The sequence below is a fragment of the Pocillopora damicornis genome, chromosome 1 (assembly GCF_964200805.1).
Source record: "Pocillopora damicornis chromosome 1, jaPocDami1.2, whole genome shotgun sequence".
Classification (NCBI taxonomy): Eukaryota; Metazoa; Cnidaria; class Anthozoa; order Scleractinia; family Pocilloporidae; genus Pocillopora; species Pocillopora damicornis.
The window spans coordinates 16,425,333-16,533,949 of record NC_142670.1 but is presented as its reverse complement, the minus strand read 5'-3'; the positions used below and the strand labels follow the sequence as shown (position 1 = coordinate 16,533,949).

At 37.5% G+C, this 108,617-nt stretch overlaps 1 protein-coding gene, 1 long non-coding RNA gene and 4 pseudogenes across 6 annotated transcripts; 2 read left to right on the top strand and 4 right to left on the bottom strand.

Moving 5' to 3' along the window:
- Positions 1-15,824: 15,824 nt before the first annotated feature.
- LOC149052352 (uncharacterized) lies at positions 15,825-18,989 on the bottom strand. Of its 4 annotated transcripts, XM_089195064.1 has the most exons (5): positions 18,662-18,989; positions 18,203-18,273; positions 17,589-17,692; positions 17,215-17,324; positions 15,825-16,674 (listed from the first exon to the last, which is right to left on the bottom strand). In XM_089195064.1, exons 3-5 carry the CDS (start codon positions 17,593-17,595, stop codon positions 16,309-16,311), a joined length of 483 nt encoding a protein of 160 aa, XP_089051190.1. In that variant the 5' UTR covers positions 17,596-17,692; positions 18,203-18,273; positions 18,662-18,989; the 3' UTR covers positions 15,825-16,308. The 4 variants fall into 4 exon arrangements, with proteins under 4 accessions (XP_089051190.1, XP_089051180.1, XP_089051198.1 ...); XM_089195054.1 differs by having other exon boundaries at positions 18,203-18,989; XM_089195072.1 differs by lacking the exon at positions 18,203-18,273.
- Positions 18,990-32,340: 13,351 nt separating this feature from the next.
- On the bottom strand, positions 32,341-37,133 carry LOC149052351 (uncharacterized; annotated as a pseudogene). The gene is made up of 4 exons (XR_016179311.1): positions 36,742-37,133; positions 35,302-36,371; positions 34,100-34,865; positions 32,341-33,571 (listed from the first exon to the last, which is right to left on the bottom strand). The product of XR_016179311.1 is annotated as an uncharacterized LOC149052351 (transcript).
- A 1,259-nt stretch (positions 37,134-38,392) lies between these two features.
- LOC149052350 (uncharacterized) lies at positions 38,393-43,131 on the top strand. Its single transcript, XR_016183294.1, has 4 exons — positions 38,393-38,862; positions 40,137-40,198; positions 41,143-41,234; positions 41,727-43,131. It is a non-coding gene; the product is annotated as an uncharacterized LOC149052350 (long non-coding RNA).
- A 22,319-nt stretch (positions 43,132-65,450) lies between these two features.
- On the bottom strand, positions 65,451-69,096 carry LOC149052349 (uncharacterized; annotated as a pseudogene).
- A 6,502-nt stretch (positions 69,097-75,598) lies between these two features.
- On the top strand, positions 75,599-77,721 carry LOC149052348 (uncharacterized; annotated as a pseudogene).
- A 17,426-nt stretch (positions 77,722-95,147) lies between these two features.
- Positions 95,148-102,342, bottom strand: LOC149052347 (uncharacterized; annotated as a pseudogene).
- Positions 102,343-108,617: the final 6,275 nt, after the last annotated feature.

Below are 108,617 nucleotides of genomic sequence, written 5' to 3'. Positions count from 1 at the left end.
AAGTCGTTTGAATCAAATCGCTTAAAAAAATAGCATACAATGAACGTGAAAGAAGCATCACACAAACTTCCTCTTTCTTCCGTTGTGAAAGATCCATGTCCGGATATAATGTAATACTAATCACCTTTATATTTTAGGCCCTTATATCAGAGTATGAGAAAAGAGATATACCATACAATTAAAAATATTTCAACTTATTTTTGATAGGCAGTTGAACAACAACCAGCTGAAGAATTTACCATCGGGAGTTTTCAGTAACAATATCAAGATGGAAAATTTGTAAGTTTGGAGTCTTTCTTAATATTGGTGTAAGGGGTACGCATGGAATCCAACCTGGAAAGTAGGCATTTTGATGAGTGGGTGCTGTCGCATCTTATGGGTTATATCCTAATAAAGCGGCATTAACACTTGGACTTACAAATGTCCTTTGAGACAAGCATTGGTTTCGGAAAATTCGTTCCGTGATCGATATCCACAAGGAAAAAGAAATTGTAAACAGGGGCTTGAGTAACAACTAGCTGAACGACTTGTCACGAGACATTTTCAGGAACAATACTCACCTGGCTTGGCTGTAGGCTAAGATGAATAGATTATGTTGTGTGCATTTCAATTTAAAAGGGCAGTGATATCCTAACAGGGGCTGACAATGATATGTCGATAATAAATATTAGTATTCGTCATTAGCCGTTTTGAAAACCAAGGGTATTTAACACAGTAGCAACTCTCACCTGGGGTGGCTGTAAGCTAAATTCGTTTCCTCATTCCATTGATTAATTAAAAGCTTCATAAATTCGCATTTCAAACTGCGCCTATTTAACACATATGTAGCAACATCTTAATTAGGACTTGGGTTACAACCAACGAAGAGACTGGCCACAGAAAGTTTGCAGGAGCAATAAACAACTTTGATTGTTAACTAAGACCCTTTTCCTTAATCTACTGGGTGGGTTAAGCAGGGTTAAGATAACCAGTGACTAGTTTGAAACTGATTTCAGATCTGAAAGCTTTAACAAAAGATTCAATCGACTTCTTTTTGTCAAGGTTGTGATGACTGGATGCTCTAAAAGCGATATAGAAAATTATCCTATAAAGGCTTTTGAATGAAGGAATAAAGAAACCCGGATTAAAATGTAACCATAGGTTAGCGCTAATAGGGCTTCAAACAACTGGGTCCTGATGAAAAAAAGGGTATCTTATCTGCATTATAACCCGTATAACACGTTCATGTTGAACATAGTTGGAAAAATTTCTTGGTGTGTAATTGAGTAAACAACCTGCTGCATAGCTTTCCGTTAGACATACTTTCGGCTCAGTGAAATGGAGGCCGGGGTGTAAAAAAGTAAGAGATTGTAAAATCTTAAGAATAGTCAATTTTATCCAGAGGATGGCGAATTTCTAAACACTTAAGTTGATGGATGTTGGTATTAACAGCACTATACGATTTCTGATTTATCGATGTATTCCCTTCAAATTGGTGTAAAAACAGGAATCTAACCTCTAGAAGGTTGCAGATGTCAAAGAAAAGCTATATGGCGATAAAGCAGGGCTTGCTCTAAAGTTTTGATTTCTATTTTTTTCCTTTTATAATCTTATAAGTATATTACATCCTATAACGATTTGTGTTGCTATTTAATCCGTAGGGGAATTTTAGTGTTCAGTTGTTTTCGATGATTCGAATAAAAAAGCTCTCAAAGTCATTTTGTTCTACAGTATAGCTCGTTTTCTTATGGCAGACTTAAAAAAAGCATCGCTTCATTGACGCTAACAGTCTGTTTGCAAGCATTTTATGTGTTTCCTGACCTTCCTTTATTTGTGTAACCTACTAAATACCGCCTTTAAATGATTTTTTGTTAGGCGGTTGGACAACAATCAGTTGAAGGGATTACCATCAGACATTTTTAGCAAAAACACCTTGTTATCGGACTTGTAAGTTTATACCCTTCTTTATTTATTTAAAAGACGCTTTAAATCCAAATCTACTGATCATAAAATAATTCCTTATCTCCAAATGACCGATATGTCCTCTTTCCTCTAATGCTGATGTACAGCACCCTTGTTCCTACCTCTCCCTATGTGCCACTCCTCGTATCATAAAATGTTAATTTTTTTTTAGTGTTCAGTTGTTTTTAATGCTTCGAATAAAAAACCCTCAAAGTCATTTTGTTCTACAGTATAGCTCGTTTTCTTATCGCAGAAATAAAAAAAGCATCGCTTCATTGACGCTAACAGTCTGTTTGCAAGCATTTTATGTGTTTCCTGACCTTCCTTAATTGGTGAAACCCACTAAATACCGCCTTTAAATGATTTTTTGTTAGGCGGTTGAACAACAATTAGTTGAAGGGATTACCATCAGACATTTTCAGCAAAAACATCTTGCTATCGTACTTGTAAGTTTATACTCTTCTTCATTTATTCAAAAGACGCTTTAAATCCAAATCTACTGAACAGACAAATAATGCTTCATCTCTAAATGACCGATATGTCCTCTTTCCTCTAATGCTGATGCACAGTACCCTTGGATCCACCTCTCCCTTGTTTTGACCTCTACTCTATGTGCTACTTCTCGTCTCCCTAAATAATAATTTTTCTTCATAAAATGACCAGCTCTAGAAATAAACCTCTTTAGCTGTGTGGTCACGTAGTTAGAAATGGGTAAACAAGGTTTGAAATGGGTGCTCAAGTATGTACTGCAGACGACATTTTATAAACGAAATTCTTTCTTCTCTCGCCGAAATTTCCATATTCACGGACAAATCAGCTCTCCATTCACCGCGATAATATACAAATGGGGGACTATTGAAGTGGAGTCTTTTGAAAACAATAATTTGGATAGATGAAACAAACTTACGAGCACACGATCTTGAAAGCTTACTTGAAAAAACATATGAAGCCGGTACAAAAGGGAGGCAAATATCTTACAAAAAGGAGGCTCAAGGATTTTGGGACTTAAGCTTAGAATGAATCCATATTCTTTTTAACCATATTCTTTTTAAACCATATTCTTTTTTCTTATCACAAACCATATTCTGTCCATAACTGTAAAGTTAGTTTTGTTTGACGTAAATATATTCGTGCACTTTTGTTACCCAATCGACAGCCGATCAAAGTTCTCAACCTACTGAATGAACGGAAGTTTGAAATTTCTCTAAAAATTCAACAAATTGAGACAGCCTACACAATCTAAACCATCATATGTCGACGAGGAACCGCAAAGTGATCCCAAAGTGATTTATAAATCTCATGTCTAGCGTTCGGTGATCTTTAACGCTGGTCTCAGAATACAGAGCCATGGACGTTGACACAAAATTGAGGTCGACTGCCGGTCACGGTTCCCAAATAACTACATGACTTGCAGTTGTAAATTTACCGAAAATTTAAGGAAACTGAGAAAGCCCATACATTCCGAACTATTATACGTTGATTAGAAGCTTCAGCGCTATCTCGAAGACATTTATAAATCTCATTTCTAGCGTTCGGTTTCTCTGACTCAGAATGCACGCACTAAGAAATTCAGTGATACTGCGCGGGATGTTTTGTATGCGTTTTAATCGCAAAAAAAGAAAAAAAAGAAAGAAAATAGAAGAAAAGGAATAAAAATTACATCGGTTGTGAATATATGGAAGTCATATATTTGAACCGCGGTTAAAGACGTGAATATGAAAGCGATCTTCGCAGTAATCAACACTACTTAAGTTCAGGGTTTATTTGGAACCAACACAGTGACCAGCTCCCACTTGGCTTGTTAGCTCAGCTGATAGAGCAATGCACCGCAAAGGTCATGGGTTCAAATTCCGTACTGGCCTTCTTTTCACTACTACTTAAGTAGTGTTTATTACTGCGAAGATCGCTTTCATATTCAAGAATCACATTGAAACAGATTCGTAGGGGTACCAATTGTTCTAGTTTAAGTCTTTCTTCTTTAGAAATTCTTCATAGCCTACAGCTATTCAGCAAAGTGGAGGTAACTAGCGGCACCCAGAAATTTGTTAGCAATCATAAAATAGAAATCCTGATAGTGATTTGTAATAGGAAACAATAAAATATTTTTCAAATTTGTTAGGGGTGGCAGGAATATTTAGTGGATGAGGAGTGTGTACGGCATTGAATCAAAGAAATTGTTTCTTTTTCGAGAGATTTTGAGGTTACAAATGTAAAGAATGTAAAGAAAGGTTTAGGTGGTAATATAAAATGGAATATGAAAGTAGCCGCATACAAAAACCTTTAACAAAAACTTTTCTCTGAACTCCGTTGTGAACGATTTTGCATTGGCGATTTTCCCCACGTGCCAAAAGATCGTGGTTTCCCAACTTTCAATGATTTGCGGAGCTAAAACATGTTCAATTTTTCCCTTAGTTTTAGCTTTGCCCTACCACCGAAACGTACTCGTAGTATATACGAAACCATTGAGATAATATAGCACAAAGAGATGATTTTAATGGCTATTACCCTGCAACGGCTAAAAGCGCAAATCTCGCGTGCGTTGCTCCAGGATAGCTAAGCATCGCTTTGCCGTCGTATATAAACCACTTTGGATGTTGAGAGAACGCGAAAAAAATTTATAAACAATAACGTGTAAGTGAAGAATTCTTCATGATAGTCTGTACGGAAAGCTTTTAAAGTTAGCAAGCATAGAAAGCAGCTTTAATTACTTGCGGAAGTGTTTTTATTTTGAAAAATAAACTCAGTTGTAGGATTTTAACTGGTGGAGTTTATTTTCATTGTGAGGATTTAACTTTTAATTATTTAATGACATTACTAGACCACATCACGTCTGAAAGCGAAGAAATCGAAAGACAACAACATCGGGCCGTGTTTCGTGTGTACTGATTCAAGCGTCGTCCAACCATTTTGTTTACTCGCGGTACACTATTTTCCTGTAACAAAATTTGCTGAAGTTGTCTCAGCTTGAATTAAAATTGCCATGGAGTCGTCGTTAAAATTTACAAAAGTGTTTGGAATGTCTAAACTTGGCAAAAACTATCAGGTGAAAGTTGAAATCGCGGATAGCAAACGGAATTGCCAAAAATCTTGAGTGCACATCTACTTTCGAAGGGTTTTTTTCATATATCAAGTAGATAAGATTCTTAGAAATATCTAAAGGAAAATGCATTTAGTTTTCCGGTGCAATTTTCTTGAGCAAGAACGTATAAAGTTTTTTACTTGAGCTTGGCGAGTGGCTTGGGAAGCTTTATTGGAGAGTTTCTGAAGGTCTTTCACTTTAAAATGCCTAAAACAGAGCAATCGGTGACATTGATATTGTTAGAAAAGTTAAATTTTTGTGGTTGTTTTTGGCGTTCAAAGTGTTCTCCTCGTTTCTTTTAAACCAAGAGCTTTTAGCAAATTAAACTTTAGGAATTCACCAGTAGTAGCACCATTTGACAGCAGGACAGGAAGATATTCCAGACTTATTTGATTTTACATGGAAATTACAGTAGATTTTTGATTAATCAGAGCGCGCGTTTTATCTAAGTTATGTTATAACATGGCGCATTGGGCACTCTGACACTGCTACCAATACTTTATTGGTGGAGGTGACAAAGGTGACAAAGTCAAGAAGACGCAAAAACTAAACTAAGCAAAACGACAATCACCAACAGAGACTAGTAGGTGATAACGTGTTCCAAATTAATAACAATTGTGTTCATTTAGTCTCTTCAACACCCGTCTTTAGGTTGACACGAAGCATCAAAAACCTGGGTTTAACTTGAAAGCTGCGGCAAAAAGTATCACGCCATTTCGAAATGAAATCAAAAAGCCAAACGTAACGTTCGGCATTCCTGTCTAATTCCTTGCTTTTAGTTTCTCTAATCAAATATCCACCCCGGGGGAATTATAAGATTAAAAAGTCTCGTTGTCATTGTGATATTGGCTTTCTAAGGGTCGTACTAATATATTACATTCGACAAACCTTGTTGCTTCATGCAATGCACGTATGTAGCGACGAACGAAATTATGAATTACGCCCGTACCGTCACACCGCCGATAAATTGTTGATAAGTCTGTATTTTAAAGCGTAGCGCTGGTGGGTATTATTGCTCGTTATTGTTCGCCGAGTAATCACTTTGTAAAATTATTCCGATTTCTTCGAGAAGTTGAAGCGCGAGATTTTTAAGGTGAACGCACGAGAAGATAATTTCGAGCGCTAAAGACCGTCTAAACCAAGGGGTCTGGAGGCAGAAAATGTTTGCATGAAAGGTCTCGAAAATGCAGTTTCCTGCGTTTTCTGCAGGAAAATCTAGGTTAATAAATACGAATGAAAATGCACTTGTTCGTGGTTTAGTTTCCCCACCTCTAGTGCTATCAGTAAGGCACAAGTTTACGGCTGGCTGCAGACAGTGTTACATACATTTGTAGACTGGTATCCTGCAGCTGTGTAATTATCTTATTTTTTAGCAAAAGACATTTGCAGAAACGAGTTATTTTATGGACTGAATTTTGATTGCCACATCGAAAAAACCGATCGGTTTTCAAGTGCAATTTAACGCGGAATTCCCCCGTCAGGTAATGAATTTTCCTTGAATCACAAAATTGAATGAAAATACGAAAAAACGAAAACAGTTATGATCTTGTTTGTTTTTATCCTGGGCGCGCGCGCGCCAGAAAGCCATTTCAAATTCAACTTTTCGAACTTTCATTGCGTCAGCGAATAGGAAGCATGGTCAGTCGTACACGTTTGAATCTTCGACGACTTTATTTTTCCCTGTCCTTGTTTTTACATTTATTTTCAAACTTTTTACATAACTTCACACTATATTAAGGATAATAGATGTATTTCACTGAGTTTACAAGCCGTTTATCTTTAAAATATTTTTTCAAATTTCCAAATTATTTGCTCGAGAAGGAAAACAATTTACACTTTTTACCTCTTTGGTGGCAAAACTGAAAGAAATAAAGTGTCCAAGCCAAAGCACTGAAAGTTTAAAATCGCGATGAAAGGTATTTATTTCTTCTTCTGTATATATGACAATCGACCCTGGCCCGTTTTCAACTCGCAATTCCACGCTAAATACTTCGCTTCGTTGACCAATCAGAATGCGATATTTTATTCAATTATGCGATTCTGAGACTGATCAATGGAGCTTTTAAAGTCATTTAAGCCGAATCGCTTTGTGCGCTGAAGAATTTTGCCTGCTACACTTCGCGAGACACTTACAAATTTGTACACAGTTTATGTCACTTCATTCATGACCAATAGTGTAACCAAATTCGATAGGTATCCGATTTGATGATAACGAATGCTGTTTTATCAGCCTGAGAATAAACCTACATTTTCTCGCTCATGAAAGTATCTTTAACGTATCGGTGGAAGTTAAATAGGAACTGGTCTTAAAACTGGATGATAAACGGTTATAAACAAAATACGAGTGTGTTTTTTACCTCAGTGGCACAGTTCGAAGAGGCCGCCTCTGCGCATGTTCAAAAATTAAATTTCCCTTATGGAAACTCAGATTGTGCCGAGTGTCAAACAGTCACAACTCCAGAAAATTTTCCCTACTCTTTCCTGCCAACGTCTCTCTATTCCAGACATTCTCTATTATAAGTTCAATTTTTTCCCCTTTCAAACTTCTTTTGATATCTTGTATATTTTATGCCCTTATATCAGAGCATGCTAAAAGAAGTAACAAGTTTCTTTCTAGCCTCTTATTCTCTGAACTTTGTTGTCGTATACCATGCAATTGAAAATATACTGACTTATTTTTGATCGGTGGTTGAACAACAACCAGCTGAGGAATTTACCATCAGGCATTTTCAGCAACAATACCCAGCTGATGTGGCTGTAAGTTTGGAGTGTTTCTCAATATTGGTGTAAGAGGAACGCATGGAATCCAACCTTCAAAGCAGGCATTTGAATGCGTGGGTGATATCGCATATTCAATATACGAAAAAAACGTTACAAAGAACTTTTTTTAGTATGGATCATATCTTAATAAAGCTGCATTAACACCTGGACTAGAAAAATGTTCTTGGAAACGTCTATTGCTTTAGGAAAATTCGTACGCTAAATAGATTATCAAAGAAAAATTTGTAAGGAAATTTAGTGAAGGAATCATTGTAGTAGTGAACGTTCACCTTCGATTCCCCCCTCATTCTTAACCAGTCTAGTTATCAAGTTAGGAATATTCTATGCAGTCCAGTGTTCAGATATGTGTTTTCCTCTGATCTCCTTTACACAAAGGGAAGAAGAAAAAGAACAAAAAACAAGAACAAAAAGCAATCAGCCTTGTGACTCCTGTAGCCTAGTCAAAAAGTGAGAGCCAATTTTAAATGCGCGCGTCAAAACACTCGAAGTGCAACAACTGAAAATGAGAATTTAAAAATATGTTACGCATTCTTAATTTCTCTTTAAGAGTCTATGAAAAAATATTGCGGTATACCCTAAATTTACAAATGTTAATCTGAAAAAATGATTGAGAGGCCAGGAGGGAGTACTAATCCAATTGACCAGTTCTTTCTAAATCCAGACCCAACATTCGAGCGTCTCTGAATCAATTCCAAACCTTTTGGGGGAAAATATTTTAAAATTTGTGAGGGGTGGCAGGAATATTCAGTGAATGAGAGGAGTGTAAAACATTGGACTAAAGAAATTGTTTCTTTTTTTAACTTATTTTGTTTACTCGTGCTACACTCTTTTCCTTTCACAAAAAGTTGTGTCAGCTTGTATTAAAATGGCCGTGGAGTTGTCGTTCAAATTTACAAAAGTGTTTAGAAAACTTAAACTTGGCAAAATTATCAAGTGAAAGTTTAAATCGCGGACAGCAAAAAGAATTGCCACAGATCTTGCATTCGAAAGGTTTTTTTTTTTAAACTCATCGTGAAGATTCTCAGAAATGTCTAAAGGAAAATGCATTTAGTTTGTCGGTACAATTTTCTTGAGGCAAGAACATACCAAGTTTTTCCTTTCTTGGCGGGTAGTTTGGACAGCTCTAGTCGAGAATGTCTAAAGGTCTTTGACTCTAAAATAGCTAAAAGCGGAGCAATCTTGTAGTAAAACTGAATTTAAAATTAAGTGCTTCCGAATTATAAATCTCATGTCTAGCGCTCGGTCATGTTTAACGCAGGTCTCAGTCATCTGCGGTCTAAATAAAAAAACGAAGCTGTTACACACATGAACTTGGAACTTTTTTGTTCTGTACAAGAGCCTTAGTTGCTGATTTTAGCAAATCTCCAAAGTAATAAACGACATAAGGAAAAAAAAGCTACGATTTTCCCATCGATTTTTCGCTTAAATGCATCTCTATAAATGTGAAATTTTCCATTCCTACGAAAAATCTCGAAAGTTTCTGTAAATTTTACAGAATGTGTTTAAAGTGCTTAAACTTGCCAAAAACTATCAAGTGAAGGTTGAAATCGCGGACAGCAAACGGAATTGCCATAAATTTTGAGTAACGAAGGTAACAAACGTCACAAAGACGCGAAAACTAAATGTAAAAGCATCTAAAACCCGGGTTTAACTTGCAAGCTGCGGCAAAACGTATTTTGCCGTTGAGAAATCAAATACGAAAGCCAAACGTAACGTTCGGTACTCCTGTCTCATTCCCTGCTTTTAGTTTATCTAATTAAATATCCACCGCGGGAAAACTATGATATTTAAAAGTCTCGTTGTCAGTGCTTTCTATGGGTCGTACTAATACATTACATCCGACAAACCTTGTGGCCTCCTGCAATGCACTTAAGAAGCAACAAACGAAATTACGAATTACGCCGGTGCCGTTACACCGCTGATGAATTGTTGATAAGTTTGTATTTTTAAGCGTAGTGCTGGTGGGTATTATTGCACGTTATTGTTCGCCTAGTTGTCACATTGTAAAATTATTCCGATTTCTTCGAGAAGTTGAATCGTGAGATTTTTAAGGTGAACCCACGAGAAGACAATTTCGAGCGCTGAAGACGATCTAAACTAAGGGGTCTGAGGGCAGAAAATGTTTACATCTTGGGTGTCGGAAGTGCCATTTCCTGCGTTTTTTTGTAGGAAAATTTAGGTAAATAAATACGAAGGAAAATGCACTTGCTCCGCGATTCGTGCGATATCGGTTTTCAAGCGTAATTTAACGCGGAATTCCCTCGAAAGGTAATGAATGAAAATAAGAAAAAAAGAAAACAGTTATAATCTTGTTTGTTTTTATCCTGGGCGCGTGCCCCAGAAAGCCATTTAAAAGTCAACTATTCGAACTGTCATTGCGTTAGCGAATAGGAAGCATGGTCAGTCATACACGGTTGAATCTTCGACGACTTTATTTGTACCTTGTGCTTGTTTTTACATTTGTTTTCAACCTTTTAAAGAAGCTTCATACTATATCAAGGATAATAGATGTATTTCACTGAGTTTACAAGCCGTCTATCTTAATCATCTTTGATTTTCCAAATCATTTGCTCGAGAAGGAAAATAATTTACACGTTTTACCTTTTTGGTGGCAAAACTGAAAGAAATGAGGCTCAAGTAAAAGCACTGAAAGTTTAACATCGCGTTGAAAGATAGTTATTTTTTCTTCCGTATATATGACTATCGACCTTGGCACTTCCTCTGTTGTCGCTTCTTTGTCTTGTTTGGTTGAACTTTTTTCTTGCCATTTTCTGGGCTGTTTTCACAGGATTTTCTCGCTTTTATGCCTCTCCAAGAATTTGTAGTTCATTTCGAAACAGGAAAGAACCTATGGCTCACTTTCAAAACGCTTTTTTTGGTTTTTGGCTCTTCGATAGGTGACAATGGTTTTGACAATACTTTTAAAACTTTGCTAACAGATGCTAACAAACTATTTCTCCAAGCAAAAGGACACTAATCCGGATGTTAAAGTTTGCGAAACAAAACGTTGCGGAACATGCTCCTGTTTAAAACAGGGTAAAGAACTCACCTTCTCCGCCACGAATGAAACTTTCGAGCGTCTCCGAATCATCTTACCTCGAGCTTAATGGACTAACAAAATACTTCTGGTAAACACCTCAATGTAGGGCGAGCTCCTGCGGAATTGTAAAGTTTTTATACAGATATCCGGGTCCCTACAACCGTAATTCAATTTAACCGCTACTGGTTATATTTCTAATAAAGTGGATGTAGGCGTGATACGGGCAACATAAAACCTGGGAAAAAACCTCATTTCTCCAAAACTGATATTCTATACTGGAATATATTTAAAACAGATCACAAAACTTAATTGCAGTCATACTCGATAAGGTGCATTTAAACTAACGGCACCCAGAAATTTGTTGGCGATCATGAAATAAAAATCCTGATAATGATTTGTGATAGGGAACAAAACCAGGTAATGGGACAGGGCTTTTCTCCCTGCTGATATCCATTATTTTCGAGCGATTAAATTAGGGTTGTTGCCATTATGTCCTTTTTCCAAGCCTTTTGGCCATGTTCCCGTTAAACGTCGACTCCCGTGCGACATTTTCGTGTCAAAAAAAGCTTTATACTTCAACTGAGGTTTGTCTACATTTGCCTTCAATGATTGCGGAGCCACTGGAACTTGTTTTCCCCTTGGTTTTAACCTTACCCGACTACCGAAACGTACTCGTAGTATATACAAAATCAGTGACATAAGACAGCACAAAGAGATGACTTTAACTAGTATTACCCTGCAACGATTACAAGCGCAAATCTCACGTCTCTCTTTGCTCCGGGAGGCGAAAAGCTAAACAATAAACCATACCTTTTTATCGATTTACCGTCGTATACAAACCACTTGGGATGTTTAGAGAACACGAAAAAAAGTTTGTAAACGACGACTTTCTACTGAATAATACTTCAATTTGGAAGGAGAAAAAAAAATCATGAAAATCCACCTCTGTGCACGTTCAAAGACTTAAGTTTCTCGTATGGAAACCTAGACAAGGCAGCGCGTCAAACAGTCATAACACAGGGAATTTTCCTCATACTACCCTGCCAAGATCTGTCTATTCCAGACATTCTATATCATTAGTTCAGTGTTTTTTACTTTGGAACTTCTTTTAGTATCTTTACCTACCCTACCCCCACCACACAACAAATCAATATCGCTTGGCTTATGATGTGGTCTACACTACATGTCAGTTTGTAGTCTAAAACCTTATGTATTACAACAATGGGTGATGAGAGGAGAGGGAGGGAGAAGAGAGGAATTTTAAAGTGTTCAGTTGTTTTCAATGCCTCCAAAAAAAAAAAGAAATCCTCAATATCGTTTTGTTCCACGAAATAGCTCGTTATCTTGCCGAACACTTGAAAATGGAAATTTTAACAAATTGCTTGGTTCACGGAAACCGTTCGCGAGATCGATTAGAAAAATTTCAAAAATTCCAAAAAATACGAAAAATGTCTAAGCTAATTCAAACGCGTTCTCCCTTTATTTCATATTGTAAGGAAGAACCCGCTCAAGACACTCAAACATCATGTTGTTTCCCATGACGACATTGAAATCCTTTCTGCTGAAAATAATAGATTGACGAATGGCCAAGTCATCTATGGATGTCTTCAAGACAACTACGCATGATGACTAAATAATGGAGTTGACAGATTTACCTGAAAATATAAATACGTTGCAGTATCGGCAACCTGGGTTCTTATCAAAAACATTTCTAGCCACTTAAAGATGTTGATGGTAATGATAATACGTTTATATCAGCAATACGGCTAAACACTTGTTACACGTACTAACTTTCGTCATTCATTGACAGAGACTTGGGCAACAACCAATTGGAGAATTTGCCAAAAGACATGTTTATGAACAATACCAATCTAAGAGTGCTGTAAGTGAAAAGTGAAGACTATTCTTTCTAATTTTAATCATGCAGGCCATGTAAAGAGACGATGAGGAGAAATTACGGGGATAATTGTAACAGTTACAACATTGCAATGATGAGACATATTCACAAAAGTCACAAAGTGTATCATTGTTTTAAAAAATATCAATAGCTAAGGCCAGGCTTGTTAGTCATCAATCAGACAAACTTTATGATCTATCCACCCAGTTCATTAGTTCTCAGCCTAACTTGCCTTTTTCGAGCATTAGGGTGGAAGGAAGGGGCGGGGAGGAAGGTCGGGTAGCCATTGGATCGAGGGTAATAAGTCTTCCATGCCAGGAGAAGGAAGTTCGTACACTCGCGCTTCATTCCAAATCTTGGATAAGTTCGTTACGGAAAATAAACGAGGGAAATGAATTGGAAATAATTTTTCTGTGTTTACATTCTTTAACAACTGATACAAACCCTCAAATGCGTCAAAGGTTTGCCTCGTGTTAAGATAAGAATATATTAACACATAAAAAGCTCTTTACTTTTTAAATATAGACTGATTGACGGAATCCGCGTAATTTGGTCCGAATGTTGCTAGAACAATGAAGCATTAAAAAAAGATATTAGCGCTTTTTTTTTCTTTTTCGCCGCAAATAATTTTTTTTTTTTGGTGCTTCAGCTTGGCAGCTCAATTTAAAGAAAATGAATTAGAATATGGGAAAATGCTGACACACTTCGGCGTTTGATTCTTTGTGATTTAAGTAATGACGATTTTTTATATTTTTAATGACCTCGGTATTTAGCGCTCAGTATTAAGTATTTCAGTAACTTATAAGTTATTATAAACGTAATACTTAGATGCAAGACCACGTAAGCACCAGCTCTAACAAATATCGTGTTGATATAAAGTAGAAGTGGGTATAAAAACAAGAGTTACAAAGATTTTGTCGTTTGAGACTTAGTCGAAAGACATTGAATTTGGAGAAAATTAGTTTGATGATATCACAAGATACTACTCAGTTATTAGGTCAGCTGACATGTCTAGAGAAAAATAATAATAAATATATATCCGAGAAAAATATTAATAAATAACGAACCAAGGCTTTGTTGCAAAGTAGATTGTTAATGAAAAATTGTCACAAGATTAAATGAGGTCCTTCGCGTGCGGATAATATAAATCCCGGTTACTTAGACAAGAGAAAAAGAAATAGAAATCTCTTCTCTCTTGTTGTTAATTCAAGACCTTTAAAGGGAGCACGGCCGAAAGAGTCGGGGGTAAAGTGGGGCGGGAGCCCAATAACTATTTATGACAGAATGAAAAAATTATACAAACACGAAGCAACAGGATAAATCACGGAAATCAATAACGCTTCAATTATACTATGACAAACTATGTGCGAGATTGCTATAATCAGCAAATATGGCTTTTGCACGGCACAAAGCATTCATCAGTCTATAAGTTGATTGCTTATCATCATCATTGCTCATTTTAGGGGATTTTGAAGTCACACGCTGCGTGTCGGTTGACATTTGTTTCAAGTTCCAGCGTGCTACAACTTCGGCTTCTACAGACGAGAAAGTCTGCACTCTCGCTTGAGAGCAAATATCAATAGCTCTATTAAACTAAGAACTATGCTGCTATCTCGAAAATAAAATTAAAACAGTGTTGTCGTTGTCACTTACCGTCATTGAACATTTCCATGCAGAACTCCGCAAAACTAACATCTGTTGCGTGACCCGAAGGCTTTACTTAGGAATTATTCAAGCGCGTTGTTCCTGCTGTCTGCTAGATAACAATTTTATAATAATCTGCAGATCTCTATGATTTATTTGCTTCCTTCGATCGTAAAGTATCTACATTTTTTTTAAGCATTCTATTACTACATGTAAATCTACATCTCTCTCGATCGAGTGTTGCCGGAGTTTAATTGCATGACTTGTAAAATTTATTGAGAATGAGCCAGTAGAAATTGCGAATTTCTCGGGCGGAATTGCTTTTGATTTCTCAGTTGATGTTGTCGCAAACATAGTTTTTTGGAGTCACGAAACAAAAAAACTTATCGGACTTAGTTTCATGTTCTAATGGAAATAAATGGCAAATAAAAACACATTCTCTTGAGAAATAAAGTCATAAATAGCAGGGGTTCTTTCAAGAAACAGATAGTGATAGAAAAGGTAATTTAGTTCTGGTCAATATTGACTTTTTATAACCTACTTCCAATCTGAGGGAACGCACTGAGGGAATTAAAATAACATACATATGTGATAATGCAAAAAAAAGAGAATAAAAATAAAACTAAAGAGAAAGGAGAAAACATAGGAACCTGTGTTGCACACTGGACGAAAAAATGGATTTACGTTGGTAGCAAATCTATAGCAAAACTGAAGTAAATACCACATTTGTACATATTTGCCTCAGTTTGCCAAAGAACAAAGATCGATTTTACACCACATTTGTTACCCGTAGCAAAGATGGTAAATGCCACATTTGTCAAAGACTTCCACTCCTGCACTAAAGTATTGTGCAGCTATGAATTTTCGTTTCATTTGCCCATGGGGCAAATGTGGATGTAAATGTGTTTATTTGATGCCTGTTTACATACGAGGCAAATTTATGAGCAGATCTCTTTTTTTGCGCCACGTTTGCTTCCGATGTAAAAACATGCAAACTTATGCACATGGAGAAAAGATATATTTAGGTGTCCTTAAACATGGATTAATCCTGTCTTAAACTCAGGTTTAATAAGTTTAAGTTGATGTTTAAGTCACTTATACCTAGATTTAAGTTGGACTTAAACCTGGCTTATACTATCTTAAGGCTAAAACTTAATGCAGGTTTAAGTGCACATTAAATGTGTCCAAAACATTCCTGTATGTTTAAGTACTGTTTAATTGAAGTAAACAGAGCTCAAATATTTAATGTTGTCAAAGTACCATTTAATGCAAATTAATCTGCTCAAAATTTGTTGCTTATTTTAGTTTTGAATCAAATTTGTGAAATCAGTGAAATATTTTAGTTTTGAATCAAATTTGTGAAATCAGTGAAATATTATTGTTTTGTTGTTTCATTACTAAACTGCCACCCACCAGGTCACATATCACACTAAACAATATATGTTTCAAGTTTCTTTTATTTTAAATTCACTGGTACACATTCTTAAAGCTACTGCCTATTTGTAATTAACCCTTTAACTCCCAGGAGTGATTAACAAGTAACTTCTCTCTAAAATATCTTGAACTTATCCAGCAAAGAGATAATGAGAATTCTCAAACTTATCAGGTATAGGTCTTTGTCTTGATATCACACCAGATTCTCATAACTAAGTTACAGGGAAATATGTAGCAGCTAGAGAGGATAGTTACCAATCAGATCTTGGGAGTTAAAGGGTTAAAATGTCACACATACCTAGCTTATTTATGCTTGACAGGAACAAATTTTCCCCATCATAAGTCAATAAATTTAACAATACTTGGAAGAAACTATCCCTGTGATCTAGATGACAATAATTTGTTCTAACAAAACAATTACTTCAGTTTGCCATTAAATACATGATAAATAAATGAATAAAAAGTAAAAAAAAGTGTTAAGTATTTTTTCAATCACGACTCTTTGTTTATCTGCCTGACAGCCCAAAGTGGGCCAGCAGGTGCAGGCCTCTCCGACATGCCACCAACACTCCTTGGCTTAGCCATTGCCCTGGCATGGGGGGTCAAATTATTTTTGTAGGTTCTGTCTAGCCTGGCTTTTGCATTTGTCAAGCTTGTTCTTTCCCATGATAGCTTCTTGGTTACATATCTTGCCAGTTTCTTTTCTTTTTCACCAGTAATGAAATCTTCTTGCTCCTCATAATCTGATTCTTTGCTACTCATATAATCAATGTAAAGGATTTCACTATAATACTGTTTTTCTTTTGGTGTCATAGAAGCTTGTAGCATCTCATAGGATGACTGACGCCTTTCCAGTTTCTAATGGAACAAAAAGCAACAATTTAGTCATTATTTAGTTAATAACCAGACCAAATTATATCTATGAAACATATAATTTATTGTCAAATAGAAATACTTTTCTAACTCAAAATGATATCCCACAAAAGATATAAAATATGAAAATAACAATCAGCAATAAATAGAACTCCCAGAAAAAAATTCATGCTACAAAACAGTACTAAATTAAAGCAAACCCATGTTATTTGGTTAACTACCAGCAAGGTTGACTTTCCTAATTAATGTGTATTTGTACACCAGTTGTAAACATACCAGTCCTACTTACAGTGTATGACAAATTTGTGCATGGCATTGTTTCATTTTTTGTTGCTGTATATTATCCCACATTGTATTGTGGTACAATGCCATGCACAAATTTGCCACAGTATTAAACAACACTTGTTGTCAAACTGAATTGAAACGTTTGATTCAGAAGCCATGCTTCAGCCACACTATCTTGAAAATTTATTCTTGAATATAGGTTTAGCATGGCAAAAGCAAGACAACTTAGCTAGTCCTTACATTTAGCAAACGCCTGCTCCTTTTGCACTTTTCTTTATGCTCTTCATTTTTCCCTTTTCTTATCCTCTGCTCTCTTTCTTTAGTTGTTTTGAAGTACCGATAAAACTGAGCTGTTGAGTTAAAAACAATAATTATTATCGCTGCATGATATCCTAAAATTACAATACAATGACAAGTCTATGTGTATATGTAACATCAGCTTATGGTTATATATTAATTAAAAGAATTAATGATGGTAATATTGTGTTTTCCCTCTTAGTTTTTAAGTTTTCTGTCCAACATATTTCAGAAAATTTGTTTGATTTTGCACAAGGTAAATGTTTCTTGTTCTAACTTGCACACAACATTAAAACTTGATTCCTGTAATGTAATACCTTCCATTTGTAAGTCAGTCCATAGGCAGCTTTCTCCTCCATGCTCTTTTTTCAGTACTTCTTTCACTTTTGTAAAAATACTCTAGTTTCTCTCTGACTGTGGACTGTAATAAAAATGAGAATGTTATTTTTGTTTTAAACAATAGCCAGAGGCAGTTATAATAATATTATTATTATTATTCAGCCAAAAAAGGAAATAATAATTCAAGTAAAGCAGTTATACAAGAGGGACAATTTTCTAATCACTGCTGGTACAGTGCAGAAGCTACATGCTTTTTACACCTTCAAACTGACATTAGGATTTCTGGTTCCTGGAGGGAAAAGATTTCTCAAAACAAAAATTTGCATGTATTAATCTATCAGCAACATAATAGTTGAAATAACAGATTCTAAAAGTTTACCACCTCCTACTCCCAATTTGAATATTTTACACTGGCCCCAGACTCTAAACACTGGCCTCAAAACAGATAACTATCAGTCCCTTAGAAGAAGCTGGTCAGAGAGATATTTAGTTCTTGGTGGTAAAGTTTTAATTCTAATATCTTGCATGCCATCTCTCTTAGTGCCTTGCTATTTAAATACATCATCTTATGTATGGTAAAAAAATAACATACTCCTCATCAATGATGAAACCTTGTGACACTTTTTTTTCTACCATCTTTTTGTAGATGAACCGAAACCGTTTCTGGAAGATAATATGGAAGAACATCATATGTCAAAAGTCAATTCAAACCACAAACTTGTTTATTTCTTTAATCAGGGTCAGCAGGGTTTTTGGGTAAACAGTACACAGTGGAATTTTAAACTGGGTAAACAGTATTTTTGCTAAATGCTTGCAAAATAGGCACAAGAATTCAGCACAAGGATGTTCCAACTTTGTGATAAGCACTAGAACCAACATCTACACATATTGTGCTTTAAGTTAACACAGAACACGCGTGATGGCGGAATGGCGGTGTCTTTGAAGACACGTTTTATGCTTCTGATACACCGCAACTGAAACTCTCAAACACAACTTAACGGTACTAAAGTTGAAAAAATTTATATCCTTAAAGTAATTAAAGAATATTTACCCTTAAGTCATTTGGAATCACAACATTTGATTCTCTGCGAGAGCTTTTAGAACGTTTGTTGCCTTTCTTCTTTGCCTGCCCTTCCAGACTCGCAAGTTGGTTCTTCAGCTTTGCATTTTCTTGCCGAAGGACTGCATTCGTATCTTCTAGTTTCTTTTGCCCTTCGAGAATCGAATCAATCCTTCTACTCATTCTTTCCATAAGAACAAGCTGTCTCTCTTGAACTGGATCGTTTGCAGCCATCATCCTATCGAGGAAGAATCCAAACACGTGCCCGCAACGAAACGAAACTCGACCGAGTGAACGAACGACAGTGAAAGATCACATATCCCGCGATTATAGTTTTGGACATTTGATTGGCGTTCATACGGTATTTGTCATGCACATAAGGATCTCGGCCTCACTCTGGGGACGAGACATACCGCGTCCTCGATACAAACGCGCGCTTTTCAACGTTCAGTTAGAGATATCTGGTGACGTTTGCAGTTCAGAGCTGTTCACTTCATTCTCAGAAACCCCGGTTTCCTTATTCAGCAAAACCAATGCTTGGGAAGTTTTAATACCCTTTGTGTGTGGGACGCAAATAACTTTGAACCTAGAGCATCAAGCTACTTTTTGCCTGTTTATAGGATACACAGTCTTTTTGCTGGAGCTTATTTAACTCTTGACAATGTAAAACTCATGGCAGTTTGCCCTATTCCACGCCGTGCCATTATTTTACCAGCCAGTTATTAACATCAATCTACATTCACATGTCGTTGTTGTTTTTAATATATTTAACAATAAATATTATTCCCCTTAGTGGTGGTGGATATTTAATGAGCTGTGAAGTATATACCAAACCAGTGAGATAAAAGAATTATAAATTTATATCTCAGAACACTGCAAAAAAAAGTTTTTCACACTTCAGCTTAAGCTGGGAAGTGGATAGCACATGCATGTACTATCCTGAGTTTGAGTAGCCAATCAGAGCATGCAAAAAACACTGTCCACTGGTTTGGTATATACTAAAATTATATGGTTTTGAAGAAATGTACCTTATTTGCTCAGGTTAGTCAAATTCCCTGTGCAACCACCTTCCTTTAGTGAAACAGTTTCCAACACAAGAAATCAAGTCTCTTGTTCACAATCAACAAACACAGTTTCATTACCCAAAGAATTGAAAAAGCAATAAAATCAGTAGCGTGAAATATTGTGGCTTTACTAAATACATAATATTAATATTAATCTATGATTAATTCATTGAAGGTTGCTGGAGGCTGCTCTCGTATGGTTTCTGGTTCTGGTGAGAGATTATGTCAATAAAGTAGACTTGGTGTACACCAAAAGATTTGATGTGTTTTTAAGGTCCTTAAACACGGTATAAATATTATGATAAATTTAATGTTGTATTTAAGGCTCCTTTAACTAGACCTTAAATCTCCCCAATAGGTTTAACGTTAGATTTAAGGTGGTTTAAAGTAACCCTAAATCCTTCAAAGGATTTAAGTACGGTTAAAATGACTTAAAAATAGCTTAAATCTCAATGTCGATTTAATTTGCATTTAAGAATGCTTAAACCTCGCCTAAACAAAGGTACATTTTTAAGTCATGTTTAAGTTTAGTAAACATGGCTTAAATTTGTCTTTGGGTTTAATAGTTGTTTAATTTTACTTAAATGACACTAAAATTTGGCATTTTACCCAGTGTACCAGCAAGCTCACAAAACGCTGTAAATGTGCTCAAAAGCGTAATTTTGGAGTGTTTATTTGGATCAGCAAACATGATCAAACTCGTAGAATTGATGAGGTTTGCATAAGCAGGTAATTGCTGGCAAATTCTTGGTATTGAGCAAGTTTGCTCCGTATGGCAAATATGATCAAATTGTTAGTATTGAATAAGTTTGCTCAGATAATAAAATGTTGACAAAATCAAAAGTTTGACCCAGTTTGCTTGGTATGGTAAATGTGAGCAAACTCTTGACCAAAAAAGCATGGACCAACTTCGCTCTGTATAGCAAACATGATCAAATTCTCAGTACCGAATAAGTTTGCTGCTGAAACATCTAACTTTGCTTATAAGGGAGTGTCAACTTCAGCTTACTGGGGTTAACAGAATATTTAGAACCACTGTTATAAATAGTATAGATCTATATATTAGGTTTTAGAACTAACCAGTCAATTACTTTTTAAAAAGTTTATTTGTCTTTGTTCAATTGGACCACAAAAACATAACTTGACTTATAACTTCTGATATAAACAGCATTGATCTTTAAAGTAGGTTTGAGTACTGACATATAGCTACCAATAACGTTTTAAGATATTTTATTTATATCATTTTTCAATTTGGTAATAAAAACTGTCATACATAAATTTGACTGCTACACTGTTAAGCACATTAACAGTAGAGTATTGTTTGTTTGAAAATTCTTGGATGATTCACTTATGCATATATTAATTTTTTTCCAATATTTACTCCAAGCTGTATGTAAGAAAGCAAATTGAGTATTTATGCATGCTATCATACCACATTATTTTTATCATTTAAATTTTTAACTGTAACAATAACTATGATGGCATTCTCTGATATTTTCTAAATTACTTTCTACAAGTTCTAAAAAAATTGAAAAGCGGATAAAAATGTTTGAAAGCTACACTGAACAGTAACAAAAAAGAAACCAAATGAGCTTTATGAAAATTTCTGCCACACATTTAAAGCATAAGTGCCTAAACCTCAACTAAATATTTTACAAATGATATTCCTGAAAACCACAAGATGCTCCAGTATTTGCCTTGTTGTAAGGAAACCACCATTTAAGCAAAGAACACTCTAAAGTTTCTAAAACTTGTTTTGACACGCTTTTTTTTCACCTCAGTGATGGATTGTTGATTGCAATATTCATATCAATACTACATTCTAGATACATGTCTAACATAAGAACAGTGAACAAATGGCCAAACTCAGTGAGTCAGTAGTTATTACTTGGGTATCCGGATATTGGTAATTGGATAAAACTTGGTTCACTCAGTTTTGATATTGCATTTACATTTACTTTTAGTAAATCTATAGTATAAATTGAGATTTTGGTGCTATCCTATAAAGCACAGATGAAGACACTTTGCAGTTACATCAGGACATGCATGATAAATATTTTGATCTTATATCACTTTCTTCAAGAAATTTCTTTCTCAGGTGATCCTGTTGAAACTGTATGCTTCTGAATCTGAATGGTGAAAATTTGTAAGGGTCATCAAATGGCACATCTTGTAACTCAGTGCATTCAAGTGACAGAAGTCTTTCTTCTACCCATTCTTTAATTATATACCAAGGTATTTGATTTGTAAAGTTATTTATTTAGTTTAATTGTATATGAGAGTTTCTTAGGAATTATTGTGACTTGATTTTTGAAGACATGATCTATATAAAACATGATTTATATTGTAGACAATTTGTTCAGCCCAATCAAAATAATTTGTAAGTTTTGTGTGATAACAGCTAAAATAATAATAATTTCCACATGCAATATATGTTTGCAGTGTTTATGAAGACAATAAAATGTTATATCTGTGGTAGGCAGAGGCCTGCCACTTTTGTTTGTTCTATTAGTTTTTTTTTAATAAGGAGTGGATTACATGAGCTGAGTTGACTGTTTTCTAAGATCACATTATATGGGCAGGCCAGCCTGAATCTTGTCATCAGCCTCTAAGTGGATGATTGACAGGCCTGTGGCCTGAATTGTTACTTCCCTCAGATTTCTAGCAAAGGTAAATAGATCAATCTCATTTACTTCCAATTTCATCTATATAAAATTTTATTCTGAATTCAGTCAAACCCAGTTAATCAGCCACCCTTAGGGAACTGGCAAATGGCCACTCAGTAGGGGTTTTATTTTTGTTTGTTTGACATCAGAGCAAATTTATAGCAAATGAACAGCTTTGCTCAATTGGCAAATTAGAGTGTATTAAGTGCAAAGGTACTTATTTCTATTGCAAGTAAATATGGTTGAAAAATGCTGCAAACAAACTGTTTTGCATAATGTTTACTTGTAATTGCATTAATAGTAAATATGTCACTTTTGCACCGGAGGCAAATGCTTGACAACTATGTGTTAAAGCTCCAGGTTTACCTTGGTAGCAAATGTAAGGTAAATGTTAAGCAAATATAGTATTTACATCACATTTGCAGGCAGTTTTGTCAGGTACAAATACTTGAGTTTACCTTCAGTTTACAGCTGGTGCAAATTCAGTTCAAATTTAGAGCCCCAAATTTGCACCACATTTGCACACCTTGACAAACACTAGTAAATCCATTTTTTCGTCCAGTGGCAGTGTGCAGCTATCTTTCGAGCCAGACCTACACACCTTGGCCGGACACCACGCAAAAAAACCCGAAAGAGTGCTGTATACCAACTAGCTCGCAGGTGCACGCAGGAAAGGCCAAGACAATCAGCGAAAATGATAACAAATTCAGACGATATTTGCAGTAAAAAACAGGCAAATAAGATAACAGAAAGATTAAGAACTTTCTAGAAGTGTTTTCTTGTAAAAAAAGAAAACAAAGAAACAATTTTTGCCACTTATGAAAGATCAAGCAGTCACGTTACAAATACTATTTCTGCGTGGAATTTTTTGATGGTGGAAAGTGGAAAAACATTTTCCAGTCTTATTTTCTAGAAACATGGCGCAGTTAATGAATTTTATGGGGCTACTGATATTTCCTTTCAAATGAGGGGGCCGATTTTCCCGTCATCCGCGGTCTAAAAAAACAAAGCTGTTACACACATGAACTTGGCCGTCAACAAGCACGCGACATGTGACTTTAAAGTATCCTCTCCTCTTACAGTTTCCTTATTGTGAACTGTGCAATAATGAAAATAAACAATCAAACTACAGACTAATGAATATTTTGTTCTGTACAAGAGCCCTAGTTGCTGATTTTAGCAAATCTCCAAAGTAATAAACGACAAAAGAAAAAAACGCTACGATTTTCCTATCGATTTTTCGCTTACATGTATCTCTATAAATGTGAAATTTTCCATTCTTACGAAAAATCTCGAAAGTTTTTCAAAATTTTAAGCTTTCTTTGATCAATCATCTTGTATGAAGAGCTAAATAATGTAGGTTCATTTGGTCAAGTGAACGGCTAGAGCCAGAATTGCGTGACAGGCTTAGTTGAGAGAAACTTGTCACAGTCGCAGATCTTAAAGGGCATCCAAGAGAAAAATTCGGTAGTTCCCAAATATTTTTTTGATGGTTTTCAGAGATAAGATGATGGATTATAAAGGGTAATTAAGATTAGTGTTACACCTTTCTGGCAAGGGGAGATATTTGACCTCAAAGTGGTCAAATATTTGGATGAATCGAAAAGTCTAAAAACGCAGTCGTTTATTTGCCACTGTTGATTGACAAGACGTCGACCAAATTGACTGATACTTGCGTCACACATTAACTAAGGGTGTAATAATATGCGATTCTCTCGCTTCATATATTCTATATCTCCCCGGAAAAAACCAAAACAGAAACCACTCTGTCTTTTTTAGTTTTGGGTTAGACCCTTTAAACTGGCAAAGTTTCATTGAAATTGGTGAGATGGCATGAAGCACGACTGCCCTGTGCTCTCGTAAACACAATCTTAAAAACAAAAATTATCATCCCAAAAAAAGTTTTTAAACTATCAAGGCGTCATGTTTTCCCTTAAGCTTGGAATCTCTTGCGACGTTTCGCGTCAAACAGCTTTTACTTTAACTCAACTTTATCTACATTCACGTTTGAATCTTGTACATTTCTAACATTCGATCTTGTCAATTTCTCATCGCGAAACCTGAAAATAAGGAAACAAAGTCTTTGGTTAAAATCAAAAGCAAATCCAGTACCGAAATGGCAGAAACATGTCTGAAAATATATAAAATTGTGCGTGACAAAGGGTCATGGTTTTCCTAACCTTCAATGATTTGCGAAGTTGGAACAAGTGTTTTTTTCTAGGTTTTCGCCATACCCTATTACCGGAACGTACTTGTAGTATGTACGAAAACAGTGAGATGATATAGCACAAAGAGTTAATTTTAACTCCTATTAGCCTGCAACTGTTACAAGTATAAATCTCACGTACGTTGCTCCGGGATAGCTAAGCAATGAAGCTTACTTTTTTATCGGTTTACCGTCGTGTATAACTACTCGCGATGTTGAGAGAACGCGAAACCTTTTTTAAACAATGACGTGCTTCCATGGAGTCGTCGTTAAATTGTTACAGAAAGTGTTTAGAGTGCTTGAACTTGCCAAAAACTATCAAGTGAAGGTTGAAATCGTGGACAGCAAATGGAATTGCCATAAATGTTGACCAACAAAGGTAACAAAAGTCATAAAGACGCGAAAACTAAATGTAAAAGTATCTAAAACCTGGGTTTAACTTGCAAACTGCGGCAAAACGTATTATGCCATTTAGAAATAAAATACGAAAGCCAAACTTAACGTTCGGTACTCCTGTCTTATTCCCTGGTTTTAGTTTACCTAATTAATTATCCATCGCGGGGGAATTATGATATTCAAAAACCTTGTTGTTATCGTGACAGTGGCTTTAATAGGGTCGTAATAATATATCACATCTGATAAACCTTATGACCTCAAGGAATGCGCGTATAGACCAAAGAACGAAATTACGAATTATGGCGGTACCGTGACACCGCCGATGAATTGTTAATACATTTGTATTTTTGAGCGCTGGTGGGTATAATTGTACGTTATTGTTCGCCTAGTTATTACGTCGTTAAATTATTCCAATTTCTTCGAGAAGTTGACATCTTCCGGGTGTAGCGTGAGATTTTTAAGGGGAACGTACGAGAAGGTAGAATCGAGCGGAGCAGACCGTTTAAAGGCAGTGGTCAGGGGGCATGGTCTTACAGAAAATGTTTAACTCTAGGTTCTCGGAGTGCCATTTCCTGCGCTTTTCGCAGGAAACTTTGGGTAAATAAATAGGAAGGGAAATGCACTTGTTGGTGGTTTAGTTTCCCCACCTCTAGTATTATCAGTAAGATACAAGTTTACGGCTGGCTGCGGAAAGTAGTACGTACATTTGTACACCGGTATCACGGGGTTATGTAATTCTATGACTTTCGCAAAAGGCATTTGCAGAATGAGGTCTTTCATGGACTGAGTTTTCATTGCCACAACGAAAAATAATGAGACTGGTAACTTCTGACGTTATTGTACCCAATCCACTTTGTGTGCTGAAGAATTTCGCCTGCTACAGCTCGCGAGACACTGACAAACGTGTGCTTGTTTTATGTCACCTCGTTCATGACCTATAGCGTAACCAAATGGGTATCCAACTTTATCTCTATTAATGCTGTTATATCAGCCTCAGAGTAAATTTAAGCTTTGTCGCTCATAAAAGTATCGTTAACCCCGCGATGGAAGTTAAATGGGTACTCGCCTTTAAACTGGATTATACGTAATTAAAAACAAAAAAACCAGTGTTTTGTAATTTCTGCTCCTGCTTCACGCCCTCAGATAGATGTCTGTCCCGCTCCCTGTTCCCCCGGGCTCCCTCCCCCTAGTCCTCCCTGTCCGCCTCCACTAAGACCAAAACTTAAGTAAAAATTGATAACCTGATAGATAAAGGTCTTAACTCAGTGGGCTTGTGGCACCTCAATTTCGAAGAGGCCACCTCTGCGCATGTTCAAAAACTAAGTTTCCCGTATGGAAACTCAGACATGGGGCACGTGTCAACCAGTCGTAATACAGAAAATTTTCCCTATACTTCTCTGCCAAAGTCTGTCTATTCCAGACATTCTGTATTCTTAGTTCAATATTTTCCCTTTTAAACTTCTTTTGGTATCTCTACCTACCCTACCCCCCACCCTAAAACAAATAAATATCGCCTGGCCTATGACGTGGTCTACAATACATGTCAGTTTGTGTCGTAAAGCCTTATGTATCATAATGCCTTATGTATCATAACAATTGGTGATTGGAGGAGAGGGAGGGAATAGAGAGGAATTTTGAAGTGTACAATTGTTTTCAATGCTTCGAATTAAAACCCTCAGAGTCATTTTGTTATATAGTATAGCATGTTTTCTTACCTCAGACTCTAATATGAAAAATTAAAAAGTAAGCATCACCATATTGACACTAAAAGTCTGTTTGTAGGCATTACTTGTGTTTCCTGACCTTCATTGATTGGTACAACGTACTAAACACCACCTTTAAATTATATTTTGTTAGGAAGTTCAACAACAACCAGATCAAGGAAGTACCATCAGACATTTTTAGGAAAAACACCCTGCTGGGGTACCTGTAAGTTTATACCCTGTTTATTTATGCAGAATAGGCATTAAATCCAAATCTACCGAACAGTTAAGTAATGTTTTATCCAAATGTCCTCTTCCCTCTAATTCTAATGCACTGTACACTTAGCCCCGCCTCTCCCTTGCTTTGACCTCTGCTGAACACTATGTGCCACTCTTCGTTTCCCTATAAAATGAGCAGTCCTAGCAATAAACCTGCTGTGTGGTCACGTAGTTTGAAATGAGTATAGAAGAATCCGAAATGGCTGCTTAAGTATGTGCCGGAGACAACATTTTATGGAAGAAACTCCTTCTCTTGCCGAAATTTTCATTTCTACGGATAAATCAGGACTCTAGAGATTACGCTTATATAAGAATCGGCGACGATTCAAGTCGGTCTCAGAGTTCAGAGCGATGGATGTTGACACTTAATTAGAAATTGCAAGAGGTTGACTGCTGGTCACGGCTCTCAAATAACTAAATGACCTGCAGTTGCAAATTTGCTTTGGTGTATACTAAAACAGTGAGATAATATAGCATTAAAATATTGCTGAGACTCATTTATTCCTACAACGATTGTAGAGCATTTAAGCGCAAATCCCACGCAAATGTCTTGGCGGTAAAAAGCTTCGGATAGTCGGAGTTTGAGTAGCTTATCACAGCGCCCCTTCAGCGTTTTCCACTGTGTCAGTAGATACCTTTCACAAATTCTGAAAACTATCTGAATTGTTGTCGTTTGAAAAGGTACGGTCGACATTTGAACGAGAAGGGCACTCTTAAACCTGCAGAGTGACCTTAATTTATTTATTTTTGAAACAATGCTTTACATGCATGAATGAGACTTAAGGCGGGGTTTTACCTAAAAAAATTAAATGTTTGCATCATTTGTAACAGCTATGGTTTTCATCAGAACCATAGCAGACTATACATCACTGGAAAGCTATTGGCCTGAAGATTATAAAATGTGTATTTGAATGCGTTATTTATTTTTGTAACCTGATGCCAAGCCCTTAAAATACTCTAAATTACAGTGGCCCTAAAAAATAATTGCACTGAAGAGACAATAGTAGGGCAAAGCGAAATACTCTGATTGACAATTTGTGTTTTCAACATTTCAGTTACAGTGTAATAAGAAGTTTTTTGCCTTGTTTCTTCTTTTTTAATGATTTACTTTGTTGCGTGGAGTGGCAGGAATATTTAACACTTGAAAAAGGTGTATTGAACCAGAAATAGTTTTGTTGAGATTTTCTGGTTACATAACCTTATATATATCTATATATGAAAAAAGTTGTTTAAAACAAATCGCGTAAATATAGCATACAATAAACATGAAAGAAGTATTATTTAATACAAAACTTTTTTTAATACTCCGTTGTGACAACTCCATGTACGAAAAATCTTGTAATAATAATAAGGTGTATATTTTAGGCCCTGATATCAGAACATGGGAAAAGAAGTAACAACTTTTCTTCGAGAGCTCTTATTCACTGAACTTTGCAAATGAAAATACATTAATTTATTTTTGATGGGCGGTTAACAACAACCAGTAGAAGAATTTTCCATCAGGCTTTTCCAGCAATAATACCCGACTGTACAGGCTGTAAGTTTGCAGTAAGTTCTCAATATTGGTGTAAGAGGAACGCATGTAGTCCAACCTTCAAATCAGACATTTGAATGCATGGGTGATATCGCACATTATCAGTTATATCTTGAAAAAGCTGCATTAAGTGCCGCTCTCACTAAGAGCGGTCCTCTCGACTTCCCTTTCAGTTGTTCTCCAATTCTCTTTTTTCGCGTCGCCACAAGCCAAAAATGATTTTTGGCCAGTACACCCGTGTGGACAGCGATCGAAAGTGTAAATTTCACAGATTTTGTCCAGCGCGCGGCGATTGCAATAACATAGCTCACAGAGAGAGATTCTGAGGTCATAAAAGTAAAGAAAGTTTTATGTACAGAAAAGTGTAAGATGTAATATAGAATAGAATATGAAAGTAGCCTCATACAAAAACTTTTAGCAAAAACTTTTTTCTGAATCCGTCGTGAACGACATTGCACTGGCGAGTTTCCCCAACAAAATAAAGTTGGTTACACAAGCCTTTCACGTGAAACGTGAAGAAAGGAAACAAATCCTCTTAATAAAATTCAATGCAAATCCAGGACCGAAAGGCACAAAATCTGTCTGAAAATAAGGAATTTATGGTCTTGAGCGCGACAAAAGACCGTGGTTTGCCCAACCTTCAATGATTTGCGAAGCTAGAACATGTTTAATCTTTCCTTTGGTTCTAGCCTTACCCCACTACCAAAACGCACTCGTGGTATATACGAAAAAAGTGAGATAATATAGCACAAAGAGATTATTATAACTCCTATTACCTTGCAACGATCACAAGCGAAAATCTCGCGTGCGTTAATCCAGGATAGCTAAGCATCGCTTTGCCTTCGTATGTAAACCACTTGGGATGTTGAGAGAACGCGAAAACAATCTGTAAACAGTGACATTCTACTGAAGAATACTTCATAATAGTCTGTGCATAAAGGATTTTGAAGAAATCAGTTTAAATGTCTTGTGGAGCTTTTTTATGATGAAAAATAAATTCAGATGTAGGATTTTAACCGGTGAAGTTTATTTTCATCGTTGGGACTTAACTTTTAATTCTTTAATAACGTTACTAGACCACACCAAGGCTGAAGTCGGAGAAATCGTAAGACAACAACATCGAGCCGTGTTTCGTTTGTACTGATTCAAACGTCGTCCAACTGTTTTGTTTACTCGCGGTACACTATTTTCCTTTAACAAAATTTGTTTAAGTTGTCTCAGCTTGGATTAACATTGCACGGAGTCGTCGTTTAAATTTACAAAAGTGTTTAGAATACTTAAACTTGGCAAAAATTGAAATCGCGGACCGCAAATGGAATTGCCGTAAATCTTGAGTACATATGTACATTCGAAGGGTTTTTTTTACTTGTCATTTAGATAAAACTAAAAAAACTGAAAAACTGAAAACTCAGTAAAACTGAATTTAAAACTTAAAAAAAAGATATCGTTAGAAAACTTCAATCTTTGTAGACATTTGGAAATTGCAAGAGTTTACTGCCGGTCACGGTTCCCAAATAATTAAATGACTTGCAGTCGAGACAACCCATACATTCCAAACTATGTTGATGAGGACCTTCTAAGCGATCTCGAAAAGATTTACAAATCTCATATCTAGCGTTCAGTTTACTTTGGCTCAGAATTATTTCACTCAGAAATTCCGTGATACCATGCGGGATGTTTTGCATGCGCTTTAATTCACAAAAGAAAAAAAAAAGGATAAGGAAAAGGAAGAACAATTACATCGTAAAAAATTGGTTGGTGTACCACTTGCTCGAGTTTAAATCTGTTCCTCTTTAAAAAATTCTTGATAGCTAACAACTATTCAGCGAAGTGGAAGTAGGTAGTGGTTGATATTTATCAAACCGCTGATGATATTTACCAATGATGCTGATGCGAGTTGTTGTTTTGGTGTATACTAACACAGTGAATTAAAAACTAACTATTTAAACTGAATTATTCCTGCAACGATTACAACGCTTTCGGGTGCAAGTCCCGCGCAAATCTCCCAGCGGTGAAAAACTGAGAATATTCGGAGTTTGACAAGCTAATCAGAGCGCCCCTTCAGCTTTCTCTACTGTGTCAGTATATACCTCTCATGAATTCTGAGAACTATCAGAATTCTTTTTTTTTTTTTTTTTTTTTTAATCTAAGGTCGATAGTGGAACGAGACCTTCAGAGTGAGCTAGCGTCATTCTGTGAAACAATAATATACCATGAGTGAATTAGACTTGAAATTGATACAAAATACTCTAAATTACAGTAGCTCTAAAAATAATTGGACAAAAGAAACCATAGTAGGCAAGAGGGAAATGTTCTCATCGACAATTCTTTTCCAAATTTCAGAGATGTTTTGCCTTCTTTCTTGTTTTCTTTTTTTAAAAGCGTTAACACTTGGATTAGGAAAAGTCACTTGGAAAATGCATCGTTTAAATTAATTTAAAATGGTTACACAAGAATTCGAAATGGAAAGAAAAGTAAACGCTATGATATAAAACAGAATATGAAAGTGACCTCAAACAAAAACTTTTTTAACAAAAACTTTCTCTAATCCCGTTGTGAACTAATTTACTTTGGTGTTTATTTCCACAAACTTAAGTTTATAACTTAAACAAGCCTAAACATGAAACTTGAAAAAAGGAAGCAAAACCCTTGGTTAAATTCCAAGGCAAATCCAGGACCGAAAAGGCACAAAACTTGTCTGATAATAAATAATATACAGTCTTGAGATTGGCAAAGTGTCGTGGTTTACCCAACCCTCAATGATTTGCGAAGCTGAAATACGTTTTTCCCCTTGCACTGCGCGAAATGAATAATTTCGTGGAATTTTTGGAGCCGTGATATTTCACGATACCCGACGAGTCGCAGATCGGAATGCGACGTGTCGGGAAACGTGGCGTGTCGGAGAGTGTCATGTTCCTGACACCCGTGACACGGCGTGTCATGACAAGTCATGCCCTGTGTACGTTAATCGCCAAAGAATATCAAGGGTCTGATACTTAACCGCACGGATATAGTTTGTCGTAGAATGAATATATTTTGTGTACCTTTGTCTTAGCACGTTACTTGGAAACCACAAACGCTTGTGCTCTTTTGTCCCTTCAGAGTTTTATAGTTAAAAAGGCGTGGAGTTCATTATCCTTCGGTAATTCGTGTCGTTAGTCGTGGGTCTCAAAGCCCTTTTTCATTCTCAAGTACCAAGGTTTTTTAAAAAGTTTACATTATGGAGATCATCAATTTACGCACATGCATCCTCACCTTCCTTTGCTTATCCTGGCTTATCGCGTTCGCGTGAATGTATTTTTTTCAGTGTGTTCTCGCACCTTTACCTATCGCTTAGGGCGGGGTACCTTTACGTGCCTATACTGTTGCGCGTTCGCATTCAGTGTTAAAACTAGACTTAAGTATAGCTTCTGTTTTTAAAACTACGGTAATTTCATGTAAAGGGAAACTTTGTGCCAGTCGATCCGATTTGATAATTCTAATCTTATTAGGTTTTTTTTCAGTCTTTCCATTTTTTAACGTTTTGAACATTAAAGTTGGAAATAATTTGCAACAGTTGCTTTGCTGATGGCAATCTTATCCTTCACGGCATATCAATGTCTGGGAACTTCTTTTGTAAAATGATTCGAGCATTATTGTATTTTCTTTAGCTCAACTAATAGGTAATGCCATGTATTGTTAGGAATACTTCGATAAATTTGTTGTTGTTGTTGTTATTGTAGCTGCATAAAATTGCAATTTGGCCAACAGTCAGCCACTGGATTGTAATACATGTAACATTTAAAAACTGATAAAAAATGAGATGAAACACTGACAGCAATATTTTGAGTTTCTCTTAAAGAACCGTACTAAAGGTTCAATATTTTATGGCGCAAAAATAAATAACTACAGCTATTTCATGAGAGGTCATACTATAACTTCTTAAACACTAACTGTTGTACAGGATCACGCGATACATTTGGTACCTATTGCTATATAAAATAACTACTTGTGCAAACCAATTTTGGCAATAGCATAATCAAATGAAATTAATTGCAAATTGATGGAATTGTGACAGTACATAAAAATCTAAATACAATATTGTTATTAATCTAACATGTCATATTATGTGATCACTGATTTATTTCAGTCTCTAACCAAAATAATTACTGTTGTCAACTAATTCAGCTTATCATGATCCAACTTAGGATGTTTCAGAATGTAAATATCTAGAAATGAAAATGTATCTTGAGACTCAGTTTTGGATTCAATCATGTGCAGATGTTCAATGAGAAAGTACCGACACCAAATGCACTTTCTGCAATCTGTTTTCCTTTCCATAAATTAAAGCTCCATAATGCTAGACTCTAGCTGAGTTTGGTAATGGTAAATACTTTCATGAACTTTTTCTTGCTGAGGGTGCAGAAGTGGAACTTGATATTTAACAGACACAGCTAGACTGGAATCTTCCCACTGGCACATAAAAGGCATGTTCTGGAATAACTGACTCGAAATGATTTGGCCAAATCTCTACAGGTTTTAAACACCTGTTACACTGAGGATGCCTAGCATACCATTCAACTAATGCTAGAAGGTGGGTGATCTTTTGAGATTTTCCATTCTCCATTTTGATGACCACATCATGTTGCAGAAAGTCCCTGATGAAAGCAGGTCTACTAGAGTCATCAAACCACTGTGTGATAACTGTTGAAGGCTGTTGGTTACAAGCTGAGTCTGCTGCACAACGGTATCCTTTGTATAAAAGGTGCTTGAACTTATCACAGAAGCTGGAAACATGGATGATTCTACCACCAGCATACATGGTCTTGTAAGTCTTCTGTAGTCTCCTCACATCATCACTTTCAATTGCATCACCTTTTGATTGGTGGTAGTGGTACTTGAGTCTCAGTTTTACTAAGGTTAACATTAACTGGACTGCCAGTTTCAGATTCAGCCATGTTGCAGAATTGCTGGACATGGACACTTGCTTCTAGTAAAGTTCCCTTTTGCTTGCCTTCACAATCCATAAGTTGCTGGAACTCTTCCATGCCTCCTGGAAATATAATTTGAACTCCTGGGGAGAATAAATTGAAAACCAGTTAACATATGGTTCATAATGTATTCTGATACATCTAGGCATTATGCAAAGGCTTACACAAAGCAACATGCCACAAACAAGGTATTAGACCTCTGGCAGGTGCAAGGTTAAAATTAAAGTCCAGCATAAAATTTTGATAATAATAAAAAATTATGTGATACTTTTGTGGACCTATTATTATTTGTTTTGAATTTGACAGTCAGTCGTTTGGTTGGTTGGTCATTCAGGTCAGGTCAAAAGCTAATGAGTTTTGCTACTACACTGTATAAATGCTTTGTTGCCACAGACCTAATGACCCGTCTGCTTTAAACTTTTATATTTACTTAACATGTATACATTTACATATATGTTTGAATAAGGAGATTTGAGTGTTCCCATAATTTTTTTTTATTTCAAAGAATATGGCATGATTGCATTCTATCAAAATGTCAAGAAAGGGAAGACCAGTTTGAAAGAATTAATTTTCATTTTTTGAAATTTATTAGAGAAGAGTTAAATACCTACCAATATTAACATTGTTTGTATGGTAATCTCCCATAATTCCATTGTATCTCTCAAATGAGAAGCACCAAAAAGAGAAAACAGGTCCATAATCAAGTATGCAATCCTTAAAATGGCCATGAAGATGCATGTTTGGTGTGCACTTCTTCCCGCAAAGGGCTTCTAAACATTACACAAAATTGCATCAGCTTGTGGTCAGCTTCTATACACTCCTCCTTGGTGATAACTTTTCTGCAAAGCAGTTGACAGGCATGTACAAATGCTGTCCACATTCCATAATGTCCACTGGGTATTACTCCCTTTAAAGCAAAAAAGGAGTAAATACATACCCTGTTCTTCCACTTGTCACCAGTGAATCCCTTAAATCCTTCAGAAATTTTGCTTTGGATGCACCCAATTTCAGATGGTGGCGTAACAAGATTGACATGTTTCTGTACTCTCTTCAAGTCAGATTCACTCAGAATTCCCATTTCAGTCCAAGTCTTAAGAACATGTTTGGCACTCCCAAGAGGCAAGTTATGCATGGGATCAATCAGTGCAAATCTTATAACATCATAGTATGGAAGCTGGAACAGGACAGAGTAATGTGCTCCACTTGAAGAGGCAAATTTCTGGGCATCACTTGGTGTTTTAGCTTGGCAAATTTTCTCTCCAGATGCTCGATGGTCTTCATTATATTGCTGTTCCCAGCTTTCTCTATCAAATCCTGAGAAATCAGGTTTATCACCAAATGATGCTCTTGGAAATTTTTTAAAGCATTTGCTGCATCCTGAAAATATAGTAAAACACCATATAAACAATGATGCCAGGGCAACAAGCATGCATTTACACACACAACAAATATATACCTGCCAACCTTTTTTGAGCCAAGGGTGCGAGATTTTTATCCTATAAGTGCCAGGATTTTTGATAGAGAACCTGATCATATCTGGAGATAATCCAAAGACTTCGAAAGCACACCCAAACAATTCCAAACTTCCTAACACATGAAAACACAACCTCGTCTCTAGCACTTCCCTTCTAAAAGTCAGAGGATGTATTAGCTCAAACTTTTCTGCTAGGTGATTGATGTCACGTCTTGATTCCCAAGACATGTGAGTTGGTAGATATACATACACAAATACAAAAAAAAAAATAAATAACCAAGGAGTTATTATTAAAATTGTATAAAACACTCTAGTTATAGTGCATCTTTGAGCACTCACCTTTCTTTGCAGTATGGCCAATAAAACCTCCACATTTCGAAGTTGCTGGTATATCACTTGACAAAGCTAAGATAGCAGCTCAGAACATCTCCCCAGTTCCAGAAATGTTTGTGTCTAAGATAACTCCATCCCACAAGTCAATAAGGTCATCTACTAATGGCTGCAGGAAGGAATTGATATAATGCTTAGGATCCTTTGGCCCAGGAATTATTCCAACAACAATAAGATTTTCAGGTTTGAAGCGTTCCTTTTTTGGAAGGTTCATTACAATCATGTAAATGACACAAATGGATTTTGAACCATGAAGAGTGGGCTGAAGCCAGTCAATGTTCAACACGAGAGCAAAGTTATTTGGTATAGCAAGAAAGGGCTCTCCATCCACATACTGAAACTCTTTCCAAACTCTTCCTTCAAAACAGTCTCCAAGAACATTGTCTGACAGCTAAGTGGAACAATTTCTCCACTTTTCACAGTTTTCCATGAAGTTTGGCTTGTTAATAAGGTCTTGTAATGAATCAGTAACCTTTTTAAAGCAGTAAACCTGCCTAGGATACAAGAATGTCTTTCCTGCTCTTGACCTCATAACTTTCATCAGAACGGAACCACATGGCCTCCTTTGGGCTTGGTGTGGGTGGCGTGGATAACTCACATGACTGCATTTTGCTGATACAACCTCACCATTTGGCCTTTGGCAAACACATTCATCAAAATTATAGAGAGTTTTACACTTAAGGCAAACTGCATTTTTAATAAAACTGTCCTTCTGAAGGCCAAGATTTTTTTGAATCATGTACAATGTTTCTGGGATGATCTTGGCAAAGTTAATAAGAACTTCTGCTTGCATCATCTTACCAATACCAGATAAGAACAGCTTGAAAAACTTTAAGAGTAGAACAATAGCTCTGTCTGCAACTTTGAACATTGCCTGCCACAGAAGTAAGAATAAAAGCAAAGCCCTCAGTTCTGTGCAATCACTTCCTGGTTCCTTCTGTTTACCACATTTTTTTTGCACTGTTTTCCATTTCATGAGAATACTCAAAGCTCTGCGTATTGTTCTCTACATCATCCTCCTGAAATGAAATAACAGTACATCAGAAACAATAGCAATAAATAGTACTCAAGGTTCAGTATACATGTACATCATTCTGCATGTATTTACATCACTTGTGAATAAAATGAATATCAAAATATTCCACTAAAAGAAATTTTACACATAAAAGCAGGGCAGCCTGAGGCAAGACGAGGCACTTGCCTCATCTAAATTTTTACCTAAGATAAAACAGTAAAACCTAGCTTAAGTTGGAAAAGTAATCCCCAGAAAACATTTTTCTATTGGTTTATGAGAGATTAAGCTACCTAAGAAGAGTGATTTAAGAGCAAAAGCCATTTTATGAGGGTTATTAGTTTGCTGTATGAACCAATAATATTCTATAAACTAACCAAGAGTTGCTGTTCTGATTGCATGGAGCTTTCATGTTTTTCCACAGAGGACTCCTCTGGTAACATTTCATCATCTACATCATTTTCACCACCACTAGAATCTCCTTCTGAAACTGCCTGTCTTCATCATCCCAACAAGGAAGAGCACCTTCATTTTCTGAATCAGAGTCCATGTCTAACTCAAGCTCCACATTTACACTAGAGAATCCACATGCAACATCACCATATAGTGTCTGATTCTCGTAGAAGGTACTTTAGCTCACTGTTTTCTTGCAGTGGTTAAAGTGGAACTTGTCACCAATTCTAGGAGTGACTAACAGCACAAGATGAATGTCAGATTGATCAGCATCAATGAGCTGACATACAGTGAGGCTCCTTTTACAGAGCAACATGCAACAGCATTGCTACAGGTGTATTTCCTGGGGTATAAAATAACAACCTTTACACACAAACGGATGTGTGTACCCAAGAGTCAAAAGTAAAACAAAAGCAAATAAAGAAAAATTATTATTATTAAAAAGGTCAATTTGCATCAAGCTGTTTACATATAACACTGTAAAGCAACAGACTGTGTTTTTCCTCATCTGAATGTCATTTTCCGCAGAGAACTGAAGTGCTGTACATTTAATTGATTGGTGGACCTTATGTTGATACATAGGAAAAAGTCAGAAAAATCCTGGCCCTGCCCCAACAAAGTTTTGAATGTAATTACATAAACACAACCCATAACAGACAGCCTGGACAGAGCTGTAATAGTACTGTGCATGTGGCATTGTCATTAGGGGCTGTAACCTGTAACCCGTAATACCTGTTAGAGCCACGCTTAATTGATATTACAGGTGATAGTTACTATTTAAAAAACTGTTGGTAATGCTTTCAGATGTTCCAGCAGAGATCTTTGACTCTTGTCTTTGCTGTAAAATTTTGGTTTGTGTTCAGGAGATATGTCTTTGCACTCTTACCAGTCGGTCTTTGGCGAAGGTTTAAAGCGCAAGTTCTACCTAGGTCTTAACTAGAGTAAAAAATGGCGCTGTTCATTTTTTTTTTCGAAAATTCCGCCATTTCACGTACGTGTTGCTATGGTTTAACGTTGTCGTCCCCAGTTTCCCCCACGCGCGAGTCTCTACCATGCGCAGGGGTTTTTCAGTTCAGTCCAGCCCGCGCAGAACAAGATTCTTCCTTCTCTCAAAACGGCTAAACTTTGATCCATCGCAAATAATCAAGAGTATTATATCTTGTGCGACCCGGGCTTAAAACACTATGAGGACTGAAGAAAACTTTTCAGGAATTTCAACTATCGTCGACCTAGGAGCAACTTCAGAATACCCCGCAACTTATTTACATGTCATTGAATAAGAATAGCGTCTATTGTGTTATGCCTCGATCTTCAAAGCCTCCCGACACATGTAAATGAGTCGCGGGGTATTCTGAAGTTTAGCCGCGCAAGTTTTCACAAAATTTCCTCCTCAATTGATCCGTACTTTCACCTATTATACTGCCTTGGTGAGGAACTCTGAGCAATCGATTAATCTGCCGAGTTAAGTGCCGACAGTCGTGCCGACAAAATGCGTGACATTCATTGAGAAAGCGCTTATTGGTTAGTCTTGCTCACGTGGTTGCTCTAGAAGCATATTATTGGCTTACGGGTCCCAAAATAGAAGGGAAAGAGAAGCGTCGCTCGACCAGTGACGCGTCACATAATCTTCGCTGGACGGGTTTAGTTTTGACATCGATGTGGCTGCAACTTTCTTCCAGAGTGGTAATACCAGTACCACTTTGAGTCGACGACCATTCGGCTCAAGCTCATCAACCGGCGCCCGATCAAGCGCAGTTCCATCCCATCCAGAGCCTTTACGAGAAGATTCTATAAGAAATCGGGAGAACCTGCTGGTCTCAAACCGAGAAATTCGACAGTTGTTCGACACAATCAAAGAACTGGGGGATATAGTAAAGCGGCAAAATACCAAACTAGACAGTTTGAGCGTGGAACTGGAAAACGCTTGTAAAGAAGTGGCTGAGGTGAAGACCGAACTACAGACTGTACGATACAAGCTCGATCGCCAACCTCAGTCGACCGAGAAGGAGAATATCCACCGTGGGCCTGTTCCAAAGCAACTAAAGGTTTGTGCAAATTTTTGTTCCAGCACTGTAGCAATAGGCGTTTCCTTTTAAGCTTCGGTTCTGGTATGGGAAGTATTTTAAGCTTGTGGGACAGTATTCCCTTCTTTGTGATGTTAATACCGCATGTCATATGGCTTGTTTGAAACTAAGCCGAGAATAATAAATACTAGTGGGGCGGCCTCAAAGATTGCTCCAGTGTTTGAAGTTTTGAGAATGTCAGACATCATTTGCCAATAGTGCCTGAAAATCAACTTCTGCAATTTAGTTTTAAAGCTACTGAAAAAGGTTACTCCACATAGTTCAGTATAGATTGTTTTTTTTCTGAAATAATTTACAAAAATTTCCTTAAGTTAAAGAAGATGTTATTGTTCATTGAGGTTAAATAGATAAATGAGCATTTAATCATTTTTCTCATGATTTAGAGTCAGGCTATCAAAAGTTTGATTGGGTGTTTCAACAGCTACACTGCTAGTCTTCTTCATCAGGTGATGAAGTCAAATGTTTATGTGTTGCTATATGTAGCACCTTGGTGTTTTATCATTGGTACATTTTGGCCCTCCATCATTGGGATATTTTGATCCTCATTATAATTCCAACCAGCAGATGTTGTTCTCCCGTAGGTCAGCTTTTTTACTGACTAGCTGTTATGCTTTTTGATTGTGGGCATCCATGCTTAAGGAATTTAAATTCTGCTCTCATTATTGATGAAGAAGCCATCCACACAAAACTTTACCCTAATAACATCAATAGAGAGAGTGGGATCAAAATTTCTGAAGTGTGGATGGCTACAGTTAAAAAGCATCACAGCCGGTCAGTAACAAAGCAGACCTATGAGGGAATAACATCTGCTAGTAGGAATAATGATGAGGATTGAAATTCACCAAGGACAGAGTACTACAACATACAAATGACAAACACCAAAGTACTACATATAGTGACATGTAAACATTCAAACTTGCTACCTGACAAAGACTAGCAATGTAGCAGTAGGAAACATTGCTGTCAAACTTTTGATAGCCTGACTCTATGTCATGAGACAAATGATTAAACATTTATTTCTTTATTTGTCCCTAAGTTGTTTGTTTTTGTAAATAAAACATCTTGTCTTCTGGCTAGAAATTTTAAACCACACAATTGTAAGCATAATTTGTTACCCATGATATTATTAGAATTTGAACTTAACTCCCTTATTTCACTTTTCACCTTTAATTCCACATACATTGTTCTTATAAGAAACATTAATGTTCTTATAATTAACTTTGTTTGAATTTAAGGGTGATGTGCACTTGTTGTACAACAAACAAGAAGTTGAACTTTAGTTTTGTGGAAGTGAAGGGTGAGTAAAAGATATCTACTCGGGATATTAAGAGTTCGTCTGTGGAATGTTTTGGAAATGCGCCTATCATCAGCCATCTCCTGGAGGGGGGAACCTTGGTTAAGGGAGGGGACTTTGCAAATGTTGGAGTCAAAGTGCTTAATTTCCCTTTCTAGGTGGGGACAAAGGACAACCAAAGTTAAGAGATTGTCCCTCTTAGAGGGGTGGCACATTTCAAAACAAGAAGCCACATTAAAATTTGCAGGACAAATTAAAGCTTTGCTTACTTGTGACTGAAAAGTAATACTTTCACAAGACAAAAAAAGATTTTCTACCATGCTTAATAGTCTGCCATTTTGATCCAAGCAAACCACAAGGAGATGGAGAAGCCTGTGTTCTTGTGTATTGTGGTCTTTTCTGTCATTTAAAACAACTTGAAGTGATTTGTTTCCGGCTCTCTGCAAAGTCCCCTGATTTTTTGCGATTGGCTGGCAAATGGGGAAGACAGGATTTTATTTGTCTGTGATTTTACCTAAAGCATTTTCCTACAAGCAAACTTTGTTGGCCATGTGAATATCTTATTTTAGTCAAGATGCTGAGCAATTGGCCTTGTTTACTTTTTACATCTTCACAGATCTTGAGCTCAGTCGGCAGAGTAACGGTAGATCTAATCCGGAGGTCGTGGGTTCGATTCCCACCGAGGTCAAAAGATTTTTTCTTTGCCTCGTGTGGTTCCCTGTTTCCCTTTATTAGGGCTAACGCCCAATGGGTTATTCATGGGTTTCAATAGCACTTTAATTTACACTTCAGAGTTAATTCTCTGTTTCACCATCTCAGTTCATAAACACACAAAAATTTTATCACCTTCCAAACAAGCTTGGTCACTAACTTAAACCTATATTTAATTTTGTTCATCTTTATGCACCTTTCTAACAAAGCATTACTACTATAACATTCCTTTGTAGCATTGATACTGCCCACAACAGTGCTGTTCGAGGATTTCTTTGTAAGGAACTGGAAAAGGAAGACAATGGCTATGAAAAGTCAACTATCAAGTGTAAGTGATGTGTTCATATGATTTTCTCTTTAAAGTACATACATAAATGTGCTACTAGAGTGTGCATGCAATTTACTTTTCTGGTCCAACAGAATGTGGTCACTTTGTAAGAAATTTTTTAAACTTTTGTTTAATTCATCTGAAAGTTTGTTGTCTAGAGTACCCTAAAACAGAGCTTTTCGAGGTGCGTAACCTGTCTTGTGCCTGCCTTTAGTAGAAGACCCCTATTGTTCCTGTTGAATGAAACTTAACTTCGAAGAGACACATTTGATGCATATCAAACAATTTAATAGGTTGAATTTGAAAATGACCTAACCTGATTTTCTCATCGAATGTTGATGTAAGGTTGCCATTTACTTGAGAGAACAAATGGATAAATTTGAGAAAAGTAGTTTTCAATGTTAGGACAAGATTCTCATCAAAGACTTTTTCATGAATTTGGGTAATAAATAAATAATAAGCAATTAGCCTAATACTATTTTTATGTACCAGGTGCTGTGTCAAGATATTATGAAACAAAAAGACAACAATACCTGGACAATCCACCTGACAGAAGAAATAAAGCAGAGAAGACTGCTCTGCAATAAATTGATGCAAATTTCATGAGTGGCAAGGAGAATGGTGAGGGCAGTCAAGAGGATGTGTGGGTTGTGAGGTCGCCACTGTGGCGTAGTCCACAGCTATCTCCTCTCTTAAAGAGACTTCAGGAGAAAATTGACAAACAGCCATCTTCCTCCTGAAGCTCACATCCACAAAATACAAGAGTAGAAGGAGAGCCATCCACACACAGTCTACCAACTTCCTCACCTGCATGGGCACTCCTTCCCGGTAATAGACAGAGCCCTGAGAGGTCTCCTTCTCAAAATAGGATTCCTCCCTCCCCACCGTCCCCACAACATTGCAGTGGTGATGAAAGCGATGGGGAACCCTTGCATATGTTGGACACCAGCCCTGTCAAAATCCGGAGGAGGCCAAACAGACGGCTACAGTCACTGTGGGACTAAATTAATGCCTAAGTGTTCTTTATTTACATAACTTGTATGTTTTGCCTTCTGTTTTTAATTCAGTTCATTTGACAGAATGGCAAGGTGGTTTATGGGTATTAGGGTGAATGGTTCCTTTTTAACCCTAACTCATGAAATGTTTTTTTTTTTTGCATATTGCATTATCTGGTTTCACAAATTGAAAAATTAACAAATGATGCCACTTTCTCTCTCTCTCTCATCTTGATTGGAACATAATCTGCCAGCTATTGCAAACAGTTCAAAAATCTGTGGGAAGAAACCTTAAATAACATAGAATTTTGTAGCGATCAACTCCATTTATTGTTGAAGTAATATTAGATGTACTGAAGACCTTTGTAAAGAATGCTACAGTTTTGGATATGCCACAGTTAATTTTATTGGAATGATTTCAAACAAGCTTCTTGAATTATTGTGCTCTTCAAACAACTTTTATGTTAAAGAATTGGCTTTAAAAAGGCACTTTCCAGCTCAGTCGATAACCAGGGCTCACTAAGTTGTTAACATGGTATGACTTGCTTAGAATTTATTGTTGTTTTTGATAAAATTTTATTACTCTCTAATATTAGAGTATAGACATTTCTTTTTTTTATTCTTGTCTTCATATCTGACTGATGAAAAAATGTCTTTTTATCATACTAAAATTATTGTCGTGGTGTAATGATTTATGTAAATATTGAAAATGTTGCTTTCATCCATGTCAAGCATTAAGCACTTTTAGCTTAGTATATTTAATTATTACACACAATCTAAATTTTTCCCCTTTTTGTGCATAATGTTAGACTTAGTTGTTAGTCATCACATGATGAAATAGATTCTGTAAATTGGCCATTTTGAGGATTATTTATTAGATATTAAAATAATTTATTGTTTTATGGCGTAAGGGTTCTGAGAAAAATACACTAGTAAGAGGGTGCAGAATTATCGGGAGAATTCGTTGCTTTTTCCAAGAACACCTGATAGTATGTAGTGTGGATCAGGAATGCCGAGTGAAATTTCTCGTACCGTGGAATATCAAAATCTAGAATACGAATCTATTCTTCAAGTATCGAGAAATTTCGGGTTCTTGAATATCAAGCCATTCTCATAGTAACGTGGAAAACCGGCTTCTAGAATACAGACCGATTCGTCTAGTACCGTGGAATTTCGGGTTCTTGAATACTACGCGATTCTCGTATTACCGTGGAAAATCGGGTTCTAGAGTACAGATCGATTCGTCTGGTACCGTAGAATTTCGGGACAAGAATACTTAGTGAAACTGTTCTCACGGTGGAAAAGACAACTTTTAGAAAGACACGAAAGAAAGACACAATTTGACTGACCGCGCGCTCGTATACGGTACGCCATTATTTGCGGCAAATCTGAAAGTATAAGGAAATTTCCAGGTCTCCACACGCCGCGTTTCAATGACGTATCCTGACATCGGATTTTCTATGCGACGGGTTAAGTCCGAATTGGAACGAATAAAGTTCCTGACACTCGGTGGACACATCGCATGTCTTGGAACACGGTACGTTCGGATATGTCCGTGTTCTCGAAGAATACGGGTCTGTATCGGGTGGTCTCAGCACCGCGATACGCCCTATCTCACACAGTGTTGGTATTAGCCATACCCAGCTACCGAAACGTACTCGTAGTATTTACGAAAAGCTAAACGTAACGATCGGTACTCCTGTCTAATTCCCTGCTTTTAGTTTATCTAATCGAATATCCATCGCGGGGAATTATGATTTTCACAAGTCTCGTTATCAATGGTCGCAATAATGTATCACATCACATCCGACAAACTCTGTAGCCTCATGCAATGCACGTATATGGCGACGAACGAAATTACGAATCTCGCCGCTACCGTCACACCGCCGATGAATTGTTAAACCGTTTGTATTTTTGAACGTTACGCTGGTGGTTATTATTGCACGTTATTGTTCGCCTAGTTATCACATTGTAAAAATATACCGATCGAGAAGTTGACATCCTCCAGGTGTAGCGTCAAACTTTTTTGTGAACGCAAGAGGAGATAATATTGAGCGGTGAAGGCCGTCCAAACTAAGAAATCTGGGTAATTTAGTGTTAACAACTGGGTTGAAAACGTAAATTAGCCACCGTAAAGGGTAAAAAAGCTGACGTTTCGAGCGTTAGCCCTGACGAAGGGCTAACGCTCGAAACGTCAGCTTTTTTACCCTTTACGGTGGCTAATTTACGTTTTCAACCCAGTTGTTAACACTAAATTACCTGCTATACTCTCCCACCGACGCAGCACCACAGTTTCTTTAGAAACTTACCCCTTTATAAGAAATCTGGGGGCATGCTCTTGCAGAACATTTTTAAATCTAGGGTTTCGGAAATGCCATTTCCTGCTTTTTTTTTTTTTTTTTTTTGCAATTTAGGCAAATAAATTAAAATGATTTTGTTGGTGTTTTAGTTTCCCCACCTCCAGTATTATCAGTAAATAAAGCACAATTTTACGGCTGGCTGCGAAAAATATTACATACATTTGTACACCGGTATCATGCAGCTATGTGGCACCGTTCGAAAAGGCCACTTCTGGGCATGTTTAAAAACTAACTTCCCATATGGAAACCCAGACTGGGCCGCAAACCAGTTTTAACACGAGAAAATTGTCCTTACTCTTCTCTACCAACATCTGTCTATTCCACACATTCTTAATTATTAGTTCATTATTTTTCCCTTTCATACTTCTTTTGGTATCTTAATTAACTACCCTACCCCCCTCGCTCATGAAAACAAATTAACGTCGCCTGACTCATGAAGTGATCTACACTTCATATCAGTTCGTATGGTAAAGCCTTGTGTATTATAACAATAGGTGATTGGAAGATACAGAGGGAGTAGAGAGCAATTTTTAAAGTGTTCAGTGGACTGTTTTCAATGCTTCGAATAGAAAACCCTCAAAGTCATTTTGTTCTACAATATAGCTCGTTTTCTTATTGCAACTACAAAGGAGGCATTGCTTTATTGACGCTTACAGTCTGTTTACAAGCATTTTCTGTGTTTCTTGACCTTCCTTAACTGGTATAACGTACTAAATGATGTGATTAAATGATTTTTTGTCAGGCGGTTGGACAACAATCAGTTGAAGGGATTACCATCAGACATTTTTAGCAAAAACACCTTGTTATGGCACTTGTAAGTTTATAATCTTCTTTATTTTTGCAAAAGACGCCTTAAATCCAAATCTACCGAACATACAATAATGCCTTATCTCCAAGTGACCTAGATGCCTTCTTTCCTCTAATGCTGATGCACAGTACCCTTGTTCCTACCTCCCCCTATGTGCCACTCCTCGTCTCCCGAAATGTTAATTTCTCTTTATAAAATGAGCAGCCCTAGTAATAGATCTTTTTAGCTGTGTGATCACGTAGTTTGCAGTAGGTAAAGAAGGATTCGAAATGGCTGCTCAAGTACCTACCGCAGACGACATTTTATGGACGAAATTCCTTCTCCTCTTGCCGAAATTATTATATTCACGAAGAAAATAACCACTCTAATGACTGCGGTAATATAGAAATGGGCGACAATTGACGTAAATCCTTTTTAATACAAAAGTTGAGATTGTTAAAAACAAACTTACGAGCATACGATCTTTAAAGTTTAAAAAAATACATGAGGCCGGCACAAAAGAGAGGCAAATATATTAAACAGAATCCAACCTTGAAAGTAGGCAGTTCAATGCGTGGGTGCTGTCGCATCTTATCCTTAGAAAGCGGCATTAACACTTGGACTTAGAAATGTCCTTTAAGACATGCATTGGTTTCGGAAAATTCGTTCCGTGATAGATTATCCACAAAGAAAAAAAAAGTAAACAAATTTGTTAAAAGAATCATTCGAGGATGGAATTTCCCCCGTAGACCCTTCCCTCTTTCTTAACTAGTCTGGTTATCAGGTTAAGAATATCCGTGCAATTCGGTGCTTAGGTCTGTGTTTCAGTTTTCTTCTGATTACTATCCTTTGAATTAAGGGATGAAAAAACAAAACAAAACTAGAAAAAAAAAAGAAATAGAAAAAAAGAAAAACAATCAGCCCAGTGACACCTGTTATTTGATTAAAACACGAGAGCCTAGTTTGAATGAGCAGTCAAAGCACTTGAACTGAGCGCAACAACTGAATGTGAGGTTTAGAAATGTGTCATGCACCTTTAAGTTATCTCCAGGCGTCTATGAATCAGTATTAGAGTATGCCATAAATTTACAAACTTGATTAATCCGAACAAATTGTTTGAGAGGCCAGGAGGGGGTACTAATCCCATCAACCAATCCCTCCTAAATCCAGATCCAATATTCGAGCGTCTCTGAATCATCTTACCTCAAGCTCAGTAGCAACAAAGTACCACTGGTAAAGACCTTAATCTATGGCTCACTGACTCCAACGAATTTGTAAAGTTTTTATAGAGATATCCGGGACTCTCTAACCGTAATTTAATTTAACTACTGCTGGCTATATTTCAAATAAAATGGAAACAAATGGCTTGGATAAAATCCAATGCAAATCCAGAACCGAAAGGCACAAAACCTGTCTGAAAGGAAAGAATACATAGTCGAGCGCGACAAAGGATCGTGGTTTGCCCAACTTTCAATGATTTGCGGAGCTAGAACATGTTTAATTTTTCCCTTGGTTTTAGCCTTACCCTACCATCGAAACGTACTGGAAGTATATTCGACTGACCAGTGAGATAATATAGCACAAAGAGATGATTTTAAGTGCCGCTCTCACTAAGAACGGTCCTCTCGACTTCCCGTTAGAAAAAAGTTTTCTTTTATTTTTTTCCCATGAAAAGGGTTTAGGACGCATGTTTCAAGAATACTCTAGTTGTTCTCCAATTCTCTCTTTTTGCGTCGCCACAAGTCAAAAATGATTTTTGACCAGACCACCCCTGTGAACGGCGATCGAAAGTGTAAAATGTCAAAGATTTTGTCCAGCGCGCAGCGACCACAACAATGTAGCTCTGGGAACTCTATCTTGCTACAAGTTACAAGATGTATTCATTTAGTTCACAGACAAAATATGGAAACTTCAGCTGAAATATTTTACATACCAGCGTGATCAGAGGAGACCCTTCTCTTCGACCTTAATTCGCATATTAAAAATTCACTACTTTGTACGAAAGAATTCTCAAAATACAGGCGTTAATCGGGCTTGAAAAACATATCAGTGCATTGTTTATACACCAATGAGGTCACGGATTGCCTTAAATCCGCGGGTAGATCTATAGCTTCCATCCACCAACTTCTTAAAAACAACGCAAATCCATGTGTTTGCTCAATTGCGCTCGTGTCAAAGATCATTTGTATGATTCTGAAAATTGACCAATATCTCCTTTTAACCGATCAAACTTCGTTCGTTTATCTTCTACATTGAAGATTTTAGGTTAATAGCAACTGAATGGAGAATAGATGCCGAGTTGTCCTAAAACGTTGCGGAAACGTGATCGGTCGTAACGCCTGCAAATTGGACACGAAAATAATTCTGATGCCTCTTTGAAAAGAAACAATAGCTTGAACAGTAGATATCGCAAGATCTTTGGCCATGTTACAAAAGAATACTTAATGCACTAGAAGTGCACACATCGAGTTCTGAATGCAACTGAATAGTCTGTTTAACAAATGCAGACGTACAGTAATTTTAATCTTTACCAAATTATGTCATCGCAAAAAAAGTTCTAGGACCTGAGAGCATCTGAGTGACGGACCGTTAGATTTTTGATTAAGGGTACGAGGGGGAGCTGGGGGGTTGGGTAACAAGCCCCAAAAAAATCGATCACAGCCTTAAAGGAAGAAAAAACATCGTACAATTAGCAAAAATCCCCTTCCTCCTCAAAAATCTAATGGTCTGTCCCTAAGGTACCTTTTACATTATTCCAAAATGAGTTTCGTTCTGGAAAGAAATGGATTTCATACCGCGTTTACATTCAAGACAATCTAGCCTGTTAAAAAAAATATTTGTGTCCTTTTCTGTCTTTTTCTATGCTTTTTCTATGTTGACAGAAATATCGGAAGTCAAGTATATTCGTTACACAAGGTCACACAACTCGGGTGATATTCACGGTGAAAACTCGCATATTTGAGCGGTCGGTACAGCGCCACCGTCACTCCGCCGATGAATTGTTAATACGTTTGTATTTTTAAGCGTAGCGCTGGTGGGTATTAGTGTAAATTTATTCCGATTTCTTCGAGAAGTTGACATCCTCCAGGTGTAGCGTGAGATTTTTAAGGTGAACGCACGAGAAGATAACACCGTCCAAAGTAATGAACCTAGGAGCATGCTCTTACAGAAGATTTTAAATCTAGCGTCTCAAAAGTGCCATTTCCTGCATTTTTCATTTCAACACTGAGTGATAAAGAAAACAATAGGTCGCTTAGGGCAAAGAGTCAACTTTCGGCGGATGGGATTGATAATTTTCTCTTCTAAATGCTGTTTCATGGCATCAACAAGCATAAAGAAGCTTCAAAGTGCCCAATTCAGGCGTCAACCATAAGTTGTATACGTAAATTTCATATACAGTGAAGTCCGCTCTTCGTGCAGTGAACCAAGATTAACCGGTCCGCTTCTAGCATGTCTAGAGAGACTGCGACTTAAATCTCCAGAAACCTTATTGGCATATACTACTGCGAGATGTGGCAGTGCATTGAAGTTCCCCTGCTCTGAACTCACTATAGCAAATAATCCCTGACAGCTGTTGCTTTACAAACTCACAAATTGTTCTAACTCGACATATATACAGTACTACAAGCTTCTGAACTTACGGTATTTTTCAGGAATGTTAAAACAGCTAAAACTGAGTAAATCGAATAGCGCGTTCAACCACTTTCTTTCTTTTTTTTCCTACGAAATTTACTATTCAAACCAAAGAGGAAGAATTGAACACTTGCTTTATGATAGAAATAATATTGATAATAATAAAAAAGACACAAAAATGAGAAAGCAAAGGAAGCCCAGGCATTGAAAAGTTTCTCTTAATCAGCCTCGTTTCCATGTTCTTGAGGGTCTCCAAATGGCCTTGAGCCATTTTTTTTTTACAAAAATAGATTTCAATCCGAAAATATCTCTTTCATGATTAAAACCCCTGACCAAGTTTATATGCAAAATTTGAGCCAAATCATTGAGCCCGTCTGTCCGCAGCTTTTCGATCTGGCTTCTTTTTTATAGACTATCGCTTTTGATAAGGCCCAACCAACACTTGAAAGAGGAAATTTTATGAAATCGCTCGGTTCAGGAAAAATCGTTCGCTACATACATCACAGGGAACTTGTGATTGAAATTTGCGAATTCAATTAAAAAAAGGGCAAAATTATGAAAATCGTCTAAGCTATTTCAAATGCTCTTTGCATAAAATATAATAATTGTTTGTGTTCTCCCCTTATTTTACAACGGTAAAGAAAAGCCCATTAAGAAACTCAAATATCATGTTGTTTCCCATGCCGACATTGGCCGAACGTTACTACAACAATAAAGGAAAAAAAAGGATTTTAGTCTTTTTTTTTTCCTTTTTGCCGCAAATATTCTATTAGCAGCCTCGGAACGGATCTGGTTTGTAAATTTTTCGATGTTTGAACTTGGCAGCTCAATTTAAAGAAAATTAAGAGCTAATGTCAACGTGCATCAGACAAACAGCGGCAAGTCACCCAAAATTTGCTTTCACTCCTACTTTCATGTTTGGTAGCCCAATATGTCCTAATGATTGTGGTGTAGTCTTTTTTTGTGAAAATATATTTTAGTTTTCGAGAAATAATTTTTTTAGTTTGACCGCTCAAATATGCAAATTTTTACCGTGACTATTACCTGAGTTGTGTGACCTCATGTAACGAATTTACTTGACCTTCAGTATTTCTGTCAACATAAACTTCTGTTTTATCAACTAAACTTAATTCCTTGTCATTACTGAAGCTGGCAAAGAAATATTTAGGCTTTGGCATCATCGGAGGATGATGTATTTATCGCTTGTTCTTCGAAACTCTCCATGTACAGGTTAGCAATAACAGCGGAAACTGGACTCCCCATGGTAGCGCCGTTTTTTGTTCGTAAATCGATCTGTTATACTGGAAGAAAAAGTGTGAAAAAATGCTTTTTAACCACATAATGCCAAAAAACTTGCTAGTATAATCGGGAAGGGCCTACCCTAAGGTACCTTTAAATAATTCCAAAATAAGTTTCGTTCCGAAGGAAATGAATTTCATACCGCGGTTACATTCAAGATAATTTAGCCTGTTAAAAACAAGTATTTATGTCCTTTTCTCTCTTTTTCTATGCTTCCCTCGCTCCAAGAGGATTCATACAGATAGGACTCTGGTATCATGTGACAACCAGGATGAACTCGTTCTTCACCAAAACTCATTCTGATATCATGTAAAAGGTCCCCTAAAAGATTTTATCCCCGGAGCATCACGCTTTGCTTTCCTGTCAGAATACTATAAATTTCAATAGCGTTGAAGCAACAACCCGCTTTTAACTGCTTCGCAGGCACTGAAACAACAATTAGTGACCTCAAAAAGCACATATTCTAATATTTTCTATGCAACATAAACAAAAATCTTTATACAGGGTAAATATTCATTTGTGTCGGTATCAATTATGCGTGACTAGCCTATGATATAAATGGGGAAGGGGAAAACACAACGCAAAATGAAGGCTCCTGGCAAACAGCAATACCCAGGCATATTATAATAATCGAAACAGCTAATAAAATCATAAATAAACAAAGTAAGAGTGTTATGTTAGATTTGTTTACAAGTTGTAGAGATTTATGCCATTAAACGGTGGCGATAGGTAAGCACACCATGTATATTTCATAGTCGCTAGCAAGTAAATTTTGCCGGACTTTGAGTTCGTGTCAAGATAGAACAGCACAAATACACAAGGAAATTTTTACAGTTACTTTATAACCATCCTTTTGTCTGTTGTAATCTGGAATCTCAGTAGATTCTGTTATATCGGTCATTTTTAAACTGTCTTTGTTTTGATGCTACTTTTCGACAAAGAAAAAGTATGTCGGACAAAAGTATTCACCAAAAACTAAATATTTCTTTGCCAGCTTCAGTAGTGACAGGGGGTTAAGGTTAGATGATAAAACAAAGGATTATGTCAACAGAAATACCGGAGGTCGAGCATATTTGTTACACGAGGTCACACAAATCGGGTAATATTCACGGTGAAAATTTGCATATTTCAGCGGTCGAACGAGGAAAGTCTTTTCTCGAAAACTAAAATATATTCCCAAAAAAGCTGCACCACAATTATTAGGACTTACTGGGCTACAAAATATTAAGGTAGGAGTGAAAACGAATTTTGGGTAACTTGCCAAAATGTCTCAAATTTGTTCCATGGATACTGACATCCCCTCTTAGTTGGATTGAAAGAAAATGCTGACACACTTGGGCGTTTTTGATTCTTTGTGATGACTTTTTGCAAATAAATTTTATCCGAGACCATGTTAAGTACTCAATTAAATGACGCTCATTTTATTCTACTTGCTTCCTTCGACTCACGAGAGGAAATAACAGTTTAATCGATTTATTGCTATGCAGCGTGTGGTTGTGTTTTTAAAAACGGCGTGCGCACATATCTTTTTTTTTTCTTGAAGGCACCCGCGAGTATATGTAAGAACAGTCTATTAGTTACAAGGGGTGCTATTTTCTGGAATACAATTACATTCAAACATTCGCATAGAGCAAAAATGAACGATGGACTAGAGATTTGAAACTGAGCAAGATTCATGAACTAAGAGACTTTCATTTCAAAGCGACATCCACCTGAACCTTTGATTTAAGTAATGACGATTTTATATATATCTAATGGCTACAGTATTAAAAATTCAGTATTCAGTATTTCAGTAACTTGTAAATTATTGCAAACCTAGTACTCAGATACAAGACCACATAAGCATCAGCTTAAAGTATTATCGTGCTGAAATAAAGTGGATGCATGTATATGAAAATTAATTAATTAATTTTGGCATTTGGGATTTACACGGAAGGCATTGAATTTGGGTTAAATTAGTTTGATAATATCACTAGATACTACTCAGTTATAAGGTCAGGTGACACGTTTAGACTATACCAGAGAAAAATATTTATGGATTATGAAACGAGGCTTTGTTGCAAAGACGACTGTTGATGATCAACTGTCGGAAGCTGAAACGAGCTCCTTCGCGTGCGGTTAATATAAAGCCCGGTTACTAAGACAAGGGAAAAAGAAATAGCAATTTTTTTCTCTCTTTCTTTCAAAGCATTTTCGTGGGAGCATGGGCTAAGGCACTGAGATAAATCAAGCTAATAAATAACTCTTAAATTATTAAGTGACAAATTATGAGGTTAAAAATTAATTAAGTCTTTCAATTCCTACAAGGAAAAAGGTATCTATGTTAAAAATGAAATTCTTATAAATTAAATAAACTAATTGGACACTCTAGCGAGTAGATCATGATTAAGAAATGTTACGTGAACCGGAAACAAAATGGTACCCACACCTTTCCCTGTTCGTTTGTTTTTGTTTGCTTGTTTGCACAGAGGGATACCAAAGGTTTTACTTGCTTTGGCTTTTTGTTTTGTTTTGTTTTGTTGTTGTTTTTTTTTGAGAAGAGAAGTAACAACTGTTTTTCGAGCACTCTTGTTCCTTGAACTTTGTTGTTTTATACCATGCAATTGAATATACAATAACTTAATTTGATAGGCAGTTGAACAACAACCAGCTGAGGAATTTACCATCAGGCATTTTCAGTAGTAATACCTCTCTAGAGTGGCCGCATGGCATTCGAAACATGCATTAGTTCAGGAAAATTTGTTCGCGAAATAGATTATCAAAGAAACATTTGTAAGGAAATTTGCCAACGGAATTATTCTGGGATAGAATTTCGCTCTTTGAACCTTTTCCTCTTCCTTAAATAGCCTCATTAACAAGTCAAGAATATTCTATGTGGTTCAGTACTCAGGTTTATGTTTCAATTTTTCTCTAAATATTCTCTTTTGGACGAAGAGATAAAAAATTAAAAAAAAAAAAAAAAAAGGAAAAATGTGACATCCCCATATACAGATTATTTTGTAATAATTGTGGGTTTATTTTAGGCCTTTCTATCAGAGCATGAGAACAGAAGTAATAACTTTTTTTAGGGCAGCACTCTTATTCTCTGAACGTTTTTGTTGTATACCATGTGATTAAAAATACATTCATTTATTTGTGATAGGCAGTTGAACGACAACAAGTTAAAGAATTTACCATCAAGCATTTTCAGTAACAATACCCGGCTGTACCGGCTGTAAGTTTGGAGTCTTTTCGAATATTGGTGTAAGAGCAACGCATGGAATCCGACCTTCAAAGCAGCCGTTTGAATGCGTGGGTGATATCGCATATTTGGTTTCTATCCTAATAAAGCTGCATTAACACATTTTCATTTGAAACAAGCATCAGTTTAGGAAAATTCGTGCGCTAAATAGATCGTTAAAGAAAAATTTGTAAGGAAATATTTTAGCGATCATTCCGTGTGGTGCAGTGGTAGCGCTTGCGCTCTCTAAATAGGCTTAGTGGTGTTCGATTCCCTCTCACAACGAGAACGCCACTTTTTTATCCTTTTTCTGAAGGAGTGAACAAAATAATTAAATAATTAAGTATATCTAATATACTTTTTTTTTATTAACTGACAGTCTATTTTCCAAACTTTATTCCTTTCACTGCCGTCACCTAACCTGTTTGTAAATGCATTATTTTGGTCAGATAAATGATTTTCTAGTCCGCGTTTTATGCCTTATTTACGCTCTCCATAATTAGTAAAGTTTATATGCTAAGATTAGTCGCATTTAGAATAACTTAGAACGCGGCTTTGTTGAACAATAGCTTTAATTAATAATTTTTTTGTGGGAAATGATGGACTAATTGTGCCATCTTTGTGTTTTCAAAACAAACTAGTTTTCTGAAGTCTGTGAATAAGAGTCTTCCTCTTTCCTCTACATTTCGTATTAATGCGAGCGGCCATCTGATTCCATTGCTCACTAAAACATGGCGAGTCAAACGTTCCAGTGAGAGTGTGAGACATCTTCAACTGTTGTGTCCGTGAGACGGTAGAGTAGCTAGTGATATTTTGAACGTTTTTTTGTCCTGACAGTTGCATACATGATATCAGTTGACGGCACGTCGTTGTTTCCAGATTTAACATTATTTTATTGCCAAAGTAAAACGGTGCATCGTCGGTTTTCATTTCCGCGGGTCGCTTTTCTGCGTAGACTTCGTAGACCTTTACTGGACATTTCTGGTCGTTCGGCACAGCAAACATTTTCGGTGCAATGGCTCTTACATTCCGTGGATGGTTTCCTGAACGAGTTTTGGTTTCTCTTTCATTGAATTCGAGGTACTCCTGCCATGTAGAAGTTTTGGCAAAGTTTTACGTCTCCCCTTGAACACATTTCCCTGTGCTCCTCGCAGCCTAGTAACCCAAAATGGATTGTATTGTTGAACCATACCGTGTTTAAAAGCGCTTCTACCGAGGAACTTCCCAAGAGATCTTTTTCAAACAGAACTTGAATATCTTCCTCACTTAAATTAAGCAGCAGAAGCATTAGGCTTGTTGCCTATGCCTTTCCGTTTTAGATTCCTTTGCTTTGACTGAAGCGCTTTCCGAGTTTGCTCGAACAGGACGTCTTTCATAAGACAAAGTCCATAGTTTATTTTTCTTCGAATGGCACTCAAAGCTAGCGAAGAATGCCTTAAGGAATTAGGTTCGTATTCTTAGTTGTCTTCTTTTTTGCGAACCGTTATAAGGAACTAAACTTGTTCAGCGCTTGAGGGGTCATTCGTTCATTTGCCTCCTCTTGCCTTTCAAAACAAGAAATTCATGGAACAGAGCAACATACTGTTTAGTCTTTTTCTTAGTGTTCTCATTTTCTGTCCGTCTATGAACTCTTCTACTGATAAATCTAGGCTCTGAAAACGGTTAGTCTGATTTGAAGCCATCTTTCTTAAAAAAACATGCGCCTAAGCTCTTAGAAATGTGCTGTTTGTCGGTCAAGAGGAGCGGCGAGCAGGCGACACGGTTTTTTTCATTAGTGAAAATAATGATAATCGTATGACCAATCAGCTGGCGTCTCTAGCGCGAAGAAACTATTTTTGTCTCGATGAATTTTGGCGCGTAAATCTCGGTATGTATATAATAATGAATAATACGCGGCTTCGCTCGGAAAGCTTCGGTTTGTGCCGGCTAACTAGCGGTTATTTATTTTAAAATTGCCGACTTGCATAGAGTGACAAACAGCGACCGAGTCGTTAGGGGGACATGGAGCCGATAATCTGTTGCTAAAGGATTGATAGGGCTTATTAACTGAGTGAAGCGATAAGGATTTATATTTCACGCGGTAAGGATTAACTTTTCAGTAATTCATGTGTTCAAACTGAGCTCCTCTGGACCTTGTGAAACACGTCGTGCTCACTGAATTCCTCGTGAAAATCCTGAGGGAAAGTGATTTGTCGTGAGTGTTTCCTTTTTTATTACAACTTTCGAATAGGACAGGAGATCTTCATTTCCGCTTATATTCTGTTGGTAACATACTTGACAAACACAAGCGACAAATTAAGCTGGGTGATAAAAGATAAGCTGACGTCTTAAGGAAACATAGGAACTTAGCGTGTTAAAAAAAAAAAAATAAATAAAAAAAATCTAGCGATTTATAGATTCAAAGCTCTACCGCGCTGGCCAGATATGAAAAATGACTACCAAGACGCTTTCCAGAATCAATTGTTTTCATATACATATCTGCACGATAGGCGTGTTATGCTACTGGCGCGCGAGCGTGTTATAACGTGCCGAGTGCGTGCGTTCCCCTGATTCCTTGAAATGCGTGGAGGGTCACAAATAATAATTCCGAGAATGATTTCTGATAGGAAACAAAACCAGGCATGGGGGAAAGAGGTTTTTTCACCGTGCTGATATCCATTATTTCGAGCGCTTAAATTAGGTTTGTTTCCATTGTGTCCTTTTTCCAAGCCTTTTGGGTGTAAAATATTTTTAAAGTCTCCGAGGGGTGGCTGGAATATTTAGGAAATGAGAAATGTGTACAACATTAAACCAGATAAATTGCTTTGTTTTTTAGAGAGAGGATTCTTGCGCTCATAAATGTAGAGAAAGTCTTATGAACAGAAAAGTGTAAGATATGTTGTAAAATGGAATATGAAAGTAGCCTCAAACAAAAATTTTGTAACAAAAACTTTCTCTGAATCTCGTTGTGAATGACTTTGCATCGGCTATTTTTTTTCAATAAATTTATCTTTGTTACCTGAACAAGCCACTTAAAACAAAAGCAAAAAAAGGAAAAAATGATAATAGTAAATGTAACATGCAGTCGAGTTATTAAGAAAAACAGAATCTACTGAGCTTCAAGCTTTTAAAAGACAAAAGGACGGTTATAAACTTACTGTAGTAGTTTATGACAGTAAACGGTGTGAAGTAGGCACACCAGGTGTATTTCATAGTCGCTAGCAAGTAAATTTTGCCGGACTTTGAGTTCGTCTCAAGATGGAACAACGCAAATACACGGGTAAATATTTACAGTAACTTTATAAATATCCCTTTGTCTTTTAAAAGCTAGAAGCTTAGTAGATTCTGTCATGTCGGTCATTGTTGAAACTGTCTTTGTTTTGATGCTACTTTTCGACATGGGAAAAGTATGTAGGACAAAAGTATTCACCAAAAATTAGATATTTCTTTGCCAGCTTCAGCAATGACAGAGGATTAAGCTTTGAGGATAAAACAAAGGACCATGTTGCCAGAAATACCGGAGGTCAAGTTAATTCATGACACGAGGTCACACAACTCGGGTAATATTCACGGTGAAAATTTGCATATTTGAGCGGTCGAACGAGAAAAGTCATTTCTCGAAAACTAAAATATATTTTCACAAAAAAACTTCACCAAAATTATCAGGACATATTGGGCTACAAAATATGAAAGTAGGAGTGAAAACGAATTTTGAGCTACTGACACCCTCTCTTAGTTGGATTGCTGGAAAATTCTGACACACTTCAGCGTTTGATTCTTTGTGATGACTTTTTGCAAATACATTTTATCAGAGGCCATGTTTAGTACTCAATTAAATGATGCTCATTTTATTGTACTTGCCTTCTTCGTCTCACGAGAGGAAAGGACAGTTGATAAACAACTGTCAGAAGCTGAAACAAGCTCCTCCGCTTGCGGATGATATAAAGCCCGGTTACTGAGCAAAGACAAAAGAAATAGCAATCTTTTCTTTCTTGCTGTGGATTCAAGGCATTTTGTAGGAGCATAGGCTTAAAGCAAAGAGATAAATCAAGCAAAAAAATGACGCTTAAACTATAAAGTGACACATTATGAGCGTAAAAATTATCTGAGTCTTTCCTTTCCTACAAGGAAAAAGGTATTCATGTTGAAAATAAAATACTTATTAATTAAATAAACTAATTTGACGCTCTCGTGAGTAGATCATAATTGGAAAATGTCACGTGAACCGGAAACAAATCGGTACCCACACCTTTCCCTTTTCGTTTGTTTTTGTTTGCTTGTTTGCACAGAGGAATGCCAAAGCTTTTACTTTCTTTGGTTTTTTTGTTTTGTTCGTCTTTTTCTTCGGAGAAGAGAGGTAACAACTTTTTTTCGAGTCCTCTCATTCTTTGAACTTTGTTATCGTATACCATACGATTGAAAATAGATTGACTTATTTTTGATAGGCTGTTGAACAACAACCAGCTGAAGAATTTACCATCAGGCATTTTCAGTAGCAATACCCATCTGGAGTGGCCGTATGGCTGCAGCCGTATTAACACTTGGACTATGAAATGTCCTTTGAAACATGCATTAGTTCAGGAAAATTTGTTCGCGAAATAGCTTATCTAAGATATATTTCTAGGGAAATTTGCTAACGGAATTATTCTGAGGTAGAATTTCGCCCTTTGAAACCTTTCCCTCTTCCTTAAATAGCCTCATTAACAAGTCAAGAATATTCTATGTGGTTCAGTATTTAGGTTGTGTTTCAATTTTCCTCTAAATATTCTTTTTTGGATGAAGGGATAAAAAATTTAAAAAGAAAAAAACGGGAAAATATGACAACCTCATATACAATTTTTTTTTTTTTTAAGAGGGTACGGTAACGAATCCTGCAATCTGATTGGTTCTTTACCCGGTCAGTATTTTCCTATCTCTGCCCACGGGCCACGGTAACGCTTTCGTGAAGTACATCCCAAATTTCGTTGCCAAGTTTTAATTTAAGTTCTACAACAAATATACACTCTCAGTGAGCTGGTGAGTCTTTCCAAGTCCGTTCAATTTGGACATTTGTACCGTAAATTGCACAAAGAAACTGAAGGACTTTTTTGAGAAAAGCCGCATTAAATCCCCTTGTGTCTTGTTGGAGTGTGGCATTCGAATTTAGTTTTTTTGAAGGAAAGACCAGATTTACACACGCCATTGCAGCAAACAAACGAGCAAACTCTCACAACTTCAAAATAAAAAATTTGAATTTACTCACAATTACTCTCCCCGCCGTTTACTTAATGAACAGAGGTAAATCTTCGTACACGAATGAATCGGGGATGAGAGTGAGTAATACTTTCCGTTAGATCATTGGCTGTTTTTGAAGAAAAAACAGTCCTTGCCAAACTATTTCCGTTGTTTTTCAAATGTTCTTACGCATTTTTTTGTTACGCGCTCTCCAATTGACAGGTGTCAGATTGTGACAGATACTTGTAAAAATGATGTTTCAAAGTTTGTTTGAGAGCCTTTTAAATCACCTTTATCGTGACAGAAATGAAAATGTTTCGCTGAGGCATCTCTCTTGAATTTGCATCACCTCTATTTTAACTACCATTTACTCGCTAAGATTAGCCACATTTAGAATAACTTAGAACGCGGCTTTGTTAAACAATATGAATGTTGTGCCGCGTAGCACTGGGAACACAAATGGTGAAACAGAGAATTAACTCTGAAGTGTAAATTAAAGTGCTATTTAAACCCATGAATAACCCACCGGGCGTTAGCCCTAATAAAGGGAAACAGGGAACCACACGAGGCAAAGAAAAAATCTTTTGACCTCGGTGGGAATCGAACCCACGACCTCCGGATTTGATCTACCGTTACTCTGCCGACTGAGCTACGAGGTCGCACAGAGAAAGTCGGGGACGATTTAGGATGGTGAATCGCGGCGAAGAGAAAGTAAGGGTACATATGAATGTTGTGCCGCGTAGCACTGGGAACACAAATGGTGAAACAGAGAATTAACTCTGAAGTGTAAATTAAAGTGCTATTTAAACCCATGAATAACCCACCGGGCGTTAGCCCTAATAAAGGGAAACAGGGATTCGATTCCCACCGAGGTCAAAAGATTTTTTCTTTGCCTCGTGTGGTTCCCTGTTTCCCTTTATTAGGGCTAACGCCCGGTGGGTTATTCATGGGTTTAAATAGCACTTTAATTTACACTTCAGAGTTAATTCTCTGTTTCACCATTTGTGTTCCCAGTGCTACGCGGCACAACATTCATATGTACCCTTACTTTCTCTTCGCCGCGATTCACCATCCTAAATCGTCCCCGACTTTCTCTGTGCGACCTCGTAGCTCAGTCGGCAGAGTAACGGTAGATCAAATCCGGAGGTCGTGGGTTCGATTCCCACCGAGGTCAAAAGATTTTTTCTTTGCCTCGTGTGGTTCCCTGTTTCCCTTTATTAGGGCTAACGCCCGGTGGGTTATTCATGGGTTTAAATAGCACTTTAATTTACACTTCAGAGTTAATTCTCTGTTTCACCATTTGTTAAACAATAGCTAACTCCGTTTAATTAACCGACCCATCATTTTTTTGCGGGAAATGATAGACTAATTATGCCATCTTTCTGTTTTCAAAACAAACTAGTTTTCTGAAGGTTGTGAATAAGAGTCCTCCTCTTTCCTCTAAATTTCGTATTAATGCGAGCGGCCATCTGATTCCATTGCTAGCTAAAAAATGGCGAGTCAAACGTTCCAGTGAGTGTGAGACATGTTCAACTGTTGTTTCTGTGAGACGGTAGAGTAGCTAGTGATACTTTGAACGTTTTTGTGTCCTGAAAGTTGCATAACATCAGTTGGCAGCACGTTGTTGTTTCCAGATTTTCCATTATTTACTGCCAAAGTAAACCGGTGCATCGTCGGTTTTCACTTCCGCGGGTCGCTTTCTACGTAGACTTTGTAGGCCTTTACTGGACATTTCTGGTTGTTCGGCGCAGCAAAAGTTTTCGGTGCAATGGCTCTTACATTCCGTGGATCGTTTCCTGAACGAGTTTTGGTTTCTCTTTCATTGAATTGGAGGTACTCCTGCCCTGTGGAAGTTTTGACAAAGTTTTACGTCTCACCTTGAACACATTTCTCTGTGCTTCTTACAGCCTAGTATAACAAAATGGATTATGTTGTTGAACCATACCGTGTTTAAAAGCGCTTTTACCGTGGAACTTCCAAAGAGATCTTTTTCAAACAGAACTTGAAGATCTTCCTCACAAAGCAGCAGAAGCTTTAGGCTTGTTGCCTATGCCTTTCCGTTTTAGATCCCTTTGCTTTGACTGAAGCGCTTTCGGAGTTTGCTCGAACTGGACGTCTTTCATAAGACAAAGTCCATAGTTCATTTTTCTTCGAATGGCGCTCAAAGCTAGCGAAGAATGCCCTTAAGAAATTAGGCCGGTATTCCTAGTTGTCTTCTTTTTTGCGAACCGTTATAAGGAACTCGCTGACAAACTTGTTCAGCGCTTGAGGAGTCATTAGTTCATTCGCCTCGTCCCGCCTTTCAAAACAAGAAATTCATGGAACACAGCAACATATCGTTTAGTCTTTTTCTTGGTGTTTTTATTTTCCTGTCCGTCTATGAACTCCTCTACTGATAAATTTAGGCTCTGAAAACGGTTAGTCTGATTAGAAGCCATCTTTCTTAAAAAAAAATGCGTCGTTGTCAGTGTGACAGTGGCTTTATAAGGGTCGTAGTAATATATATCACATCCGACAAACTCTGTGGCCACATGCAATGCACGTATGAAGCGATGAATGAAATTACGAATAACGTCGCCACCGTCACTCCGCCGATGAATTGTTCATACGTTTCTATTTTTGAGCGTGGCGCTGGTGGGTATTATTGTACGTTATTGTTCATCTAATTGTAAATTTATTCCAATTTCTTCGAGAAGTTGACATCCTCCAGGTGTAGCGTGAGATTTTTAAGGTGAACGCACGAGAAGATAACACCGAGCGCCGAAGGCCGTCCAAAGTAATGAATCTAGGAGCATGCTCTTACAGAAGATTTTAAATCTATAGCGTCTCGAAAGTGCCATTTCCTGCATTTTTCATTTGAGCTCTGAGTGACAAAGAAAACAATAGGTCGCTTAGGGCGAAGAGTCAACTTTCGGCGGATGGAATTGAGAATTTTCACTTCTAAATGCTGTTTTATGGCATCAACAAGCATATAGAAGCTTCAAAGTGCTCAATTCAGGCATCCACCATAAGTTGTATACGTAAATTTTATATATAGTTAAGTCCGCTCTTTTTGCAGTGTTGCTTGTAATTTTCAAAAATGATCCCGCTCTGTTAAAAAAAATTTAACCGAAATCACAATATATTTTCGAAATTACATACCCCTCTCTTTTATTTTAATTATTCTGAATAAAAATGTCATCGGGAACAAGTTGGAATTTTAAGCAGAGGCGAGATTGAAAGTTGCATGTTTACGGTCATGGCAGCAGAAGGAAATAGATGTTAAGCGAAAAAATAATTTTCAGGGTCAAAAACCATTGAAAAATAAAAAAAAATTACGTGATTTGTTCTTATAAATGATCGATCTAAATATGCGAAGCGAAAAAGTTCTTCAAACAAGAATTTTGTGAAAAAACGAGCCATTTATGATAGTTAATAAAAAAATAGGCCTTCCAGCGCAGAACGGATTTTCGCACGGGAAAAATTTAGTTTTCATTATTTCGGGAAATCAAGCTTGCTTCGTATTCTTTTAGACTAAAACCGATTCATGGGACTAATTTGAAAGAGGTCAATTGTTTTAAACCGAAATGCACCGGTCCGCTTCTAGAGAGACTGCGACTTAAAGCTCTAGAAACCATATTCTACTGAGAGTTGTGACAGCGCATTGAAGTTGCCCTGCCCTGAACTCACAGTGGCAAATAATCTCTGACAGCTGTTGTTTTAGAAACTGTCAAATTGTTCTAACTCGACATATGAACAGTACTACAAGCTTCTGAACTTACGGTATTTTTCAGGAATATTAAGACAACTAAAACTGAGTAAATTGAATAGCTATCGCTTTTAATAAGGCCGAACCAATACTTGACCAAGGATATTTTATCAAATCGCTCGGTTCAGGAAAAATTGTTCGCTACATACATCACAGGGAACTTCGGATTGAACTTTTCGAATTCAATCACAATAAGGGAAAAATCACGAAAATTGTCCAAGCTATTTCAAATGCTCTTTGCATAAACTAGTGTTTGTGTTTTCACCTTATTTTATGATGGTAAGGAAAAGCCCATTTAAGAAACTCGAATATCATGTTGTTTCGCATGCCGGCATTGAAATCTTTCCTGTGGAAAATAATAGATTGACGAATGTGTTACTTACGGATGGATGTCTTAAAAGACATTTGCGCCTGATAAGCGAAACTAAATAATGGAGTTGACAGATTTACCAGAAAATATAAATACGTTGCTGTACTATGAGCAACATGGGCTCTTACCAAAAACATTTCTTGTCACTTGAAGATATTGATGAAAATGATAATACGTTTATATCAGTAATGCACCTGAAGACTAACTATCGTCATTTGTTGACAGGCTCTTGGACAACAACCAGTTGGAGAATTTGCCAAAAGACATATTTATGAACAATATCCAATTAAGAGTGCTGTAAGTCAACAGTGAAGGCTATTCTTTCTAATTTTAATCATGCAGGCAATGTACAGGGACGATGAGCAGGGACAACGAAAGACTTACAGGGATAATTGTGACAGTTACAACATTGGAATGATGAGACATATTCACCAAAGTCACAAAGTGTATCATTGTTTTGTTTCAGTAGCTAAGGCTAGGCTTTTTAGTCATCAATCAGATAAAATTTATGATGTATCCACTCAGGCCATTAGTTCTAAGACTAATTAGCCTTCGAGCATTAGGGTGGAAGGAAGGGGCGGGGAGGAAGGTTGGGTAGCCACTGGAGGGTTACATCTTCCATGCTAGGAAAAGGGAGTTCGTCCGCTCGCGCTTGATTCTAAATCTCGGATAAGTTCGTTACAGAAAATAAACAAGTAACATGAATAGGCAATAATTTTTTTGGATACTTTCTAAAGCTATGTAAAGCCTTAATTGTGTCTAGCGTTTGCATAACCTTCTTGGATTCTCCCGGCTTCCCCTCGTGTTTAGATTAGAATATATAAACACAGAAAAAGCTCTCCGCCGTTCAAATATAGAATTGACGGAATCCACGAGATTTGGTCCGAACGTTGCTAGAACAATGAAAGAAAATAAAGCGATGTTGGCTTTTTTTTTCTTTTTCGCCGCAAATATTCTATCGACAGCCTAGGAACGCATCTGGTTTGCAAATGTTTCGGTGCTTAAACTCGGCAGCTCAATTTAAAGAAAATTAAGAGCTAATTTTCCTGTTTGGTAGCCCAATATGTCCTAATGATTGTGGTGTAGGTTTTTTTGTGGAAATATGTTTTAGTTTTCGAGAAATAATTTTTTTAGTTTGACCGCTCAAATACGCAGATTTTCACTATGAATATTACCCGAGTTGTGTGACCTCATGTAACGAATTTACTTGACCTTTGGTATTTCTGTCAACATAATCCTTTGCTTTATCATCTAAACTTAATCCTCTGTCATTACTGAAGCTCGCAAAGAATAAATTAGGTTTTGGTGAATATTTTTGTCCGACATACTTTTCCCATGTCGAAAAGTAGCATCAAAACAAAAACAGTTTTAACAATGACCGATATGACAGAATCTACTGAGTTTCCAGATTTAAAACACAAAAGCATGGTTATAAAGTTACTGTAAAAACTGAAGGAGTGAACAAAATCATTAAATATCTAATATACTTTTTTTTATTAACTGACAGTCTATTTACCAAACTTTATTACTTTTATTCCTATTTCTTTGACTGTGGTCACCTAACCTGTTTGTTAATGCATTATTCTGGGCAGATAGATGATTTTCTAGTCTGCGTTTTATGCCCTCTTTAGGCTCCCCATAATTAGTGAAGTTTATATGCTAAGATTAGCCGCATTTAAAATAACTTAGAAGGCAGTTTTGTTGAACAATGGCTAACTCTGTTCAATTAACTGACCCATAATTTTTTGTGTGAAATGATAGACTAGTTGTGCCATCTTTGTGTTTTCAAAACAAGTTTTCTCAAGTCTGTGAATAAGAGTCCTTCTCTTTCCTCTACATTTTGTATTAATGCGAGCGGCTATCTGATTCCATTGCTCACTAAAAAATGGCGAGTCAAACTTTCTTTGTAAAACGGGCACAAGAAAGCCTAATTTTCCGCTGTCCAACCGGTGGAAACCTTTAGTTCTCGACGTGTTGCACCTTATCATCTCGTAAGAATGAGTAATTGCATTTTGAAACTTGATAATGAACGAGTACGAAGCGTTTGCTTGTTCCTTTGCGCGTGTAAACATGTTGTAGTGTAAATGACCTTACTATGGAAACCAAAAGCAAGTGACTACACGCACAGGGTCCAGAGGAGTTTGAAAATTTAAGTTCGCTGTGTTTGTGAGCTAAAAAAGACTCGTTAGTACCTTCGACCATGTTAATTTTAATTATCCTCACGTTAAATTTGCGTTGCGCAAGGTATATACCGCAGTGCTAAAGACGAAGAGCTCGTAAGATGCCAAGATTAGCGTTCAATTGTAGGTTGTTTCACGGCTGGTGAGCGCGTACGATTTTTGTTCACAACCAGTCAATAAAATTCGCAAAAGTGAACCAACCGTGAAATAACTTATTTATCATATACGTTCCTGGATTTATAAGCGAACAGCACTCAAAGATAAACATATCTTTATTTTCTTTCAAAGGAAAACAACGCGCGGTCAAGCCCTCACAGTTCGAGAGTTGCACTGAAATGGCTTCCTTGTAAAATACTTTACATTTAAATTATCGAGCAAAAATGCCGTTTAAAGGCAGAGCTAGTAAGAATGAAATAAGAAATCCTGAAAATATGTCGAAAAACCCGAGACTTCATTTTTTGTTGCTTATGAGGACCCGCATGCTTGAATTGACAAACACCAGTAAGAATCCGAATCAAGAGGTTTGATTCTTTTGTAAGTTTTGCTAGGGTTTTCCTCTCACACTGAAAGTGTGGGCGATTGATTTAAAGTGTTTATTGCCACACCTATTTGTCCTCCGCTTAGAACAGCACCCGAAAAAAAGAGAAACGGGCTGCTGTGCTGCTTGTTTGCTTTACTGAGAAAAAAATGGACGAAATGTTGGATAAGTGAGTTCGTCAAACTCGTGCTTTCTTTTCTCCGGAATAGAAATGCCAGACTGGGGAGTTATTTCTCTCGAACTCATTCCAGTGAGAGTGTGACTCATATTCAACTGTTGTTTCTGTGAGACGGTAGAGTACCGAGTGATACTTTGATCGTTTTTGTGTCCTGACAGTTGCATAATAGCAGTTGGCAGTACGTCGTTGTTGCCAGATTTTACATTTAGTACTGTCAAAGTAAACGGTGCATCGTTGGTTTCCATTTCCGCGGGTCGCTTTTCTGCGTAGACTTTGTAGGCTTTTACTGGACATTTCGGGTTGTTCGGCACAGAAAACATTTTCGGTGCAATGGCTCTTACATTCCATAGATCGTTTCTTGAACGAGTTTTGGTTTGTCTTTCATTGAATTCGAGGTACTCCTGCCCAATGGAAGTTTTGAAAAAGTTTTACGTCTCCCCTTGAACACATTTGTCTATACTCCCTGCAGCCTAGTAACTTAAAATGGATTATGTTGTTGGGCCATACCGTGTTTAAAAGCGCTTCTGCAGTGTAACTTCCCAAGAGATCCTTTTTAAACAGAACTTGAATATCTTCCTCTCTTAAAGCAGCAGAAGCATTACACTTGTTGCCCATGCCTTTCCGTTTTAGATCCCTTTGCTTTGACTGAAGCGCTTTCTGAGTTTGCTCGAACTGGACGTTTTTCACAAGGCAAAGTCCATAGTATATTTTTCTTCGAATGGCGCTGAAAACTGGCGAAGAAAGTCCTCAAGGAATTAGGCTCGTATTCCTCGTTGTGTTCTTTTTTGCGAACCGTTATAAGGAACTCGCTGAGAAACTTGTTCAGCTTGATGAGTCATTCGTCCATTCGTCTCGTCTTGCCTTTCAAAACAAGAAATTCATGGAACAGAGCAACGTCGTGTTTTTTGTTTGGTTTTTTTTGGTGTTTTTCGTCATAAGGCAAAGTCCATAGTTGTTTTTTTCTTCAAATGGCGCTAAAAGCTTGCGAAAAATACCCTTAACGAATTAGGCTCGTATTCCTAGTTGTCTTCTTTTCTGCGAACCATTAGAAGGAACTAAACTTGTTCAGCGCTTGAGGGGTCATTCGTTCATTTGCCTCGTCTTGCCTTTCAAAACAAGAAATTCATGGAACAGAGTAACATATTGTTAAGTCTTTTTCTTAATGTTTTCATTTTCTGTCCGTCTATGAACTCCTCTACTGATAAATCTAGGCTCTGAAAACGGTTAATCTGATTTTAAGCCATCTTTCTTAAAAAAAAAAAAAATTGCGCCTAAGCTCTTAGAAATGTGCAATTTGTCGGTCAAGAGGAGCGGCGAGCAAGCGACACGGTTTTTTTCATTAGTGAAAATAATGATAATCGTATGACCAATCAGCTGGCGTCTCTAGCGCGAAGAAACTATTTTTGTCTGGATGAATTTTGGCGCGTAAATCTCGGTATGTATATAATAATGAATAATACGCGGCTTCGCTCGAAAAAGCTTCGTTTTGCGCCGGCTAACTAGCGGTTATTTATTTTAAAATTGCTGACTTGCATAGAGTGACAAACAGCACCGAGTCGTTAGGGGGACATGGAGCCGATAATCTGTTGCTAAAGGATTGATAGAGCTTATTAACTGCGTGAAGCGATAAGGATTTATATTTTACGCGGTAAGGATTAACTTTTAAAACAGTAATTCATGTGTTCAAACTGAGCTCCTCTGGACCTTTTGAAAAACGTCGTGCTCACTGAATTCCTCGTGAAAATCCTGAGGGAAAGTGATTTGTCGTGAGTGTTTCCTTTTTTAGTAGAACTTTCGAATAGGACAGGAGATCTTCATTTTCGCTTATATTCTGTTAGTAACATACTTAACAAACACAAGCGACAAATTAAGCTGGGTGATAAAAGATAAGCTGACGTCTTAAGGAAACAAAGGAACTTAGCGTGTTAAAAAAAAAAAAAAAATCTAGCAAGTTATAGATTCAAAGCTCTACCGCGCTGGCCAGATATGAAAAATGGCTACCAAGACGCTTTCCAGAATCAATTGTTTTTATGTGCATATCTGCACGATAAGCGTGTTATGCTACTGGCGCGCGAGCGTGTTATAACGTGCCGAGTTCGTGCGTTCCCCTGAATCCTTGGAATCCGTGGAGGGTCACAAATAATAATTCCGAGAATGATTTCTGATAGGAAACAAAACCAGGCACTGGGGAAAAAGGTTTTTCTCCGTGCTAATATCCATTATTTCGAGGGCTTAAATTAGGTTTGTTTCCATTGTGTCCTTTTTCCAAGCCTTTTGGGTGTACAATATTTTTAAAGTCTCTGAGGGGTGGCTGGAATATTTAGGAAATGAGAAATGTGTACAACATTAAACCAGATAAATTGCTTTGTTTTTTAGAGAGAGGATTCTTGCGTTCATAAATGTAAAGAAAGTTTCATGAACAGAAAAGTGTAAGATATAATGTAAAATGGAATATGAAAGTAGCCCCAAACAAAAATTTTGTAATAAAAACTTTCTCTGAATCTCGTTGTGAATGACTTTGCATCGGCGATTTTTTTTTCCATAAATTTAAGTTTATAACCTGAACAAGCCATTTAAAACAAAAGCAAAAAAAGGAAAAAATGATAATAGTAAATGTAACATGCAGTCGAGTTATTAAGAAAAACAGAATCTACTGAGCTTCAAGCTTTTGAAAGACAAAAGGATGGTTACAAAGTTACTGTAGTAGTTTATGATAGTAAACGATGGCAAGTAGGCACACCATGTGTATTTCATAGTCGCTAGCAAGTAAATTTTGCCGGACTTTGAGTTCGTCTCAAGATGGAACAACGCAAATACACAGGTAAATATTTACTGTAACTTTATAACTATCCCTTTGTCTTTTAAAAGCTAGAAGCTTAGTAGATTCTGTCGTGTCGGTCATTGTTAAAACTGTCTTTGTTTTGATGCTACTTTTCGACATGGGAAAAGTATGTCGGACAAAAGTATTCACCAAGAAATAGATATCTCTTTGCCAGCTTCAGCAATGACAGAGGATTAAGTTTGTGAGGATAAAACAAAGGATTATGTTGACAGAAATACCGGAGGTCAAGTTAATTCATGACACGAGGTCACACAACTCGGGTAATATTCACGGTGAAAATTTGCATATTTGGGCGGTCGAACGAGAAAAGTCATTTCTCGAAAACTAAAATATATTTTCACAAAAAAACTGCACCACAATTATCAGGACATATTGGGCTACAAAATATGAAAGTAGGAGTGAAAACGAATTTTGAGCTACTGACACCCTCTCTTAGTTGGATTGCTGGAAAATTCTGACACACTTCAGCGTTTGATTCTTTGTGATGACTTTTTGCAAATACATTTTATCAGAGGCCATGTTTAGTACTCAATTAAATGATGCTCATTTTATTGTACTTGCCTCCTTCGTCTCACGAGAGGAAATGACAGTTGATAAACAACTGTCAGAAGCTGGAACAAGCTCCTCCGCTTGCGGATGATATAAAGCCCGGTTACTGAGCAAAGACAAAAGAAATAACAATCTTTTATTTCTTGCTGTAGATTCAAGGCATTTTGTAGGAGCATAGGCTTAAAGCAAAGAGATAAATCAAGCAAAAAAATGACGCTTAAATTATAAAGTGACACATCATGAGCGTAAAAATTACTTGAGTCTTTCCTTTCCTACAAGGAAAAAAGGTATTCATGTTGAAAATAAAATACTCATAAATTAAATAAACTATTTGGACGCTTTCGTGAGTAGATCATAATTGGAAAATGTCACGTGAACCGGAAACAAATCGGTACCCACACCTTTCCCTTTTCGTTTGTTTTTGTTTGCTTGTTTGCACAGAGGAATGCCAAAGCTTTTACTTTCTTTGAGTTTTTTCGTTTTGTTTATCTTTTTTTTTCGGAGAAGAGAGGTAACAACTTTTTTTCGAGTCCTCTCATTCTTTGAACTTTGTTATCGTATATCATACGATTGAAAATAGATTGACTTATTTTTTATAGGCTGTTGAACAACAACCAGCTGAAGAATTTACCTTCAGGAATTTTCAGTAGCAATACCCATCTGGAATGGCCGTGTGGCTGCAGCCGTATTAACACTTGGACTATGAAATGTCCTTTGAAATATGCATTAGTTCAGGAAAATTTGTTCGTGAAATAGATTACCTGAGAAATATTTCTAGGGACATTTGCTAACGGAATTATTCTGAGGTAGAATTTCGCCCTTTGAAACCTTTCCCTCTTCCTTAAATAGCCTCATTAACAAGTCAAGAATATTCTATGTGGTTCAGTACTTAGGTCGTGTTTCAATTTTCCTCTAAATATTCTTTTTTGGATGAAGGGATAAAAAATTTAAAAAGAAAAAAACGGGAAAAATATGACAACCTCATATACAAATTATTTTTTTTTAAAGAGGGCACGGTAACGAATCCTGCAATCTGATTGGTTCTTTACCCGGTCAGTATTTTCCTATCTCTGCCCACAGGCCTCGGTAACGCTTTCGTGAAGTACATCCCAAATTTCGTTGCCATTTTTCATAAATATATCTCGTTTTTCCGGCTACGCGGTATTTTTAAGCAAACAAGTCGGTCACTACCTCAAGCCGATAAATAACTTATGAATCCTCTCTTTTCTCTCTATCAAATCACCTTGGTTGAGAGAAAAATATTGGTTTAGTGTCATTACTGAGTTGGTTGACAAGCGGCCTAAAAACCGTCCGCAGTTAATTTTAATCGTCCACAAAAAGTACCTAGAAAGTTAAAACGTGCGGTATTTCGTTACAGTTAAACGATGGAACTTTCATTCATTTAATACCTGAATTTTCTCAAGCAATTCGTTCGTAGTGAAAGAGCGAGCGAAGTTTTAATTTAAGTTCTACAACAAATATACACTCTCAGTGAGTCTTTCCAAGTCCGTTCAATTTGGACATTTGTACCGTAAATTGCACAAAGAAACTGAAGGACTTTTTGAGAAAAGGCCGCATTAAATCCCCTTGTGTCTTGTTGGAGTGTACCATTCGAATTTAGTTTTTTTGAAGGAAAGACCAGATTTACACACGCCATTGCAGCAAACAAACGAGCAAAGTCTCACAACTTCACAATAAACAATTTGAATTTACTCACAATTACGTTCCTCGCCGTTTACTTAATGAACAGAGGTAAATCTTCGTACACGAATGAATCGGGGATGAGAGAGAATAATACTTTCCGTTAGATCATTGGCTGTTTTTGAAGAAAACATTGTAGAGAAAGTACTTGCCAAACTATTTCCGTTGTTTTTCAAATGTTCTTACGCATTTTTTTGTTACGCGCTCTCCAATTGACAGGTGTCAGATTGTGACAGATAATTGTAAAAATAATGTTTCAAAGTTTGTTTGGAAGCCTTTTAAATCACCTTTATCGTGACAGAAATGAAAATGTTTCGCTGAGACATCTCTCTTGAATTTGCATCACCTCTATTTTAATTACCATTTACTCGCTAAGATTAGCCACATTTAGAATAACTTAGAACGCGGCTTTGTTAAACAATAGCTAACTCCGTTTAATTAACCGACCCATAATTTTTTTGTGGGAAAAGATAGACTAATCATGCCATCTTTCTGTTTTCAAAACAAACTAGTTTTCTGAAGGTTGTGAATAAGAGTCCTCCACTTTCCTCTAAATTTCGTATTAATGCGAGCGGCCATCTGATTCCATTGCTCGCTAAAAAATGGCGAGTCAAACGTTCCAGTGAGAGTGTGAGACATGTGCAACTGTTGTTTCTGTGAGACGGTAGAGTAGCTAGTGATACTTTGAACGTTTTTGTGTCCTGAAAGTTGCATAACATCAGTTGGCAGAACGTCGTTGTTTCCAGATTTTCCATTATTTACTGCCAAAGTAAAAACGGTGCATCGTCGGCTTTCATTCCGCGGGTCGCTTTTCTGCGTAGACTTTGTAGGCCTTTACTGGACATTCTGGTTGTTCGGCACAGCAAAAATTTTCAGTGAAATGGCTCTTACATTCCGTGGATGGTTTCCTGAACGAGTTTTGGTTTCTCTTTCATTGAATTGGAGGTACTCCTGCCCTGTGGAAGTTTTGACAAAGTTTTACGTCTCCCCTTGAACACATTTCTCTGTGCTCCTTGCAGCCTAGTAACCCGAAGTGGATCATGTTGTTGAAGCATACCGTGTTTAAAAGCGCTTCTGCCGAGTAACTTCCCAAGAGATCCTTTTCAAACAGAACTTGAACATCTTCCTCACTTAAAGCAGCGAAGCATTAGGCTTGTTGCCCATGCCTTTCCGTTTTAGATCCCTTTGCTTTGACTGAAGCGCAAAGACAAAGTCCATAGTTTATTTTTCTTCGAGTTAGGCTCGCATTCCTAGTTGTCTTCTTTTTTGCGAACCGTTATAAGGAACTCGCTGACAAACTTGTTCAGCGCTTGAGGAGTCATTAGTTCATTCGCCTCGTCCCGCCTTTCAAAACAAGAAATTCATGGAACACAGCAACATATCGTTTAGTCTTTTTCTTGGTGTTTTTATTTTCCTGTCCGTCTATGAACTCCTCTACTGATAAATTTAGGCTCTGAAAACGGTTAGTCTGATTAGAAGCCATCTTTCTTAAAAAAAAATGCGTCGTTGTCAGTGTGATAGTGGCTTTATAAGGGTCGTAGTAATATATATCACATCCGACAAACTCTGTGGCCACATGCAATGCACGTATGAAGCGATGAATGAAATTACGAATAACGTCGCCACCGTCACTCCGCCGATGAATTGTTCATACGTTTCTATTTTTGAGCGTGGCGCTGGTGGGTATTATTGTACGTTATTGTTCATCTAATTATAAATTTATTCCGATTTCTTCGAGAAGTTGACATCCTCCAGGTGTAGCGTGAGATTTTTAAGGTAAACGCATAAGAAGATAACACCGAGCGCCGAAGGCCGTCCAAAGTAATGAATCTAGGAGCATGCTCTTACAGATGATTTTAAATCGAAAGTGCCATTTCCTGCATTTTTTTATTTCAATACTGAGTGAGAAAGAAAACAATAGGTCACTTAGGGCGAAGAGTCAACTTTCGGCGGATGGGAATGATAACTTTCTCTTCTAAATGCTGATTTATGGCATCAACAAGCATAAAGAAGCTTCAAAGTGCTCAATTCAGGCGTCAACCATAAGTTGTATACGTAAATTTGATATATAGTTGAGTCCGCTCTTTGTGCAGTGTTGTTTGTAATTTTCGAAAATGAGCCCGCTCTGCTAAAAAAATCAAACCGAAATCACAATATATTTTTGAATTTACCTACTCCTCTCTCTTATTTTAGTTATTCTGAATAAAAATGTCTTCGGGAACAAGTTGGACTTTTAAGCAGAGGCTAGATTGAAAGTTGTATGTTTATGGTCATGGCAGCAGAGGGAAATAGGTGTCAAGCCAAAACATAATTTTTAGTGTCAAAAACCATTGAAAAATAAAAAAAATTACGTGATTTTTTTTTCTTATAAATGATCGATCTAAATATGCGAAGCGAAAAAGTTCTTCAAACAAGAATTTTGTGAAAAAACCATCCATTTATGGTGGTTACTGACTATCAAAAAATAGGCCTTTGAGCGTAGAACCGATTTTCGCACGGGAAAAACTTAGTTTTTATTATCCCGGGAAATCAAGATTGCTTCGTATACTTTTAGACTAAGACCGATTCATGGGAATAGTTTAAAAGAGATCAATTTTTTTGAACCGAAATGCACCGGTCCGCTTCTAGAGAGACTACGACTTAAATCTCCAGAAACCTTATCTGCATATTCCACTGGGAGATGTGGCAGTGCATTGAAGTTGCCCTGATCTGAACACTGTAGCAAATAATCTGTCACAGCTGTTGTTTTACAAACTAACAAATTGTTCTAACTCGACATCTGTACAGCACTACAAGCTTCTGAACTTAGGGTATTTTTCAGGAATATCAAAACACCTAAAACTGAGTAAATTGAATAGCGCGTTCAACCACTTTCTTTTTTTCTTTTGGTTTTTCCTACGAAATTTACTATTCGAACCAAAGAGGAAGAATTGTACACTTGTTTTATGATAGAAATAATAATGATAATAATAAAGAAGACACAAAAATGAGAAAGCAAAGGAAGCCCAGGCATTGAAAAGTTTCTCTTAACCAGCCTCGTTTCCATGTTCTTGAGGGTCTCCAAATGGCCTTGAGCCATAATTTTTTACAAAAATAGATTTCAATCCTAAAATATCTCTTTCATGATTAAAACCCCTAACCAAGTTTATATGCAAAATTTGAGCTAAATCAGTCGGCCCGTCTGTCCGCAGCTTTTCGATCTGGCTTCTTTTTTATAGACTATCGCTTCTGATAAGGCCGAACCAACCCTTGAAAGAGGAAATTTTATCAAATCGCTCGGTTCAGGAAAAATCGTTCGCTACATACATCTCTAAATTATGCAGTTTTCAGGCCGTCCTTGCATGAACTAAAATGCAACAGCAGGACTTCTCTAGCTATAAATATATACATGTGGCCTTCCATTACCAAGATATAATGATATTTTTTGTATCGTGTCCTTCCTGACGAAACCGCGGGTTAATTACCAGTGGACGTGTTCGCCATATTTAATTCATGCCAAACCCGGCCTTATGTAGTGTGGCAAAAATGCATGTGGTAGTTTCTCAAAATCTCCAGCAATACTATCACGAGGGCTTATAAGGTGGGTCTTCAAATTCATCATTTCATTTTTCTGGTATCTTCCGCTGTTTTGATGTACCAACCAACCAAACTTCGCTAAAATTGTAAATGGCGCCATATTGAAATGAACAAAATCAACATTGCAATGACACAAGCAAAGCATTGTTTGAGTCGCAGCCGCACTTAGCTTTTTATTTTTGCTTTGACATAAATAGTTCCTTACCTTAGAAATCTTTTATAGGCCCTTCTTATTCCGCTTGGAAGATATTTTCGAAATACTGTCCTTTGAAATTTGGTGTGAAGGTGGCCTACCGGCTAACTCATTGAAGCCACTGAGCCGGGATGAGTAAAATAAAGTTACTTGTTGTTGTCATTTTCTACAGCGCGTCACAACCCAGTTACGTTTAGTCTACTTTGATCTTAATTTTGGTTTTATTGACGTCGCACACAAAAAGGGTCCCGTACAAAACGGCAGGTAACGCTAGCGATTTGCCGGATTTGAATTTTTCACAGGTTCCTGTCACTCTGCGTGACATATGATAATCTGTCACGTAACGAGATCAACAAACAATTCATTCTGCCTCACATATAAGATCTAAACAAATATATTGCCATCATGAACGAGAACGATGCAACAAAGAAATAGACTTTACAAAATTTCACAAATATAAACCGTACAGTGAAAACCTTATGGAACGAAAATAACAATACAATTTTCCCACGGAAAACAAATGTGATGGGTTAACGAAAGTAAACAAAAAACAAAAGCGTAATAATCGTCGGTGAAGGGAATAAAGACAACGGTTGCTTTAACTCCAGCAGAAAAAGAATGTCTTAAACTTTACATGATATTGTAGGTGGCGTTTGTGGCGCAGAGGAAGCCACAAGCGTTTTTTACAATTTTCAGGTGCTGAGACAGAGATTGAACTTATCTTAGCAAGAAGCGGGATTTTCGCGAAGCCTGATACACGGAAGAGCTGCTCCTCTTCCAAACCAGGAGAAAAGGAGAATGAGAATTGAACCTGTAAGGTTAGAACATTTTGTTTCTTTCATAACGAGTCCACACGTTACTCAAGATGTTCCTTTCGGGGAAAAACTTCTAAAATTGTCGACTGGCGAGATCATAAAAACACCCAATGTTATCAGAACAATGATACCAGAGCGTATTGTCCAATAGTATTAACAATACTGCTGTGAAACCAACTTTGAGCCTATGAGTAAGAGAACTCTACAGAGAGTTTGGGCCGTGTGTTCTTCATCTGTTCGCAAGTCTCTGCAAGGACTTGATAACTTTTCAGCATCAGGAATGGAAGCAGTTGATACTATAGAAAAACTCGTAGACAAGCTTGTTGACTGTGGCAAGACTCAGCAATGAGCGAGGGAAATTAAGCAGCAACTTCGTTTTTCGAAGCAGTACCTAAAGGGCGACTACAAGGTGGGTGCATATTTTATAATTATGCGTTGCCTTTGCAAATGTAGTAAACTTCTTACTATGATTCACGGCTACCTCTTTCTTTCTCTCCAAGTCTTCTTTATGCTTAATTAACGAAACGACAGTTTACAATTCACTGTAATACGCTTACACACAAGTATACAACGCTGAGAATCGATTAAGTAATCTTTTTGAAATGTCGATCATATGCGCATGCAATGCTTTGTAAATATACATTGAATCACGCGCTTGTCATTTTACTTTTAATTTTAGGTACATGCAGTGGAGGCCACAAAGGTTCCCGATCATTGTCGAATTTACGCGCTAAGTGACCAGAGCAATGCTGAATTTCGAGGCTCCTGCGACCATCTCCACAATGAGTCATATGAGCAGTGTTATGAGTTACAGGAAGTATTGTGTACCATAGAAGACGAGTGTTCAAGTGCGCTCTCGTCAGCAGAAGATCAAGCTGACATGCAACTTACCATCAAACAGGCAAGGGATGATATCATTTGCTGGAAAGCCCATCAGCTACGTTCAGTCCACCAAGCTGAGGCGAAGCATTTAGTTTTAGCCAAACTCGACAGCCGATCGGTGTTGTTAGTCCAGGACTGGGCAATGAAATATATGCCCCGAAAATATTGAGAGGTGCAGTCAGATTGGTTTGCGAAGCGAGGATTGCCATGGCACATTAGTGTTGCCGTAAGACGGTCAGAGGGTTCTGAGCACTTTGAATCGCAGACACCTGTTCACGTATTTCAAAGCTGCGCCCAAGACAGTGTGACTGTGGCTTCGATTATGCTTGACTGCCTCACTACCCTGAAAAAGGAAATTCCAGAGCTGGAAATGGCTTATTACAAACAAGATAACGCTGGCTGTTATCACAGCGGAAATTCAATCATCTCAGTTAAGCTGGCCAGTGATGCCATCGGAGTGGCTTTTGTAAGAAACGACTTTTCGGACCCTCAAGGTGGAAAGGGGGTATGTGATCGCAGAACGGCAACAATCAAGGGAAGGTACGTTGGAAGGTACGTAAACGAAGGCAATGATGTCATCAACGCTCTACAGTTCAAAACAGCCATTGAATCTGGCCAAGAAACCACAGGAGAGAAAGCAAGTTATGTTGCTGCCAAACCGTCAAGCACCTTTAATATCAAATGGGATGGCATAAGCTTACTCAACAATTTTGAGTACGATGAAAGTGACACACGAGTGTGGAGAGCATTCAATGTAGGTTCCGGTAAAGTAGTGCCATGGGCCAAGTTCGAAGGAGTCATGAAGTAGCCCGAAAAATTGGAAATCCTAGACTCGCCATCGCAGAGTCAAGTGGCGCACCGACGTTTAAGATTGTGAGACACCGAAATATTAAGGAAAGCTCTGTCAAAGCAAATTTCTTAACTGAGAGCGAAAACCAAGATCGAAGCTGTATTGGGGAATATAAGCCAGATGACATGCTTTTCCCGTGTCCAGAAGAAGGATGTGTAAAAGCCTACAGTCGCTTTGCAAACCTCCAGACACACCTAGATACTGGAAAACACCAAATGATGCTCGAACAGGAAACTCTCTACGATAAAGCTAAAAGAGAATATTCTTCCAAGCTGATGGAGGGACGCAGTCGAATACCAAGCGTTCAAGTTGCTGCACAATCAAAGAGAGACGGCTTGCCGCCTCTTCCAATGGGTTGGGCCCTGAAGACAATTAAGAAAAAGGTGCGTTTTACAAGGAAACAGACCGAATTCTTAACTGACCAATTTCAAAAAGGGGAGTATAGTGGACGGAAAAGCGATCCACAGGAAGTTTGGAAAACCACGAGCCTAGCAAGAGACCAAGCGGGGGGACGTTGATTTCAACCTGATGAAGTCCTTACGTCGCAGCAGATTAGTGGCTTCTTCAGCCATCTTTCAGTAAAGAAGGGATTAGAAGTTACAGCCGCCGGTAACCGAGCAAAAGCTAGTGAAATCTCAGCAGTGGACATGGAGAGCGTCGACAAGGACAAAATTTCCGCCGAAGCTGAGAGCCATCTATCTGCAGTGTGTGCAAATGTGATGAGAGATGTGGTTATTCAACATCCGATTGTATCTTTCGATCTAAACATCTGTTAACTTGTAGAAAAACGTACACTCACAACTTTAAGAGTGGATAGGCTAAGAGACATGTGCATAGACCTTGGGCTGGATATTTCTGACATTTCACCTCAGAAGAGGAAAAAGCCATTCATCGCACGACTCACACAATTAGTCCAGGAGTGTACCTGCTCTTCCAAGTAACTGAGCACTGATTATAAATACGAATATGAATAACTGATCTGCTGATTATAAAAGCGGTGCGTGTATTATTTACATGGAGGCGTTGCGTGACAGCAGAGTCCTACATATCGGATTTTAGTCACTTGAGCTCACCATTGCTTGTGAAACCTCATCTTTGTGTTGGACGATTTTTAGTAAATTCGAAACTGGCGAGTGCAGAAGGCGCAGAAGGGATGCAAATGCTCGAATCCATGTTCACCGGATGAGAAGTAAACGGAAACTTATGGCTTTGTGCCAAATTTAACCTTTTGAGTGCAATTGAACTGTTTAACCTGTTGTGTGTAGAATTATGCAGAATTATGGCGTGATTCTCAAAGGGTAGCAAAAGTCGAAAATTGTTTCTCCTGTCTCCGTATATAAAAATCAAGTGTAGTTATAGACATTTTAATATGTTTCTAGTCATTTTAACGGCCAGGGAAGATATAACTGACCAAAGCAGTTATTTGTGTCCGACGCGTTTAATTTTGTTATTACGCATCTCATTATGGGGTCATGGTAATTTAACTGAAATTTGGCTGGTGGTCATCTTTTGATAGTCAAAGGTCCCAAAGAAATAAAACCCACATCGTAAAGAACTATCTTTCAAGGCTTCTTGGTAGTGTTATTGTAAACTTTGAGACACTACCACATGTATTTTTGCCAAGCTATTCTAGGCCACCTTTACTTTAATTTCGAAAGGCCGAAGATGTCGTCTCTTAATAGGGACGTAGCTCCTCCAAGAATAAGATTAGACAAAAACTATCACTTTTTCTCGGTAATACAAGTCCAACTCAATATTTCTATGACTAGAAAAGTCCTTCCGTTACATTTTTGTTAGCATGACAAGTGCCCGAAAAGTGCATAATTTCAGGATCGCGCTTGGTGAAATTTGAGCTATTTACCCCCGGAAATGTTAAAACAAATTATTCCCGTTAAAGTGCATATTTAAAAAATCTAACCCCATTTCCGTTTGTTTACTAGATAAGGCTACCCACAGGCAAAAAATGAACCAAATCGATTTTTGACCGTGTCCGCGACTTTTTCGATAATCTGTGATTTTTATTGACATTTATTCTTAAGAAACTCAAATATCATGGTGTTTCCCATGCCGACATTGGCCGAACGTTACTACAACAATGAAGGAAAAAAGAGGATTTTAGCCTTTTTTTTTCTTTTTGCCGCAAATATTCTATTAGCAGCCTCGGAACGGATCTGGTTTGTAAATTTCTTCGGTGCTTGAACTTGGAGCTCAATTTAAAGAAAATTAAGAGCTAATGTCAACGTGCATCAGACAAACAGCGGCAAGTCACCCAAAATTTGCTTTCACTCCTACTTTCATGTTTGGTAGCCCAATATGTCCTAATAATTGTTGTGTAGTTTTTTTTGTGAAAATATATTTTAGTTTTCGAGAAATGATTTTTTTAGGTTGACCGCTCAAATATGCAAATTTTTACCGTGACTATTACCCGAGTTGTGTGACCTCATGTAACGAATTTACTTGACCTTCAGTATTTCTGTCAACATAAACTTCTGTTTTATCAACTAAACTTAATTCCATGTCATTACTGAAGCTGGCAAAGAAATATTTAGGCTTTGGTGAATACTTTTGTCCGACATACTTTTCCTATGTTTAAAAGTAGCATCAAAACAAAGACAGTTTTAACAATAACCGATATGACACAATCTACTGAGCTTCCACATTTAAAAAGCAAAAGCATGGTTATAAAGTTACTGTAAAATATTCCTTGTGTATTTGGTTGTTCCATCTTGAGACCAACTCAAAGTCCAGCAAAATTTACTTGCTAGCGACTATGAACTATACATGGTGTTCATACATCTACTCCATCTCATTATATTAGTTGTATGACAAGTGTGACACATATATATAAATTCAAAGATGAAACAATCCCCGAAATATCAAAAGATGTTTTTTTTCCTATTTGCATGATATCTAGAAAAACCTTCCAGGAATTATTGCATTCAGAAAACTAAAATGTCCAGATCCATCTATGATTCCTTTGCCGGCGGAAGTCAAAGAATGTTTACAGAAGCTAATCTGATTGACAAGCTATATGCTGATTTAGCTAGTTTATCTGTTGTATAAGTGTCTCATCTTACATGATAATATAGAGATTTGCTGTTCATTTAAGTTGTTCGCTGGTGGAACTTGTGGGTTTAGTTATCGAGATGACCGAAGTTGCATATCCCTAGTCGTTCCCTTGTGTAGTTGTCAAAAAGACATTTCAAGTCACTTGCGGAGTTGCAAGTTTTCAATTATTTTGTCGGGTGCCGGCATCTTCGAGACGCCAAAAGATGTCGATGATTTTACAATTTGCCCCACTCAGATCAAATCTCGGTGTTGGGTGGAGTCGTGATTCCAATAGTAGAGGCAGAGTGTCTAAAGAAGAGTGCGGCCGTAATAAAGGTAGGGTTAAGTCGATTCCGAAAGCCGATAGGGGGATTGGCAAGCGTGTATCACAGATGGTACTCAAGCTGTCTGAAAAATTCATACAACCTGGCTCCGGTATGTAGGCTATACTTACCACCTTGTGCAAAATTACGCGTCCCGTCAGACTTATGTTTCGATCCGGAATTGGTCAATAGGCTACCAAATATCCAGACAGCGGCAGAGTTTTATATAGTAATGTCTGAGTACTTTGTTGGCTTCCCGTCGTCTAGCGGGACGGGTAATTATGCACACAGTGACTCTACTAATGCATTTGTGGGCTTAAGCCACTGGATCCTAACGGGGCAGAATAGTCTGGCAGCCTTGAATGCTACCACTACATCATAAAGATCGACATTAAACTTTCTCGGAAACCACTTAATTGCCGGCTCAACACAAGCCTTCGCACTCCGTTCGAGTGCTGTTACGTTCTGATCTGGGTCTTCCTCTGCATCTACAGTTGCAATTGCACGGACGTTAGGGAAACAAGGCGCTTGATAAAGTTGGGAAACGGCGCTTAGTTTCACTTAACAAGCAAAAGCAAAAGGACCATCACCCTCCAAAAAAATGCGTGGCTTTCACAAAATGTTCGCCAACATCAAAAGTAGCGGCAAACTCGAGCTTCAAGCTCAATAGTTGCTGAAAAGGTTGTGGTTATCCATCGTGGTGAATAACGATAGAAGCTAAGTTTTTGTCACGATGTAGTCACGTGTGGTGTAGATTGCGACGTTTCGACTCCATACTGCTAGTCTTCTTCAGGCGATGAGGTCGACTGGTCATGCGTGATCTTATAAAGCATGGTGCTCTGCTGTGATTAGTTGTTTTTCAACAGCTCTAATAAGTGCATTTCGATCCTTGCTGTTCACTCAGTGATTTGCTCCCCCGGCGGTCCGCTGCCGCACGGCTCTCCTGTTGCTGTGTTTTTTGATCGTGGGCATCCACGCTTCTGAAATTTCTATTCCACCATCCGTGTTGATGTTGTAAGGGTGAAGTCTTATATGAATTGCCTCTATGACCCTGTGGGTGTAGTAATAAGGGTCACGATCAATAAACTGTACTTCGTTCCAGAGTGGCTTGTGTCCGGTGTTGTGGGCATGCTCTGAAACGACGGAGGTCTCGGTACGGGCGAGTCGAATGTCTCTTGTTTCTGCAAGAAAGAAAAAGGATAACCATTAGAAACCAGAACAGATGACAGATGTTTTTTCTCCTCGAAGATGATGGAAGGCTTTTGTTACGAGACGTTTGGCGCGCTCGTAAAGGCACTTAACAATACCGGGCTTTACTGATTGAGGGTGGTGTTAATCATGCGCTAAGTATTGATCGGTGTGCATGGGCTTCCTGTATACACTGGTGGTGAGGCGGCCGTCAGGTTCTTTTAAGACTGCGGTGTCTAGGAAGGCGAGTTTGTTGTCTTTTTCTGTCTCCATGGTGAAGCGGATGGAAGGCTGCTGGCTGTTTAGATGCTGTAAGAAGTCATCTATGTCTGGTAGATGGTAAAGGTATTGTCCACCAGATCCTAGGCTCGTAGGATGATGTATTTATCGCTTGTTCTTCGAAACTTTCCATGTACAGGTTAGCAATAGCAGCGGAAACTGGACTCCCCATGGTAGCGCCGTTTTTTTGCTCGTAAATCGATCTGTTATACTGGAAGAAAAAGTGTGAAAAAGTGCTTTTTAACCACATAATGCCAAAAAAATTGCTAGTATAATCGGGAAGGGCCTACCCTAAGGTACCTTTTGCATAATTCCAAAATGAGTTTCGTTCCGGTAAGAAATGAATTTCATACCGCGGTTACATTCAAGATAATTTAGCCTGTTAAAAACAAATATTTATGTCCTTTTCTGTCTTTTTCTATGCTCCCCTCGCTCCAAGAAGATTCATACAGATATGACTCTGGTATCATGTGACTCTGGTATCATGTGACAACCGGGATGAACTCGTTCTTCAACAAAACTCATTCCGACATCATGTAAAAGGCCCCCTAAAAGATTTTATCCCCAGAGCATCACGATTTGCTTTCCTGTCAGTATACTATAAATTTCAACAGCGTTGAAGCAACAACCCGCTTTTAACTGCTTCGCAGGCACTGAAACTACAATTAGTAACCTCAAAAAGCACATATTCTAATATTTTCTATGCAACATAAGCAAAGATCTTTATACAGGGTAAATATTCATTTGTGTCGGTATCAATTATTGCGTGACTAGCCTATGATATAAATGGGGAAGGGGAAAACACAACGTAAAATGAAGGTCCCTGGCAAACAGCAATACCCAGGCATATTATAATAATCGAAACAGCTAATAAAATCATAAATAAACAAAGTAAGAGTGTTATGTTAGATTTGTTTACAAATTGTAGAGATTTATGCCAGTAAACGGTGGCGATAGGTAAGCACACCACGTATATTTCATAGTCGCTAGCAAGTAAATTTTGTCGGACAAAAGTATTCACCAAAAACTAAATCTTTCTTAGCCAGCTTCAGTAGTGACAAGGGGTTAAGTTTAGATGATAAAACAAAGGATTATGTCAACAGAAATACCGGAGGTCAAGCATATTCGTTACACGAGGTCACACAAATCGGGTAATATTCACGGTGAAAATTTGCATATTTCAGCGGTCGAACGAGGAAAGTCATTTCTCGAAAACTTAAATATATTTTCCCAAAAAAGCTGCGCCACAATTACTAGGACTTATTGGGCTACAAAATATTAAAGTAGGAGTGAAAACGAATTTTGGATGACTTGCCAAAATGTCTCAAATTTGTTCCATGGATACTGACATCCCCTCTTAGTTGGATTGAAGGAAAATACTGACACACTTCGGCGTTTTTGATTCTTTGTGATGACTTTTTGCAAATAAATTTTATCCGAGACCATGTTAAGTACTCAATTAAATGACGCTCATTTTATTGTACTTGCTTCCTTCGATTCACGAGAGGAAATAACAGTTTAATCGATTTATTGCTAAGCAGCGTGTGGTTGTGTTTTTAAAAACGGCGTGCGCACATATCTTTCTTTTTCTTGAAGGCACCCGCGAGTATATGTAAGAACAGTCTATTAGTTACAAGGGGTGCTATTTTCTGGAATACAATTACATTCAAACATCCGCATAGAGCAAAAATGAACGATGGACTAGAGATTTGAAACTGAGCAAGATTCATGAACTAAGAGACTTTCATTTCAAAGCGACATCCACCTGAACCTTTGATTTAAGTAATGACGATTTTATATATTTCTAATGGCTTCAGTATTAAACATTCAGTATTCAGTATTTCAGTAACTTGTAAATGATTGCAAACCTAGTACTCAGATACAAGACCACATAAGCATCAGCTTAAAGTATTATCGTGCTGAAATAAAGTGGATGCATGTATATGCAAATTAATTAACTAATTTTGGCATTTGGGATTTACACGGAAGGCATTGAATTTGGGGAAAATTAGTTTGATAATATCACTAGATACTACTCAGTTATAAGGTCAGGTGACACGTTTAGACTATACCCGAGAAAAATATTTATGGATTATGAAACGAGGCTTTGTTGCAAAGACGATTGTTGATGATCAACTGTCGGAAGCTGAAACGAGCTCCACCGTGTGCGGTTACTATAAAGCCCGGTTACTAAGACAAGGGAAAAAGAAATAGCAATATTTTCTCTCTTTCTTTCAAAGCATTTTCGTGGGAGCATGGGCTAAGAGCACTGAGATAAATCAAGCCAATAAAGAACTCTAAAATTATTAAGTGACAAGTTATGAGGTTAAAAATTAATTGAGTCTTTCAATTCCTACAAGGAAAAAGGTATCTATGTTAAAAATAAAATTCTTATAAATTAAATAAACTAATTGGACACTCTAGCGAGTAGATCATGATTGAGAAATGTTACGTGAACCGGAAACAAAATGGTACCCACACCTTTCCCTGTTCGTTTGTTTTTGTTTGCTTGTTTGCACGGAGGGATACCAAAGGTTTTACTTGCTTTGGCTTTTTGTTTTGTTTTGTCTTTTTTTTTTTTTTTTTTGAGAAGAGAAGTAACAACTTTTTCAGTTTTCGAGCACTCTTATTCCTTGAACTTTGTTGTCGTATACAATGCAATTGAAAATACATTAACTTATTTATGATAGGCTGTTGAACAACAACCAGCTGAGGAATTTACCATCAGGCATTTTCAATAGCAATACCCATCTAGAGTGGCCGCATGGCTGCAGCCGCATTAACACTTGGACTATGAAATGTCCTTTGAAACATGCATTAGTTCAGGAAAATTTGTTCGCGAAATAGACTATCAAAGAAACATTTGTAAGGAAATTTGTTAACGGAATTATTCTGGGGTAGAATTTCGCCCTTTTAACCTATCCCTCTTCCTTAAATAGCCTCATTAACAAGTCAAGAATATTCTATGTGGCTCAGTACTCAGGTCTGTGTCTCAATTTTCCTATAAATATTCTCTTTTGGACGAAGGGACAAAAAATTTAAAAAGAAAAAAGGAAAAGCAAAAATGTGACAACCCCATATACAAATTATTATGTAATAGTTGTGGGTATATTTTAGGCCTTTCTATCAGAGCATGAGAACAGAAATAATAACTTTTTTTAGGGCAGCATTCTTATTCTCTGAACTCTGTTGTTGTATACCATGCAATTTATTTTTGATAGGTATTTGAACAACAACGAGTTGAAGAATTTACCATCAAGCATTTTCAGTAACAATACCCAGCTGTGGATACTGTAAGTTTGGAATCTTTTTGAATATTTGTGTAAAAGCAACGCATGGAATCCGACCTGCAAAGCAGCCGTTTGAATGCGTGGGTGATATCGCATATTTGGGTTATATCCTAATAAAGCTGCATTAACACATTTTCATTTGAAACATCCATCGGTTTATGAAAATTGGTTTGCTAAATAGATCGTTAAAGAAAAATTTGTAAGGAAATCACTCCGTGTGGTGCAGTGGTAGCGCTTGCGCTCTCTAAATAGGCTTAGCGGGGTTCGATTCCCTCTTACAACGAGAACGCCACTTTTTTTCCTTTATCTGAAGGAGTGAACAAAACAATCAAATAACTAATATACTTTTTTGATTAACTGACAGTCTATTTACCAAACTTTATTCCTTTGACTGTCGTCACCTAACCTGTTTGTAAATGCATTATTTTGGGCTGATAAATGATTTTCTAGTCCGCGTTTTATGCCTTATTTACGCTCTCAAAAATTAGTAAAGTTGATATGCTAAGATTAGCCACATTTAGAATAACTTAGAACGCGGCTTTGTTGAACAATAGCTAACTCTATTTAATTAACAGACCCATATTTTTTTTGTGGGAAATGATAGACTAATCGTGCCATATTTGTGTTTTAAAAATAAACTAGTTTTCTGAAGTCTGTGTATAAGAGTCTTCCTCTTTCCCCTAAATTTCATATTGATGCAAGCGGCCATCTGATTCCATTGCTCACTAAAAAATGGCGAGTCAAACTTTCCAGTGAGAGTGTGAGACATGTTCAACTGTTGTTTCTGTGAGACGGTAGAGTAGCTAGTGATACTTTGAACGTTGTGTCCTGACAGTTGCATAATATCAATTGGCAGCACGTCGTTGTTTCCAGATTTTACATTATTTACTGCCAAAGTAAAACAGTGCATCCGGTCTTCGGATTTCATTTCCGCGGGTCGCTTTTCTGCGTAGACTTTGTAGGCCTTTACTGGACATTTCTGGTCGTTTGGCACAGCAAAAATTTTCGGTGCAATGGCTCTTACATTCCGTGGATCGTTTCTTGAACGAGGTTTGGTTTCTCTTTCAGTGAATTCGAGGTACTCCTGCCCTGTGGAAGTTTTGACAAAGTTTTAAGTCTCCCCCTGAACACGTTTCTCTGTGCCCCTTGCAGCCTAGTAACCCGAACTGGATTATGTTGTTGAGCCATACCGTGTTTAAAGGCGCTTCTGCCATGGAACTTCCCAAGAGATCCTTTCAAACAGAACTTGAACATCTTCCTCACTTAAAGCAACAGAAGCATTAGGCTTGTTGCCCATGCCTTTCCGTTTTAGATCCCTTTGCTTTGACTAAAGCGCTCTCCGAGTTTGCTCGAACTGGACGTCTTTCATAAAGCAAAGTCCATAGTTTATTTTTCTTCGAATGGCGCTCAAAGCTAGCGAAGAATGCCCTTAAGGAATTAGGCTCGTATTCCTAGTTCTCTTCTTTTTTGCGAACCGTTATAAGGATTTCGCTGAGAAACTTGTCTCGCCTTTCAAAACAAGAAATTCATGGAACAGAGCAACATATTGTTTAGTCTTTTTCTTGGTGTTTTCATTTTCCCGTCCGTCTATGAACTCCTATGCTGCTAAACGTAGGCTCTGAAAACGGTTAGTCTGATTTGAAGCCATCTTTCTTAAAAAATGCGTCGTTGTCAGCGTGAGAGTGGCTTTATAAGGGTCGTAGAAATATATATCACATCCAACAAGCTTTGTGGCCTCATGCAATGCATGTATATAGCGATGAATGAAATTACGGCGCCACCGTCACTCCGCCGATGAATTGTTAATACGTTTGTATTTTTAAGCGTAGCGCTGGTGGGTTTTATTGTAAATTTATTCCGATTTCTTCGAGAAGTTGACATCCTCCAGGTGTAGCGTGAGATTTTTAAGGTGAACGCACGAGAAGATAACACCGTCCAAAGTAATGAGTCTAGGAGCATGCTTTTACAGAAGATTTTAAATCTAGGGTCTCGAAAGTGCCATTTGCTGCACTTTTCATTTCAATACTGAGTGATAAAGAAAACAATAGGTCGCTCAGGGCGAAGAGTCAACTTTCGGCGGATGGGATTGAGAATTTTCTCTTCTGAATGCTGTTTCATGGCATCAACAAGCATAATGAAGCTTCAAAGTGCTCAGTTCAGGCCTCAACCATAAGTTGTATACGTAAATTTCATATACAGTTAAGTCTGCTCTTCGTGCAGCGTTGTTTGTAATATTCGAAAATGAGCCCGCTTTGCTAAAAAAATTAAACCAAAATCACAATATATTTTTGAATTTACTTACTCTTCTCTCTTATTTTAGTTATTCTGAATAAAAATGTCATCGGGAACAAGTTGGACTTTTAAGCAGAGGCGAGATTGAAAGTTGCATGTTTACGGTCATGGCAGCAGAGGGAAATAGGTGTTAAGCGAAAAAATAATATTCAGTGTCAAAAACCATTGAAAACTGAAAAATTACGTGACTTGTTCTTATAAATGATCGAGTACTACAAGCTTCTGAACTTACGGTATTTTTCAGGAATATTAAGACAACTAAAACTGAGTAAATTGAATAGCGCGTTCAATCACTTAATTTTTTTTCCTACGAAATTTGCCATTCGAACCAAAGAGGAAGAATTGTACACTTGTTTTATGATAGAAATAACAATGATAATAATAAAAAAGACACAAAAATGAGAAAGCAAAGGAAGCCCAGACATTGAAAAGTTTCTCTTAACCAGCCCCGTTTCCATGTTCTTGAGGGTCTCCAGATGGCCTTGAGCCGCAATTTTTTACATAAATAGATTTAAATCTTAAAATATCTCTTTCAGTTGCATAATAGCAGTTGGCGGTACGTTGTTGTTTCCAGATTTTACATTGAGTACTTTCAAAGTAAACGGTGCATCGTTGGTTTCCATTTCCGCGGGTCGCTTTTCTGCGCAGACTTTGTAGGCTTTTACTGGACATTTCAGGTTGTTCGGCACAGAAAACATTTTCGGTGCAATGGCTCTTACATTCCATGGATCGTTTCTTGAACGAGTTTTGGTTTGTCTTTCATTGAATTCGAGGTACTCCTGCCCTATGGAAGTTTTGAAAATGTCTTACGTCTCCCCTTGAACACATTTGTCTATGCTCCCTGCAGCCTAGTAACTTAAAATGGATTATGTTGTTGAGCCATACCGTGTTCAAAAGCGCTTCTGCCGTGGAACTTCCTAAGAGATCCTTTTCAAACAGAACTTGAATTTCTTCCTCACTTAAAGCAGCAGAAGCATTAGACTTGTTGCCCATACCTTTCCGTTTTAGATCCCTTTGCTTTGACTTAGAGTTTGCTCGAACTGGACGTTTTGCATAAGGCAAAGTCCATAATATATTTTTCTTCGAATGGCGCTGAAAACTGGCGAAGAAAGTCCTTAGGGAATTAGGCTCGTATTCCTCGTTGTGTTCTTTTTTGCGAACCGTTATAAGGAACTCGCTGAGAAACTTGTTCAGCTTAAGGAGTCATTCGTCCATTCGTCTCGTCTTGCCTTTCAAAACAAGAAATTCATGGAACAGAGCAACGTCGTGTTTTTTGTTTGGTTTTTTTTTGGTGTTTTCTTCATAAGGCAAAGTCCATAGTTTTTTTTTTCTTCAAATGGCGCTAAAAGCTAGCGAAAAATGCCCTATTAACTGCGTGAAGCGATAAAGATTTATATTTTACGCGGTAAGGATTAACTTTTAAAACAGTAATTCATGTGTTCAAACTGAGCTCCTCTGGACCTTGTGAAACACGTCGTGCTCACTGAATTCCTCGTGAAAATCCTGAGGGAAAGTGATTTGTCGTGAGTGTTTCCTTTTTTATTACAACTTTCGAATAGGACAAGAGATCTTCATTTTCGGTTATATTCTGTTAATAACATACTCGACAAACACAAGCGACAAATTAAGCTGGGTGATAAAAGATATAATTGTTTTTTTAGAGGGCACGGTAACGAATCTTGCAATCTGATTGGTTCTTTACCCGGTCAGTATTTTCCTATCTCTGCCCACGAGTCGCCGAGTACATCCCAACTTTCGTTGTCATTTTTCATAAATATACCTCGTTTTCCGGCTGGGCAGTATTTTTAAGCAAACACGTCGGTCACTACCTCAAGCCGATAAATAACTTATGAATCGTCTCTTTTCTCTCTATCAAATCACTTTGGTTGACAGAAAAATATTGGTTTCAGAATGAATTTGTATAAACAATAGTGTCATTACGTTGGTTGACAAGCGGCCTAAAAACCTTCTGCAATTAATTTTAATCGTTCACAAAAAGTACCCAGAAAGTTGGAACGTGAGGTGTTTGGTTACAATTAAACTGAACGATGGAACTTTCATTCATTCAATATCTGAATTTTCTCGAGCAATTTGTTCATAGTGAAAGAGCGAGCGAAGTTTTAATTTAAGTTCTACAACAAATATACGCTCCTGGTGAGTCTTTCCAATTCCGTTCAATTTGGACATTTGTACCTTAAATTGCACCACAGAAATTGAAGGAACTTTTTGAGAAAAAGCCGCATTACATTCCCTTGTGTCTCGTTGGAGTGTGCCGTTCGAATTTAGTTTTTGTGAAGGAAAGATCAGAGTTAAACACGCCATTACAGCAAACAAACGAGCAAACTCTCACAACTTCAAAATAAAAAGATTGAATTTACTCACAATTAATTTCCTCGCCGTTTACTTAATGAACAGAGGTAAATCTTCGTACATGAATGAATCGTCAATGAGAGTGAATAATACTTTCCGTTAAATCATTAACTGATTTTGAAGAAAACATTGTCGTGACATTCCTTGCCAAACTAGTTCTGTTGGTTTTCAAATGTTCCTTCGATTTTCTTTTTCTTGCGCGCTCTCTAATTGACAGGTGTCAGATTGTGACAGATACTTGTAAAAATAATGTTTCAAAGTTTGTTTGGAAGCCTTTTAAATCACCTTTATCGTTACGGAAATGAAAATGTTTCGCTGAGGCATCTCTCTTAAATTTGCATCACCTCTATTTTATCTACCATATACCCACTCAAAAATTGTTCAGTTTATGAAAGATCTTGCCGTATTTACGGCCATAAATCATTCGGGTTCTTTCGGAAAGAATTTCGTCAAGTTTAAAAACAATAAATATGTTATTTACCGGCTAAGGGTCGGTCCGTATGGTGAAAAACTGTGACCTCGATCTTGAAAATGCTGCCCGAGGCCTACGGCCTCGGGCAGTATTTTCAAGACCTCGGTCACAGTTTTTCACCATACGGACCTCCCAGCCGGCAATTAACATATATAGCTGACGTCTTAAGAAAACAAAGGAACTTAGCGTGTTAAAAAAAAAAAAAAAAATCTAGCGAGTTATAGATTCAAAGCTCTACCGCGCTGGCCAGATATGAAAAATGGCTACCAACACGCTTTCCAGAATCAATTGTTTTTATGTGCACATCTACACAGTAAGCGTGTTATGCTATTGGCGCGGGAGCGTGTTATAACGTGCCGTGTGCGTGCGTTCACCTTATTCCCTGAAATTGTAGAGGGTTACAAGTAATAATTCTGATAATGATTTTTGATAGGAAACAAAACCAGGCAATGGGGAAAAAGGTTTTCCTCTGGGCCGATATCCCTCATTTTCGAGCGCTTTAATTAGGTTTGTTTTCATTGTGTCCTTTTTCCAAGCCTCTTGGGTGTAAAATATTTTTAAAGTTTCTGAGGGGTGGCTGGAATATTTAGGAAATGAGAAATGTGTACAACATTAAACCACATAAATTGCTTTGTTTTTTAGAGAGAGGATTCTTGCGTTCATAAATGTAAAGAAAGTTTCATGAACAGAAAAGTGTAAGATATAATGTAAAATGGAATATGAAAGTAGCCCCAAACAAAAATTTTGTAACAAAAACTTTCTCTGAATCTCGTTGTGAATGACTTTGCATCGGCGATTTTTTTTTCAATAAATTTAAGTTTATTACCTGAACAAGCCATTTAAAACAAAAGCAAAAAAAGGAAAAAATAATAATAGTAAATGTAACATGCAGTCGAGTTATTAAGAAAAAACAGAATCTACTGAGCTTCAAGCTTTTAAAAGACAAAAGGATGGTTATAAAGTTACTGTAGTAGTTAATGACAGTAAACGGTGGCAAGAAGGCACACCATGTGTATTTCATAGTCGCTAGCAAGTAAATTTTGCCGGACTTTGAGTTCGTCTCAAGATGGAACAACGCAAATACACAGGTAAATATTTACAGTAACTTTATAACTATCCTTTTGTCTTTTAAAAGCTAGAAGCTTAGTAGATTCTGTCATGTCGGTCATTGTTAAAACTGTCTTTGTTTTGATGCTATTTTTCGACATGGGAAAAGTATGTCGGACAAAAGTATTCACCAAAAAATAGATATCTCTCTGCCAGCTTCAGCAATGACAGGGGATTAAGTTTTGAGGATAAAACAAAGGATTATGTTAACAGAAATACCGGAGGTCAAGTTAATTCATGACACGAGGTCACACAACTCGGGTAATATTTACGGTGAAAATTTGCATATCTGAGCGGTGGAACGAGAAAAGTCATTTCTCGAAAACTAAAATATATTTTCACAAAAAAACTACACCACAATTATCAGGACATATTGGGCTACAAAATATGAAAGTAGGAGTGAAAACGAATTTTGAGCTACTGACACCCTCTCTTAGTTGGATTGCTGGAAAATTCTGACACACTTCAGCGTTTGATTCTTTGTGATGACTTTTTGCAAATACATTTTATCAGAGGCCATGTTTAGTACTCAATTAAACGATGCTCATTTTATTGTACTTGCCTCCTTCGTCTCACGAGAGGATATGACAGTCGATAAACAACAGTCAGAAGCTGGAACAAGCTCCTCCGCTTGCGGATGATATAAAGCCCGGTTACTGAGCAAAGACAAAAGAAATAGCAATCTTTTCTTTCTTGCTGTAGATTCAAGGCATTTTGTAGGAGCATAGGCTTAAAGCAAAGAGATAAATTAAGCAAAAAAATGACGCTTAAACTATAAAGTGACACATTATAAGCGTAAAAATTACTTAAGTCTTTCCTTTCCTACAAGGAAAAAAGGTATTCATGTTGAAAATAAAATACTTCTAAATTAAGTAAACTAATTGGACGCTCTCGTGAGTAGATCATAATTGGAAAATGTCACGTGAACCGGAAACAAATCGGTATCCACACCTTTCCCTTTTCGTTTGTTTTTGTTTGCTTGTTTGCACAGAGGAATGCCAAAGCTTTTACTTTCTTTGGTTTTTTTGTTTTGTTTGTCTTTTCATATCAAACTCATGGGGTACAAATAGTCTTAACATGAATGTAGTGACCACGCCCACTTCAACACCCCACTCAAATCGAGTGTAATTTTCGAGTGTTCCACCATCGTGCGGATTCTCTACGGAAAAAGCACTCAATGTACCTCTGAAATATTAAACTATAATATTGTGGCTTTCTATTTCGCTAATTTTCTAACTTGAAGGTAAAGTTTTTTCCTCGTCATTTTTACCTTTTCTCCGAGCGGTTGCTTGAAAGTAACAAGGCGTTTTTGATCAAAACACGACCGAGCGAAGGGTCTCGGGCGATATCTCTTTTACGCAGGCGCAAATTAAAAATGTACCGCCAGAATCAGAAAGAGGAATAAGTTTCCTTTGTTTTGATATGTAAAGTGTCGAACAAAAAGCAGATTTACCTTCGTCAAATGGCGTTTCAAAACAGCTGTATCTTCTTCCTTTTGATTTTTCCTGTTTTGTAAGCGTGAAAGCAGTAGGAGAGGGATCGGGAAACTCAGAAAGCGCTTCGGGAATTAATCTGCCATCGTTTACTTACAAGATAAACAAGTAAGATTTGTGAAGTTCGTTGAAGTCTAAATAAATGCCTTTTTAAAGCTTGTTTGCCGGATTTTTCGTAAACTTCCCTGATTAATTTTTCGTTTCAGCTTACTAGTCTATACTATTTCAAAGCAATGTCAAGACGAAGACGGAGAACCATGAGTCGGTCCTTTCAACAATCGTAAACAAAGTGTTTGAGCAATCAGGTATACGAGGTGTAATAATCAATAGCCGCATATCAGAAGTCTTCAGAAAGAAAGTATTCTGTCTTCAGAAAGCTGTCAAGAAAGCTAATAATCGTGGCGGAAGGCAATTAAACGGGCCCTCGGTATCGATTTAATATCATATCGATCTCAATATCATACAGTTTTGTATCTTTCTTCCGTGGATTCGCCTTTCTAACGAGGGTGCATGTTGAGAATTCATTGCAAAATCGCTTTGTTTTTTTAAATTCCCTCTTTGACCTGTCCGCCATTTTGAAAATTCGTAACGTAGAGCATGCGCATTACGTGGGGTTAGTGGTTGCGTACACCTGGAACCGAGAAAAACAAATGTTCGTCGCACTGGGGAAAGAGTTTGATATGTTTCGGAGAAGAGAGGTAACAACTTTTTTTCGAGTCCTCTCATTCTTTGAACTTTGTTATCGTATACCATACGATTGAAAATAGATTGACTAATTTTTGATAGGCTGTTGAACAACAACCAGCTGAGGAATTTACCATCAGGCATTTTCAGTAACAATACCCATCTGGAGTGGCCGTATGGCTGCAGCCGTATTAACACTTGGACTATGAAATGTCCTTTGAAACATGCATTAGTTCAGGAAAATTTGTTCGCCAAATAGCTTATCTAAGAAATATTTCTAGGGAAATTTGCTAACGGAATTATTCTGAGGTAGAATTTCGCCCTTTGAAACCTTTCCCTCTTCCTTAAATAGCCTCATTAACAAGTCAAGAATATTCTATGTGGTTCAGTATTTAGGTTGTGTTTCAATTTTCCTCTAAATATTCTTTTTTGGATGAAGGGATAAAAAATTTAAAAAGAAAAAAACGGGAAAATATGACAACCTCATATACAAATTATTTTTTTTTAAAGAGGGCACGGTAACGAATCCTGCAATCTGATTGGTTCTTTACCCGGTCAGTATTTTCCTATCTCTGCCCACGGGCCACGGTAACGCTTTCGTGAAGTACATCTCAAATTTCGTTGCCAAGTTTTAATTTAAGTTCTACAACAAATATACACTCTCAGTGAGTCTTTCCAAGTCCGTTCAATTTGGACATTTGTACCGTAAATTGCACAAAGAAACTCAAGGACTTTTTTGAGAAAAGCCGCATTAAATCCCCTTGTGTCTTGTTGGAGTGTGCCATTCGAATTTAGTTTTTTTTGAAGGAAAGAGCAGATTTACAAACGCCATTGCAGCAAACAAACGAGCAAACTGTCACAACTTCAAAATAAAAAATTTGAATTTACTCACAATTACTCTCCCCGCCGTTTACTTAATGAACAGAGGTAAATCTTCGTACACGAATGAATCGGGGATGAGAGTGAGTAATACTTTCTGTTAGATCATTGACTGTTTTTGAAGAAAAAACAGTCCTTGCCAAACTATTTCCGTTGTTTTTCAAATGTTCTTACGCATTTTTTTGTTACGCACTCTCCAATTGACAGGTGTCAGATTGTGACAGATACTTGTAAAAATGATGTTTCAAAGTTTGTTTGAAAGCCTTTTAAATCACCTTTATCGTGACAGAAATGAAAATGTTTCGCTGAGGCGTCTCTCTTGAATTTGCATCACCTCTATTTTAACTACCATTTACTCGCTAAGATTAGCCACATTTAGAATAACTTAGAACGCGGCTTTGTTAAACAATAGCTAACTCCGTTTAATTAACCGACCCATCATTTTTTTGTGGGAAATGATAGACTAATTATGCCATCTTTCTGTTTTTAAAACAAACTAGTTTTCTGAAGGTTGTGAATAAGAGTCCTCCTCTTTCCTCTAAATTTCGTATTAATGCGAGCGGCCATCTGATTCCATTGCTAGCTAAAACATGGCGAGTCAAACTTTCCAGTGAGAGTGTGAGACATGTTCAACTGTTGTTTCTGTGAGACGGTAGAGTAGCTAGTGATACTTTGAACGTTTTTGTGTCCTGAAAGTTGCATAACATCAGTTGGCAGCATGTCGTTGTTTCCAGATTTTCCATTATTTACTGCCAAAGTAAAAACGGTGCATCGTCGGTTTTCATTTCCGCGGGTCGCTTTTCTGCGTAGACTTTGTAGGCCTTTACTGGACATTTCTGGTTGTTCGGCATGGCAAAAGTTTTCGGTGCAATCTCTCTTACATTCCGTGGATCGTTTCCTGAACGAGTTTTGGTTTCTCTTTCATTTAATTCGAGGTACTCCCGCCCTGTGGAAGTTTTGACAAAGTTTTACGTCTCCCCTTGAACACATTTCTCTGTGCTCCCTGCAGCCTAGTAACCCGAAATGGATCATGTTGTTGAACCATACCGTGTTTAAAAGCGCTTCTGCCGAGTAACTTCCCAAGAGATCCTTTTCAAACAGAACTTGAACATCTTCCTCACTTAAAGCAGCAGAAGCATTAGGCTTGTTGCCCATGCCTTTCCGTTTTAGATCCCTTTGCTTTGACTGAAGCGCTTTCCGAGTCTGCTCGAACTGGACGTCTTTCATAAGACAAAGTCCATTGTTTATTTTTCTTCGAATGGCGCTCAAAGCTAGCGAAGAATGCCCTTAAGAAATTAGGCTCGTATTCCTAGTTGTCTTCTTTTTTGCGAACCGTTATAAGGAACTCGCTGACAAACTTGTTCAGCGCTTGAGGAGTCATTAGTTCATTTGCCTCGTCCCACCTTTCAAAACAAGAAATTCACGGAACACAGTAACATATGGTTTAGTCTTTTTCTTGGTGTTTTTATTTTCCTGTCCGTCTAAGAACTCCTCTACTGATAAATTTAGGCTCTAAAAATGGTCAGTCTGATTTGAAGCCATCTTTCTTAAAAAATGCGTCGTTGTCGGTGTGATAGTGGCTTTATAAGGGTCGTAGTAATATATATCACATCCGACAAACTCTGTGGCCACATGCAATGCACGTATGTAGCGATGAATGAAATTACGAATAACGTCGCCACCGTCACTCCGCCGATGAACTGTTCATACGTTTCTATTTTTGAGCGTAGCGCTGGTGGGTATTATTGTACGTTATTGTTCATCTAATTGTAAATTTATTCCGATTTCTTCGAGAAGTTGACATCCTCCAGGTGTAGCGTGAGGTTTTTAAGGTGAACGCACGAGAAGATAACACTGAGCGCCGAAGGCCGTCCAAAGTAATGAATCTAGGAGCATGCTCTTACAGAAGATTTTAAATCTAGGGTCTCGAAAGTGCCATTTCCTACATTTTTCATTTCAATGCTGAGTGATAAAGAAAACAATACGTCGCTTAGGACAAAGAGTCAACTTTCTGCGGATGGGATTGAGAATTTTCTCGTCTAAATGCTGTTTTATGGCATCAACAAGCATTAAGAAGCTTCAAAGTGCCGAACACAGGCGTCAACAATAAGTAAATTAGATATACAGTGAAGTCCGCTTTTTGTGCAGTGTTGTTTGTAATTTTCGAAAATGAGCCCGCTCTGCTAAAAGTTCACCGAAATCAGAATATATTTTTGAATTTACATACCCCTCTCTCTTATTCTAGTTATTCTGAATAAAAATATAATATTCAAACCAAAGAGGAAGAATTGCACACTTATTTTATGATAGAAATAATAATGATAATAATAAAGAAGACACAAAAATGAGAAAGCAAAGGAAGCCCATCCATTGAAAAGTTCCTCTTAACCAGCCTCGTTTCCATGTTCATGAGAGTCTCCAAATAGCCTTGAGCTGTAATTTTTTACAAAAATAGATTTCAATCCTAAAATATCTCTTTCATGATCAAAATCCCTAACCAAGTTTGCATGCAAAATTTGAACCAAATCAGTGGGCCTGTCTGTCCGCAGCTTTTGGATCTGGCTTCTTTTTTATGGACTATCGCTTTTGGTAAGGCTGAACCAACACTTGAACAAGGAAATTTTATCAAATAGCTCGGTTCAGGAAAAATCGTTGGCTACATACATCACAGGGAACTTGTGATTGACATTTTCGAATTCAATCACAAAAAGGGCAAAATTACGAAAATTGTCTAAGCTATTTCAAATGCTCTTTGCATAAACTATTGTTTGTATTTTCCCCTCATTTTATAATGGTAAGGAAAAACCCATTTAAGAAACTCGAATATCATGTTGTTTCCCATGCCGACATTGAAATCTTTTCTGTGGAAAATAGTAGATTGAAGAATGTGTTACTTATGGATGGATGTCTTGGAAGACATTCGCGCCTGATAAGCGAAACTTAATAATGGAGTTGACAGATTTACCTGAAAATATAAATACGTTGCTGTACTATGAGCAACATGGGCTCTTACCAAAAACATTTCTTGTCACTTGAAGATATTGATGATAATGATAATACGTTTATATCAGTAATGCGCCTGAACACTAACTATCGTCATTTGTTGACAGGTACTTGGATATCAACCAGTTGGAGAATTTGCCAAAAGACATATTTATGAACAATATCGAATTAAGAGAGCTGTAAGTCAAAAGTGAAGACTATTCTCTCTAATTTTAATCATGCGGGCAATGTACAGGGACGATGAGCAGGGAAAACGAAAGACTTACAAGGATAATTGTAACAGTTATAACAATGCAAGGATCAAACATATTCACCAAAGTCACAAAGTGTATTATTGTTTTAAAAAATATCAATAGCTAAGGCTAGGCTTTTTAGTCATCAATCAGACAAAATTTATGATGTATCCACTCAGGCCATTAGTTCTAAAACTAACTAGCCTCCGAGCATCAGGGTGGAAGGAAGGGGCGGGGAGGAAGGTTAGGTAGCCACTAGAGGGTTACATCTTCCATGCCAGGAGAAGGGAGTTCGTCCACTCGCGCCTGATTCTAAATCTTGGATAAGTTCGTTACAGAAAATAAACAGGTAACATGAATAGGCATTTTTCTTTCTAAAGCTATGCAAACTCTTAATTGTGTCTAACGTTTGCATAACTTTCTTGAATTCTCCCAGCTTCCCTTAGTGTTTAGATGAAAATATATAAACACAGGAAAAGCTCTCTGCCGTTTAAATATAGAATTAACGGAATCCGCGAGATTTTTTTTTGATACTTTCTAAAGCTATGCAAACCCTTAATTGTGTCTAACGTTTGCATACCTTTCTTGAATCCTCCCAGCTTTTCTTATTGTTTAGATGAGAATATATAAACACAGAAAAAGCTCTCTGCTGTTCAAATATAGAATTGACGGAATCTGCGAGATTTGGTCCGAACGTTGCTAGCACAATGAAGGAAAAAAACGATGTTGGCCTTTTTTTTTATTTTTTTCGCAATATCTATCGGCAGCCTCGAAACGCAACTGGTTTGCAAATGTTTCGGTGCTTGAACTTAGCAGCTCAATTTAAAGAAAATTAAGAGCTAATGTCAACGTGCATCAGACAAACAGCGGCAAGTCACCCAAAAGTTGATTTCACTCCTACTTTCATGTTTGGTAGCCCAATATGTCTTAATAGTTTTGGTGTAGGGTTTTTGTGAAAATATGATTTAGTTTTCGAGAAATAACTTTTTAAGTTTGAATTTTTTAAAATATACAAATAAAAATATTGCAAATATGCAAATTTACACCGTGAATATTACCCGAGTTGTGTGACCTCATGTAACGAATTTACTCGACCTCCGGTATTTCTGTCAACATAATCCTTTGTTTTATCACCTAAACTTAATCCCCTGTCATTACTGAAGCTGGCAAAGAAATATTTAGGTTTTGGTGACTACTTTTGTCCGACAAACTTTTCCCATGTCGAAAAGTAGCATCAAAACAAAGACAGTTTTAACAATGACCGATATGACAGAATCTACTGAGCTTCCAGATTTAAAAGACAAAAGCATGGTTATAAGATTACTGTGAAAACAGAAAGAGTGAACAAAATTATTAAATATCTAATATACTTTTTTCTTATTAACTAACAGTCTATTTGCCAAACTTTATTCCTTTGACTGTCGCCACCTAACCTGTCTGTAAATGCATTATTCTGGGCAGATGGATAATTTTCTAGTCTGCGTTTTATGACTTCTTTAGGCTCCCCATAATAAGTAAAGTTTATGTGCTAAAATTAGCCAAATTTAAAATAACTTAGAAAGCAGTTTTTTTGAACAATGGCTAATTCTGTTCAATTCACCTACCCATAATTTTTTGTGGGAAATGATAGACTAATTGTGCCATCTTTGTGTTTTCAAAAGAAACTAGTTTTCTTAAGTCTATGAATAAGAGTCCTCCTCTCTCCTCAACATTTCGTATTAATGCGAGCGGCTATCTGATTCCATTGTTCCCTAAAAAATCGCGAGTCAAATTTCTTTGTAAAACGGACACAAGAAAGCCTAATTTTCCGCTGTCCAACCGGTGGAAACCTTAGTTCCTGACGTGTTGCACCTTGCCATCTCGTCGTCCGTAAAGAGAACATCAACAAAAGCAAGGGCGGCAGTAGACATCGGTTCCCTTCGCTACAATTGTAGTTACTTTGTTTTGCTGCGCATCCGTTGGACAGTGGCTGCGTGACACAAATGGGTGAAGCTCTAGTCAACAGGCTGCAGAGGTGATCTCGTTGGAACAATCTGGGCAGGAAACACGGGCGACAGGCTTTCTTGGCGGATTTGACGGAGTGTACGCAGGACGGAACGCTAAGACTCAGTGGGTTCTTTACTGGATGTGGCTGTTTCTTGGTAAGTCTGGATAGTGGGGCTGCTATTCACCAGAGATGCGACTGCTTCGGAATCCAAAGTTGGGAAGTCTGAATCATCATCAAGTAACGGCAAAGAAGCAGGCCCCGGCTCATGGTGATGGAGACACTTCAGTGCCGTCAACTGCTTAACTACTTCTGTCAGGTTCAATATCTACTTTCGGAGCTCTGTAGTCACGTCGTGGTGGTCGTTTTGTAATGATGCATTAGCCGTAGACGGTGGAGTACTAATTTGGCACTGAACGCTCGCCTTGCTAGTCTCTACGCACCTTGGTAGCTTTTCCAAAGACGAGATCTTGTCATGGAGGTTGGCAGCAGTTTCTTGTCAGTTCTTTTGAAGCCAGGAACACTTCCTCAAGTAAAAGAAAAAAATTGGTCTTCGGCGAGGTTCATGAAGATCTTTGCCACCCGTTGAATAGTTTCAGCGCTGAAAGCAGCGCTAGGTAGACGTCAAGACTTGTTGCCGTGAGTAAGAAGCGATAGTCGTTGTACATAGTTTATAAGTAATATTGGAATTGTAATATAGCATATTTTTTAAATTTTATTTTAGCTTATTTTCTCGAAGATAATAGCTCTACAGCTACACTGTGAATTTCGAGCATACATTAAGTATATGTACATATATATAATCCCCTAATCCGATAATGTTCAGCGCGACTGTAGAATCCGGTCTTTTGGAGACGATGCATGAAAAGAAAAGTTTTCAGGCAGACTTGGTGGCTGTGAAAATGGAAAGGCATCCTGGTTCGCTGCCTCATTGTCTCTGCTCCTCCTGAGTCGCTGACATGGTCACAGCTTATGGCACAGTGGATCATTGCCAAAATTACCAGATTGAGTTCAGTCGAGGAAAGTTCCGCAAGGTTTTTTCGGCAATAGAAGATGACTTCAATTTTGGTAGTAGAGCTGCATGGATCTCCGTTATTTCCAAGTGCACATCCACATGTTTTGGCTGCAAATGCCTGCACTTTCGATCGCTCAGATGTATCACAATTTGAAAAGTCAAAGTGATCACCTGAGTCAATTTCCTGATTAGTTTCATCGCTGCTGTCAGAACCGTAGTCGTCCAGTTAGTCGTCTTCCTCTTCTACTAGTCTGGCGCCAAAAATGATCTTCCGCCTGGGATTTAAAATCTTTTCCACCGGTTAGAAAGTATGAGAACTTTAAGAATTTTTAAATGCATTTTCAAACTTGATAATGAACGACTACGAAGCGTTTGCTTCTTCCTTTGCGCGTGTAATCCGTGTTGTAGTGTAAATGACCTAACTATGGAAACCAAAAGCAAGTGAATACACGCACAGGGTCCAGAGGCGTTTGAAAATTTAAGTTCGCTGAGTTTGCGAGCTAAAAAAGACTCGTTAGTACCTTCGACCATGTTAATTTTAATTATCCTCGCGTTTAATTTTCGTTCCTGAAAGTATATACCACAGTGCTAAAGACGAAGAGCTCGTAAGATGCCAAGATCAGATTACAATTGTAGGTTGTTTCACGGTTGGTGAGCGCGTACGATTTTTATTGAAAACGAGTGAATAAAATGCGCGCAAGTGAACTAACCGTGAAATAACTTATTTATTATATACATAGCTGGATTCATAAGCGAGCAGAACTCAAAGATAAACATGTCTTTATTTTCTTTCAAAGGAAAACAACGCGCGGTCAAGCCGCTTCACAGTTCGAGAGTTGCACTGAAATGGCTTCCTTGTAAAATACGTTACATTTAAATTATCGAGCAAAAATGCCGTTAAAAGGCAGAGCTAGTTAGAAAGAAATAAGACATCCTGAAAATATGTCGAGAAACCCGAGACTTTATTTTTGTTGCTTATCACAACCCGAATGCTTGAATTGACAAACAATAGTAAGATTCCGAATCAAGAGGTTTGATTCTTTTATAAGTTTTGCTAGGGTTTTCCTCTCACACTGAAAGTGTGGGCGATTGATTTGAAGTGTTTATTGCCACACCTATATGTCCTCCGCTTCTAACAGCACCCCAAAAAAGAGAAAGGGGCTGCTGTGCTGCTTGCAAGAGAGAAAAAGTTGGACGAAATGTTGGATAATTGAGTTCGTCAAACTCATGCTTTATTTTCTCCGGAATAGAAGAGCCAGACTGGGGAGCTATTTCTCTCGAACTCGTTCCAGTGAGAGTGTGACTCATATTCAACTGTTGTTTCTGTGAGACGTTAGAGTACCAAGTGATACTTTGAACGTTTTTGTGACCTGACAGTTGCATAATATCAGTTGGCGGTACGTCGTTGTTGCCAGATTTTACATTGAGTACTTTCAAAGTAAACGGTGCATCGTTGGTTTCCATTTCCGCGGGTCGCTTTTCTGCGTAGGCTTTGTAGGCTTTTACTGGACATTTCTGGTTGTTCGGCACAGCAAACATTTTCGGTTCAATGACTTTTACAGTCCGTGGATCGTTTCTTAAGCGAATTTTGGTTTCTCTTTTATTGAATTCGAGGTACTCCTACGTCTTGCCTTTCAAAACAAGAAATTCATGAAACAGAGCAACATATTGTTTAGTCTTTGTCTTAGTGTTCTCATTTTCTCTCCGTCTATGAACTCTTCTACTGATAAATCTAGGCTTAGTCTGATTTGAAGCCATCTTTCTTAAAAAAAATGCGAGAGAGCAGCGGCGAGCAAGCGACACAGTTTTTTTTCATTAGTGAAAATAATGATAATCGTATGACTAATCAGCTGGCGTCTTTAGCGTGAAGAATCTATTTTTGTCTCGATGAATTTTGGCACGTAAATCTCGGTATGTATATAATGATGAATGATACGCGGCTTCGCTAGAAAAGCTTCGTTTTGCGCCGGCTAACTAGCGGTTATTTATTTTAAAATTGCCGACTTGCATAGAGTGACAAACAACGACCGTGTCGTTAAGGGGACATGGAGCCGGCAATCCGTTGCTAGGATTGATAAGGCTTATTAACGGCGTGAAGTGAGAATTATTTATATTTTACGCGGTTAAGATTAACTTTTAAAACAGTAATTCATGTGTTCAAACTGAGCTCCTCTGGACCTTGTGAAACACGTCTTGCTCACTGAATTCTTCTTTAAAATCCTGAGGGAAAGTGATTTGTCGAGAGTGTTTGCTTTTTTATTACAACTTTCAAATAGGACAGGAGATCTTCATTTTCGCTTATATTCTGTTAGTAGCATACTTGACAAACACAAGTGACAAATTAAGCTGGGTTGTAAAAGATAAGCTAGCGTGTTAAGGAAACAAAGGAACTTAGCGTGTTAAAAAAAAAAAAAAAATCTAGCAAGTTATAGATTCAAAGCTCTACCGCGCTGGCCAGATATGAAAAATGGCTACCAACACGCTTTTCATAATCAATTATTTTTAGGTGCATATCTGCACGGTAAGTGCGTTATGCTATTGGCGTGCGAGCGTGTTATAACGTGCCGTGTGCGTGCGTTCACCTTATTCCCTGAAATCCGTAGAGGGTCACAAATGAATAATTCCGATAATGATTTGTGATAGGAAACAAAACCAGGCAAAGGGGAAAAAGGTTTTTCTCTGTGCTGATATCCATTATTTCGAGCGCTTAAATTAGATTTGTTTCCATTGTGTCCTTTTTCCAAGCCATTTGGGTGTAGAATTTTTTAAAGTCTCTGAGGGGTGGCTGGAATATTTAGGGGATGAGAAATGTGAACAACATTGAACCAGATAAATTGCTTTGTTTTTAGAGAGAGGATTCTTGCGTTCATAAATGTAAAGAAAGTTATATGAACAGAAAAATGTAAGATATGATGTAAAATGGAATATGAAAGTAGTCTCAAACAAAAATTTTATAACAAAAAGTTTCTCTGAATCTCGTTGTGAATGACTTTGCAGCGGCGATTTTTTTTCAGTTAATTTAAGTTTATTACCTGAACAAGCCATTTAAAACAAAAGCAAAAAAGGAAAAAAATAATAATAGTAAATGTAATATGCAGTCGAGTTATGAAGAAAAAATAGAATGTACTGAGCTTCAAGCTTTTAAAAGAGAAAAGGATGGTTATAAAGTCACTTTAGTAATTTATGACAGTAAACGGTGGCGACCAGGACGCACACCATGCGTATTTCATAGTCGCTAGCAAGTAAATTTTGCCGGACTTTGAGTTCGTCTCAAGATGGAACAACACAAATATACAAGTAAATATTTACAGTAACTTTATGACCATCCTTTTGTCTTTTAAAAGCTAGAAGCTCAGTAGATTCTGTCATGTCGGTCATTGTTAAAATTGTCTTTGTTTTGAGCTACTTTTCGACATGTGAAAAGTATGTCGGACAAAATTATTCACCAAAAAATAGATATTTCTTTGCCAGCTTCAGCAATGATAGAGGATTAATTTTTGAGGATAAAACAAAGGATTATGTTGACAGAAATACCGAAGGTAAAGTAAATTCATGACACGAGGTCACACAACTCGGATAGTATTCACGGTGAAAATTTGCATATTTGAGCGGTCGAACGAGAAAAGTCATTTCGCGACTGAAAACTAAAATATATTTTCACAAAAAAACTGCTCCACAATTATCAGGACATATTGGGGTACAAGCTATAAAAGTAAGAGTGAAAACGAATTTAATTGTGCTTGCCTCCTTCGTCTCACGAGAGGAAATAACAGTTGATGAACAACTGTCAGAAGCTGAAACAAGCTCCTCCGCTTGCGGATGATACAAAGCCCGGTTACTGAGCAAAGACAAAAGAAATAGCAATCTTTTATTTCCTGCTGTGGATTCAAGGCATTTTGTCGGAGCATGGGCTAAAAGCAACGAGATAAATCAAGCAAAGAAGCAAGCGTGTGGTGCAGTGGTAGCGCTTGCGCTCTCTTAATAGGCTTTGTGGGGTTCGATTCCCTCTCACAACGAGACCGCCACTTTTTTTCCTTTATCTGAAGGATTAAACAAAACAATTAAATATCTAATAAACTTTTTTTTTTATTGACTGACAGTCTATTTATCAAACTTCATTCCTTTGACTGTCGTCACCTAACCTGTTAGTAAATGCATTATTTTGGGCAGATAAATGATTTTCTAGTCCGCGTTTTATGCCTTATTTACGCTCTACATAATTAGTAAAGTTTATATGCTAAGATTAGCCACATTTAGAATAACTTAGAACGCGACTTTGTTGAACCATAGCTAACTCTGTTTATTTAACTGACCCATCATTTTTTGTGGGAAATGATAGACTAATCGTGCCATCTTTGTGTTTTCAAAACAAACTAGTTTTCCTAAGTCTGTGAATAAGAGTCCTCCTCTTTCCTCTAAATTTCGTATTAATGCGAGCGGCCATCTGATTCCATTGCTCACTAAAAAATGGCGAGTCAAACTTTCCAGTGAGAGTGTGAGACATGTTCAACTGTTGTTTCTGTGAGACGGTAGAGTAGCTAGTGATACTTTGAACGTTTTTGTGTCCTGACAGTTGCATAATATCAATTGGCAGCAAGTCGTTGTTTCCAGATTTTACATTATTTACTGCCAAAGTAAAACGGTGCATCGTCGGTTTTCATTTCCGCGGGTCGCTTTCTGCCTAGACTTGGTAGGCCTTTACTGGACATTCTGGTTGTTCGGCATGGCAAAAGTTTTCGGTGCAATGGCTCTTACATTCCGTGGATCGTTTCCTGAACGAGTTTTGGTTTCTCTTTCATTGAATCCGAGGTACTCCTGCCCTGTGGAAGTTTTGACAAAGTTTTACGTCTCCCCTTGAGCACATTTCTCGGTACTTCTTGCAGCCTAGTATACCAAAATGGATTGTATTGTTGAACCATACCGTGTTTAAAAGCGCTTCTACCGTGGAACTTCCCGAGAGATCTTTTTCAAACAGAACTTGAATATCTTCCTCACAAAGCAGCAGAAGCATTAGGCTTGTTGCCTATGCCTTTCAGTTTTAGACCCCTTTGCTTTGACTGAAGCGCTTTCCGAGTTTGCTCGAACTGGACGTCTTTCATAAGACAGTACATAGTTCATTTTTCTTCGAATGGCGCTCAAAGCTAGCGAAGACTGCCCTTAAGGAATTAGGCTCGTATTCCTAGTTGTCTTCTTTTTTGCGAACCGTTATAAGGAACTCGCTTGAGGAGTCGTTAGTTCATTTGCCTCGTCCCGCCTTTCAAAACAAGAAATTCATGGAACACAGCAACATATCGTTTAGTCTTTTTCTTGGTGTTTTTATTTTCCTGTCCGTCTATGATCTCCTCCACTGATAAATTTAGGCTCTGAAAACGGTTAGTCTGATTTGAAGCCATCTTTCTTAAAAAATGCGTCGTTGTTGGTGTGATAGTGGCTTTATAAGGGTCGTAGTAGTATATATCACATCCGACAAACTCTGTGGCCACATGCAATGCACGTATGTAGCGATGAATGAAATTACGAATAACGTCGCTACCGTCACTCCGCCGATGAATTGTTCATACGTTTCTATTTTTGAACGTAGCGCTGGTGGGTATTATTGTACGTTATTGTTCATCTAATTGTAAATTTATTCCGATTTCTTCGAGAAGTTGACATCCTCCAGGTGTAGCGTGAGATTTTGAAGGTGAACGCACGAGAAGATAACACCGAGCGCCGAAGGCCGTGCAAAGTAATGAATCTAGGAGCATGCTCTTACAGAAGGTTTTAAATCTAGCGTCTCGAAAGTGCCATTTCCTGCATTTTTCATTTGAGCTCTGAGTGATAAAGAAAACAATAGGTCGCTTAGGGCGAAGAGTCAACTTTCGGCGGATGGAATTGAGAATTTTCCCTACTAAATGCTGTTTTATGGCATCAACAAGCATAAAGAAGCTTCTAAGTGCTCAATTCAGGCATCCACCATAAGTTGTATACGTAAATTTGATATATAGTTAAGTCCGCTCTTTGTGCAGTGTTGCGTGTAATTTTCAAAAATGAGCCCGCTCTGCTTTAAAAATTTAACCGAAATCACGATATATTTTCCAATTTACATACATCTCTCTCTTATTTTAATTATTCTGAATAAAAATGTCATCGGCCATTAGTTCAAAGACTAATTAGCCTTCGAGCATTAGGGTGGAAGGAAGGGGCGGGGAGGAAGGTTGGGTAGCCACTGGAGGGTTACATCTTCCATGCTAGGAAAAGGGAGTTCGTCCGCTCGCGTTTGATTCTAAATCTTGGATAAGTTCGTTACAGAAAATAAACAAGTAACATGAATAGGCAATAATTTTTTTGGATACTTTCTAAAGCTATGCAAAGCCTTAATTGTGTCTAACGTTTGCATAACCTTCTTGGATTCTCCCGGCTTCCCTTCGTGTTTAGATTAGAATATATAAACACAGAAAAAGCTCTCTGCCGTTCAAATATAGAATTGACGGAATCCACGAGATTTGGTCCGAACGTTGCTAGAACAATGACGGGAAAAAAACGATGTTGGCTTTTTTTTTCTTTTTCGCCGCAAATATTCTATCGACAGCCTAGGAACGCATCTGGTTTGCAAATGTTTCGGTGCTTAAACTCGGCAGCTCAATTTAAAGAAAATTAAGAGCTAATGTTAACGTGCATCAGACAAACAGCGGCAAGTCACCCACTCCTACTTTCCTGTTTGGTAGCCCAATATGTCCTTATGATTGTGGTGTAGGTTTTTTTGTGGAAATATGTTTTAGTTTTCGAGAAATAATTTTTTTAGTTTGACCGCTCAAATGCGCAGATTTTCACTATGAATATTACCCGAGTTGTGTGACCTCATGTAACGAATTTACTTGACCTTTGGTATTTCTGTCAACATAATCCTTTGTTTTATCATCTAAACTTAATCCTCTGTCATTACTGAAGCTGGAAAAGAATTAATTAGGTTTTGGTGAATATTTTTGTCCGACATACTTTTCCCATGTCGAAAAGTAGCATCAAAATAAAGACAGTTTTAACAATGATCGATATCACAGAATCTACTGAGCTTCCAGATTTAAAACACAAAAGCATGGTTATAAAGTTACTGTAAAAACTGAAGGAGTGAACAAAATCATTAAATATCTAATATACTTTTTTTTATTAACTGACAGTCTATTTACCAAACTTTATTCCTTTTATTCCTATTTCTTTGACTGTCGTCACGCAACCTGTTTGTTAATGCATTATTCTGGGCAGATAGATGATTTTCTAGTCTGCGTTTTATGCCCTCTTTAGGCTCCCCATAATTAGTAAAGTTTATATGCTAAGATTAGCCACATTCAAAATAATTTAGAAGGCAGTTTTGTTGAACAATGACTAACTCTGTTCAATTCACTGACCCATAATTTTTTGTGTGAAATGATAGACTAATTGTGCCATCTTTGTGTTTTCAAAACAAGTTTTCTCAAGTCTGTGAATAAGAGTCCTTCTCTTTCCTCTACATTTTGTATTAATGCGAGCGGCTATCTGATTCCATTGCTCACTAAAAAATGGCGAGTCAAACAAGAAAGCCTAATTTTCCGCTGTCCAACCGGTGGAACATTTAGTTCTCGACGTGTTGCACCTTACCATCTCGTAAGAATGACTAATTGCATTTTGAAACTTGATAATGAACGACTACGAAGCGTTTGCTTGTTCATTTGCGCGTGTAAACATGTTGTAGTGTGAATAACCTAACTATGGAAACCAAAAGCAAGTGAATACACGCACAGGGTCCAGAGGAGTTTGAAAATTTAAGTTCGCTGAGTTTGCGAGCTAAAAAAGACTCT

Coding starts and splice junctions, on each gene's coding strand:
- LOC149052352 (XM_089195054.1), bottom strand. Junction 16,675..17,214: donor GGAGCAGGCGTTTGCTAAAT/GTAAGGACTAGC, acceptor TTGTTCCATTAG/AAACTGGAAAGGCGTCAGTC.